General features: G+C 39.2%; 1 protein-coding gene and 1 pseudogene across 5 annotated transcripts; one reads left to right on the forward strand and one right to left on the reverse strand.

Annotated features, from left to right (window-relative positions):
- Positions 1 to 9,389: 9,389 nt before the first annotated feature.
- LOC149197553 (methylthioribose kinase-like) lies at positions 9,390 to 88,894 on the reverse strand. 5 transcript variants are annotated; one of them, XM_089405892.1, is made up of 9 exons: positions 88,639 to 88,894; positions 88,153 to 88,442; positions 87,658 to 88,012; positions 87,224 to 87,505; positions 80,451 to 80,760; positions 80,088 to 80,259; positions 79,870 to 79,927; positions 11,176 to 11,390; positions 9,390 to 9,887 (listed from the first exon to the last, which is right to left on the reverse strand). In XM_089405892.1, exons 4-9 carry the CDS (start codon positions 87,410 to 87,412, stop codon positions 9,719 to 9,721), a joined length of 1,113 nt encoding a protein of 370 aa, XP_089262018.1. In that variant the 5' UTR covers positions 87,413 to 87,505; positions 87,658 to 88,012; positions 88,153 to 88,442; positions 88,639 to 88,894; the 3' UTR covers positions 9,390 to 9,718. The 5 variants fall into 5 exon arrangements, with proteins under 5 accessions (XP_089262018.1, XP_089262017.1, XP_089262014.1 ...); XM_089405891.1 differs by lacking the exons at positions 88,153 to 88,442; positions 88,639 to 88,894 and having other exon boundaries at positions 79,726 to 79,927; positions 87,224 to 87,460; positions 87,658 to 87,990; XM_089405888.1 differs by lacking the exons at positions 88,153 to 88,442; positions 88,639 to 88,894 and having other exon boundaries at positions 79,726 to 79,927; positions 87,658 to 87,990.
- A 45,794-nt stretch (positions 88,895 to 134,688) lies between these two features.
- Positions 134,689 to 135,264, forward strand: LOC149197554 (uncharacterized; annotated as a pseudogene).
- The last annotated feature ends 8,915 nt before the right edge of the window (positions 135,265 to 144,179 follow it).

Consider the following 144,179-nt stretch of genomic DNA (forward strand, 5'->3'; position numbering starts at 1 on the left):
TTTGTTCTAATACAAGTATGCTCAGAAAATGGCCTCCCTTAGATCGGCTTCACTTCTAGTCACTTCAGCCTTTCAAGACTATGCAAATTGTCCATTCTCTTCAACTTTTCGGAACAATGCAAAACCATTCTAGGGATCTTCTAGTTGCCTAGACACTTGACCTTAGCTCTGATACCATGTTGGAAAATTGATTAGAGCAACATTTTTATTTTGACTTTTCCTTCCTTGACAATTATTTGTGACATTGTGTTCTATTGGAAAATGTAACTAGGTTCGATCTTCATTTAATGTATTTGAGACATCATGTAATGTACTTGTCAAAAGAATAAAGAAAAGATTTATTATTATTATTGCGACTTACTAAAGCATGGGTTTCATGATTGGGTCACCATGTTTTAGGTCAAAGTCCCCATTGAGGACTTCTAGGATTTATTCTGAGTTAATACAGCACTGTACTTTTAAAGAGACCCTTCTTAGGATTTTTGTTAATTTTAGGTATGTTCTATGCTTAGAGCAATTTATTTCAATTTTCACAATTAGCTCAATATCTTTTACAGGTTAGCAATCACATTAGCATAATAGTGAAATGTAGATAGAACATAAACATAAATCGTAGAAGACAAGAGGACACAAGATGTGGTGTTAGCCCGGGACAAACCCCAATGTGGGGAAACCCTTGATCAATTCTTCTTATATTTTCTTCAATAGTTCAGCAGAGAGAGAGAGAGAGAGAGAGGTAGTACATTAACAGCAAAAGTCAAGACTTTGACTTATCTAAATAAGAGCATAGATCATCTCTAAGAAGATGATACATGAGGTATTTGAACTCAGTTGAAGACACACTGCTTCAACTAATTCTCCAAGGTGACTCCATCACCATGCTGCACCTATCATTGTGTTGCTCCTCATCATCATGCACCTCACTGTGTTGCACCATGTTGCATCTCATCATGCTTCACTAATCATGACTGTACCCATCATTGTACTGCGGATCTCTTCATTGCACTATGATGTACTATACTTGCAACTCCCATTGTTGTACCAATGTAGCACCATGTACCATTGATGCACCATGTACTTGTTGCACCAAGTACCATTGTTGTTATGTACCATTGCTGCTATGTCAAGCCACCAATTTGGCTCCCCCAGACTGCCCAACAATTTGATCCAAACTGACCCAAAGAACGGATCCAACACACATCACAACCGCTGCTCCAAGTCTGTTGTATTGTTGTCCCTGGTTAGGGCATATGCATGCTGCAACAACTCTTAAATACTACACAAACAGTCCCCCTTTTTCTGCGACCAAGGCAAGGAAGCTTCCTCCATACGTGAGCTATTGTTTTGGGCTTTTGTAGCCCCTAACTCCTCCATGTTGGCCTGTTTTGGAGTGGCTAGGCCTGCGGCCTACCACAAACCTCCTACAGTGCACTCAATACACCTTATGTTGCCCTCCAAACTGCTCATAGGGCTTGCGGCTTACCCACAGCAGCCTACACTGCCTTTCACCAAAAGTTTGGCACTCACGAACACCTCCACGCTGGCTGAAATAGTCTGCCCTTATCTCGGCCCTCTAGGGAGTTACCTCGGCCTCCCTTCACAACAATTCGGCCCTCAAACATACCCTAGAAATAGCCCTAAAACACCACGTTTTTTTGTCCCTCTTTACTGCGGTTAGGGCATGATAGACCTGCAGCTAGGGCAGCAAGTATAAGCCTCTTTCACCGTGTTAATGCTAGGACTGTGACTAGCCATCCTTTAGGCAGCGTATAGGGCAAGTTGGGGCAACGTATAGAAGTAGGGATCTCTTCTCTTGGACTGCGGGTAGATCATTCTCTTTAAGACTGCGGCTAGGGTTTCATCCTCCTAGATTTCTCTTCCATTAAAACCCAAAACAAGTGGAGAGAAATCAAGAGTGATGTGTGTGTACAAATGACTCTCATGCCACTTCCTTTTATACTAAAACGTTGAGCATCCATGGGGGTTATTTGGTTGCTGGCCGACCTTGACGAATTGTCCCATAACACAAATAAATTCATACCTTTATGAATACTTATCGGAATTGGATGATCTTTAGATCAATCCTACACCTCTCGATGAGAGGAGTCCAAGAAAAATATCAACTGCCATAAATAAGATGACCCACATGGAGTTTGGCCCTAGTTTCCAATTTTAACACTCCCTCTCAACTAGGGAGAACTCCATTTGTTGATCCATCTGCCAGACTGTACTATCTCTGCCATTAGTGCCCTACACTGCTCTGCTCTGCTCTACTAAACCATGAAGAAGAAGAATTGATCGAGAATGTCTCATACCATTCTCTACTAACCCGAAGTCAGTCCCATATAAAGAGAGTGCTCAATAGCGCTCTTACTGACCCGAAGTCAGTTCCAGAGAGTGTGTCATACCACTCTTACGTGTGTCATACCACTCTTACTAATCCCAGATCAGTTCCAAGAGAGAGTGAACTATATCACTCTTACTGATCCCAAATCAGTTCCAAGAGAGAGTGAGATATATCACTCTTACTGATCCTAGATCAGTGCCAAAAGAGAGTGAGCTATATCACTCTCACTGATCCCAGATCAGTGCCAAAAGAGAGTGAGTTATATCACTCTTATTGACCCTAAGTCAGGATCAATGCCAAAAGAGAGTGAGCTATATCACTCTTACTAACCCTAAGTCAGTTCCAATTGATCCCAAATCAATGTCAGTCATCCTAGCATAGGGAGTACGGTAGATATACAATGCGTCCATCAGTACTACTATGGTCCCTAACCCCATTTCCCTACTCATTGGTCAAATGAGAGGTACTTCCCATGAGTCCGAGACTGCATGGGTAGCATGCCTCGACAGGGGAACCACTCATCCTGTCCATAAGTCGCCACGGGGTATCACAAGGGAACGCTGAACCATTCACCCTGTACATAGCGCACCACTAGGGGAAGGTGAGTCACCCTATGGTCGCTTGTTGCTCCAAGAAGTTCCCCAAGCCCCCGGAGCTCCCATAGCTCAATGCATGCATCATACAGGACCCTCATAAAAGGGTCTCTCAATGACTCCAAGTTGTTCTGGAAAGTAACAAATTTGACCTTTCCTCGGGGCTTCGACAGAATGTTTGTGACCTGCACATCAGTCCCAATGTGATGGAGCCTTCTTGCTCATCGATGTACCACATCTCAGATAAAGTGGTACCTAAAATCTATAAGCTTGGAGCGATCATAACAAACGGGATTCCTCAATAGTCAAATCCCCCTTTGGTTGTCACAAAAGATCCCGTTGGTATCCATCATGTGTCAAACAGCTCACTGAAGAGCTTCCTCAACCAGGCAGCTTCACACGAGATCATACTCGTAGCTATGTATACAGTCTCAGCGGTGCTTAAAGCAACCGACTTATGCTTCCTGCTGATCTAGGATATCGAGGCAGAACCCAAAGAGAACCAGCACTCATAAGTGCTCTTACGATCCTCCACAATGCTTGCCCAATCAACATTCAAATGATCATGTAGCGTCACATTTCTGGCAATGTATCTCAGTCCATTGTGCCTCGAAGATATCTCAGAAGATTCTTGGCACCAATCCAGTGAGGCTCAAACATATATGAGCTCAACATGCTAACTGCAAAACATATATCCAACAGAAGTTCACCAAGAACCTCAATGCGAATGAGTTTATGAAACTCAGAGGCATTCCCCAGATCTGGTCCAGCATCACTACCACATAACTTCTGAAAGCTAAGCTCCATCGAGGTAGTCACAGGCTTGCAGTTCACCATTCCAAAACCGGAATCTAACTCCCTCTTACTTTTGCAAATGAGAGGGTCTACACCTGTCAGAAAGAGGTCGTCCTCATAAGGTGCCAGTATGAGAGGTCTATCATCCACAACCTTCAAGCAATGGTTTGGATCGGCTTCACTCCTAGTGAATCTCAGCTTCATCAGACAGCTATCAATCCTCTCATATTAAGCCCGAGGTGTTTTGCTTCAAGCCATAGAGGGCTTTCTTCCACCAGCATACATGAGATTCCCAATCATGAATCTCAAACCCCTCAGGTTGTTCCAAACCTATGGACCTGCTACATGAGGGGAATGGTCCCCTCGTAAGATTTCCTTTGGTACATCTCGGAGATGTACCTTCATGCTCTTCTTGAATTCAAGCATCCCTGTCACCATCTGACTCACATCGGGTAGGGCCCCATAATAAGAAGACCTCTGGTGCTATAGATAAGATGTGTCAACTGAGATGGTCCCCAATGGACTTCCTGCAACTTTATACAAATTGCCAACCCTGAACGCATGAGTAAAAGCATCTTTGAAAATTCTAATTTCAAACATGTACCTTTCCATCGATGAATGCCACCTTGAAGCCTTTGACTTCCAGTGCCGAAATGGACACCAGGTTCTTCTTGCGATCAGATACATAAAGAGATTCTTCTAAATGAATCGAGTTACCCTCATTCAATTAAAGGGTAACATTCCCTACACCCTTTCCGGGATTGACTCCAAGTATAATCGCACGATTGTTTCCATCTCTACCAAATTAGAGAGTGCACCCTTCTATCTGATGAAGTGCCTTCAAGCACTACAATCAATAAGCCAGATTCCCAAAGAGTTTGGAGGAGAGGGCCAATATAAGATAATGCTTCTTTATCTTATCAGAAACAACATTTGATTCTTCATACCTGGGGTTCCTTGCTTTCTTGAAGAGTCGACTATTTCCTTGATGCCCTGCATTACTTGTCATTCTTCCGACCATTGAAGATGTCCCTGAAATGATTGTTATCATCATCAAGTGATGTGTCCCTACCATTCGGACACTCCTTCGCATAATGGCCGAACTTATTACAAACAAGGCATCTGCCTTTCCTTCCACCCTTAGATCTAGACTTCCCATTGAAGTGATCTTTAGGTAGGCCATTAGAAGATTCTGTTGCGCCATTCTGATAATATTCTCTGCTTTGACTTCACCCTTGGTGAATTTGAAAAGGGATGAGGAATCCATTGAACCTTTTTTCCTTTCCCAACTGTCTTCGGTCATTTCTCTTTCACTCTTGCTTGGGCTTTGTCTTCACCTCGCTCTGATACCATGTTAATTTTAGGTATTCTATGCTTAGAGCAATTTATTTCAATTTTCACAGTTAGCTCAATATCTTTTCTAGGTTAGCAATCACATCAGCATAATAGTAAATTGCAGATAGAACATAAACATAAATCGTAGAAGACAAGCCAAGACAAGAGGACACAAGATGTGGCATTAGCCAGGGACAAACCCCAATGTGGGGAAACCCTTGATCAATTCTTATTATATGTTCTTCAATAGTTCAGCAGAGAGAGAGAGAGATAGTACACTTACAACAGAAGTCAAGACTTTGACTTATCTAAATAAAAGCATAGATCCTCTCTAAGAAGATGATACATGAGGTAGTTGAACTCAGTTGAAGACATGCTACCTCAACTAATTCTCCAAGGTGACATCACCATGTTGCACCTATCATTGTGTTGCTCCTCATCATCATGTTGCACCTCACTGTGCTACACCATGATGCATCTCGTCATGCTTCACTAATCATGACTGTACCCATCATTGTATTGTTGAGCTCTTCATTGCACTATGATGTATTGTACTTGCAGCTCCCATTGTTGTACCAATGTTGCACCATGTACCATTGATGCACCATGTACTTGCTGCACCAAGTACCATTGTTGCTATGTACCATTGCTGCTATGTCAAGCCACCAATTTGGCTCCCACAGACTACCCAACAATCTGATCCAAACTGACCCAAAGAACGGATCCAACACACATCACAATTGTTGCTCCAAGTCTGTTGTACTATTGTCCCTGGTTAGGGCATATGCATGTTGCAACAACTCTCAAATACTACACAAATAGTCCCCCTTTTTCTGCGGCCAAGGCAAGGAAGGTTCCTCCTTACGTGACCTGTTGTTATGGGCTTTTGTAGCCCCTAACTCCTCCACGCTGGCCTGTTTGGAGTGGCTAGGCCTACGGCCTACCATAGACCTCTGCTACCTCCTACAGCCCACTCAATACACCTTATGTTGCCCTCCAAACTGCTCATAGGGCTTGTGGCTTACCCACAACAGCCTACACTGCCTTTCACCAAACGTTTGGCACTCAAGAACACTTCCACGCTGGGTGAAACAGTCTGCCCTTATCTCGGCCCTCTAGGGAGTTACCTCGGCCTCCCTTCATAGCAATTCGGCCCTCAAACATACCCTAGAAACAACGCTAAAACACCACGTTGTTATGTCCCTCTTTGTTGTGGCTAGGGCAGCGAGTATAGGCCTCCTTCACCGTGTTAATGTTAGGACTGCAGCTAGGCATCCTTTAGGCAGCGTATAGAAGCAGGGATCTCTTCTCTTGGACTGCGGATAGATCATTCTCTTTAGGACTGCGGCTAGGGCTTCATCCTCCTAGATTTCTCTTCCACTAAAACCCAAAACAAGTGGAGAGAAATCAAGAGTGAAGTGTGTGTATAAATGACTCTCATGCCACTACATTTTATACTAAAACATTGAACATTCGTGGGGGTTAGTTGGTTGTTGGCCGACCTTGACGAATTGTCCCATAACACAAATAAATTCATATCTTTATGAATACTTATCGGAATCGGATGACTTTTAGATCAATCCTACACCTCTCGATGAGAGGAGTCCAAGAAAAATATCCACTGCCATAAATAAGATGACCCACATGGAGTTTGGCCCTAGTTGCCAATTTTCACAATTTTGAATCATGTAAAAAGGTTCAGTATTGAGTCAAATATGATTTATGTATCCTCCACACCATGTTGGCCTAGAAGAAGATCAAGTCGGCCTAAGGATCCTATTCAACCTCACATGGAGCCTATAAATACAAGCACATCGAATTCGTTTGGAGCACCACTCACAAGAAGTTCGATATCTCTTGTAGCTGGGAAAAATGTGAAGTTTGTTGTCAGAAAGTCGAAGTGATATGAGTTTGGGGAAGTCTAAGGAGAAAGGAAAAATCGAAATTTTGGTGCCTCTCTCTCTCTCTGTTTCATGTCCTAGATTGGGAAATCGAAGACTTCCAAGTTTCTTTGTTGTCGGAAGTTGCCAGTTGTCAGAAGTTGCTGCCTAGTCAAAGTTGCTGGAAAGGGGTCGGAATTTTGGAAGGTTGACTTCGTGTGGAGGGAAGGTCGTGTCTTGGTCTAGGGTGAAGAGTCTCAAAGAATATTATTGAAAGGAAGAATTTCTTGACTGGGTTTTCCCAGGCATAGTGCCTACATCTAGTGTCTATTGTTTTATGTGTTGTTGCTTTGGTAATTGCTTGATGAACATCACAAGTAAAGAATCTTAATAATAAGAAACATCACAAGTAATTATCCAGAATAAGAAAATCTTTCTGCCTTTCTGAATTTCTAACATGTTCTTCTTTCTTGATTATGTTTATGCTCTCATCATCAAATAAATGTCAAAACAATGAAGATCACAATGATGCAAAGATGAACACAAGATATAGACTCCAAGCCAGAGTAAAACCCCTCCAAGGGGAAAACCCAGAAAGAACTTATCTTCTTATATAATCAATTCAAAGGAAACTTCCAAGACCAAAACCTAGACCATGCCTACCACCAAGAACCAAGCCAACCAGCGAATCTTCCATCTTCAATGCAAGACAAAGTCTCCAAGGGCAACGAAGCAAAATTTCTTCACAATAAGACTCTTCTAGTTTTCATATCTCACAAATCAAGTTTGCAACACTTTCTTGCAGTTTCAGACCTATTCCATGCCCAGGAAACCCTCACATGTGTGAGCTATCCAAGCAGAATTTCAAAACTCTGAGTTATCTAAGGATATTTCTCCTTCTTCTCTAGGCTCTTCTAGCCTCTTGATAGCTTTGCATTCCTTCTAACCACAAATCAAATCCAAGAGATGTATGCTTGATGTGTGTCTCAAATAGGATGAAGTTACTCATTTTTATAGCCTTCCAAGAGGATCCCTTAGCCTTCTCTAGGTCGACTTCTCCTTGGCTGGCGGACTTGGTCTTGGGATCCTTCTAGACACTTCTAAATTCAAAATAATTTTTCTTTTCTTGATACAAGTGCTTGAAAGGGTCTATTACAATATGACAATGACTCTCTAACTCATGTAAACCCTAAGAGCATTAAATGAATGCTTGACCTAGTGACAAATAACTTAAGCATGAAACCCACGCTTTACAAAAATGATTTCCTTTTGTTCTTTACATCATTTTCTTTCTTCTTTTGATAGATACATAAAAATTACATCATGACATGAACCATATGACAATTATGAAGACGAAAACTAGTTACATTTTGCAACACATTGAGTGATCTATAGACCTGACCTACATCAACATAACAAGCTCATGAACTTTTCTTATGGAAGAGAAATTTCAGCTAAGGGGAAATATGTTGCAGCTCAAGAGAATACCTCGCTCACTACGAGGGAATGTAGATTTTTGTGGAGCATCGGGGGGGAATATTCTAGCATACCAAAGAGGTCTACAAGTTCGCCCAAGAAAATTAATATAAAATTTTAATTTTTGGGGCAGCAAGTCAGCGTAGGTAGACAAGTCGGCCAAGTCGGCCCAGCACATGAAAGGGTGTGTCCCTTGGGTAATTTTACCACCATTCGACTAATATATAGAGATGATGTGACATTTCATTTTCTTCACCAAGGACGAGCACTAAGAACTATTCTTGTGTGGAGAGTTGGCAAGCAAGAAGGCGCAACAAAGGGTAAAGTCTGTTGAGAGCCAAGGAAGAGCAACAAGGAGCCGCAGCCAACAAGCAAAGAAGGCCAAGTTTCTGAGGTTGAAAGAAGGATCGAGGCAGCTGTTTGGAGGGCTGACCAAAGGTATTAGGCAGCCGTAGGACGAGGGCCGCAGGGCCGAAAAATTAACTGTTTGACCAGCGTTGATTTGTTGGAGTTTGACCAAGTTTGACCTGGTATTTTTGACTTGGATTTTGGCACAGATTTCTAGACAAATTGGATTTGTAAACCTTGCTAAAGAATAATTTCTCCTAAAGAAGAATTGTTGGGTTTTCTCCCAATGTAGGGTTTCCTAGGGTAAAAATTATGCCTCTATTGTGCATGGTTGTTTTTTAATGATATTTATTGTTTTTGTTGCATTCACTGTTGATATTTTCTGTGCATAATTGCTCAATGATATCAGTGGCATGAGATAAATTGACTAAAGATCATTAGTTAGTTATTATCAGATCAGAAAATTGTTTTCTATTGTGTACCTTGTAAAAAATTCAACAGAGATCATGCTCTAAGAAGTTAAAGTGGTGCTAACAATGGTTAATTTTGAAATTGCATCTCCTTTTTGCACCATGCCTATTTGAGGAACTATCATAATTCTTAGATTCCAATGGCTGAAGACTGAAGACTCTTTGAACTTAGGCATTAACTTGGATGAAAATTATCTGACATATAGCTTTTACAATCCATTAATCAAATGAACCCATGTTCTAAAGGGAAAATTCTAGACTATCTTTCTTCATATTTTCAGGTAAGTGTACCCTAGATTCACCAAGTACCTTCGAGTGCACTTCACCTCACTGAAGGATAAAAATTAACAGAAACAAACTTGCTACCGGTTCAAGCATCTCAAGGTACTCTATGTATTTTAAGAATACACAGCAATAACTTTTTCCACCAAACAAGTCTCTCCAAACAGTGAAGAATGCCAAAAGCAAGAGTCTTTAAGATTTTCCCTGAACAGCTTGTACAACTTGACTAATTGTATGGAAGTTGCACCTCTCCTTCATAAGCATCTTTGCAAAATTAAGAGCTCGGCGCTCACACTCTGATCGCTTGCTTGCATCTTTTATTGATTCAAAATCTTCTACATAAGCTTCCCCAACAATTCTCCTGCATTTCCAAAATACAGACTTATGAAATTCATAGGCTCCCCATGAATATGAATGTTAGAATTCACTAACAGTAGTAACATAAATAGGGGACCAAACAGCAAAAGAAAATTAGTGAACCAAATTAAAATTGGCAATTCCTTTCCCAGTTTTGCAATCTCTGCCAATTAAATCAAGCAATAAAAAAGCTTAAAAATAACCTAAATAACAGGAGAATAAGGAAAAAGATAATGCACAGCAACTATGACATTTAGTGAAGGGTAAGAGATAAAGGTGTTGGTAAGTAAATTGTGCACAGGCACAAGACTGCGGATATCAATGGAGAGATGAAAACAAGTTCAGGCATAACACAAAATAAATGGGAAAAAATCGAGGCCCCTCCTACAGTAATGATGCCTCTATACCTGTAAGTTGGCAGGGATTTCTTGTTTGATGATTATATGATTTATGATGATGGATTACATGATGTTTCACCATTTGGGGCTGTTAACTTTAGGCTTTGTGCTATTTATGTAATATATCAGTTTAGAGGCCCACAGCTAATTGTGATTGATTGCTTGATAGTTAGTGAGGATCTTCACTTACAGAATTTTAGAATCTCCACATATGTTGCATTACAGTGGCAGCCTATCTGATGGCTCTGTACATGTAAGTTGATGGGGATTTATTTCTTTGATGATTAAATATTTATAACTATAACTGATTTAATGAGCCGTCCGCAGTTTCAGAATCTCAATTAGTTCATACTTAGACATGCATGGCTTAATCTTTGAGACAAGCATATGACCACTGGCAGGATCAACCAGGTATGAGTTATCACGACTCACCGGAGAAGCAGGCAAGTCCACACTGGCCTTTTATCTAATGATGATGGGTTGCATGATGCTTCACCATTTGGGGCTGTTAACTTTAGGTTTTTTAATATTTATGTAATGTATCGGTTTAGAGGCCCATGGCTAACTGTGATTGCTTATTTGATAATTAGTGAGGATCTTCACTTGGGGGATTTTAGATTCTTCCCGTATCTTGCTTTATGGTGGCAGCCTATCTTCAGTCCTTTTTGAAATATGCTCTTTACATTATTGTATATTTAATTAAATTTAAGAGGAAAAAGTTTAACCTTCAGATTTCTTCCTAAAATAGGTAAGATTTTCCATTTGTTTTAACTTTTACCTATTGTCAAAAAAAGGAGAAATCTGTGGGACCTACAAACTGAAGAAGTGAAACCATAATTCCAATCAAAAGTGAAACATTTGCCAGAGAAAACTGTACATAGTTGAAATCATTACCTGATCATTTCTGCAGCACCAAATCCAAGGCTGTCATGAAATAGATCTTTTATATACTTTCGCTGAACGAGCAATCTAACCTCGGGATTATTATATATATCTTCTAGATAAGCATCTCCACAGTGTTCTGTGTTTGCATTCCATAAAGAAATAAACTTCGCTTCAAAAAGGTTCCATGTATCTTCTATGAGTTTAACAATCCATTGTTTATAGTCCTGCAAAATTATAAATAAAGAAAATAACATTAAGAAAACAATTAAGAAAAAACAAAAACAAAAACAAAACAAAACAAAAAAACGTGCAATTTCCAGATATACAGAATAACATCAGAAGATAAATTGCAATTCTTAGACTAAATCAAAATGCATATTTTAACATTTGCTTAAACAATTAATGAACATTATCCAACTTTTTACCATTTAAAAGCACAACCTTTATCCGTAAATAAAATACTACCAAACACTACAACATAAGAAATGACTAAACCATGAAACACAAGAAAGAACTGTCAAACAAGTGGCATTAATGCAAGGTTATGGATACAGGTGCAGTGTCATGTTAGGGTGCACATCTGGCTCAGCATCTTCAAATCGCTGGTAAAGGGGGTGTCAGAAAATGCAATTAAATTTCAGTGTACAAGTGACAATGAAAAGAAAATATATCAAATAAACTACAATATCATACATGATAGCAAGAATAAAATTAAAAGAGTAACCAGCAGATACAAAATTTGGGGGATACATAAAAACTTAATGAAAACCTAAAATTAGAAATATAGCATATAGGTATTTCTTGATGTACGGGATCTCCTGGAAAATGGTGACCATTCCTCTCTCTCGGATGAGCAATTAGCTGCTCAAAAAGGCCTAGAAGGGAAAAAAAGGGTCCTTCTTCTGGAAAAGGAGAAAGAATGACATTTAAAGAGCAGAGCTCTTAGGCTTCAGGCAAGGGATGAGAATACAAAATATTTCCACCAAATAGCAAACCATCGAAAGCCATAAATACTATATGGGGAATCAATAAGGCCAACAGATCAAAAGCCTCTTCCATCAAGGACATTGCAGAGAAAGGATATCATATTTCAAGGACATTTTCAAAAAGCCTAGAAGAGCAAACATAAACAAGATCCTCCAATTGGCAGTTTTTCCCCCACTTTATTAATGAGCATGATAATGAAGAGCTTATGAAAGAAATCACCAAACCAGAGCTGGAAGCTGTATTGCCTAGCTTCCAGAAGGATAAAAACCTCGGTCCAGATGGCCTTTCCATAGAATTCTATCAGACTTGTTTCGAATTTATTGTTAGTTTTTATTTGGGGTAGCAGCAGACAGGTATTCTAGTCTCTATGATGTCTAAGAGGCTAAGTAACACAAGATCTCCAAAACACAGAAAATTTTTTGCGAGAAAAGACTTGGAGACACCTTAATTAAATTAATTAGCCAATAATTAAAAAGTTCCCAAGTCTAACTTAGGAAAATTGGTTAATTAAAGTGAATTAATTGAGGGAGTTCAATTTTGCTCTAGAGAATTCTGGAAAAGCTAATTTGTGGAGTCAAAATGATCTTAGCCATTGGTTGAGATGTGATGGTGGTCGTTGAGACTCTAACGAGAGATTATAAGAACAAGTCAAAGGGATTGGAGAAGGCATCAAGCATTTTGTGAGCAATTCGATTACCCAATTGCAGGTATTCAGGAAGGACACAGTTGAAGCTAAGGAAGCATCAGTGATAGAGGGATCAGCAAATATTTGGGAGAAGGTGTCCGGAGGAATTTTCCTCAGTATTTTCCAATGTCCGAGAGACAGGAAGAGGAGTTCGAATTCATCTGCAAAGGAGGTCGCTACAGCTAGTGCGAGTAGCCAGAATTCCTAGTGTGAGTTGTTGTAGGAGACCACATTTCAGTTGCTAGAGGTCGGATCTATAGTCCAGAGGCAGAGCAAGTGGATTTCAGAGGTAGAGGGAGGCAGGATGACTTGCAAGAAGATGATTCCAAGGTTGTACGAATCTCCAGAAAGCAGCAGTGCGCATTTCTAGCCAAGAAGTGCGAGTTGTCGGGCAAGAGGCAGATCCAGTTGTAGAGGTAGATAATTAATCTCGAGATTATTTTTCCAATTGAGGTTAGTATTTTCCGGAGGATTGCTAGTGAAAGGCATCCAGTCTTAATTTCCTAACTTGTTGAAGATAATAATAAAACCCTCATCTGCTGCACTGGTTTTCCCTTTGGGGTTTTACCAAGGACATTTGTCCAAAAATAACTATGTCAAATTTTTATGTGTGTGCGCATATTTTCTCAGTTCCAATTTTATATTCGACAACGTTTTTAATTGTGAAGAATGCAATAGTGATTTAATCATTATTTGTCAAATAATAATTCAAAACACAAATAATCTGCAGTAGATAGAAGATTAAACTCCAGTTTATTACATTAGTGGAAACTTCACATTTATCAGTGTTGACTTATTGAGAGTGTTGGAATACTCCAGACAAAATGGGAGAATCTTAACCCCATTCAACACTACTTTCATCACCGTCATAACAAAATCGGATATGCATGTCTATTTTGATCAGTTTCGGCCCATTTCTCTCTGCAATTCTATTTATAAAATCATCTCCAAGGTCATAGCCATTCGATTAAAGCCAACCCTCTGTGAGCACATTTCAATAGAACAGTTCAGTTTTTTGAAGGATCGACAAATCCACGGTGCGATTGGCCTAGCTCAAGAGGGTCTTCACTCTATCCATACTCACAAGAAAAAAATAGTTATATACAAAGTGGATCTATCAAAGGCCTTCGATAGAGAGGATTGGCTCTACATCATATTGATTCTTCTTCATCTTGGCTTTAACCCTTCATTTGTTAACTAGATTTACAGTTGTATAAGGACTTCTTTGATGGCTCTTTTGATCAATGGATCGTCTTCAACCTTCTTTAATCCTCGGAGAGGTCTTAGGCAAGGTTGTCCCATGTCCCCTCTCCTCTTTCTGCTTGTGGCCAAAGCTCTCAGCAAGGCCATCCTCGATGTAAACAGACGACATCTTATTAGAGGTATTGAGATCTCCCCTGCATGTTCTCTCACGCATCTCTTACTTGTGGATGATATCCTCTTCCTTGCAATGGATGTTGGCATATTGCAAACCATTAATTGCATCTTGGAATCATTCTCTATGGCAATGGGTATGTCGATAAATCATGCAAAGTCTACTCTAATTGGCAATGCACTTGATCGGGATGAATCTATCCTTGTTTCCAGAATCCCTACATCTATCCCTTCACCTCTTGGCGACACCCTAAAATATTTGGGATTTCGCTTAAAGCCAAACAACTATAAAAAGGAGGATTGGAGTTGGCTCAATGCCAAAATTGAGCTCAAAATTCAAAACTGGTGCAACTGATGCCTTTCTAATGCAGACGGGCTAATACTTTGCAACACAGTGATTGAAGTTATTCCTGTATAATGGGCTTCTTTAGCATGGGTTCCCCTAGGCATCCTAAATAAAATAAAGCAGATCTCCTTATGATACCTTTGGGTTGGGAAGCACGATCGTAGACCCTTTAATCTCATAGTTTGGTCCTCCATAGCCCTTCCCAAGCCTTTAGGAGGATGGGGATTAAAAAACCTCATCTGGTTCTCAAAAGCATTAGCCACAAAAAGTGTATGGAGGCCAATTCAAGGCACTAGGCTCTAGGCTTAGACTATGGTAAAAAAATACATTCTCCCAACTACTACTCTGAAATGGCTCAAAGGCCCTAAAAGACCATCGCAAAACGGCCCCTTAGTCTGGAAAGCCATATTAAACTCTGTTAATATCATCACTCAAGGCCTCAGATGGAAAGTTGGTGACGGCTCAAAATTTTGTGTTGGGAAAGCTCCTTGGATCGGAATCAGGGAATCACATATCTTCTCGGAACAACTTATACATGTGTCATGTTCTACATACTCAAGGCATCTTCTACTTGCATCAGGCCTCCGCTAGGATGGGTTTCCTGGGTCAATAATCTTTGATGAGTCCTAGTATTACAACAAGGATGTTGTGACTCCCAGGGCTACCAACTTTAATTTATCAATCTAGAGTTCGTACAAACTTAAGAGGTGATAGTGTTATATGCACAGTAAGCAAGATTCTACCTAAGTTGCTCTGAAGCAAATGATTGAAATGAAATGTGCAGAGACCATTTTGCAAAATTTTAAAGAAGACAAACTACTGAACTTAACTTTGCAAAAAAAAAAGACAATTGAAGCATACTTATCCTACTGCATCAAGGAAACACTAATCTATTTGCATGGAAAGAAAGGCTGGAAAAGAAATCATAATCTGTTTTGCAGAAGATAAATAACAGAAAAGTAAACCCTAGCTAATTGCATGAAAGCAATGACTCTAATCTATCTTGCAAGAAATCAAATCTATACTATTGCAATCAAGGTCAACTCTACTCTATTTGCAAAAAACATCAAATGCTCAGAAGTAATCAATGTAAACTATTTTTATGCTACCTAACTCATAACCAAAACAGTAAACCCTAATTGTAGAATTAAAGCTACAGTGATGAAAGGAAGATATACAAAGGGTCTTTGGTCTTCTCAAGTTTGATTCGAAGGCTTAGGGGGCATTGTGGAGTGATGAGAAGCAAAAAATAAGCTTAAGAGGCAATTATGGCCGTGTTCTGATGAATTTTGTTAAGTGTTATAGGATTGCTACAGGATGCCATATATTGCAACAGACTTGCATCTGAGATCGATCTAAGGGTTCTAGAAGTGCTATGAAGGAGGAATAGGGTGGTAGGAAGTTGTGAAAGAGCGTAAGGAACCTTTCCAAGCTTAGATCTACTCAGTAGCCCATCTTGCACAAGGGGAAAAGCAAACTAACAATCTCTTGTAGCTCTGTAATGTAATTTTCTGTGCGCAGACAGTTTGGAGAAACAAATGAAAATGGGAGGAAGAGTGTTGAAGGAGATGGTGTTTATGCATGGAAAGTTAAGCTACTCTGCCCTATGGATCGATATAACTCACCTGCACACAAAATGACCATTCAACTACCAAAGACAGCATGATTAAAAGATAGCTAAAATACTAATTGCAAAAAGCCAAAATGCATGGAAAAGGATGAGTTGAATTTGAACTAGAACCTAACTACTGCATAAAAGAAAGACTATATTTTTTATACTTGTCCACACAGGGTACATAGCCAAGCTTCTCAAGAGAGCTTGCTCATAAACCTACAGAGACAAAGCTTTTACTCATAAACAGATTTGCAGAAGGAAACACAACTAGGCTAAGTGCAGAAAAAGAAATGCATAATAGAAATATACAAAAGAGGGGCTTGAGTGCTTGGGTTGGGCCCTAACCCAAGGAAACTCGGCCCCCTTAAAACGAACTCAGACTGGAGGCAAAATTATGCTTTCAATAATCTCAAAAACTGTTCAAATACATAACATGACAAGTAGCAAGCTCTTGCTCTAATAGTCACTATCTTCCTCTGAAAGTCGAATCCTACTAAGCAACTAAGCTCCTTTATTTATAGAAAAATGAGCAAGGGGCAGCCTCCTTGAAGGGAAGGCTACTTCCCTCCAAAATTCCTACAAAAATGGATCTAGTCTCCTAGGGTTCTTGCAGTCACTGAGGGGTAGTAACTACCCATAATCCAACCGAGTTGTTGATGGGATGATGCAAGGAACGAGCCTCTTAAATCTTCTCTTGTTGGTCTCCAATGTGTTCTCCACAACAAATGCTCTTTGTCCTACACATTCAATGCATTAGGCTTGTTGTTGCATAAACTGGCAGGCCCTGTAAAGAGGCAAAAGTTAGAGGGCACAACAGCACTTGGGACAGAAGCCCACTGTCACCACAGCCTAAGTCCCCTGCTCTTCTCGGATTTTCACTGACGGGAAGAGTCCCAGTATTACTCACTTGTGATAGATGTTTCTATGATAGGTTTAAAGTGAGGCAAGGCAGCTCATTCAATGAAAAGATTCAACAAAGGTGCAAGCTTTAGGAGAAACTAGTAAGACTTTCCACAAGAAACCCCTTTGAAGATAGACTACACAAAACCTAGGGTTGAGTCTTAACATGACATATACGTGCATCCAAGGTCAAGGTAGGTGAGAGAAAAGGCAACGTATGATTTACTTCACCAAGTACTAAAGAATTTTGCCTTCAAAAAGTCCCCAAGTTAGAGGTCACAACAACACTTAGGACAGAAGCCCACTATCACCATAGCCTAAGTCCCTTGCTCTTCTCAGATTTTCACTGACAAGAAGAGTCTCAGTATTACTCACTTGTGATAGATGTTTCTATGATAGGTTTAAAGTGAGGCAAGGCAACTCATTCAATGAAAAAATTCAACAAAGGTGCAAACTTTAGGAGAAACTAGTAAGACTTTCCACAAAAAAATCCTTTGAAGATAGACTACACAAAACCTAGGGTTGAATCTTAACACGAGATATACGTGCATCCAAGGTCAAAGTAGGTGGGAGAAAAGGCAACGTATGATTTACTTCACCAAGTACTAAAGGATTTTGCCTTCAAAGAATCCCCAAGTTAGAGGCCACAACAACACTTGGGACAGAAACCCACTGTCACCACAGCCTAAGTCCCCTGCTCTTCTCGGATTTTCACTGACAGGGAGAGTCCCAGTATTACTCACTTGTGATAGATGTTTGTACGAAAGGCTTAAAGTGAGGCAAGGCAGCTCATTCAATGAAAAGATTCAACAAAGGTGCAAGCTTTAGGAGAAACTAGTAAGACTTTCCACAAAAAACCCCTTTGAAGATGACTACACAAAACCTAGGGTTGAGTCTTAACACGAGATATACATGCATCCAAGGTCAACGTAGGTGAGAGAAAAGGCAACGTATGATTTACTTCACCAAGTACTAAAGAATTTTGCCTTCAAAATTCCCAAGTTAGAGGGCACAACAGCACTTGGGACAGAAGCCCACTATCACCACAGCCTAAGTCCCCTGCTCTTCTCGGATTTTCACTGACAGGAAGAGTCCCAGTATTACTCGCTTGTGATAGATATTTCTATGATAGGTTTAAAGTGAGGCAAGGCAGCTCATTCAATGAAAGATTCAACAAAGGTGCAAGCTTTAGGAGAAACTAGTAAGACTTTCCACAAAAAACCCCTTTGAAGATAGACTACATAAAACCTAGGGTTGAGAGTCTTAACACGAGATATACGTGCATCCAAGGTCAAGGTAGGTGAGAGAAAAGGCAATGTATGATTTACTTCACCAAGTACTAAAGAAGTTTACCTTCAAAGAATCCCCAAGTTAGAGGGCACAATAGCACTTGGGACAGAAGCCCACTGTCACCACAACCTAAGTCCCCTGCTCTTCTCGGATTTTCACTGACAAGAAGAGTCCCAGTATTACTCACTTGTGATAGATATTTCTATGATAGGTTTAAAGTGAGGCAAGGCAACTCATTCAATGAAAGATTCAACAAAGGTGCAAGCTTTAGGAGAAACTAGCAAGACTTTCCACAAAAAACCCCTTTGAAGATAGACTACACAAAACCTAGGGTTGAGAGTCTTAACACGAGATATACGTGCATCCAAGGTCAAGGTAGGTGAGAGAAAAGGCAACGTATGATTTACTTCACCAAGTAATAAAGAATTTTACCTTCAAAGAATCCCCAAGTTAGAGGGCACAATAGCACTTGGGCCAGAAGCCCACTGTCACCATAGCCTAAGTTCCCTGCTCTTCTCGGATTTTCACTGACGGGAAGAGTCCCAATATTACTCACTTGTGATAGATGTTTCTATGATAGGTTTAAAGTGAGGTAAGGCAGCTCATTCAATGAAAAGATTCAACAAAGGTGCAAGCTTTAGGAGAAACTAGTAAGACTTTCCACAAAAAACCCCTTTGAAGATAGACTACACAAAACCTAGGGTTGAGTCTTAACACGAGATATACGCGCATCCAAGGTCAAAGTAGGTGAGAGAAAAGGCAACATATGATTTACTTCACCAAGTACTAAAGAATTTTGCCTTCAAAGAATCCCCAAGTTGAAGGATTAATTTCTAGGGTTCCCTCTTGATGTGACAAGAGCAACATCAAAATTTATGGAGAATCCACCATGGGATTTCCACCAAAACTTGAGGTCCTCTAAAGGAAACACAAAGGAAGATTTCTATCCAAATGAAATTCAAAAATTCGTCTAATAGATTTCGTACCAAGCCCTAGATGAGCCTTCTTATCCTTAAGGGGACAAAAAATAAAGGTTAAAAGAGAGATAATTTTGAGGTTTTAGTGACCACCAAGGAAATTTGACCAATGCCTAGACCCTTGGGAGGTTTGGTGTCATGAATGATCTTGATATGGGTAACTCGCTCTTCAAGGAGACCTTAAGGAAAGGCTTTCGCTCCCCCCTCTAGATATTTATACTTCCAAGACACTTGTTAATGGAGTTTCAAGGATAAAATGCAATAAACCCTTAGGAACATTCATTCATTCACTATCAAAATGAGTAACACATGCAAAATTCGCAATAGTTACAATTAGTAAACAATATTAAACAATTAGGGCACATTAATAACCATGAGACATTATTCCATGCATTAGACATTAGTGAAATCTAGAAATTCATCATGAAAGAGCACTTATAAGATAGCAAAGAGTATATCCATCCACAACAATGCCAATTAGAAGCTCCAAAAATGAGAGAAAATTATCCACGCATCAAAAGTCATCCATAATCACCAAAAATCCTCCACAATTGCAGGTCTGAATTTGCCAATGAGGCCGAAAATCTAGAGTGATGGTGAGATCTCAAATGAGGTCTCACAAATATATAAATGACTAAGTAGTTCGAATAAGAAGTGAACAAGCCCCTCTAATTTATCTCTCTCCTAAGCCCACACAAGGTTGATGTCATGCATGCGTGGATGCCTAGAGAGGCAATGTTGAGGCCTCTTGTGTTAGAAATGTGGTAGAGGGCCTCAAAAATCATGATGAAGAGGGTGACACCCTCATTATGCTACAAAACATCTCTGGGACCCCTTTTTGGGGTTTGGGCTCCCAAATGGGTCTCATGGGTCTCCAAGTGGCTCAAAATCAAGTCGATGCTCCATCAATGAGGGCTTAATGGATGACACATGCCCTCCCATGTCTCCCTAGGAAAGATACAACCTCCTCTGGTCCTTGGATCAAATGCCAAGTGTCGAGTGCAACGTGAAGCCGACTGGGGCATCCTAGTCCAAGTGCATCATCATCTCAAATAACTAGGGCAACGAACAAGCAAATAATGGTGTTGAAGAAGCCCATGGTGTGGCAATTAATGATCTGCATAAATGGGGCCCATGGCTCTCAATGCTCACCCTACGAATGTTATCATGATCCTTTGGAGCGCTTGGATCCCATATAAGGAGGTCAAGTCCAAGATGAAAACCCACTTGCAATCCTGCATAAGATCGAATGCATCTCCTCACCTTCAAATACAATAATTCATTAGTACAATGGAGTGAATAAGCTTGTTAATCAAGGGCATAAGTGAGGCTTCATAGTGGGTTTCCCTTCCAAATTTGGGGCTTTGAACACGTCATATTGTTACCTTCCTAGTAGGAGTGGTTAATGAAGAACCCTATTAGGTGGTTTCAACCTCTAAGAGAATGACATGTCCAAAGTACATCCTTCAAATGGCAGGTGTCATGTGAAATAATGATGGAACAGAGTGGGGGCAAAGGGAAGCCTCCAAACCACATGCCATGGTAAATGATAGCTATGATAAGAAGAGCCCACACCTTGGGTATATGAATGTAATGAAGGAGCATACGTGGATGCATGAGTTACCCCGACCTTTGTTTTCCCACCCTTCTTCATTTGCCTTTTTCCTTCTATTGATTTTCTTTTATTTTACTGCTCGAGGCTCCAAGGAATGAGAGTATGATATAGCAATGATTACCCTCTTAAGGTGGGGTAGTTCATCGCCCACCAAGGGTTGGGACATGCATGAGTTCCTTAGCAATGCAAGGGGTACTCATAGGGGCCCTAGGAACCAAGGTGATGGCCATAATGATAAGGGGTAGAGCTCATGCTTAGCTTTTGCCCACACGCTAAACGTTATTGTCTCGGCCATCTTTTGCATCTTGTGGTATTATTTCCTTTTGTATGTGGCCATATTTATGCTTTTACCTTTTTTTTAGCTACATCAACCTCTGGGGCATTGTTCCAGGTCCAACCCAAGGTTGTGGACAAAGGGGAAGGGGATGCTAACACCTTGTGGACCCAATGGATAAATGTGGACACAAATCGGAAAATGTGAAGAAGGGCTTGTAATGAGCGAAGGGGAGTGAGATATATGGTATCAAGAGGCGGGACCACACAACGAAGATCAAGGTTTCCCATGTAGTGTCGTTCCTAAAGCTAATAGCCAATAGAGGGGATCCCACGGGTCTAGGATTCAAGATTAACCCCCCAGTTAAGGTAAGGGAACAAAAGCACAGTCAAAACCATTCCTCCTTCCAAGTCACCCAGTAATCCATACCCAAGTGTGCCCAAAAAAATAGAGCATAAACACCCAATTACATAATGAAAAATCATACCTTCACGATTGGATGGCCCACCATCAAACATACGATCATGACAAATGAGCAAGGCTACACAATGGTTGGCTGAGGGGGCGGAGACAAAATAGCACATCAAAGCTATCAGGTGGTTGTCAAGGGCTGTTGTTGCCCTCTGAAAGAAGATACATCGGGAAAAAAGCTCTCCAAAGGGGTACCCCACTTTTTGTGGGCTACAAGGCTACAGGATATAACAAATATTCCTTAACCTTCATAGTTAACACATTATAGATCAAAAAGATGTCATCAAATGCGAAAACAGAGGTCAAAATGTGTTGAAGGATAGTCAGATGGGCCTTGAATTGTACCTATTTGGGAGGCGCATCAGTCTTGGCAGAGGGTTGAGGATTTACATATTGATGGGGACCTGGCTCTTGAATAGAATCAGTATACCGATTCTCTCCATCACAATCTCGTCTCTCTCTCGCCTTTTAAATATATTATAGTTTGGTCATATGCACCCTTAGGCTTCTACAGTCCAAAATATGGGTAACTCCCCATTACACAACAGCAAAATGCTCACCCACCTCCTTGGTTGGTCAAAAAGCTATGGAAACAAATCTGCCCGCCAAAAAAAAAACTCTTAATGTGGTTGATGCTTAAAAATAAGATCCCCACCTAGGAGATACTTCAGAAAAGATCCTTTTGTGGGCTTAGTAGATGCTCACTCTGTTTAGAGGATGCAGAAAACATCCCCCATCTCTTCATATAATGTCCCTTCACAGTAAGCGTTTGGAGAGAGATTCATACATCCATTAGAGCAAACTACACTTGGCAAGGAAGCTTTGTGGAAGCTTTAGAGGAAGCTTTGCCTTGGAACTTGGCTGGACAAGAAGCCCCCTCACAATATAAAAGCTCTCCCTATGATTGTTTGTTGGGGCATCTGGCTAGAGAGAAATAGCACAATCTTTGCAAATCAAGGACAATTTTACATCACAGTTGCAATAAACAGTCTAGCCCTTCAGACTTCTCTTCCAATACATCAGCCCGCTATGAGAATCTGGAACCGTGTTGAAGTTGAAATTGCAAAAGAAAAACCATGGGCCTTCTTTGACGAAGCATCACAACAAAATTATTCTTTGGGTAGCTTAGGAGGCATTATCTATCTAACAAATACTCATTTTTTCTCTTTCTTTTACAACATTGGGAAGGCTTCAAACAATTATGCTGAATTATTTACACTAAAATTACTATTACAATTGGTTGATTTTCTTCATATCTCAAATCGCAATATCTTTGGAGATTCCTTGGTTGTTATAAAATGGATGCAGGGAATAACTAGACTGAGAAACTATAGTTTCCTTTGTTGAATGGTGTTGTCATTGATGTCAACATCGGTCTTTGAACGCTTTTAATATTCGTCTATAGATTGCATTGATTGGAAGCTCCAACGATCATGAAACCCTAGAAGGAAGAGAAGAAAGTAAGCCTCTGCAATGTGGTCATGATACCCTGTGTTTTATGAGGAATTTGGATGTAAGGATCAGTGTTTTTGGGTTCAAGACCATCTTCATTTGATTCTCCTCATCGTACCGATTCCAACGGTAGGAGGCACACCACATAACTCCTCACGGTTGAGAAGATATGCTTGATCAAAGTTTGTGCCCCGAAAGCATGGTCAAGGTTCACACAATAAGATGATGAAGGCAGCCAAATGGTTGGCTAAATACTAAATATATATATATATATATATATATATTGATTAAATCATGGAGGTCCTATCAACTCTTAAATTAAGAATTTTCCTATCCCAAATTAGCTGGTTAAGAAGGTTTATTATTGAAGAAATAAATTAGTTTTTTTGTAGGTTAATTCGGCTTGCAAAGGAGGTTAAGTTGGCCTTCAAGGGTGTTAAAATTGGCTCCAAAATATTTCAAATTTGAATATTTAAAGTTCAAATATTGTATGGTCAGCTCTTTGTTTTTATGGGCATGTCAGACCCCCTATTGAGCCCCTTCATCTTCTATAAATATGAGGCTCAACTCCTTTCATAAAGACAATAATACAAGCTTATCTTCCTGTGTTTATTCATTTTGAAATTTCGGAGGCCTGGGAAAAACGTGAGATCAGAAGAAGGCCAAAGTCTGAGGTTCTATTGGGTTTATTACTTTGATATTTTGTGGTGGTTATTCGTGACCAAATCTGAAGGTTTCGTTGGGCAGTAAATTTTCCTGAGGCCTGATTTCAGTCTATCCCTGAGGCTTATCTGTGGTAGTTCACTGGACTTTTTTGGCAGTGCTCTAAAGTATTTCGGGCCCCCTTCTCTTTGGCAGATGAGGCTTACTTCGGCCCCTTTCAGGTCTGTGTTGAAATCTTTCTTTTGTGACTATTCGTTGGCATTTAGAAGGCTTGTTCTGATTCGTTCTGAGGCAGAATTTTCACTTTTTCTGAGGCTATGTCCAAATTGTCTGAGGCACTTTTCGTTGGTCTTTTCTGAGGCTCAGATCTGGTTCCCTGAGACCCATTTCGACCTGCCTGAGTGCACCATCTGAGGCATGGTTTTGTGATTATTTTCGGTCTCCCTTGACAAGGATCTCTGCGGCTACCTGTAGCATCTATTCGGCCTGCTCAACAGACTTTTATCTGAGGCCATTTCTCTCTGTTAATGAGGTAAGTTTGGCCCTCTTCCTGAGGCGGCTCTAAGATCAAATTTCAGCCACTGAAGCAAAAAAATATCCACACAGACAAGGTAACACTTCTGTGAACTTGAAGTTAATTTTCATGTTATCTTGGGGAGGGTTCTTCACAGGTTTGTCAGAAGTTTTGAAGCAATTTTTCTGAGGAAATTTTTACTACATTTTTGAACCCTAATCCAAGGACTCTGAGGCATTTTCATTGTTTTCCAAAGGCTTATTTTGTTGGCATCCGACAAAGTCTGTTAAGGGCAAGAAGCACCCTGGTCAGGGCTTGATCTAAGGATTTTTGAGTCAGTGTTCAAAAGAGTTTTGCTGAACCACTTCAGTCATTGAATAGCAGTGTGTTAACTTAAGAAGCTTGTTTGAATCATCTCAAGGAGAGTACAATCTGAGCCTTGCCCTATACAACAAACACTGAAGACATCTGGGACATCCTCAAAGATTGCAATCAAAGATATATCAGTGACAGAAGGAAAGGGCAGAAAAGATACATCTCCAAATCAGTGACAAAATGATCCATGAAGAAGGAAATCTGAAGTCTATCTAGACCTTTCTGAGGTCTGATCAAGGGTCTATTCAAAGGGCTGACAGAAGTCTATAAAGAAGCAGACTTGAGTGGACTAAAGATCTAGACTAAGGCAAGTAATTGAAAGAGAATTGACTGTGAGTCAAGGTTCTTCATTTCCTGTGGTATGATCTTTTCAGACAAAGGACCGGGCAGACTTGAGATCTCTCAAAGGCATCGTCAGGCACAACACTTGGCAGTCAGTGGCAATCTTCATATCAAGAATCTTGAGGTGTGAGACATGTTATGTTCAAATAGTTGAGGCAAGAATTTGTTAGGAGAAGTATACAAGGAGCAGACTGTATATATAAGCAGGGACAGAACCAAAGTGTTTTTTATCGTTCTATAGCAGAGCTAATGACCACTTGTTGCTAAAGCGTTCCAGAGAGTTTACCTTATAAAATTGTCTTGCATTTACATGATGATTTATTGAACACAAGTGTAATGACGTTGTCCTTTTGACATGCCACTGATCAGAGATTGTGTTGGCTATATAGTGTAATTCTACTACTGCCATTATCATATGCCATTGTCATGATTTGATGAAGTATTGAGCAGTCCGAGTATTTTGTATCATTGTTGGTCAGACTGTTGTCAAGAAGTTGCTAGGGTTTTATTCATATGGTGTTGACCATTGCTAATGAGAATATTGTTGAGCAAGGTTACTACCGAGGGTTTGAAACTGGATTTGAGCAGAATTGCTGTTGAATGTGTGTGCTGAACAAACAAAGGTATTGAGCAGGATTGATCATCTTGCTGTTGGTCAGAGTGGGATTTGTTGCTAGGGTTTGATCTTTCTGGTGAGCAGAGAGAGTTGATTGATATTTTTATGTGGATATTGATCACAAGTGGATCCAATCTGAAAATATATGAGATGTGGTCCGTTGTGGTGAATTGAAGGTTGGAGCCTTCAAGGCAAGTGGTGGTTTATTGAGTAGGGTGGCAAGGTGGTGCAAGGCGAAGAGTGGAGTCTTCTTCAGGTTGGAGCTTCAGAACACTTCAGGGTGGCAAGGTGGTGTTAGGGAAAATTGAAGCATGTGCAGGGCGTTGGAGTGTCCTTCCAGTTGGAGTTGGTAAATCAGGGTGTTGGAGCATCTTTTCAATTGGAGTTGATAAATCCAGAGCATTGGAGCGTCCTTCCAGTTGGAGTTGGTAAATCAGGGTGTTGGAGCGTCCTTTCAGTTGGAGTTCGTAAATCAAGGGGTTGGAGCCTCCTTCTAGTGGTTGCTAGAGAATCCTGGAAATTGGAGCTTCTTGTTGATATAATCATTAAAAGACCTATATTAAAGCGTTTAGTGGTTTTTCTCCGGGAAAGATTTCCACCTAAAAATCTCGTGTACTATCATTGATGTTGTGCATTGTTGAATGGTGTTGCTGATTTATGTTTTGATCCGATGCTAATGTTATTTAATGCTTTAAAGATTAAAAATTAATTAATTGAAGTGAAACACTGATTCGCCCTCCTCTCAGTATTTCCAACATCCTTCCATTACATCAAAAATGTTATCCAAAGGATAAGAACCTTCTCTCTCATCACTTTCACACATATCTATAGGGAACAAAACAAAAAGGTTGATCAACTTTTGAAGGGAGGATTGGCACTGGATCAAGGACAGTGGCAAATCAAAGAAAGCTATGAAGGCACTGTCAGCCACCACCACTATGCCCCTGTGCATGATTAATCTCACGGGATTTCTTTTGAAAGTATATATACTCTGGTTTACATGTATCTTGCTCGGCAGCAGACTCAGTTTCTTTTTGAACATCATATAACAGTTCTTTTTTGGAAGCTCACAGGAACATGTTTTTTTTCTCATGGAAGGCATGGCACGGCATGTTTCAGCCTTCCCCTTGTTTTATCTTCAGTTGAGGTCAGATAACATGCTATACTCTGACAGCAGGATACTTGCAGGGCATTGCATGATAGTTTAAAGTTTTATTATGAACTTACATTTTTGAAGAAGAATGCAGATATATTAGGACACCTATGGAGCATCAGCAGATTTTATACAAACAATGCTTATGTAGTTGTGATAAATGGACTCTTATGGTCTATTTTTTGGGCCTTTGTGCCAGTGGAATGCTACGGCATCTATGCTCAATGTATTTTCTTTTTGCTATAAATAGAGTACGTGCTTTTCTTCTTTGGAAAAAGAAAAAAAAAGGCATTTATTGATGTGAAATTCATACTCATTATCTCCTTATTGCTCTTTTGTTTATCTCATTTCCTTCTTTTAGGGTTGGTGTTAGTCTATGGATTTACCATTACTGCTTGTTTGATAGTTTATCTTTTGTTAGATAATAAGGCTTACATATGTAATAATATCAAGTTGTTAGGCATTGAATTATTGTTGTATGATGGTTGCGATAATCACTCAACCACCGCATCTCAAATAAGTAGTTAGATCTTATAACTATTTGCAATCTTTATTAAAAGACATCCTATTGTAATGATGAACTGCAGCTAATAATGAATATCTTATTCAAGTTCCTCTCACTCTTCTTTATTGTTTATCATTGTTCCTCTCACACATTCTTTATTGATTATCACTTGCGCATCATATTTGATATTTCTTATATGGTCTCAGAGCAAGGTTGTGTGATCTTTACAGAGATTTGTTAGAAAGGCAGTGAGGAGCTGGCACTGTGAGAAGAGTACATACAGTTGTTGTAGAACAGAAGAGAACCACTCTTGCTCTTGTCAGAAGATAGAAGGTTCTGCGGCAAAAAAGAAAGCCCCGCATCAAAAAGAAAGGTAGACACCAGTTAACATTGGAATTGAGCTGCCAAAGACAAAATAGATGGCCTCTTCACCAGAAATATGAATGCAAAGGATGCCTGCTGTGTAGGTGTCTCGACCTGAATGTAGAAAATTCTCTGGAGGACATGCGATCTGACTCTACTGGACATAGTGCACTGTCCAGATAGCAATTTGGTGCCATCTAGAAAGGAATTTTATGTATAATTTCTCATCTCTTTCCCGTTCCACCAAAAGGCATTTAAATAATCAAGACGAGCTCCTATCAAGTACCAAGGTCTCGTTCGAAAATGTAACTAGTTTCGGTCTTCATAATTTGTACCATTATGTATTTTATGTAAAAAGAAAAAGAAGAGAAAAAATAGAAATTATTATTATTATTAGTTTGTAGATAAGCATGTTCTTCATGCTTCTAGGTGTTTGAGTCAGAGTCAAAGTCCTATTTGGACCTATTGTAAAAAGAAAAAGAATTTTGAAATATGTATTTTTGGGTCAAAAAACCCTCTAGATGCCAAGTCAGCCCTATCCCAAAGGTCATGTCTATTCGCACCCCTTTGGACAACATCAATACAGGTAAAATGGAGTTCATTTGGACACACACACTTGGATGATTGTGGTCTGAAATATTGCAAAAAAAAAAAGACAGAAGAAGTGGAGGACCGAAGTCTAAAAGAAAGAAGTTATTCTTGAGCTATAATTTGTGGAAGTTCTGGCTTGGTACATTTCTTGTTGCTGGTCTCTTGATGATGGATTTGTGTGCTAAAGGAGTGTTTGGCTTGGCATCTAGAGGTGAAGTTTTTTAATGGTCATGGGTCTTAGATATCTCATTTGATTTGATTCTATAAGAAGAAAATTTTCCAGGTTTTCCCCTTGGAGGGGTTTTGCCCTGGCTTGGAGCCTATATCTTGTGTTCTCTGTGTTTTTATGATCTTCATGTTTTTACATTTGCTAATTGTTTGATGAAAGAAGAAAAACATAATAAGATAATACCAACAAATTCACAAGTAATTATCAAGAAAAGGAGAAATTGAATTTAATTTACAAACCTCCCATTTCTCCAACATAGAATCAAAGCGAAGGTTTGGAAAAGGAGGCCTAAAGATCACTCAGTTGGCTTTTGGATCGAAGTTTGGTGCATCCTAGCTAGTATTGACAAATTTTTGTATTGACAAATTGTTGTGGATTGAACAAGACTCTGGGATGTAAATAATCTCCTTATCTCTGTAATCAACTCAATCTCAATCTCTGAAGCTCGTTTGACTTGTGAAAATTTGAGAATCCCACCCGAATCAAACACTGCAGCAACTGATTAAACTTCTCCTATTTGTTAATAACTGAAACAAATTATCTACTGCTTCCTGCAACGAATATCGAAGTTAATACAACTGCAGCCTTCACTTAATTAATTAATTTTCCCCAAAACAAGAACAGAACAATAGAGAAAAATTTACACAAGTGAGTATTTTTTGGACAAATGTCCTCGGAAAAAACCCACTGTGGGAAAACCAGTGCAATAGCTCTGAGGGTTTTATATTATTAAGCAATAGTTTCTGAATACAACTTTGGATGCCCTCCCGACAATCCAGTTACAAAGAAATACCACTGGTAGAGAAATTTAGTGAGATTACCTCACTCTACCCGGCAAATCCCGGTTGTTCCGACAGCTGAATCAACTGTCCCCGGCTACAACTACACTGCCCTTGCATAGTAACTGCGTGGGCCTGCATGGAGCTCTCTGAGGCTCTGCGTCAACTCAACTGGGAAATGTCTTGCCTTCTGGAGCAGTTTCCAGCCCTCTCGGCTCATAAATGTCAGCTCCTCTGTAAAACTCGGACTTCTGCATGGGTGACTGAGCTACCTCTGCGTGAGCCCTTCTGGATCAACATCAAGCTCTGTGTGGGCCCTTTTCTCTCAGCGTCAACCCCTCTGGTGTCTCTATGCCTCTCTTTGTTGTGTATCCTGGGCTCTAGAGAAGATACTCCAACCCAACTATCCATGCCCCTCAACTGCAAGAAATCTACTCAATTAGAATTTCCTCCTAAGAACTTCTCACTTCAGAAATTCGATCTCTTGATCTCTCGGTGTGTTTTCCAAATGACCCTCAAGCTCCCTTAAATAACCTTCTCGTTGACATTCAATGGCCCAAAGTAAAAGCTAATCAATGGCTAAGATCATTTTAGCTTGATCCTCGTCTTCTTCTAGAAGTTACACTCACAATTAGATTAATACCCATTAATATTTTTAATTTCCTAAGTTTAGATTTAGGGTCCCACCAGAAAATATTAATTATTTTAAAAATCGTTTCTGGGTGGAATTTCCCAAAACGCTTTCTGGATTCTTTGGAATACATGTGCTCAAGCCTCCCTGCAAAATTTGACGCCTAGAGCACATCCGATGCTACCCCAAATCAACACTCCCTCTTAGCGAGGAATGTGCTCTAGCAATATACGTTGCTGCATACTGCTCTGACTCTGAAGCATTATCCTCTGCGCTGCTGATGTCTGACATGCTGTCCACCAACTACAACGTTGTTGCTGCAACTGTACTGTTGTTGACACTACCATTGTCAACACTGCATCTGTACTATAACTCCCTCTCAAGTGTTGCATCTGTGTTGCTACTAGCACTGCCACTGCCAACTGCTACTGCACTACAAACTGTTGCTGCTACTCTATCAGCAACGAGAAAACATCCAAAATTACTGAACTAACTGTGTTTGATATGATAGCTAGTCTCTGCACTGACCCTCTGAATCTACTGCGTTGTTGTTGACCTCTCCTCTGTGCCATTTGCATTGCTTCCAACTCTGCTCTACATTGTTCAGTCTTTCGCGCCCCTAGCCACTGCAACTGTCTCTCCGACACTCCTCGGCACCATCCGACACTAGTCCATCCTGCTACTTCTGATCTGGGCTCCCATATCAAGGAAATGATCCTAGAGGTGGACTCCTCAAATATCCTACCCATCTGTAGCTCTTTCGAACTACAACTCCAAATCAGCCCACCTCCCTCCTAGAGGTATCTCGACTGTCCTGGCGAACTCCTCTTCTTCGATCTTCGCGAGCGCAACCTTCGAATCATGTTTCTCATCCTTGTCCTTCCTCCTGAGAGGACACTGTATAGCGTAGTGACCCGTCTCATCGCACCTGAAACACTTGATCTTCGAGATGTCCTTCTTACGTCTTCATTGCTCCTGCTGTCCCTTCGATGCAAGGGCTGCATTATCCTCCTACTTGGGCTTCAACCCACTGTTGTTGCTTCCATCAAGTTTAACCTTGACTAAGTCTCTCCTCAACTCCTCTTGTTTTAGAGTTGCCCACATCTCATCCCAATTCAGCGATGTTGCTCTGCCCAGGATACCCTCGACAAAGACTTGCCACTCATCTGAGACAAAATTGAGGGCCAGTCTAACCAACTCTGAATCCTGAGGTGTATGCCCCGCAGCAAACAACTCATCACGAGTTTCTTTCAGCTTCGTGAGGAATGGATCCACATGCTCTCCCTTCTACATCTGAGCAGATCTCAGCTTCTGCTCCAAGTACATCTTCCGCTACTCGGAAGATCCCTGATATAACGTGGCCAAGGCATCCCACATCTCCTTAGCAGTCCCTCTGCTAGCGACATGACAAACCACGTGATCCTTTACTCCATCCAAGATCATCCTCTTGGCCTTCGCCATTTCTGTTTGGTACTTCTTCAGCGGATCTGGATCTGCAGGCACAGCCACCACGCTGTCGACATATGTCTTGAGGGCATGCTCATCTAGAAGGAATGACATTCTAGCCTTCCAGATGACATAGTTGGATGCTCCGTCCAACCTGTCCTGATCCCTCAAGCCACTAGTTGCCATTTCTGCCACAAATGTCGAAAATCTCCTCTGGTTCTTACTACTGCTTCTCAGCCAATAAGAAAACAGACTTCTTGGCAGGAAGTCTTACTGAGGAAAAATTCCCTCATTGTGTTTCTCTTCTCTCTTCTGACGATCTTTTGCCCAACAAACTGCCTGCAGAAAAATCTGCGTCCCACCAGCTCTCCTTACGCTGAGGCTTCAACCCTGCTCCCTTTGCCTCGGCAAAAATTCGATCTGGAAGCCCTTCTCTCTATCCACTCACTCGGAGAGAGATTGCCTCGAAATTTCAGCCCTCTGGCTAGAACTGTGCAAACCCTCTGGGCTTTCGAACTGCTGCGTCCTGCAGCTTTTCAATCTCCCTCTTCTGCTCAACATTGTGATCTCTAGCACTCTCTTCTTACTTCACCCACAACTCCAATACCATGTGAAAATTCGAGAATCCCACCCGAATCTACTACAGCAACAACTGATTAAACTTCTCTTATATGTTAATTACTGAAACAAATTATTTATTGCTTCCTGCAACAAATATCGAAGCTAATACAACTGCAGCCTTCACTTAATTAATTAATTTGCCCAAAGCAAGAACAGAACAATAGAGAAAAATTCAAACAAGTGACACAATACTTTTTGGACAAATGTCCCCGGAAAAACCCACTATGGAAAAACCGGTGTAGCAGCTTTGAGGATTTTATATTATTAAGCAGTAGTTTCTAAATACAACTTTGGATGCCCTCCCGACAATCCAGTTACATATAAATACAACTGGTAGAGAAACTTAGTGAGATTACCTCACTCTACCCGGCAAATCTCGGATGTTCCGAGAGCTAAATCAACTGTCCCCAGCTATAACTACGTTGCCCATGCGCAGTAACTGTGTGGGTCTGCGTTGATCTAAAAATGGGGCACTAAAGGCTTCTTGTCAAGCTTACAAGAACCTCTCCCACTTCCAAAGCTTAAATATTCCCAAGATATTATAATTAACCAATTGCGGAATTAATAATGCTTGAAATAGGTGTATGCTTGTGTTTATTTTTAACTAACCAAATGCCTTTAGTTTATTTACTTAAACTAATATGCAGCATATATAGTGAGATAGTGCAGCAAACAACATCATACACATAGTAATAGATGCAGCAAGTAAACAAACCATAAGACAGCAAGCTTAATATGGAGTTCACCCAAAACTCTCGAGCTACGTCTACTTGAGCTCTAGTGAACTCGACTAGGCTCTCTGGGATTATGGCATAAGTCCTTTTACAAGCTTCACGCTCAACTCCACTGGTTTACACTGAACACAATGGGCTTAGAACACCATCTTATCCCTGGCTCTGAAGCTCTCCGACTTTCTGGCTCTATCTCTCGCTCTGGCTCTCGGCTCTAGCTCTGGCTCTGGCTCTGGCTCGTGGCTCTATCTCTTGGCTCTGGCTCTCAGCTCTGGCTCTGGTTCTGGCTCTCGGCTCTGGCTCTCGACTCTTGGCTCTCTGAGCTCTCTCTCAGCCTCTGTAATTCGCTTGACCTCCAAGCGATTATCTCAGCAACTTTCAGCTCTCTGGTTTTTCGCTCGACCTCCAAGCGACTCCCTCAGCCGCCTACGCTTCCCGCTCTGCCTTCCTCCTGCTCAATCGTGCTCTCTGGCTTCTTTGAGGCATTCTTCCGGCTCTGCGGCTTCCTGTCCGTTTCTCTGCGCATAATCATTCCTTTGTCTCTTCATCTAGCCCTCTGGCTTCTGGCTCTATGGCTCTACGCGTTACAAACGCATCATTGTTTACAAAACGCCTGCTTGCCGCGTGGCACAATGATCAGGGGCTGTTACAAAGGAATCGGGCCCTTTCTTCAGGCGAAAACCCGAAAATGGAACAAAATTCCAATACACAGAGATTTACCGAAAATACACTATCGGGCGCGAAATCCGGACTTCAAACATTATGAAATCGCCCCTATAAACCCTTTCAGGTCTGCCTTTTATGGCTGTCGCAAGCCCACCGTTGATCTGCATGATCTCCGATCCAACGGCTGACAGCGATTTTGGGTGGCTTATGTGCACGGAGATTACCCGCCCGAAAAGGCGGTTTTCTCTCCTGCGCCATGCCACATGTCGGCCAGTGTATGGGTTCGGGCAAAGCCCGTCCAATACCACTTACCGCCTGAGGCCCGCCCGAAATCCCGCTTACCACAGAACTCCTTTGTAGTTCAGTTTTATAACGAAAATGCGCTAATACACAGAAAATCCGAAAAACCCGGATTTCAAACTTTATGCAATCGGGTCTATAATTCCCATCGAGTTCGGCCCTTATCGATTTATCGCAAGTCGCGTGCCCAACGGCCCTTTGTATCGGGGATCACCGATCACCGATATCAGCGTATCACTATCAGCATATCGCAAGTGCAACGGCCCCCGGGGGTTCCTTCCTTTGGTCGTGACGATCGCTCCGATCGCCGATTATCGCAATCGCATATCGCCCAGTCGCATGTCGCTATGCCTAGGGTCCCGATATCGGGCGAAGGCCTACCTCCGATGCGATAAGTCGGAGGTCGCAATCGGGGGTTCCTTCCGCCCTTGCCTTAAGTCCTCCGCTTAACCCTTCCGATGCGATTTTCCTTTATAAGGCCTTTTATGCCATTTTTAAAAGAAATGCCTCCTTTTCAAGGGAACAAAGGCAAACTTCTTTTTGCGATAACTTCCTCATCCAAAGTCCATTTTAGCCCATTCAAATTGCAGTAGATTCAGAATGAAAAGATCTACGCAATGGGACTATTTCCAAGAACATCCTTGGACTTTCATTTTCCTCTGTGAGGAACACTTTAGACTTAGAAGTCTATCCAAGATCCATTTTGGATCACGCCTTCCCACTAAAAGAACTTTTGGTCTCCAAAAGACTGATATACTGATCTGAACAGTAAATGAGAGTAACAGCACCCTCTTCTTTCAGCCTCCATACACTTGCCTTGCATAGTGTCTCTGAACCAAAGCTTTTGACCACTTTCCTTCCTGGATTTGCTGGTCCTCCTAGGAAGAACTATTTTCCTCCTTGACTTCATGCAGAACTCCTGCTGAGATGGTCACAGAAGGTAGTTTGAACTTCTCTGCCTTGATCATTGATCCAAGGTGGCTCAAACAAATGTGAAGTTACATTTGCTTCACAAAATTTTCATTTGTACCTGTTTGACAAGCTGTCAACAACAACTGTTAACAACAACAGAAATACAGACAACAACAAGATGGCCTAAACTCTGCTTCAACAAAATAAACAGATTTCACATCTTGTGAACACCTCCATGTCTTACATCTGCATACAAATGATGGACTAGATAACAAGCCCACAAAACATGCCTTTAAAACAAATGACCCTTCAAGTCAAGCATGTAGAAAAAGACCTCTAGGACTCTTTTTCAAAAGATGAAACACTTCATCATTATCTCCATCTTGGAGACCAAATCAACTTTTCTCAAGTCAATATTGCATCACATGCATGCCAAAGCAATCAACCCTGCAAGTTAATTACACATACATGTTCAAATACAAGGAAATCATCAGCATCCCTGTGTTCATGCACATCAAGCTTATGCATGCATTTCATCCTTCAACTTTCGCTTAAGCACACTGTACTTTCGAAGCTGAAATGAAATATAATGTTGCAGCAATAAAGTGAGTCTCCTACTCAACTTTTTCCATTCACCTTCTTGGTAAAATCCTGCAACTTGCATTCCATTAACAAAGAAATGCAAATAGATGCCTTATATCAATAGACATGCAATCTTAATTGGATAAGAACTCTAACCATTTCTTACCAATCCATTTCAAAGGTACTATCTTTGTCTGCCCACCAGCATCAACATGTGAATCATCCTGAAACACATCATTCATGGAAACTTCATTTCCATTTCTGCCATCTTCTCTTTCCACCTTCTTCAGCTTTTGTGGAAGCATTGTTGGATTCAAATTCCAACATCTTTCAGCAAGATGCCCTTGCTTATGGCAGTAAGTGCAACACATGTGCATCCTCTTGACAACATGATTTGCCTTGTCCAATGAACCTTTGGCTTCTTGCTTCCTTTCCTTCAAAAGTTTCTTGTATGTGGCCATTCTCTTCCAACATCTAGAAACATGATGGTTATCCAAACCACAAAAGGAACAAGCAATTCTTTTCCAATGCTTATATGGAAATTTACCATGCTGGACAAAATCAAAAGGAATATGATTAGAACCAGATTTATACCTTTCTCTTTCACCTTTATTGCCTTCATGAGGAGGTGAATCAAATGAAGAAGTGGCTCCCTTTGGAACACCACCAATCTCTTCAAGGTTGTTAGAGTTTCCACAACTCTCTGGTTCAAGTGTGTGCTTTTGAACACCTGCATCCTGCAAATCATGTTTCAAGCTATTGCAATCCTCCTGAATACAATCTTCACACTCTTGACGTAGAAGACCTGCAATGCAACTCCTTCTTGGAGCTGTTTCAATGGCCTTCATGGCAGCTTTGGAACTTTCTCCATAAGATTGTTCATAGCCAAGACCCAAATACTTAGGCCTTTCCTCAACTATTATTGGCTCAACAATACCTTGTGCATGTTTAACCAAGCCTTTTCCTTCATAGCCCATCTTGGACATTAGCTTGGAACCTATGCCTCTGGTATGTTTTTCAAAAAAACCAATATAAGCATTCTTAGAAGAATTTGAAGACAAACAGGGATCATTTACCTCTTCTTCAAGTTGATACTTGACTAAGGCTTCTTTGGCAACAAAGAGCTGTGTCTCCAACTCATGCATCCTTTTCAGGTTCATATTTGCAATATGAAGTTGCCTCTCCATTTCCTGCAATTTTTCAGAAAGCATCTGCTTCTCTTCCTCCACGGAATTCAACTGCTCTCTAAGTATGTTGCTCTTCCTTCCATCCTCATACATTTCTCTCACCATATCCATCATGGTGGCCAAGTCTTGCTTCATGTCTTCATCAAAGACTCTTGTGAAGAAAGAAGAATTTGAGGACTCACTTGTAGAAGTTGTCATTATCAGAATGAACAAAAGAACTTCAAACAAGATTAATAAAGAGCTTATTTAACAACCTTTTGCAACAAACCTCTTGTGCTTCAAGGATTGCCTTGAGGTCCTTTGGGATAAGAAGAATGCCTTCAGCCCTTCTTCCTTTTTGTCCTCTCCTAGACTGAGCTATCAATAGCTTCCCTTCACCTCTGCAAACTCACACAATAGTCAGTCTGCAAACAAGCATACAATCAACCTCTGACTGTTTAAACACCTTTCAGACAAGCAATCTTTGCTCTATCAATCAAGCATTCTGGTCTGATACCACTTGCTCTGGTACAACCAGCATTGATATCACCTTCCTGAAGGTGAGGTTAATCAATCTCAGGCTCTGATACTACCTGATTTGAAAATGGGGCACTAAAGGCTTCTTGTCAAGCTTAGAAGAACCTCTCCCACTTCCAAAGCTTAAATATTCCCAAGATATTATGATTAACCAATTGCAGAATTAATAATGCTTGAAATAGGTGTATGCGTGTGTTTATTTTTAACTGACCAAATGCTTTTAGTTTATTTACTTAAACTGATATGCAGCATATATAGTGAGATAGTGCAGCAAACAACATCATACACATAGTAATAGATGCAGCAAGTAAACAAACCATAAGACAGCAAGCTTAATATGGAGTTCACCCAAAACTCTTGGGCTACGTCTCCTTGAGCTCTAGTCAACTTGACTAGGCTCTCTGGGATTATGGCATAAGTCATTTTACAAGCTCCACGCTCAACTCCATTGGTTTACACTAAACACAATGGGCTTAGAACACCATCTTATCCCTGGCTCTGAAGCTCTCCAACTTTCTGGCTCTGGCTCTCGACTCTGGCTCTGGCTCTTGGCTCTGGCTCGTGGCTCTGGCTCTGGCTCTAGCTCTTGGCTCTGGCTCTGGCTCTGGCTCTCGGCTCTGGCTCTGGCTCTCGGCTCTTGGCTCTCTGAGCTCTCTCTTAGCCTCTGTGTGCCTCTGTAATTCACTTGACCTCAAAGCGACTGTCTTAGCAACTTTCAGCTCTCTGGTTTTTCGCTCGACCTCCAAGCGACTCCCTCAGCCGCCTACGCTTCCCGCTCTGCCTTCCTCCTACTCAATCGTGCTCTCTGGCTTCTTTGAGGCATTCTTCTGGCTCTGCGGCTTCCTGTCTGTTTCTCTGCGCGTAATCATTCCTCTGTCTCTTCATCTGGCCCTCTGGCTTCTAGCTCTGTGGCTCTGCGCGTTACAAACGCATCATTGTTTACAAAACACCCGCTTGTCGCATGACACAATGATCAGGGGCTGTTACAAAGGAATCAGGCCCTTTCTTCGGGCGAAAACTCGAAAATGGAACAAAATTCCAATACAGAGATTTACCGAAAATACACTATCGAGAGCGAAATCCGGACTTCAAACATTATGAAATCGCCCCTATAAACCCTTTCAGGTCCGCCTTTTATGGTTGTCACAAGCCCACCATTGATCTGCGTGATCTCCGATCCAACGGCTGATAGCCATTTCGGGTGGCTTATGTGCACAGAGATTACTCGCCCGAAAAGGCGGTTTTCTCTCTCCTGCGCCATGCCACGTGTCGGCTAGTGTATGGGTTCGGGCGGAGCCCATCCAATACCACTTACCACCTAAGGCCTGCCCGAAATCCCGCTTACCACGAAACTCCTTTGTAGTTCGGTTTTATAACGGAAATGCGCTAATACACAAAAACTCCGAAAAACCCATATTTCAAATTTTATGCATTCGGGTCTATAATTCCCATCGGGACCAGCCCTTATCGGCTTATCGCAAGTCCCGTGCCCAACGGCCCTTTGTATCGGGGATCACCGATCACCCGATCATCAATCGCCGATATTGGCGTACTGCTATCGGCATATCGCAAGTGCAACGGCCCTGGGGGTTGCTTCCTTTGGTCGTGTCGATCGCCGATCGGCCGATCGCTCCGGCCGTTGATTATCGCAATCGCATAATTGCATATCGCCCAGTCGCATGTCGCTATGACTGGGGTCCCGATATCGGGCAAAGGCCTACCTCCGATGCGATAAGTCGGAGGTCACAGTCAGGGGTTCCTTCCGCCCTTGCCTTAAGTCCTCCACTTAACCCTTCCGATGCAATTTTCCTTTATAAGGCCTTTTATGCCATTTTTAGAAGAAATGCCTCATTTTCAAGGGAAAAAAGGCAAACTTCTTTTTGCGATAACTTCCTCATCCAAAGTCCATTTTAGCCCATTCAAATTGCAGTAGATTCAGAATGAAAAGATCTATGCAATGGGACTATTTCCAAGAACATCCTTGGACTTTCATTTTCCTCTGTGAGGAACACTTTAGACTTAGAAGTCTATCCAAGATCTATTTTGGATCATGCGTGGAGCTCTATGAGACTCTATGTCAACTCAACTGGGAAAAGTCTTGCCTTTTGGAGCAGTTTCCAGCCCTCCCACTCAGAAATGTCAGCTCATCTGCAAAACTCGGACTTCTGCGTGGGTGACTAAGTTGCCTCTGTGTGAGCCCTTCTGGCTCAGCGTCAAGCTCTGCGTGGGCCCTTCTAGCTCAGCATCAACCCCTCTGGTGTCTCTCTGCCTCTCTCTGTTGTGTATCCTAGGCTCTAGAGAAGATACTCCAACCCAACTATCCCTGCCCCTCAACTACAAGAAATCTACTCGATCAGAATTTCCTCCTGAGAACTTCTCACTTCAGAAATTCGATCTCTTGATCTCTCGATGTGTTTTCCAAATGACCCTCAAGCTCCCTTGAATAATCTTTTCGTTGACATTCCGAGATTAAAAGTTAATCAATGGCTAAGATCATTTTAGCTTGATCCTCGTCTTCTTCTAGAAGTTACACTCACAATTAGATTAATACCCGAACTTCTGCATGGGTGACTAAGTTGCCTCTGCGTGAGCCCTTCTGGCTCAGCGTCAAGCTCTGCGTGGGCCCTTCTGGCTCAGCGTCAACCCCTCTGGTGTCTCTCTGCCTCTCTCTGTTGTGTATCCTGGGCTCTAGAGAAGATACTCCAACCCAACTATCCCTACCCCTCAACTACAAGAAATCTACTCGATCAGAATTTCCTCCTGAGAACTTCTCACTTCAGAAATTCGATCTCTTGATCTCTCGGTGTGTTTTCCAAATGACCCTCAAGCTCCCTTGAATAATCTTTTCGTTGACATTCCAAGATTAAAAGTTAATCAATGGCTAAGATCATTTCAGCTTGATCCTCGTCTTCTTCTAGAAGTTACACTCACAATTAGATTAATACCCATTAATATTTTATGTATTCAAGCTTCTCTCATGTGATTTCTACCGAAAGACTTTGTTTAACCCATTAATATTTTTAATTTCCTAAGTGTAGACTTAGGGTCCCATTAAAAAATATTAATTATTTTAATAAAATCGTTTCTGGGTGGAATTTCCCAAAACGCTTTCTAGGTTCTTTGGAATACATGTGCTCAAGCCTCCCTGCAAAATTTGAGGCCTAGAGCACATCCGATGCTACCCGAAATCAACATGACTTTCGTAAAACTTAGAGGCTTGGATTGGCTCAGTAGCTCAAATTAATAATAAAGGCTCGCATTTGACATTGGAGCTTGATTATCTCTGTGGTTCAGTTTCTTCGAAGACTCGCATCTGTAGTAGGCTCGCATACTCTTTGAGATAGATCTTGCTATAATGAATTCATTTCACTCCTTGACCATATTACAGTGGGCTTGACTACATCACAGTGTCATTACAAATTCTCTAAGGTTTGACTATATCATATGTGGCACCTTACAACCCTGATTTGCATTAAAAAAATTGTGGTTCAATCATAATCTTGTGGATCGCACTTTTGGACTCGTATTTACTATTCTCTAGTTCCTTCTATGACATGATTTGATATGTTGTGGCACTTATTATTCGCAGACATAATTTAATATGTGACAATTGTAGCACATTCTCTCAAGTGACTCGCTTCATGTATCGATGTTGATGGAGACAACTCGCTACAAGATGGCTTCAAAAGACATCAAATTGTGTGACATCAAATTACTACGATGGTATCGCTACAAACCTTGTCATAGCCTTGTTTGATAGCATCGCATCAACAAATCTATGCAATGGCTTTACACATCATTTAGTGACTCGTATCATTATCTATGGGTCACATAGTTTTCTTAACAACTCACATATACTTTGTGGATTGGTTTACGTGGCTCACTTAATACTATGCATTGGCTCAATCTTGTGGTTAATGGAAACGATCTTTGGTAATAATACACGAAGGTAATAATATTGTTACATAAGCAGAATGATCGAGTGTGTATGGCAACAACAATGATGTGTGATGACAGGGATCTATGATACAGTGATCTCGCTCTTATATGATAGCAGTGATGTTTGATTATAAATACAGTGACGCAAAGAACTATGAAACGGTGATCTAATGACAAAGACCGTAAGAGATGGTGTTGATTTGGTAGTTAATTTTCGCATCGTTCATGGCTCGCATTCATTGACAGTGTCGTAAGAATTTGATGGCAGTATTGTGTGGCTCGACTACTATAAATAATGGTCGATGGACAGTAAGCAGTATGATATCTCAGCTTGAAGAACGATGAATTAAGGCACCTGTTGAAGGACGATTGGCCCTGGCAAATAAGATATAAGGTAAAAGTTGTTGAGGTATGTTTGTTGAATATATGTCACATTTTCTAGCTCATAATGGTCATTTGAAGAACAAAGGGTCTGCATAAATATTAGAAAGTGACATGAAAGATTTTGATGATATGCTAGGCCTTGTAATCTAATGATTTTGTTAGGGTTTTGCAGCATAATAGTAATGCATGGATGACAGATCTTGATAACTTTGAATCTTCTAGGGTTTAAATAGAATTTGTGTAACAAGATCTTGAAGACCTTAAAATTTAGGATTTTTGCAACTAAACCTCTTGTATGGTTGTAGAACTTTACAATTTATAAGTGACAGGTCTTGGCATTTAGGGTTTGTAAACCCCAACATGCATGGAATAAAAGAATAAACCCTATAGATGGAAACCCTAACAGATTATTTCGGCTGTGAAAGGAAAAAGGACCGAGTTCGTAAAGCATGGCAGGTACTACATCATGATGATGTGAAGACCAAGTATGATGAAAAATGGTCCAAGTATTTTAGTTAAATGTGATGATTAAATCTTAAGATCTAGAAATGAAATGCAATGAGGTATTGTAGCAGACTTGTAGAAGTTTCGCATGGTAGACCCTGATGATTAAAAAGAATCTAGGGTTTGTAAGAATTTATAGCTTTCGGTACCTAGGGCTTGTAGACCCTAGCTGAGACTTGAATTGTAAAACCCTAGTAAAGGAAACCCTATCTAATTGTTCCCTCTTTAGAATCTCTAGTTTTTGGGAAATGGTATCTAGGGTTTGTCAGTTGAGTATTATTTGATATCTCGAAACCCTAGCATAAAAGAGTTTTGAGAAAAAGACTCTAGGGTATGTATTAAACCCTAGCAAATGTTGGATTCAGATAAACCCTAGGGCTTGAAGACAAAACCCTAGGAATGGGTGTTTTCATTAAAAGTAAAAACCCTAATAGGGTTAGGTCAAGAAATTTCTAGGGTCTACATCTAAAACCCTAGAAATACACTCTTGAGAAATCATGGAAACCCTAGATTAACCGAATTTACATTATGCTCTTGTCTTTGTATATCTTGCTTGGTTGTACTTGCTGGTGAAAATTGCAGGCACAAAATGAAGGCTATTAAAATTTTGAAAGCAAGATGACAAAGATGGAAAAAGCAAGACTTGTGCTTGATGATGACTCCTTGATAATAATGAGCATGATGGAAAGAGGAAGTTGTAAGGACCCTGGTGATATTGAAGCCTTCAGCTAATGATTTATGTTGACCACTCATGTGTCAACTACCCTATAGCATAGTACATTTTTTCATGGTCAGAGCAATCAGAGATCCATAAAATCGTCATCATCTTTCAGCTAGTTGTCAAAGTTATGTAATCCAAATTCTGCGGCCCTACAGGGTCATGATGTAAAAATGATTCTAGTATGTTTATAAAGCAATGTAACAAATCTAGGTAAGCTTATGATTTTTGCTAGAGAGTTTCACTCTAGTGAGTTTTTCCTTAGCTAATTATTTGTGTTTTTCAACTGCAAATAATTGGTTAAGTTTTTCTCCCAAATATACCCCAAAGCTAGAGTAGGGCTTGATGAAGAAGTCTTAAGTAACTCCTAGTATATAGAGTCGATATATAATGTCATACTAGATCATGTCTAAAGTCTTGCAGAATTTGGTTTTCTGGAGGTCAATTTTCAATTGTCAAAATTCCCCTTCTAAATGGGATTTTTATGTAATATTTGATGTAAAGATGTAAAAAGTGATGTCTATAGAAGTTATTGTTCAGAAATCAATGCCAGTAGGATTAGGGTTAGATTTTTCTTTCTTGATAATTACTTGTGAATTATGTTGGATTCTTTTACTTATTTGTTATATTATCTTTCATCAAGCAATTACCAAATTATGTGTACATGAAAAACACAAAAACACAAGACACAAGATGTAGGCACTATGCCAGGGCAAAACCCATATCTAAGGGAAAACCCACTGAAAATATCTTCCTTCAATAGTTTTCCTTGAGACTCTTCAACCTAGACAAAGACCTCCTCCACACCAAGCTAGCCTCTCCTTCTTCGATCCAACCTTCGACTTAGCAGCAACAGCAGCTTCGACTTGGCAGCTTCTGGCATCCGCAGCAGCTTCGACTAGGCAGCTTCTGGCATCAGTAGTAACGTCAACTTTGGTAGCTTCCAGCATCAGCAGTAGCTTTGACTTGGTGGCTTCCAGCATCAGTAGCAACTTCGACTTTAGCAGCTTCCAGCATCATCAGCAACTTCGACTTGACAGCTTCCGACATTAGTAGCACCTTCGACTTTGGCAAGGAGACTTCAATCTCCTAAACTAGCTCACAAGAGAGAGAGAGAGAAAGATAGCAAAACTTTGATTTTGTCCTTCCCCTCTTGACCAAACTCTCACTCCTTTTAGCCTCCTTCACCTTCGCACTTTTCCCAGCTTCCAACTTCAAATAACAAACTATGTGAGAGAGAGTGAGATGCTCCAAATGAAGTCGAATTGCCTCGTATATATAGCCTTCCAATGAGGTCGAATTGCCTTCCTTGAGGCCGACTTGGTGTGGAGGTTACATAATTCATTTTGACTCAAAAATAATTCTTTTTACATCGTTTGAAAGCCCAAGAAGGGTCTCATAAAATATACAATGACTCTAATGACTCTTTATTAATCCTTGGAGTTCACAATGGGGACTTTGACTAATAAAATGATGACCCAAGCATGAAACCCATGCTTAATAATTCATTGTAATAATAATAACAATTCTTTTGACAAATACATTTTATGAAGACCAAACCTAGTTACATTTTTTCAGCAGTTATAGGGGGTATGAGTACTTAAATTTACACCTTAACCCCTAAAATTTCTATCTAGACACGCTTTGAGGGTGGAAAAATATGTGTATAACCGTCTAGGGTCATTCTTTTTATTTTCCAGCAACAAAATGGCAAAATAATTAGCCGGGAAATGGTGAAAAAAATAAAATGAGAGAAAAATAAATTTCTCTCCAAGTGAAAATATTAAAAAAGGGATGTGCACTTTCCAAGAAAAGAATCTCCACAAATTGAACAAGGAAAAATCCCGAAATTTTTTGGGCCAGAAAAAGGGAATTTATTCAAGGAAAGTCGAATTTTTGGGTCAAGGTAGTTAAATTGACGGAGAAAATTTTGAAGAAAAATATTTTTGGTATGGGATCAAGCTCCATCTTCAAGGAATTCAAATTTCTTCTTCCAGATCAATGGAGGAGATTATTTTGACATGGATCAAGCATTCAACTAGTCATTTTATTCTAGGATCAAGTCAAATTTGTGCAACTCATGGGACCTAGCCGTTTTCACTTGGAGAGGGATCTAGATCATTGTTTTAAGATCCAGCCGGCTCGGAACCGACTCGCCTGAGTTGGTTTGAGCTGGAAAAACAAATTTCAACCCGGCAGAAAATTCGGTTTGGTTAGCCGAGTCAGTCATAACTCGGCCGACTCGGCCGGATCCGTAACTACTCGGCCGGGTAGCTGACAGTGGCCAGTGAACCATAAAAACACGCCTTTTTTTATTTATTTTTAATTTTTCTAAGTGTGGGGGACTCCAAAGGGGTTTATGAATTAGTTTGCTGGTCTTTGGGGTCCATTCCCCTCTCCTAAACCCTAGTATTTGATCATATTGCCCTACTAAGGCTATGCTATTCATGGTAATGTTAAATTCTTAAAGTAAAAGTGACATTCTCCTTAATCTTCATTTTCATCCTTTTACTTAAATTTTTAACATTACCATGAAATGACTCGGGATGTTTGAGAGTGGTTCCGGCCTCATTGGATTTCATATGGAGAAAGTAGAATTTTAGATTTCATTCAAAATCCAGCAGACTTATCGGTTTTTCAGGATTTTAGGATTGGGGGATTGCAATGTTTCCATTGAATTTTGTCATGTATTAGGGTATGGAACTCGTATTTAATCAAGAGCACCAATCCCTCTATGTACCTTGATGTTAGTGACATTGGTTGTCGAACTCCTTCGGGATTCGCTCCCAAACCGGGAGCTTCCGAAAATGTCGCTCCCGCTCCCGTTTTCGCTCCTGCTCCCCGCTTTCGCTCCCACTCCCAAGTAACACTGAGCCAGATGATGTTGGCAACTCTAGCAGTAGCCAGTAGTACTAGTCACAGACTTTTGTTGTAGAGGCCATTTCTAGCCTCCTTGGTTATGTGTTTTTGTTTTGATCTCTATATCATCATCGTGTATGTATTGGACAGTGCACTGGGTGCCATTTTAATATAATGGATATATTCATGAGCCTACTTTGATCATATGTTGTCTTCTATCTATATTCTAATGCTGTGTGTTTGGAAACATGAATGAAAATCTTTAAAATTATGTGTTTTTATAAAAAATAAATATTTAATGTATTTTTTACAACGACGGAGTCATTGAAATCGAGCCGACCGAGTCGATACCGAGTCGGAGTCGGAGTCGGAGTTGACCCTCGACCGAGTCGGAGTCCGAGTCGGAGTTTTAAAACATTGATCTAGATCTCTCATTTTTTCTATAAATTGAGCCCATGCTCCTCATTGTAAACCATCTTTTAATCACTGTAAATGAGTTCTTGGCTCTGAAAGCTCCACATTTTTTTTGTAATATAACAAAGTATTTGGGGTTAATTTTGTGGTGTTCTTCTTCCACGGACATGGTGTGATTTTATGATTATATGCTTAATATTCTACTGGTTATAATTTTAATTGTTATTTCCATTTTCTTTCTAGATTTGGACGTATTTAGTGGATTTTCAGTTAAATCCCTAGGACTTCCTCTTCATTATATTATCTAACACCTACGGATCTAACAATTTATCTTGAAGTTTTGTAGAAATCTTTTGAATCGGATCTCAAGCGTGAGGGGACATTTTCGACTAAACTAACCAACTCTTAAGCATATTGTGGAATAAGTTGTTGCTACACAAACTAGCAGGCCCAGTTTGTAGGCTAAAGCTAGAAGGTACAACAACAATATGCGACAATGGCCCACTATCACCACAACATATGTCCCCTTCACTTCTCCGATTTTCACTGACAAGAGGAGTCCCAATATGGAGGAAATCACCTAGGATGAAGGATCAATGATGAGGTTTGCGGTGATTTCCAAGGCCCAATCAAAGGAGAGGCTCAATATAAGGCTTTCTTGCTTCAATGAAGCTTAATGGCTCTCCAAGAAAGACCTAAAGGTAGGAAACAATATCTAGGGATTTATAATGCTACAGTAAGGTTAGGTATACCTAGAGTCAAGATCTCCCAAATGATAGAGTACCTCTCAAAAAATCTCTTTGAAATAAGGAATTGCCTAAATTGAGAGACCTAGGTTGGCTCCACACAAGACCTAGGGTTTATGGATAATCACAGGAGGAGGCCCTCCAAGGAGCTCACTAGGTCAAGGTGGGTTAAGAAAGGGTTTAGAATGATTTATTCCATCAAACTACTATGTGCAAAAACCAATGTTGTGAAAAGCGCGAGCGGGATTAAATCGGCGCAGGCAACGAATCGGAAAAATCGGGAAAAAAGCGGAAAAAAGCAGGAAAAAAGCATTTGGTACAAAAATATTCATTTTTTTTCAATTTTTTTAATATCTAAACCATCTACAACATAAAATAAATACATTGACACATAAATATGATAAAAAAAACTAATATATAAGATGTTTAATATCATTTCTAGCGCTAAAATCACACATAACATTGAATCATGTCCTGAATAGTAAGTCCTGACTCCTGAGTCCCAACTCAGCCTCAAAATATCAACAAAAAATATGATAATGTATCTCATCATGTCATAATGTCATATACAATAAAATGAAAGTCTAATCCTATTGATTTCCTCTGCCCCTCTTGCGAGAAAATGTCACAGCTTTCCCTTTCCCTCTAGATGTAGATGCGGGTGCCTGTGCTGGTGGAAATGGCAGTGGAGTTTGATGTGCTCTAGAAGCTGAAGAACTAGAAGTAGGAGCTACAGGAGGTAGACCACGTCCTCCGCTGGTGGCAGTGGTAGCCCGGGTAGGCGGTGTCACCTCCTCCTCCTCCTCCTCCTCCTCCTCCACCTGCTCCTCCTCCTCCTCCTCCCCCTCCACTACATCCTGCACTAACCAATCATCAGTAGAATCCATGAGAGGCCTCTCGGCCTCAACCCTCCATGCAGCAGTGGTGTCACTCCCATCCAATGAGATGGCATCCACATCAGGTGTCCTCTCAAGTTGCCTCACCCACAATCGAAGATTGTAGTAGACGTAGACCATGTCATTAAGTCGCTGGGACTCCAACCTGTACAAAGATCATGAAATAATAATTAATAATTAATATTATAAAAAAAATATTGTTTAATGAATTCAAAAATTTATTTGGAAATTTGCAATATTTTAAATGTTTAAGTGTTAACCTGTTGCGCTTCTTGTTGTGTATTTTTTCAAATACACTCCAGTTGCGCTCACATCCTGAGGAGCTGCATGTTTGGCTGAGGATGCGTACGGCAAGCTTTTGCAAAAGGGGTACCCTGCCACCATACATTTTCCACCATGCATCTACAACAAAATTACAAATAAAATTTTAAATAAACATAAGAAAAAAATGGAATTTGAAGAGACAATGAGATTTGAAACAAAGTTACAAACTAAAAAATACCTGGCATTTTAATCGTCCTATCAGTGATAGCCATCTCAAAGCCAAATGTGCCACCTGCCATCTTATATGTCTCAATTTGTTTAGAGATCTCTATACGTTGTTCTGGAGATCGCACCATCTTCTGGACACAGGATAAGAATCCATCCATGATCTCAGCATCAAAATCAAACCCACATGCATAAGAAAATGCAGGGTTCAGGAAAAGCCCAGCAACATGAATGGGACGATGGAGTGTGTTGTTCCATCGCTCATCAATCACTCCCCATAGAAGGAGTTGTTTCTGAAACCCATCATCTCCCTTATCATTATAGTAGGCCCGAATGGCTTCTTTGGCCCTGTCCATGGCTTCATACAAATAGCCCATTGCGGGCTTCTCACCATCAACCAACCAAAGAACCTTTACCAAAGGTTCAGTAACGGCGCACACCTCCTGCACTCCCGCCCAGAAGTCTTCCTGGTATGAAACTAGTCTGCATACGGCCTCTCCTTCTGGTTTGCGGCTCATTGACAAAGCACGCCACTCCTCTGAAAGAAACATTCTCTTCACATCCCACATAGAATTCAAGAGGGATTGAAAAGATATGAAACTCGTGGCAAAACGTGTAATAGCGGGGCGCACCAACTCTTTGTTGTTGGTGAATCTTCTCATCAAGCTAAGCACAGATGTATGATTATATATAAATTTTGTGATGCTTTTTGATGAGTCAACAATATCTTTGACAAAGGGAATTTTCCCTATGTCCTCTAACATCAAATCAATACAATGGGCAGCACAAGGTGTCCAAAATAAAGTAGGATGCCTGTCCATAAGCATTCTACCAGCAGCAACATAATTTGCAGCATTGTCCGTTATGACTTGGACAACATGTTGTTCACCCACCTCCAAAATAAACACATCCAGCAAATCACATAAAGTTCTTGCATCTTTGATTTGATGAGATGCATCAACAGATTTGATAAACATAGTCCCCTTGGGACAACTAACCAAGAAGTTTATAAGGGTTCTCCCCTTTTGGTCAGTCCAACCATCTGACATAACAGTGCATCCTGTTTGTGCCCATGATGCCCTAAAATCCTCCAATCTTTGGGTTCAGTCACGCTTTTCATCTTGAAGAATCCGGCCTCTGAAATCATGATAAGAAGGGATTTTGTACCCCGGGCCAACACTGGCAATAGCATCAACAGTAGGTTGGAAAAATGGATTATTCCTTACAATGCTGAAAGGAATATCACTCCAGAGGAGAAATTTTGCCATCAACCTGTCAGCTTGTTCTTTTTCAGTTCTTTTTTGCATTGAACCGATAGATGGTTGTGAACCAGGTGTGGTTCGAGGAACAAAAAATGATGATGCAGCTACCGGATTGACTGATGCTGCAGTAGAACCAGTGCCACTTGGCCCACTTCCTTCAGCTGACCTTTTTAGTTGCCTTTTGAGTTCTTCTTTGGCCTCTCTAGTGTGCTCTAATTCTCCCAATGCTCTCATGGCTCTTTGGCTAAGTTCAGGATTTGTATTTATACAGGGCCCCACATCATGTCCAGGGATTTGTGCAAGGTGAAACTTCAACCTGTACACCCCCCCGCGTATCTCCTTTCCACACAACTTGCAATTCAAGTTTTGTCTATCATTCGGAGCTTTAGGTTCACCATATTCCCAGAAAGGATCCAATTTCCTTGGCATGTTTGTTTTTGAACTTTGAATTTGCAAACCTATGGGAAAATAAGGATTAGGAAATAGGAATTTAGGATTACAATTTACTAATTTAGCATTTACAAAATTACAAGTTACAAATTTCCAGAATCCAAAGTTCCAAACCCAAGTTACCCAACCAAATGGCAAATGCCAAAAACAATGAAAAAACATAAACAATGTTTAAAAAAAATGAAAAAAAAAAAAAAAAAATTGGTTCCCATAGTCATACCAAGTTACCCATCCCAAATCAATGAAAAAATACAAAAAATTCTTTAAAAACAATGAAAACAAAAGGAAAATGGTGCCCATATGAAGTTTCCCAACCAAAAACAATGAAAAACAATGTTTTTAAACAAGGAAAACAAAAAAAAATTAATCCACATACTGTTTCTATGGAGAAATTGGTGGTCTCCTCTTGAATTTGTCCTATAAGCACTTAGATTTGGTCACAAACCCTCTAGCTGCTCTCTCCAAGACTTCCTCCTCCTTCTGCGCGCGCCCACTGTCCAAATGACCAAAAAAAAACCCAAAATCTCATTATAAAACGCGCTGCCCCGATACCCTGAGCTTTTTTCCGAAAAAAGCGCGCTTTTTTCAGAAAAAATCGGCAAAAAAAAATATAGCCGCTTTTTTGGTATAAAAAGCGTGATTAAATCGGCGCGGGGAAAAAAGCGCGCTTTTCACAACACTGGCAAAAACCCTCAAGGAGACCATTGACCAAGACATTCAAGATGATTTTCAGAGATATGACTTGGGTTTCACTTTACTCCCAATCCAACCGTGGGAACAAGCTCAAATTTGGAGGATTACTGGGGGAAACAACAACACAATAGCCTATTCAAATGGTTTCCAAAAGTCACCCTTCCAAAACAACTCGCATCAAGCCCTAGCTTGCAGTCTAGTGTTAGGGCCGAAATTTAAAAAGAGGTGAAAAAGAAAAAGAAAAGGAGGGTGATCACCAAGATTTCTCGAATCAGTGCCTTGTCCATGGGCAATGGAGTCTATGTGATTTGAAATCTAGCCAAAATCGTCTTCAAGGAGGCTAGAAAATGATGCCCTAGCAAGCACTCTCTAACCATTTACCCACCCACGATTTATGGACTTTCATGGAAAGAAAACAAGTTCTACTCCACTAGGAACATTCATCTACTTGTTTGTTGATCTAGATTCTCAGTGATGTCAATATGGCAATATTCTATAATACTAAATGATGATGTGAAGCCAAGGACAAGTAGAGCAGATCAGTGAAGTAACAGGAGCAAGAAGCCAAGGAGGAAAGCCATCAGGGAAGCCATTGGAAATCAAGAACAAGAGCTATCGGAGCAAGAGAAGCCACAGGAAAACCAAGCCAAGAGTAAGAGTCGAAGAAAACAGCGGAGGAGCATTGCGGCGGAGGAGCACTGCGGATTCTGTTACAATTCGTTTTTTTATTGACCAATCGCATATGCCCAAGAGAAAAAGCCAAAAGGGAAGAACAGTCAACATATCAGAGGAGTTCAGATATCGGAGAAGCTAAGGAACATCCGAGTATTAAACCATGGAAACCCTTTAAAATGCATGTAATAAAACCTTTTTAACGAAAGACCACAGCGAATCGGAGTTAATACATCAACGGCTTTACTATGTGTCACGTTAAAATCTGCGATTGTGATTTGAGCTACGGACCCGACTACTCCAATAGAACACGCCCTAATGTAATATCATGCCCACCTCGTCGGAAGTCATATCACCAGTCTTAAAGGAATGTCACACTAAAACTGCGATTGCGATAATACATGCAAACCCGAACAGTTTATGGTAACAGCCCTAATATAACATCGCATCTTCCATATCGCAAGTCTCATAGAGTTGTCACGGTAAAACCTTCGACCGCGATATTATCACGGACCCGCTGCACCATTATAACATGATTTAATATCATATCGCATCCGCTCCGTCGGTAGTAGGGGCATCAGCTATATTTCAAGACAGAACATGTGCACCTTGTGAAACCTCTGATTCCCATGAAGTTGCGATTGCGATTAAGGTGATGACGTGGATGTGGGACCTCATGTGGGTACGGCCTTCTCCTATGAGATTTCCAAAAATAAACAAGTTTACGATATATTTTGTAATATGCAATAAGTCGGCTTCTCCTTCCAAATGAACGTGTCCTTTGGGTATTGATGAAACCCGTATAAATACAAGCTAAATGCCTCACCTCAAGGACTGATCTCGGGCATCTATCATAGAGAAGGTGAGACAATTCACAACTCGTGAACTTGAAGAAACAGAGGAAGCCGAAGGTCGAGCAAGAAGCCGAAGGTCCAGCAGGAAAGAAGGAAGTCGAAGGTCCAGCGGAAGACGAAGGTCCAGCGAAGAAGGAAGTCGAAGGTCCAGCGGAAGACAAAGGTCGAGCGAAGAAGGAAGTCGAAGACCAAGCGGGAAAACAAAATCTTTTGACTGGGTTAATCTTGGAAGGCTCGGACTTGAAATGAATCTGTAGTGCAAACCGTGACCTGTTACAAAGACTACAAAGGACAAGGCTTAGTGAAGAAGACCTTGGGAGCAGTGTAATACAATCAAACATTTCTTGACAAAGTAAAACTATAGGGTCGGAGCCCTTGGGGTTGGTGCCTCAGAACTGAAAGGATTGGTGTCCTTGGAGTTGGTGCTCCTAAATTCAAGGTTGGTGCCTTGATAAGATAGGGTCGAAGCCCTAGAGGTTGGAGCCTCATCAAAGTCCAAGTTGGTGCTTCACAAAATTATCAGATATTTTATTCAATCCTTTTCTATATTTAATAAAATCATTTCTTTGATTAAATTGTAAAGAATCTAAACTGGTAATAATAACAATTGAAAAGAAATACTGATTCACCCCCTCTCAGTATTTACAACAATTTTATCAATGAGTAACATGCACAAATTTGCAATCTAACAATTCTTTACAAAGATATTCAATAATTAGGGCACAAAAGAAAAGAGCTAGTTACATAATTTCCACACATTAGACATTTTTCATGCAAAAATCTTTCATAAGATTACTTACAAGACAACAAGAGATATATTCAAATCCAAGATCAAGAAGATGGCTCCAAGAGAACGAGAATTTCAACTCCAAAGATATCCAATGCATCAAGAGATCTCCAATAGACAACCAAGAAAAAGTGAAAAATTCTCTTGAAGAGAGTTAATCCAAGTCAAGTGATGATGATCTAAACAAATGAGACTCTCCTTTATTTGTATGAGCCTTTAGAAGTTCAAATTAGCCTAATTAGCCTAATTAAGCCCCTAAAAATATTTTAACGTGCAAATAACACCCCTTTGGTCACAAGCATCCAAATAGTTGAATAAGTGAACAATAATCCATCCAAAGCTACCCGAAATGATAGAATAATGGTCAAGAGGGTCGTTGGAAGGCATGAATGAGTACTCATAATGCCATGATGAAGAGGGGGGCTTAAAAAATAATGATCAAGGGAGTGGTCCCTTGGTCTCAGGGGGTTGTGGGGCACAATCAATGGTATCATGGGTCTCCAGTGGCTCAATGGTCTCATGGGTCTCCAGTTGATGCTCCATCAGTGAGGGTTAGAACATAATGCATGCCCTCTCGGGTCTCTTCGGATGAGACAAAAGCCCATCTAGGCCCTGGATCAGCTGCCAAGTGTTGGGTGCAAAAGTGTGGTCAGTTGGGCAACATGGTCGAAGTGCATTATCATCTCTATATGGCTGGAGTATGAACAAGCAATGCATGGCTCTAAAGAAGTCCGTGATCTAGCAATCAATGCTCTGTTGTGGTGGAGGCCTATGGCTCTCAATACTCACCCTACAAGTGCCATTATGACCCTCTAGAGGGCTTGGATCTGTATAGGGAGGCTCCATCCAAGATGAAGACTCACCTGCAATCCTGTATAAGATCCAATGCGTCTCCTCACCTTCTAGTACAACCAATCATTAGTGCAATTGAGTAAATAAGCTTGCTAATAAGAGGAAAAAGTGGACAATTCATAGTAGCATGCCCTTCCAAATGGGCTTCAGAATGTACAAGTATTACCTTGCTCGACAAGAGAGGTTAATAAAGGACCCTATTAGGTGGTTTCAACCTCTAAGGGAGTGACAGGTCCATGGTACACCCATCAAATGGAAAATGTCATGTGAAGTGATTATGGGACGGAGTGCAGCAATAGGGAAGGCTCCAAGCCACATTCTGTGGTACAGGGGTAGTTATGATGAGGGAAGCCCACACCTTGGGTATATGAATGTAAGAGGGAGCAATCGTGGCACATGAGTTAACCTAGCCTTTGTTTTTCCACCCTTCTTCATATGCATTTTTTCTTCTATTAATTTTTCTTCATTTCACTGCTCAGGGCTCTAAGGGATGAGAGCATGATGTGTATGATGAAGCAATGATTACCCCCCTAAGGTTGGGCAGTTCATCGCCTACCAAGGGTTGGGACAATCATGGGTTCCTTAATGATGCAGGGGGCATTCATAGGGGCCCTAGGAACCATGGTGATGGCCATAATAATAGGGGGCAGAGCACATGTTTGGCTTTTGCCCACGCACTAAATTCTTATGTCCCAACCATCTTTGCATTTTGTGGTGCATTTCCTATTGTAAGTGGCCAAATTATGCTTTTAACTTTATTTTTAGCTACATCAACCTTCGGGGCATCATTCCAGGCCCGACCCAAAGTGTAGACAAGGGGAGGGGGAGGCTAACACTTTGTGGACCCAATGGACAAACGTGGACCCAGATGAGGAAAATGTGAAAGGAGTTTGTAATGAGCGGAGGGGAGTGAAATATATGGTTTCAGAAAGCGGGACCACACAACCAAAACTAGGGTTTCCCATGTAATGCCACTTCTAAAGCTAGTAGCCAATAAAGGAGATCCCATGGGACTAGGATACAAGATTAACCACCAAGTTGGGACAAGGGAACAAGAGTACAATCCAAGCCCATTATTTCTGCCAAATTCCCCCACTAATCCATGTCCAAATGTGCCCAAGAAAAGCAAGCATAAACACCCAATTACATAATGAAAAGTCATACCTTCGGGGTTGGAAGGCCCACCTTCAAACATACGATCATAATAGATGGGCGAGGGCACACAATGGTTGGCTTAGGTGGCGGAGAATGGTGGCACATCAAGCTATCTGGTGGCTGCAAGGGGCTACTGGCTGTCGGTTGAAGACAAATCTAGGAGAAATTTTCTCCTATAGGTGTCACCCACTAGTGGTGGGTAACATCTGGCTCCAACTTGGACATGAGCTCTCAATAGAGTGCATGAGCCACGTACTCGAACGGGGAGGTCATGAGAACACTAGCAATCTCTGGGACTGCAAACATGTTACCTGCACATCAAAGATGAAGCAAACGGGGCAACATGTTTTCATGATGTCCTTTGATCGCTCATGCTTTTGTTAGTCCGTAAAATCAACAGGAAATAAAACCTATGCAAATATAATCTAAATGCACCTAATCTAGAATGATAAATATAATATGATGTTAATTTCTACTGCAAAGTCAATATGCAATGCATCCTACTCTAACATGCATATTACATCATGTAAGTACTAAGTGTAATCATATAGCGAATGCAACCAACATATCAGTATATTAGTATAAGAACACCAGCCTCTACAATTATTTATGCAATAAACCCAAAAGTAAAGATAGGAAGAATTATGTGCATGATCATAAGGGTGGGAGGTGGGAAAATAAGAGATCCATACAATTATATATGCAATAAATCCAAAAGTAAAGATAGGAAGAATTATATGTGAACATATCGCGATGGCACGAAGAGCAGCTGAGGAGGCTCGCGCGCAGCCCTAGCTGCTGTTGCAGCTCCCAGCGCGAAGCAGCGTTTGCTGCGCCTCAGCGGCCTTGCTGCTGAGGATAGATCAATAGGCATAGTAAGGCAAGATCGCAGCGTCAGCATTCGGCAGGCAGCTACTGCCCCAGATCGTATCGGCCCTCAGCAGCCTTCTGCTGCTGAGGCTTGAGCATTATGGATCCAACAGAAGATGAAGATCATCATCACACAGATCACCAGCAAGAAACAGAAGTAACAGAAAAAGCTTTTGCCTCCCTTATCTCTGCAATGGGTCCGGCAAAGAACCGACCGTCAGTTTCAAAGTTTGTTAAAAGAATGGAAGAAATACCAGAAATATCTCTTCCTCCAGCACTCCCAAGAAAAGCAGCACTCTCCCTGGCAGAACGAGGATTAGTAGGGCAGTTTACTGGGTTGTGGCCATCACCCAAGACTGTGCAAAAGTGGGTAGAAAGAAACTGGGCTGCATCAATAAATGGGAAGATCTCAATCAGATTCTGTGGTAGAGGTTACTACACCTTCCATTTCGAAACCAAAGAGGACCGCGATCTGATATTCAGGAATGGTCCGTATTTTATGGATACAAGGGGATTGTATCTGAATAGATGGAAACTAGACTTTGACCCAGAAATGGATGTCCCAAATGTTGTTCTAGTATGGGTAAGATTGTCGCATCTTCCCCTCCACTGCTGGGGAGATGATTCAGTTAAAGCTATAGGAAACGCAGTCGGGAAATACATAGACAGATGCGAGCCTAAAGAAAACATGCATGCATGTGCCCGAATATGCGTGGAAGTGGATCTAGGGAAAGGTCTCCCAGAAGCTATCCAAATAAAAGTGGATCTAGGGAAAGGTCTCCCAGAAGCTATCCAAATAAAAGTGGATCAGTGGACGCACATACAACAACTGGACTATGAGCAAATTTCTTTCAAATGCAAGGTATGTCATGAATACAGTCATTTTGCAAATAGATGTACAAAAAATAAGGAAAATGAAAGTGAAAAGATTGAGGATCTGAAAAATAAATGGGAACAAGTCAAACGAAAAAAGATAGCCAACAAACAACCAGTCCAGCCCTCCTCTCAGCCCACACCATCTGCTGAAGCTCACCCTCTCTCGCCAAAAGTAAACTTAGCTAGCCACAACCCCTTTGATCCATTGCTCCCTTAAGCCCCCCCATCCCCCGAACCCAATTCTAGATCTAGATCTAGATCCCCGCGCTCCCCTAACCCCCCGCAGTTCCCCCTCTCCCCGAGAGGTTCAACTCACCTCTCTCCTCCTCCCTCAGTAGACAGGATATTAACCAGAAAACAAGCAAAAGAAACATTCCCAAATGCAGAAACCCAAAAAAAAAGTTGGAAGAAAGATAAATAAAGAAATAAGGGATGAAGCAGCAGCAAAAGAAATGGCCCTAGGAACACAACAACCTATGGATACTTACCTAGGGAAAAGTACAGGAAATATGGAGAAAAGCCAGCATAAGGGGAAAGGAACCATGCACCACCCAACAAGTAAATAATGATAATAGTCTCCTGGAATTGCAGAGGAATGGGGACACCTTTTAAGGAAAATGCAACAAGAGACATTTTGACAAAAGAAAACCCAGATATCCTTATGATCCAGGAGACAAAAGTAAACAACCAAGAATCGGAAAATCTTAAAAAAAAGTTCAGGCAATATGAAGGGGAAGCAATCCAGGCAACAGGAGCATCAGGAGGTATATGCACAATCTGGAAAAAAGGAATATGGGAATTAATGGGGAAAAAAACAGGGCAGCACTGGATTTTAATGGATCTAAGGAGGATCAACACAGAAGAGAAATACAGGGTGATAAATATATATGCCCCCAATCACTATAAGGAGAAAGAACAGTGTTGGGCAACAATTAAGGAAGTATTACAAGAAACACAAGCTGGAAAAACAATTTTAGGAGGAGATTTAAATCTGGTTAGAAGCATAGAGGAAAAGTTTGGAGGAAACTATCAAGCGGATCCATCCAGGAATTCTTTAGAAGAAATAATGGAACAGCACAGCCTTTTGGATATTCCTCCAAATAATGGAAAATATACCTGGAATAACAAGAGAGTGGGTAAAAGTAACATAAAAGAAAGACTGGATAGAATTCTGATCCAAGAAAACATAGCAACAATGTACAGCTCCATCAAATCAAAAATCATTCACACCACAGCTTTGGATCATAAACCGGTTGTAATAGCATTGGGAAAAATGGAAAACCAAGGCCCACTCCTGTTCAGGTATAGCTCAATCTGGGACAGCAGCACAGAAATCAGTGAATTAGTTAAAGCAACATGGGCACCAAGAATATCGAGCTCACCAAAGTACATATGGGAGACAAAATTAAAAAATGTAAGAACCAAGCTAAAGGAATGCGCAAGATTAAATGAAATAAAAATAAACAAAAAAAAAGGAGCTACAACAGAAAATGGACAGCATGCAGGCTGAAAAAGAATGTAAAGAAGAAAGCAACCAAGACTACCTAAAAGAGAAAGAAATATTCTGGGAGATATACAGGGAAAACATGAAAGAAGAGGAAGAGGCCAGATTGAAATCTAGAAGCCTCTGGCTCAAGGCAGGGGACAAGAATACGTCTTTTTTTCACAACAGTATGAAAATCAGAAGAGCTAGAAACCAGATAGGAAAAATACAAGTGGAAAATCAAGAAATCAAAGGAGCGGAAGAAATAAAAAAAGCAACTTACAAGCACTTCAAAAACTTACTGTCAGCAACAAAGGAAACGGCTGAATATAAAGTGATTTCGCAGCATACAAAAAAGAAAATCAAAAAGAACAAAACAAAGATATGTGCAAGGATCTCACAGAAGAAGAAATTGTGGAGGCCATTTGGAGTCTGCATCCGGATAAAGCGCCCAAGCCAGACGGATTCACAATAGCTTTCTACAAAAATCATTGGCATACAATCAGAAAGGATTTCTTAAGAATGGAAAAGAATGTATTTAAAAGAAAAATGGGAAGCCACATAAGATCTTCCTATCTTGCTTTGGTCCCAAAGGAAGCAAACCCCTCCACCTTCAATAGGTTTCGGCCCATTTTTTGTGCAATTCCTCCTACAAGATAATAACAAAAATAGTGGCAAATAGAATAAAGAAAGTGTTGCACCTAATTGTCTCAGAAAATCAAGGAGGGTTTGTCCCAAATAGACAAATCATTAACAATGTCATAATAGTTCAGGAAGTTGTCCACTCCAGTGTCTTAAAGCAAGAAAAAGGTATGATAATCAAATTAGATATGGCAAATGCTTTCGATAGAGTCAGCCACCCATATCTAATGGTTGTACTCCAGAAACTGGGCTTCTCAAAAGAAATAATAGAAGTGATACAAGAATGCATCTCCACTCCCTGGATCGCCCCCCTCATCAATGGAAGACCTAGTGAATTTTTTCAAAGCACAAGAGGCCTCAGGCAAGGCTGCCCTCTATCCCCATTTCTCTATATAATAATGGCAGAAACTCTTAATAGAGCATTGGAAACTCAGAGAAAAGAAAGAACTATCACAGGACTGAGAATAGCAAAAGGAATAAAAACCATAAATCATTCCTTGTTTGCAGATGATACATTGTTGTTGGGAGGAGCATCAACAATAATAGCAAGAAGATTCAAAAAAACAATAGATGCATTTCTACAGGTGTCAGGTGGGCTATTGAATAATACAAAATGCAGGATCTATGGGTGGAACATTCCGCCTAGAACCATGCAAAGAATTTCACAAATCATGGAAATCCCAGCACAGGAAAACTGGAATCACTTCCTCTATCTGGGATTACCAATATCAAAAGAGAGCATGAAGGCAGAAATATGGACAAAACAAATTGGGAAAATGCAAGACAGGATAAAGAATTGGGGAATGATGTGGTTAAATATGGCTGGAAGGGTGATATTAATTAAGGCTCTCCTTGCTGCATTACCAATCTATCAATATGCTCTAATCATGGCACCAGCAAGTGCCCACAAACAGATGGAATTAATTCTAAGAAGTTTTCTATGGCAGGGTGGGAAGCAGGAAAACAAAAAGTTCAGTTTGGTGAGGTGGGAACAAGTAGTGCTACCATATGAACAAGGAAGCCTGTCCATTCAGTTACCTGGGCTCATGAATGCAGCCCTGGGAATGAAAATAGTTTGGAGACTCATAACAGGTAAAGAGAGCTGGTGGAAAAAAGCCCTCATAAATAAATATCTGAATGGTTCCAAGGAGAAACTGCTGAATGGAAACATTCCAATAAGACAAAGCACCCAAGTATGGAAGCTAGTCAAAAGAGTCATTCCAATAATGAGCAGTCACATTTCCAAAACTCCAGGGAATGGACAAAAAATATCGATTTGGGAGGACATAATCATGGGAAAAGACCCATTACAGGATCACCCGGAAATGGATGGCATTCAAGAGTGGATGAGAGGGAAAGGCTTTAATACTTTACATTCAATCTCCCTGTGGAATCAGAAGGAATGGTAGGAATGGAAAAGGCCAGCAATACCAGCAAACTTGGAAGGACAATGGAACAAAATCAAGCAGCATTTAAAGGGGGCAGCACCAATTCATCAAGATGAGGAAGATAATTACCTTTGGGACCCAAGTAATGGGCAATATACAGTCAAAACTGGATATAAAATTCTCCAAGATCAAACCAATCAACAAGATTGGGAATCATGGAAAATAGCATGGAAATCTGAAAGTTTGCCTAAGATAAAAAATTTCATTTGGACTCTATTAAAAGGAAAGATTCTGACTAGCGAAAATCTTTAAAAAAGAGGATTTCAAGGGCCATCAAGATGCCCATTATGCCAGCAGGCAGAAGAAAACATTCAACAGTTATTTCAGGATTGTAAATTCTCAAGAGAATGTTGGGAGTAGCTCTTGAACCCGCTGGAAGTGAATATAGACCAAGATAAACCATTGCCGAAATTCCTCAAAACTCTAAAGAAAGCCTACCCATATGCAACAAAGGAGAAAGTCACAATTATAAGAATATGGAAATGCATCCCAACAGTCCTATGCTGGCAAATTTGGCTGACTCGGAATAAGTGCATCTTTAAAAACCAAACTCCTAGTGTTGGAAAAACATTATCAAAAACATGGGGACTAACTTCAGAAATCTTCAATGAAAAAGGAACTCCTCCAACGGATTATAGTATCCTTCAACAAGAAGAAAGAGACTGGCTCAGCAAAGCCATAATAAACAACAATGGTAAAAAAAGACAGAGAAAAGAAAGCTCAGGAAAAAATTGGAAACTGAGAATGACCGAAGAGGAAATTGAAAGTTGGAAAAGACTTCAAAAAAGATATTGTTTGCAATTTGACGGAGCCTCCAAGAATAATCCTGGAAAGGCAGGAGCAGGGGGGATAATTTTTTATCCAAGTGGGAAAAAAATTGTCACATATGAATGGGGATTGGGACAAATCTCAAATAATAAGGCCGAAGCTTATAGCCTGCTCATGGGGACAAAAATAATTAAAAAAAGAGGAATCCAAAATCCAATAATCTTGGGAGATTCAGCCATCATAATTGAGGCAATGGTCCGAACCAAAAGTCCAAGCAACGAGTTTATGAGTAGAATCATCAAAAGAATCAGAAGGAATTTAGAAGACTCTGGTAATGTAACCTTCAAACATATACTGAGACTTCACAATCAGCAGGCGGATCACTATGCAAATCAAGCAGTGGAGAAGAATGAAGGAAGAGTCCGGGAGAACAAAGAAGAATACCACCACTCTGTGCCATAAGATCAAAATGAATATGATAAGATTAAAGTTCTGGAAAATAAAGGGACAAAGCAAGTTAAATCAGGGAGAAAATAAAAAAACAAAAAACACAGCAAATCAAAAAACACACAGCCCAAAGAAATCTCAGAAAATCATGGGTAGGCAGAGGAAAAAGCAAGGAAAAAAGGATATGCAAATGATCACTGTCAGAGAAAGCAATCCAAGTCACAAGGTTCATGAGCAAGCAAATCACTGCTCAGAAGAATATCGAGCCAGAGAGGACAAGCGCACTCAAGTGACAGCTCTCAAGTTCAATGCATGGGTTGATCATCTCAACTATAAGTATGGAGGTAAGCCAGCAATGTATAAGCATCATAGTTTTATAAGAGAGCGGATAGGTGAGCGATTTGTGATCTGCATCGAAGCTTTCATTTGCCTGAGCCCCGTGACTGGCCCTCGGCTCTCCATAACTCTCCCAGCCCAGCACTCTCGCAGCTCAGTCACTCTTTGGACAGCAAGAGCAGCTGCTCTCTGTGCATTACCTATTTCCTTCCTCTCGCAGGCATCCACGCGGACTATAAGGCGCGCTCAGCTCTCAATTCTCCCATTAACCTGCCTAACAGGCTCTCCTCCCTCTATGCCTCGTCCACCTGCATATGCACATCAGCTTGCAGCCTATTTATCTCTCAGCTCTCTATTTCTGTTAGACCAGTCTCTGTCTATAAGTTTTTGGTTTATTCGCTCCTTGTTTCTCTTTGATCAGCCCTTGCCTATCACCATTCAACTCCTAACGCAGAGTGGTTCAACTTCTGCTGCCTATTACCTTCCCCTCCAAATTCGTAGGCCCTCTATCACCTCAATACCCTCAGTGGTAATTTCCACAGCTACACAAAAAGTTCAGAACAGAGGCCATCAAATTAGAGCAATGCAGGATCAAGGGAACGCAAGCATCTACAGCAAAGCAAGAGAAAACAGCAGTCAGATGGAGTTTAACCCCATTGAGAAGGCAGCCAGGAACGACTCATGCCCAGCATGCAAAGGAAACAAGGTCATGATACATTGGCTGCAACAGTCTCTCAAAGATCTAAGAAGTGAAATGAGAATGGAGTATAGCTTTCAGAAGCAAAATATGGCAATGCAAAAAGAAGAGATAATGGAACTGAAAACCAAGTGTAAGCATCTGGAAGAAGCAGTGGAATACTACAAGAGCAAAACTATGAGTAGGTCAATACATCTGGCAGTATACTAGAATAGTTAAAGGAATCAATGAAGTTTGGAAATTAAGCACAGGTGAAGGGACTGCGCTCTCTTCTCGTTGCTTAGTCTACTATCTCAATATAGCTGAATGTAATAGGAACTTGCTCCACGTCCTTTTTTGGTAATATATCATCTAACGGATCTTGTTAAAAAAAAAAAAAAAAAAGATAGGAAGAATTATATGCATGATCATAAGGGCAGGAGGTGGGAAAATAAGAGATCCATACATTATAGAAAAGAACTTTGGAGGAAGGGAAAGACACCAACTTACAGGATCGAATTCGTTCTTCTAACCAAAAGATCATGCCCAAAAACTCCTTGAAATTTGTGCCAAAATTCCCCTTGAGATTTGCATTGTCCTCCACTTGAAATCTGTGTTGTACAAACCTCAAAATCTATACCAAAGTCAGCTCAGTAAATCATGCCAAATTGTTGTACGAATGCCTTCATTTTCGTGTTGTTGTACCTCCTTGAAATTTGTTCTATTATACGAATTTCTCAACAGCAAAACCCTTCAAAAATCATGCCTCCTTGAATTTCAAGCCAATCTCTACCTCAAAATTCGTGTTGGACAATGTTTAGACTACAAGAGAAACTCCTTGATTTTTGTGATGTTGTACCCTGCCTCAAAATTCATGCCCTCTCCATGCGGTTGTACACTACACTTGGCTACTAAAAACTCCTTGATTTTCAAGCCCTCCTTTGCCTTGAAAATCGTGCTCCTCTCTGCTACAAATTCCCTCCTTGTTGCCCTCTTCACCTCATCCAAAACTCATGAATGACAAGGGTGTGCCTCTTCACTCTCCCTCTCTCCTTTTATTTCTCATCAATGACTAAAACCCCTAACCCTAGATCTCGATGGTTGAGATTTAATCTAACCATGTCAAGATCAATGGTCATGACTTAATCTCACATTGGGCCCACTTAAATCACTTAAGTTGTTACAAAATGTAGCAAGAAAGGCTCAATTTAACTTTCACCTAGGTCAAATTGAGTAAATCGAATTTCCACATCAGCAAAACAACTTGGAGGCAGTTAACTAGTGTGACATGACTCTTGTCACTCAGTGAGATCAACAAATTCGAGTTAGTGGGCTTGGAGTTCAGTCATGCATGTGTTGATTGCTAAACTTTAGCAATCTAGTTCAGTTATTTTCAATGGTACTCAGTTAACTGACCTCTAACAGTTAATAAAGTCAGTTGAAGGTCAGTTGTGTAGTGGGGCAGCAGTCTAACTCAGAGATCTGTCAATTAACTGATCCATCAGCAAAAAAATAGCTCATGCATGCATGGAATTCGAATTGCTCAATTGGAGTGGAGGAGACAAAGGCTAGTGTAACATGAGTTGTATACTAGTTGAGTGTACAATTGTTGCATGCAGTCAGGAGATCAATTCCTTGGGAATTGCGCAAGGAAATAGGGACTTCCCTATTGTTTAGGAGCTTGAATTAGCTCAAATTTGTGCAAGGAAATAGGAGGATGGAGGAGGCAAAAATTGGCTAAGTGTTGGCCATAGGTTCTCATTCAGCAAAGAGAACAATTTTTCTTTTGCAGGTTGTGCTCAGAGTTGGAGCAAGAAATTGTAATAGTTTCTCTATTCAACTGATTAATGCAAAGAGGCTTGAGGGGTTTTTCCCAGTTGGGTTCCCCTAGAAATCACTGTGTACTTGTGGTTTTGCTTGTTGCATGTCTATGCATGTTGTTCTAAATTGTGATTTCCATTCCACAAATTAGTAGAGTAGAATTTGTGTCTCTTGTTTTCAGTTTGAAATCTTGAGCAGTTGCAATTTCTATCAAATTTCTACATGGTATTAGAACCCTAAATCACATTAGAACCAGTATTTAAAATTTGTCCTTCAAGAAATTTGAATTTGCAGCTTTAGTGTAGCAGTTTTTTCTTTAGATGCGGGAGAATGTCTTTTAAGTTTTAACAGACTGCGATTGGGGTATGCCCTAGAGGGTAGCTCGAATTTCATAGCCTGGAAGGATCGAATGGAAGCAGTGCTTGATGATAATGGTGTGTTAGAATATGTTAAAACTGACATTGTGAAACCCCAGCAGTCTAATGCACAATAATTAGCCCAATGGAAGAAGGATGTTGCAAAGGCCAGGAGAATTCTTCTAGAAGGTGTGAGAGACCATGTGGTCTCAAATCTCCATGGCAAAGAAACACCATTTGCTATGTGGAAGACATTGACTAAGCTATTCAAAAATAGCAATGACCATAAAAAATTGGCCCTGAAAGACAAACTTCGAAACATTAGGATGCAGAAAAATGATACCATTCCACAATATCTCTCCAAATTCACTCAAGTTTGAGATGAGCTTGGAGGGGTTGGGGTGAATGTTGCAAAAGATGATCTGGTGAGCCTAGCTCTTCTAGGCCTTCCAAAATCTTGGCACAGTTACCAAGACTCTATGAATGGAAGGGAAAAATTACTAAATTGGGAAAGGTTATGGTCTGATTTGGTTCAAGAAGAGTTAAAGAGAAACACCAGAGATGGAGTATCATCCAGAGCAGAGTATGAAGAGAATTTTGCTTCGGTTGCGAAGGGGAAGAAGGGCAAAGGAAAGAAGACCCAACTCAAACCTAAATCTAGCCAAAATAATAGCAAGAAGAAAGACTTGAGCAAGATAAAATGTTTCCACTGCCACGAATACAGGCACTATTAAACAAAATGTCCGCACAAGAAGTCTAACAAGAAGCCTTCAGGGAGAGCAGGAGGTGAAGCACTGGCGTCACAATTCGAATTAGACTTCACCCTAATCTCATGCATGGCCAACACTATTATGGGAAGTGTGTGGTACCTTGAATTCGGTGCCTCATTCCATATGACAACGTGCAAGAATTTTTTCAGTATCCTGGAGGAGAAGGATCTCCAGATGCATATTGAATTGGGGGATGACGAGAGGTACAATGCTACAGGAATTGATATTGTCACCTTTGAGAGGGAGAAAGCCTCCCCTCTTCGCCTCAAAGATGTTATGTTTGTACCTGGGCTGAAGAAGAACTTGATCTTTGTAGCAATATTGGAGGATAAAGGTTATGATGTTATTTTCAGTAAAGGGAAAGCCTTTCTGAGACACATAGCTACCAGGCAAGTGAAGCAGATTGGAGTTCGAGTGAAGAACCTATACAAACTTGAGGTGGGAGATTGCGCTGCATTGAGCAGCAAGGTTAAAAAAGTGCAGAGTCGAGATGTTGGAGAACTCTGGCATAGGAGATTGGGTCATCTACACCATGGTGCCTTAAAAACCATGCAGCAAATTACCACCGGTCTCCCTAAAGGCTCCCTTGACCAGCAGGATGTCTACAAGGGTTGCACATTGGGGAAATATGTCAAATCTACCTTCCATGGCTGAGATAGCAGAGCAAATGCAATCTTGGAGCGAGTCCACTTTGATGTTTGTGGACCCTTTTTCTACAGCCTCCACAGCAAAACATAAGTACTATGTAATTTTTATTGATGATTTCTCTAGAAAATGTTGGATTTTCTTCATGAGGAAAAAGGATGAAGTGTTTTCCAAATTTGTAGAATTTAAGGCATTAGTTGAGAAGGAGACTGGGAAGAAGGTGAAGGCTCTCAGGAGCGATAATGGAGGTGAATGCTCTCAGGAGCGATAATGGAGGTGAATTTGTTTCGAATGTCTTCAAGGATTTATGTGCCAAAGAAGGTATTCAAAGACAACTAATTACACCTCATAACCCACAGCAGAATGGGTAGTTGAGAGGAAGAATATGAGCATAGTTGGAGCTGCAAGAGCTATGATACATAATCAGGGTTTTCCATTGCATCTATTGGCAGAAGCATGTAACGCAACAGTTTACTTGTAGAACCAGAGTCCTCATAGAATACTTGGTATGATCACACAGGAGGAAGCTTTCTTAGGGAGAAAGCTTGATGTGTCTCATTTCAGAATTCTTGGAGCTTCAGTTTATTGTCATGTCTCCAAAGATTTGAGGAAGAAACTTGAGCCTAGTGCAGAGTTGGGAGTTTTTGTAGGATATACCGAAACTCCACACAATTACCAGGTGTTTTTACCTTCACTAAGGATGACAGTTGTGAGGAGAGATGTCAAGTTTGATGAGGAGAAGGCTATGAGATGCTCTCTGGAACAAGAGTTGAGTATCCCACCGAAGCAAGAGCTTCTATCTCCAAAGGAGGAGCCTCGGGATGAGCTTCAGGAAGTTGTGGAGCAGCCACAAATGAAGGAGCAGAGAGGAGGTTGAGTGGAGACACCCACTCAACCAGAAACATCCAGAGAAGGGAGAAAGAGAACTAGAGAAGTTGATAGATTGTTGCAAGATGCTAGGGAGAATGTGGGAGCCCCTACATTAGTACGCAGGCAGAGGAGGTCACCTAAGAGGTACACTGGTTACATGGCTCTCATGACAGAGCTCATTGAGTCAGAGCCTTCTTCATTTGAGGAAGCAGTTTCTCAACTTGTTTGGGTTGATGCCATGGTGGAAGAATATGAATCCATCATGAAGAATAGTGTATGGGAAGTGGTGTCGAGACCAGAAGGGAAATTAGTGGTTGGTTCCAAATGGATCTACAAAGTGAAGCATGCAGCTGATGGGAGCATCGAGAAGTACAAGGCCAGATTTGTGGCCAAAGGATTTTCTCAGGTAGAGGGAGTTGACTATGAGGAAACATTTGCCCCTGTGGCAAGGTATTCCTCCATCAGATCAATTCTTGCATTGGTTGTGCAGATGGGGTGGAAGATCCACCAGATGGATGTGAAGACTGTCTTTCTCAATGGCGTTTTTGAGGAGGAAATTTACATAGAGCATCCAGAAGGATTTGAGACATATGATTGGGAGTCACATGTGTGCAAACTCAGGAGAGCATTATATGGTCTCAAACAAGTGCCCCAAGCATGGTACACTCGGATCGACAGTTATCTCAGTGGATTGGGCTTCACCAAAAGTGAAGCAGATGCGAACCTCTATCACATTGTGGTAGATGGTAAGTTGCTTATTCTTGTTTTGTATGTTGATGATTTAATATTGACATGTGATGAGTAGTTGATCCACTCTTGAAAAGAGGATCTTGCAAAGGGAATTTGAGATGAAAGACATTCGATTAATGCACTACTTCCTCAGGCTGGAATTATGGCAAGGTCATGGTGAACATGGAAAATTTTAGGGGCTAATATTCACCCAGTGGGCTAATGTTCCATGATTTTCCACAAAAAAGATTCGCCAATTTCCAATTTTTATAAAAGATGATTCGCCCAAATTTTAGAATATAAAATTATTTTACCTTAAAAATCGGTAACATTATATAGAGACTATATATAAAATCATTATAAATTTGAATAATTTTACAAATATATCAATAAACATTTTATAGTTTGCATATTAGGGATTAGTGAGATTCGCCAATGTTTTTAAACTTCAAGAAAATTTTCCATCCTTCAAATTTTCCTTGAATTGGTGAATTGTTTGTGTCTCAGGGGAAGTATGCCTCTGAAATACTTCAGATATTTCACATGGAGAATTGTAAGCCTATGGACACACCTCTAGCTACAAACTGGAGGAAGGAGAATGCCACTTCAAGTGAAGAGGTTGATGCTACCATTTACAGGCAGCTTGTGGGGTCTTTGATGTATCTTGTGAACACAAGACCCAACATGTGCTATGCAGTAAACCAACTTAGTCAAGCTATGGTGAGGCCTACCAAGTTGTATTGGAAGGCAGCAAAGCATGTGTTACAGTACCTCAGAGGCACTACCGAGTATGGATTATGGTACAGGAGGATAGAGGGAGTGAAGCTTCAAGGCTTCATCGATGCAAATTGGGCAGGGAGTCCATCAGACAAGAAAAGTACTTCAGGTGTTATCTTCAGTGTTGGGTCCGCAGCTATTTCCTAGTACAATAGGAAGCAGAGGTTTGTGGCACTCAGCTCAGCAGAGGCTGAATACATGGCTGCAAGTCAAGCAACATGTGAGGCCATATGGATGAGGAAAATACTTGTGGGTCTTTTCAGTCAAGAGATGGATCCGACAGTGATATATTGTGATAATCAGAGTTGCATTAAGCTCTTTGAGAATCTTTCATGACAGGTCCAAGCTCACTGATATCTGGTATCATCATTTGCGGGACCGTGTGCAGAGGAGAATTATGCTATCATCATTTGTGGGACTGTTTGCAGAGGAGAGTTATGTTGCTACAGTACATTCCAACTAAGGAGCAAGATGTTGACATCTTGACAAAGGAATTGTCAAGAGGTAAATTCGAATTCAACAGGTTTAGGATAGCGGTGGTGAAAAATCCCTTTATTACTAAGAGGGAGTGTTAGAAAATGTAGCAAGAAAGGCTCAAATTGACTTTAGCCTTAGTCAAATTGAGTAAATCCAATTTCCACATCAACCGGACAACTTGGAGGCAGTTAACTAGTGTGACATGTCTCTTATCACTCGGTTAGATCAGCAAATTCAAGTTAGTGGGCTTGGAGTTCAGTCATGCATGTGTTGATTGCTAAATTTTAGCAATCTAGTTCAGTTATTTTCAGATGTACTCATTAAACTGACCTCTAACAATTAATAGAGTCAATTGAAGGTCAGTTGTGCAGTGGGACAGCAGTCTAACTCAAAGATCTATCAGTTAACTGATCAATCAGTGCAAAATAGTTCATGCATGCATGGAATTCAAATTGATCAGCTAGAGTGGAGGAGACAAAGGCTAGCGTAACATGAGTTGTATACTAGTTGAGTGTACAGTTGTTGCATGAAGTCGGGAGATAAATTCTTTGGGAATTGCACAAGGAAATAGGGACTTCCCTATTGTTTAGGAGCTTGAATTAGCTCAGATTTGTGCAAGGAAATAGGAGGCTGGAGGAGGCAAAAATGGCTAAGTGTTGCCCAGAGGTTCTCATTCAACAGAGAGAGAACATTTTTGCTTTTGTAGATTGTGCTCAGAGCTGAAGTAAGAAATTGTGATAGTTTCTTTGTTCAACTGATTAATGCAAAGAGGCTTGAGGGGTTTTTCCCAATTGGGTTCCCCTAGAAATCATTGTGTACTTGTGGTTTTGCTTGTTGCATATCTATGCATGTTGTTTTAAATTGTGATTTCCATTCCGCAGATTAGTAGAGTAGAAATTGTGTCTCTTGTCTTCAGTTTGAAATCTTGAGCAATTACAATTTCTATCAAACTTCTACATAAGTGACCAAACTTTATAAAGTCACACTCACTTTTACAAACTCACTTTTTAGTCATTAATTAAAAAGGTACACTTCTAAACTTTATAAAATCACTTTATAAAGCATTTTGGGAATGAAATGTGCTCAGTCACTGCTACATGCTAGTCACCGCCAATGCAGAAGTACTTGCTAGCTACCAAAAACTAACACTCCCTCTTAGCGAGGGAGGTGCTTCTAGCACCTCCACCACCTAGATTTGTCTCCAAGCTCATCTCATCATATGTCGCTACTCCCTCTGAACCTGAAGCCTATTCTGAAACCTAAGTTGAGAGCCTACCAGAACTAACCATGCTCCATGGAGTTCCATCACACTCCTCACCATCTATCAATGCCATGTCATACAAACTGAGTCTCCTGACAATACTGGAAGAATCACTCTTCCTAGCCACCTATCCCCTCTCTGTCACTAACATTGATCTTGAATCCAAGATCCCCTCGGATCCATCCATAAGTTGTCCAAGCAACCTATATGATTGCCCCTGTTTAATGTCAAGCACTATTGTTGCATCCAAGGTTGCTCCCTCTAAACATAGAAGCACTTATCCATCCTGGAACAAAACTCTATATCCATCATCCTCCAAGGTTGATACTGAGAGCAAGTGTACCATTAGCCTAGGAATAAATAATCCCTACCACCTCCAAAGACCCTCATGACTCTAGTTGGAATCTAACACATCCAACCCCCCTACACTACATGTGTGGTGCTAGCTCCACAACTCACATGGCAGTCTAAGCCCGTCTCTGAAATACTGCAAAACACTGACCTCATCCTCGTCATGTGACTAGATGCTCTACTGTCCACTAGCCATAACCCATTGTCCTGATACACAACTGTACTATTGTATGAAATACAGGTGATAACAAAAAACTCTTTCTCAAATTTCTCAACAAAGTCATTAGTCTCGGATGAAGTTATTGCTGCTAATTGTTCCTCTTTCTTCTTCTTCTTCCTGTATAGACATTGGCTCGCATAGTAGCCAATCTTGTGACATGCAAAGCATTTCACCTTGCTCGTGTCCTTCACAAAAGAAAATCTCCCTCTTCCCTTTACCTTACCTTTGCCCTTTGTCGCAAGAGCAACATTCTCTTCATCATCCCCACCATGTTGGGCTCCACTCTTGGCATTTCATTTATCTCCTCCTGATTGAAATTGTCCCATAATCTCCTCTAGTCTGGAAGATTTTCACGGGCTACAATCTCACCAATAAAGGCATCCCACTGCTTGGGAAAGCCACTCAAGGCTATCCTAACCAACTACTCGTCCAAAATGGCCTCTCCCATTGCTGCCAACTCATCTCTCACTTGAGTGATTTTAGTGAGATATGATGAAATTGTGTCAATCTTGGTCATCTTGGTACTCAATTTTTCCCACAATACCATTTTCTTGTTCTCATTGGTACTTTGGTAAAGCTTTGTTAAGGACTCCCACATCTCATAAGCATACTTCTTCCTTGAAACATGGGGAATGAGGTGATCTTTGATGGCATCTAGGAGAAGTCTCTTTGCCTTGACATTCTTCTTGTTGAACTCAACCAACAGATCTTGAGGAGTGGGTGGTGTCACTGCCTTCTCAACAATGTCCCACAATTCAAATTCTTCAAGCACCAAGACCATCCTCTCCTTCCATGGACTAAAATTATCAACCCCATTCAACTTGTCCTCAACCCTCAAACCTGTTGCCATTTGACCTACTCAACTGACCAACAGTAACTTTCCCTTCTCTTTTTCCTTACACAAGCCTCTTGCAATCCCTGCAATACCACTATGTCAAAATTTGCCCACTGAACCTCAAAGTCCCAGCTCTGATACCATGTTGAAATTTCACCTACAAGTTAGTTTTCTCTTGTAGGATTTTTGTCAAACTCTCATTTCAGTCTCCAATAAGGCTTCACAATTAATGCATTAAACTTAAACACATCCAATCTTATTTTTATGAGTTGAAATACACATGACCAAATCTGACTTTTCATAGCTGAAAATGAACTATAGACAACACACATTTGACAGAAAGCATTTAGGGCAAAGCCCTAGGAAAAACCCTGAAGGGAAAACCAATGAGAAGAGGAATTTTATTTCTTCAAATAATAATTTTTACAACAGTAAATTTCCAGCAAACACAGAGACTTATCTCTTGAAGATAGTGCCCAAAAACTCCTTGGAATTTGTGCCAAAATTCCCCTTCAGATTTGTGTTGTCCTCTGCTTGAAATTTGTGCTATACAGACCTCAAAATTTGTACCAAACTCAACTCAAAAAATCGTGCCAAATTGTTGTACGAATGCCTTGATTTTCATGCTACTGTACCTCCTTGAAATCTATGCTGTACGAATTTCTCAGGAAACCCCTTGAATATCATGCAACCTCCTCGAATTTCAAGCCAATCTCTACCTCAAAATTCGTGTTGGATAGTGCTCATACTACTAGAGAAACTACTTGATTTTTGTGTTGAACCCTGCCTCAAAAATTGTGCCCTCTCCTTGGTATTGTACGCTGCACTTGGCTGCTGGAAACTCCTTGATTTTCGAGCACTCCTTTGCTTTGAAAATCATGCTCCTCTCTGTTGTACGAATTCTCTCCTTGTTGCCCTCTTCTCCTCATCCAAAACTCATGAATGACAATGGTGTGCCTCTTCATTCTCCCTCTCTCCTTTCATTTCTCATCAATGACTAAAACCCCTAAACCTAGATCTCAATGGTTGAGATTTAATCTAACCATCTCAAGATCAATGGTCATGACCAACATTGCGAACATCGCAATCAGGATAAAATCGGGAAGGGTCCATAAAAAGAAAAAATCGTAAAAATTGGAAAAAAAACAGTAAAAATTGGCAAAATTAAAAATACAAAAATATTCATTTTTTCCATTTTTTTAGTATCTAAGCATGCACAACATAAAATAAATGCATTGACACATAAATATGAAAAGAAAACTATTTTATAAGATGTGTAATATGTCTAGTGCTACATCGCACATAACAATGAATCATGTCCTGAATCTTGAGTCTTGACTCGGCCTCAAAATATCAACAAAAGATATAATAGTGTATCTCATATCATGAGTCCTATACAGTGAAATGAACCACTAAGTAACTAATGATTTCCTCTACCCCTTTTGCGAGAAAATGTAATAGCTTTCCCTACAGATGAAGAAGGCCCTGGGGTTGGCATTAGACTCTGAAGCCCTCTATAAGAACTAGGAGCTAGAGGATGTAGACCACCATGGTAAGAGGTGTTACCTCCTTCTCCTATTGCTCCTCCTCCACTCTCTCCTCTACAGCTGCTACCTCCTCTAACCAATCAGGGGTTGATTCCATGACAGGGCTCTCGGCCTCAACCCTCCATGCAGCAGTGGTGTCAATCCCATCCAATGAGATGGCCTCCACGTCAAGTGTCTTCTAAAGTTGCCTCATCTACAATCGGAGATTGTAGTAGACGTAGACCATGTCATTGAGGCGCTAGGACTCCAACTTGTATGAGGGTCATAAATTATAAATTAATAATTATAAAAATAAAAAAAATATAATTTTTATTATTTAATGAATTCCGAAAAATAGTTTATTATTGCGATTCTTTCATGGTTTTTTTGGCAATTTTTACGATTTTTGACGATTTTTATGATTTTATCACGATTTTTTCATTTGAAAAAAATCGCTGATTTTATCGGTCAATAAAATCGTCATCCCGAAAAATCGCGATTAGGTGATAAAATTGTGATGTTTACAACACTGGTCATGACTTGATCTCACATTGGGCCCACTTAAATCACTTAAGTGACCCAACTTTATAAAGTCACACTCACTTTATAAAAAGTCACTTTTTAGTCATTAATTAAAATGATAGACTTCTCAACTTTATAAAATGTCTAGGGAGTGAAATGTGCACGGTCACTTCTACATGCTAGGCACCACCAATGCAAAAGTACCTTTGAGCTACCAAAAACTGACAGTTTGCAGCATTTATGAAATAGTTGTATCTAGTGTAATAGTGGTAATCGGTCTTTCAAAATTACTGATTCTCCAGAAATTCATTTGAAAAAAATCGTCAATTTTATCGGCCGATAAAATCGTCCTCCCGAAAAAATCGCGATTAGGTGATAAAATCGCGATGTTTGCAACACTGGTCATGACTTAATCTCGCATTGGACCCACTTAAATCACTTAAGTGACCCAACTTTATAAAGTCACACTCACTTTATAAAAAGTCACCTTTTAGTCACTAATTAAAATGATACACTTCTCACTTAAATGTGCACAGTCACTTCTACATGGTAGGCACCACCAATGCAGAAGTACCTTCGAGCTACCAAAAACTGACAGTTTGTAGCATTTTGAAATAGTTGTATCTAGTGTAATAGTGGCAATCAGTCTTTCAAAGTTATTGATTCTCTATAAATCTCATTCTGAGATATATATATATATATATATATATATATATATATATATATATTCTCATTCTGATTAGTTTTATCTTATAACCATTTGCAATCTCCATAAAAGAGACATGTTCTATTGTATATTGAATATGGAAGATCTTTTTAAAGTTCCTCTCATTCATTCTAGATCGTTTATCATTTGTGCATCATAGTTGATATTTCTTATACCTTTTAGCTTTCACTTTCTGGTTATTACTAATAAGTCTCTTTGGCTTTAACTTTCTCCTATGTTTCACCTGCAGAAACACCCATATTTTTCAGATACTCCATGAGGTTCAGAATTTGTGTCAAGAAACCTTTTGTGATCCAACTTTAACAAGAAAGAAACTGCACCCTAATCATGAACAAGGTTTGATTACCAAAACCTGATTTGATTACCATGTCAATGGAGTGCGAGATATAGTGTGACATAACAACTTAAATTATGGGAAAAGGTACAGCAAGTAAAATTCTACAATAAACAATAAAGAAAGGGAACCCTGATGGAAATGCCAATCCTTGGGTGTTTCCCTACCCATGGCAGCATTTTGAAAAAAAAACACCCATAAATATTTTTAAAACAAAAAAGCAAAAATACACCCCCAAACATTAGGGTCATATTATAATTTTATTTATAATATTGTTAAGTTGCATATGATGGATTACTTTTGGGCCTTGAATAAATTCACTGTTGGAGACCTAATCTGCTAAGGGTTATGGTGTGGAAGTCGAATAGTCAAAGGAAGTCCAAGAGACCTTGGAAGATGAATCCAAGAGTCACTCCAATATATTATAAATGTATATCATGTGAATAATATATTCAATGTTTTATACTTCATATCTTCTGTCTTCTCCATGTGTGTCTAAGATGGTATCAGAGCAGGTGTACTCTTGCCCTGCCCAAATTTGAGCCATTGGTTTTTGTGGTCTTTTTGTGCATGTCAGTCCTGCAACTCTGCCCATTCTCCCTAAATAACAAAAAAATGGGTGTTCTCCCTCGTATTCAGATCTGTCACCTGTCTCTACACCTCATTATAACCTGTTAGTGAGCAAAGCGACAGTTATTTCTAACATATTGAGTTGCATCACCAGAACTCTCTGTTGCAATTGCGCACTTGTTGATTGCTCAGCCAAATTCAAAGTTTTACCTAAATTCCTATGAAACCCACAACACAACATTGATTAAAATTGGAGGCATTCTTTACACGTTGAACGTCGTGTTGGTTTGGTATGTGAGATTTTGCGGCATTTCTCTGCCCTGTAGCTCCTCTGCCGCATTAAGTCTGCCACTTGCTACAAAGCCCAATTGATTTCAAATATTTAAGCTCTCCCTGATGTCTATGCCTGACATGTCGCCCCCTGCGTTGCCTCATCCAGTGGTTTGGTTACAGTCTGCGTAACAGCATATTCTTTGGGCTTTGTTGTTATCGTCAAATCTCTTAAAGCAAAGGACATCGATGTTGATATAACGAAAGAGAAGTTGCTTTGTAGTTTTTTGAGAATTTGAATACGCAACTTCGTCTATAAAAAACCATTTTCTTCTTTCTTCATATTAATGGCATGCAGAAAGTTCACCTCCTCATCATTATGGACCAGTTGGATCTGACTAGAGAAAGGGAAGTTGACTACCTCGTCAAACTACTATGAACCGAAGCTGACCCAAATTCTGGTGTTGTTCATGTGTGGTCGAATTGTAAGTTCATGGTGCTTTACATTCAACGGTTTATGTGTATTTTAACTAGGAGTCGTGAATTCGAATGCTTGAATCCACCATTCGCTTTGCCCACGAGTCACAGCCCGAGAGAGATTGTTCTCATTCATGTTTTACCATATTCATATTTTCCCTTATCAACATCACAAATTGCAATGGCACTAGTAAATTTTGACTCTATAGTTTACGAGTAGTGTTGGTTAGCAAAGGAGAGTTTCTGCAAGGTCGACCAGTTGCAAGAAGCCCTCTTGTATTTAGACAAGTTGACAGAAATTGAATTGAGCAAGGAGAAGCGTGTAGCTATAAAGATTCAAGCAATTGTTAGAAGCCACCTGGCAAGGAAATAATTATGTGCTCTAAAAGGTGTAGTGAAGTTGCAAGCAATGGTTTGTGGCTACTGCGTAAGGCACCGAGCAAGGATATTGTTACAATGCATGTAGACTCTCGTCAGGCTACAAGCCCGAGTTCGCGCAAGACAAATCCTCATACACAATCCATTCATGAGAATTGAAATTGAAAAGCCCCTGGCTCATCCTCCCATGTAACATTACACATCGGATATGTGTTTGCATGACAACAATGATCTCTACGATCCCAAGTTCAAAAAGGAAACCACCTTTTGGCCTAGTGGCCATTCTCCACCCTGCGTGATTTCTTTTGAATAGAAATGTGGTCGTTTCATGGATTCAAATTGTTTAATTATTTTTTGACAATATGTGGCAATCGTATTTCATTGTCGGCCTATTGTCAACCCAAATTCATGTTTATCTTTTACTTTGGTCTGCTCTTTGGTCTCTGCCTATTATAAGTTACCGACAACGACAGTGTTAGTCGATGTAAGTGTTGGGAAGTTGTTTCAAGATTTGCTACTCTAGGCAGCAACCTGCTGCAGATTGGTTCTGGGAGCATTAACCATTGCTTCATTATACTCAAGCTACAATCAACAAAGAGAAGCAGAGAGAAGCAGATTTCTTAAACTTCTCTTGTGTTCACTGCAAGGATACAAGTCCTCAGTTCTCTAATTAGGATGAAGGCATTGATTCACAGTTGAGAAGATTTCTTTATTTTTGGGTGCAAGAGTAGTTTTGATGATTTTATTTGAACTAGAGAAAATGGCTCTAATTTGTGATGTATTGGATTTATTAAATACCTTGATACAATCCACTGTCGATGGGATGGTAAAAATTGGCAAGGACACTCTTTCTGACATTAGAATATGTCTACAAAATGCACAGGAAAAGATTGATTTCTTGCAGCTTGAATCACAGCTTCAGCAACATGAATTACAACAACATAAGCATCATTCTAAACTTGTTTTTTTCATAACAATCCTTTATTTCAGGTTGAGACAGACTCCCATTAGCAACAAGAAATTGCAGATGCAGTACCCATTTCAGGAGAAGTTTTGTATAAAGATGCAGGAATTCAGGTTTCACTTCCGAAGCCCATCATCAGACCTTGGCAAGAGCTTGTTAGCAACCAAAACAGAACTAATCTTGGATATGACAAGGATGTGTCCTTTCATATTCCAGATTACTCAAAACCCATCCAGTTCCATAGTGTTGGGTTTCTTCATGACAATTCACCTTTTGTTGTTCCAGATTTTGCTCCTCTTCCAACATTGTGATAGAGTTGGCCATATGAAAGATCACTGTTTTGATCTTCATCCATGTGAGCACTGTCATAAAACCACTCATTCTTCAAACAGATGCTTCAAAAACAAGCCTCCTGCAAGAACAAAAATTCACCTTGGATGGATCGCTTCTTGGCAATGGGCTTCAACATCCAAGAAGATATTTCAATCATATATCAGAATTTATTCCAAAGTATTGAAAAGTCTTGCAGTTAGGTTTTCTCCATCATCTCACCTTGTATTTGACAGGGGGGGAAGTGATGGTCATCTACAAGCTTCAAAGCCACATCAAGCGAGCCTGAGCCACAACCTGCCATACCAGATTCAGAGTTGTAGCCAGAGACAGAGATGCCCCTAAGCATGCCTTTGGTTGGTGGTCAACCTTAAACCATCTATGCAGGGTTGAGACCTCCCTTTTTAGGTTGAGCTTCTCCCTCTTCAAAGAATTGGGGACACTTCCTCTAGCAAAAGACTTCAGCTTCTTGCCAGTTCTGGAAGAGTTCCAAGAATTGCATTAAGCATTCCAGAGTTGGTGGTCATCCTTAAACCATTGCAGGTTGTAGACCTCTCGTTTCCAGGTTGAAGGTCTCCCTCTCAAAAGCATTAGGGACACTTCCTCTAGCAAAAGATTTCAGTTTTTTGCCAGATTTGGAAGAGTTTCAGGACTAAGCATTCCAGTGTTGGTGATCATCCTTAAACCACCCCCTTATACCAACATGTCAAAGAGCACATTCAGCCTAGTGCTGCCATGCATTTTTGTATTACAGCTCTCTTCTTGGACTCACACATACCCCTTCGGATTAAGGGGGGAATGTTGGACACCTAATCCGCTAAGGGTTATGGTGTGGAAGTTGAACAGTCAAAGGAAGTCCAAGAGACCTTGGAAGATGAATCCAAGAGTCACTCCAATGTATTATAAATGTATATCATGTGAATAATATAATGTAGTCAATGTTTTATCCTTTGTATCATATGTCTTCTCCATGTGTGTCTAACATTCACTAAATTTTAAATCATTTCTTAAAGCAAAGCATGCATACTCCAGGGAGAGACCATTCCTTATACCATGAAACCTTCTGGCCCTCTGGCCCCTGATTCTCGTTTAGTTGTCGTTTCCCACTTCTCACTTCTAGTAACATGATCAACAACCAATCAAACCAAAATTAGAAAAAAAATCAACATGAAAATATTTAATGAGCCTTGTGAGCATATCCTTAGGGTGGAGATGAGTTGAACTGGAAAAAAGAAAATATTAGAAAATTTTCAACAGGAAAAATATTTAATGAGCCATATAAGCATATCCTTAGGGTGGGGATGAGTTGAACTAGAAAAAAATGTTCTTGCAACCACATGTGAAAACCATAGAGCTTTCCTATGAGATGAAATCAACAGACATAAACCTTTTGCCAAAAATAAATGGTCATCTAAGAACTCTGAAATATCAAAAACTCTCAAACTATGACTAGTCTAAAAGCATCCCAGTGCTTGCTCCCAAATCTACTGAAAAACTTCATAAGTTAAGATGGTTGAACCTTCTTATTCAGAACCACACAAAACTAACCTTAGTTGTAGTACTTCTGAGTTCCACCCTCTAGCTATCAGTTATTATGCTTCAGGTGACTTTCAAAATCAAAAGATCTTAATACTCACAAAAGGAGAGCAACAATGAGATAAAGCTCCTCAAGAAAGCAGGAAAGAAAGAAAAAGAAATGGCTCTATGTTGTTGATTGCGTCTATTGGCATTTCAATTTGGGTAAATCAGACACGGGTTCCTTAATGTAAGCAAATGCTTTCATCAAACAAAATCACTCAAGTTTAGTACTACCATAGCATTTTCAACCTAATGGATTGAATTATCTTTACACTCATCTGTATGCTATCAACGTGATACGAGTCATTCCTTGAAAGAACCCAGTTGTATATCTGCTATGGAGTTATGTTTTCTCTTTATTATCTATTTGGGTACCAAATCAAGAAAGGTTTCCTTGGCGTTCTGTTTCCTCTTTATTCTATCTCTGATTACTGAAATGATTCATCTAAATATATTTTGCAAGATACTGCAAATCTAGTGTGAGAGCATGTTACTATCAACCTCTTGTGTTCAGAGTATTAGTAGCACTTAGTTATTTACTGTTAGATGAATACGAAGTAGGATCTGAGCTATATTAAGCATAAAACTGTGATTAATTAGAAAGATAGAAAAAATTAGATCAACGAATTACTTGACAGTTTCAACCAACTCATGTTTGAAACTAATGGCATTTAGAATAGTATAGTGAGTTCCCTGTCTCTCCCCTATCTTCAACTGTTAATTATTTGATTAGAAAACAAAATAAAAGCTTTATTGATTTCATTAACAGACGCACAGATGAAAATGCCCACAACAAACAAGCTAATGCAAATATATATTAAGACGATAATGCCCTGCACTTGCCTGGCGTTGGTTCTCATAGTTTCCATGGCCATCTTGTGAGAAGAACGCAAGAATTAAATTGCCAATAAAAGCACCTATATCAAAACCCATTGGGCCATAAAAGGCAAATTCTGGATCTATAACTTGAGTTGAGCTCCTTGTTACCATAACCGATCCAGTATGTAAGTCTCCATGAATAAGTGCTTGTGTCTTCTCACAAAACCTATGGGACAAAAAGTGAAAGAAACTCTTAATGATGCATCTAAAGTTTCAAAATCTCCCAAGTAAATTTAAAGCATTCTAGACAGAAAAGTTGGCTTTTCAGAGGCATAAAATCACAGGCAAATTCATATTTGAATTCAGACTAAAATAGCAAACATTACTTCGATTTCAATTCAGCAACTTCCATCTTCAACTGATTATCCTCCCGTACCACCTTAGCATCTTCATCAAGATAAGGAGAATTCCAATGGTTGTTTGGTGCTGACATATATGGGTCTGAAAATATGACCTGTTCAGTGAACCTACACATCACATTGCTACAGAATCGAGCAACTGAAAACAACAGGCAACATATAAGCTGTTATTTACACATTAGTCACTGAAACTTGTGAATGTCCATTCCAACACCAACATAGATTCTAAATAATCCATTCCATTACTTATTTAGAAGATGTAGCTTTGCTTTCTATGATGTAAAAGTGAAATATTTAATCACAACATTTGAAAGGGGGAATATAGCATACTTTCAGCCTTGTGCTCTGTTGTAGAAAGATATAAACGGGATGTGTGAAAAAGAGTTTTGGCCATATAATCTGAAATATGCTCTGCCAAAAGTGGGTACTCAACACCAGCTATTAGACATTTGCGCAGAATGATGTGTGTGGGTTCCAAGTTACGCATAGCAAATAAATCCATGGCACAATCAAAGTAATAAACTTCTGGAACATGTTCTGGGCATAATTTTCCATGCTCTTTCAAAGCTCTAACCTCAAAATATGCACGTTCCTTTGTTATCGACCATGACTCCCCTATACAGCGCATATATGGGACAGCCTTCACACCCAATAAAGAAAATCAACTCATAAATCATATTTTCACTCTTCATATACTTGTAGACATACATTTTTTGAAGCTATTACCAAGTGGCAAAATACATCAGGGAATTGATACTGACAGCAGGCCTGTTTACTGTTATGGTAAAATTACTGCTATATATTACATCTGCATCCTGAGCAGTATAAATCAACAAAAAAAGCTACTAGAGCCAAAAACAACAAATACAGAATAAAATTCAGTAACTATTATAAATTTGCATCAGATTGCGATGAGTTCTCAAAGATGAAGCGTGACCAGTATACCAATAGCCTCCTACAATTAGTCTTCCCTTATATACAAAAGAACAAAAATGTCCAAAACATTCTCCTGTCAAATATGAGTGATAAATAACAAGTGAAATTGCTTAAAATGACCAATGGGACTGAAATATATAGATGTGCTTCAACAATATTAAAGCATTCTTTCTTTTTATGCACGTTTTTATTACACTCAAATTTCAACTTTTGGACATCCTGTCTTTTCTTGACAAAATTCGTGTTGTTTTATTTTGTTCATTTCTGAGACAGACCATTGAATAGATTATAGGCCCTAATTTCCTGAACAAAAACATAACCTTTGCAAAGTGAAATGAGCAATTTCATATGTCAATTGGATCTAGCTTGGGTAGTTAAGAGGAGAACTTGTTATCCTCACCACCCAGGTTCAAATGTGACTTGTGGCATGCATTCTCTCCATGTGATTCGTGATTACACTAAAAAGCTTAATAAGCCATCAGTCTTCAGCAGCTGGAATCCTAAAAGGCATTTAAATTTACTGAAAGATATGAACGCTTGAAAAAACTATCTGTAACAGCACCTCACATCAAGATCCATCCCTTTATTTTTGAAGCATTCATCTCCAAAACGTTTATGTTATACTCTTATACATTATGCAGCTGTTCGTTTTGCCTTGTGAAGTAGTGGGGTGCGGTCTCTGTGGGTACTGCATAGACAATGACTCACATCTTGCTCTCTCGAATTTGCGAAATTGATCTATCATTAGTCTTAGATTCTAGGATATGTTTTATTGAAATTACTTGAGTGAGACAGTAATTTAGATATGCACTTACTGTGGACACTGAGTTTTGTCCGTTCACTAGAAACTGCAGATAGTCATTACTACGTATAGGAATATGTAAAAAAGAATATTTATACAGAATCCAGAACTTTGAGAATGTTGTTGCTTTGGATATAGGCTTGTATATTTTATGGAATCATACGAGAGCACAAGTCAACTTTGATATTGCAGCAACTATCTCGCAAGCAAAACAATTAAAAGAGCAAATTTCTAAGAATTTTTTCCTTGAATAACTTTACACATTCCATGAATCAGGTTTCTTTTCAATTTATTAGATTTCCCTACTCCTGAAATAACATGGACATATTTAGATACTAAAGAAAATTATGGCTCTCATCTTTCAAATCATCAAAACTCAAAAAATACAAGAGATTTAAAGGGAATAAACTGCTATTTGTATATATTCTTGATGCTAGTTTCACTGGAACCTGAATCCACAAGTTCTTGAGGAGTTTATAGAGGAACAGAACAAACATTTGATTGAAAGAGTGTAGATTTCCACAGTTGTTCATATTGAGATAAGTTTCCGGATAGCACTGTGTGTCGGATTTTAGATCCTATCCGAGGTTTCGGGTGGACACTCCACCCATCATTAAGGACAAGAGAATTGAATAATTACAAACGAGCACTTTGATGCCTTAAATAGAGGGAAGATTACCAATTAGCCATTACAGAAATAATATTAAATTAATAACATAGCCATTAAGAGAATATGGTCAAAGGAAAGGAATTAGTCAAAGTGATTAAGTAACATTGCCGTTTAGAGAATATGGTCAAAGGAAAGGAATTAATAAAAGTGATTAAATAATAAAAGAAAAGAGAACAAAAAAGGAATTAAATGAATTAAATATTAAAATTGAATTAAATTAATTAAACATAAAAATATTAAACGTAAAATATATAATGAGAAGAGAATTAGGGGAAAAAGATGAAAAATTAGAGGGATTAAGGGAGTTCGACTTTAATTAATTAATATATATCAGGATATATTAATGAGAAAATAAATAAGAATAAGAATATATTTCGAGAAGGAGAGAGAAAATAGGCATAGAAATTTTTATACAAAGAATGGAGTAAAGAATACAAATAAATTTAATTTAAATATTATTAATTTAATTTAAATATTATAGATTTAATTTAAGAATTAAAGAATTTAAGGGTAGAAAAAGGAAGGTAATAGGAAAGGGAGATAGAGCATAAGCAAGGAGCATAGGAAAAAAAGAGGGGGGGGCCAGGAAAGAGGAAAAGGAGAGCACGGGGGGGAAGGGACAGACTACTAAGTGAGGTAGTGGATAAAGGCTTTCCAAGAATGACTTAATTTAAAATCATTTTCTCTGTTAAAGTTGTTGGGGTGTTTTTCTATTTCGAGAGCTTCTCTAATGATTTTGGAGTTGTAAAACGGGACAGAGGCAAGGATTCCGAATTCATTAAAGCAGATCAAATGTTTATAATTAAAAGAGTGCTCAACAATGGCAAACTTCGAGGCGGAGATGACTGGTATCAGCAATATGCTCTTTAAGGCAAGCTGTGAAGGGACGACCAGTTTGGCCAATGTGTGACTTTCCACACAAACAACGAATCTGGTAAACACCTGAACTTAAGCTCTTAGCATGGGGTCAGACTTATCTTTGGCTGACCTGAACATCTGTTTCAAAGTTTTATGGAGTTTAAAAATGGTCTTAATGTTCTTTTCTAATAAGATTTTAGTAATGAGGTTGGTGATCCCTTTTATGTAAGGGAGAGAGACTTGGCCTTGAGGAGGAGAGGAGACAGGGAGACAAGAAATGGGATTAGAAACGGACTTAAACGCTTTATTAATCTGAGAAAAGGTATAGCCATTAGATATGAAAGCTTTGAACAGGTGGGCTTTTTCAGAGGGAAGAAATTGGGGAGCAGATATTTTAAGGGACCGGGTGATGAGGGTTACTGAAAGCCATTGAAATGCTTCATGGGTTGAAGCCCATAAAACCCAAGACTGTCCCCAAAATCTCAAAAGGACATTGGTAGCTCAAGAGGAGCCTGTGACACGAGAAGGTGAAACAGAGACTGGAGATAATTTGCTACTGCAAAGGAGCCTAATATCGAGAAACAAAGCAAGCCCAGAAACTGACTGGAAGAAAAAGAGTGTCTTCTGAACGAGATGCAAGTGCAAAGAAAAAGTATTCAAGGTGATTGTTGCTGGAGGATCTAACAACAATCTGGTAAGTACAGAAAAGGTTCCAAAATTATGGCTTGCTTGCATGCCAAAATCAAATCCCTATAAAATTTCCTGGTTGACAAAGGATCATACCATGCTAGTGAATCAATCATGTTTGTTTGCTTTTAAAATCATTCCTTATGAAGACAACGTGTTATGTAACATCATTACAATTGATGCATGTCATTTGCTGTTAGGAAAGCCCTGGTGATATGACCGGAAAGTGGTTCATCATGGTCAAGAGAACACCTATGAAATACAGTAAGTGGGGAAGAAAAATCTTTTAAAACCTTAAAAAGAGGAATTAACTGCTGTTTCCGAAGAGGCAAACAACGTATATGCAATTAAAACTAAAAAAAATATTGTTGGAGCTCATGTTGTATAGAAAAGAATTGTAGTCGGAAAGAAAATGAATAGTAGTGAGATTCAGTTTGTTGCAAGGGCCAGTGCCACAAAACCATAGGCAGGTGGGTGAGCACATTGAGCAAGGCAGAAATATGGGAATTGAGAAAGATAAGGTTAAGGAATGTACTCTTGAAAAAACTCCACATCATATGCAGCAACTTCACCAAGAAGTAGAAAATCAGATCAGTGAAGGCAATGAAGATGCAGAAGCATTGGACAGTGCAGAATGGGTGTTACCCTACCATTCAGGTTATGGAGCTGTGTCAGTGTCAAGAAGTAGAGATGATAAGAGAAGAAAAGGACCGTATAGAAATTGGGAAGATGTTTGAACTTTGAAGAAGCAAATAATAATGCAGGTGAAAACAGAGAAGATGACAAAGCTGGTAACCAAAATGAAGCATTAGCAGATAAGGAGAAGATTGAAACAATGTCAAGAATGGCTTTGATTACATTTCACAGCAAGATGTTCGGAGTGAAGTGGACTATTGTTGAGAAATGGTTTGACAAATGAAGAAGCAAGTGATATGCCTAATGACTCTGAACCTGAAGGTTCAGAAATTTTTTCAAGGGGAGTGTGATGCAGGGGCTGTAGAGCATGACACCCATCCACATCTATTGAGAAATTTAGGGATCGTTGGGTCTATTCATAGTAAGGAACAAGGGGAGAACTTTGATGCCAAGTAGCATGAAGAGAAATGAGAACAAGACCATGAAGCAGGAATCCAAAATGCTGTGTAGTGGGTCATAAATATCCAAAGTGTAGTAGATTGGGTGTTAGCATTGTCACTCCAACTTGCAGTAGATTTTGGTCTTTAGATACATTTCTGTTAAGATATTTGGAATTTAACTGAACACAACCTCTCAGGGTTAGAGTGTCTCTATGTAATAGGGAGAGAAAGAGGGTGGGACCAGAGGAGTGAGACATGCCTGTGGGCATTAATCATTGTCTGGAAGCCATGGATCTGGGCCTGTGTGCCAATTTAGATTAGTGAGAGAGAGCACTGGTAGAGACTTCTATTTATTAGTGTTTTTATAAGAGTTAAAAAGAGAAAAAAAGCATTCTTTGAGAGGCTGTCGTTAATGATAATTTCTCTGATTCTTAGAGATGACTAACTCATGAACAGGGTACCCTATATCCGTTTCCCAGCTGTAATTTTATTGGATGAGTTTGTTTGCAGGATTGTAAGGTGTGGAACCAACGTCTTTTTTTATTTCATACATGTGTTTGAAGAATTAGATCTCGGATATGTGCAGATCTGTGCCTGTAGCCGCCAGAGAATTAGCACCCTTATGAAGTCAATTCCAGATTTCTGTAGTGAACAGTCAGAGTGACTGCATCGTGGGTACAATTCAAATTTTACTAATATGTTTTTCGTCAACAGCATTGAGCAAAGGAAATATTATTGTTTCCGAAATTTAGGGTCCGAATATCAAAACATGATCATCTCAGATACATGATTCAATTAAAAAAGACTGCATGGAGATGGAACTACCTCTCGAAATACAGATCAAAATCTTTGCAACTAAGCCACCCTTTTGGTTACATTGGACTCAAAATTTGTCAGCTAAAATATGTGGATACTTCGTTTAGGTCCTCAAAACTGGCAACTACCGTCCAAAATAGACCAGCAGCTTGCAGCTTCACTCCACTTTTGGTTTATCAGTTGTAAAAACCTATATCGCAATCAAGTTGCAGGTGTTCTCAACCATTGCAGCCACCACATGCAGGTTCATAATTGTAGTTAAATTAGAGTATAAACAATCCATCAATTTATAAAACCGCATATGCATACGAAATCTTGGAAAGAGCAGCTGCATTTCAAGGTTGAACCCTTTAGGGTGCCCATCATGGTGTGTTGAGCAATGATAGAACAGCCCTTCGGCCGGAGGAAGGTACTGGATTTGATTGTTAGCCTGAAACCCTTTCAAATAGCCAAAGATTGGGTAGGAGGCCTTAGCCAAAGTGTGGCTTGAGCGGGGGCGGGGGACGTTAGAGATGGCTTTTCACGTTTCTATCTCACACTGCTGAGGGTGCCCATTATGAAGTTGAATGTAGCTCAGTGGTAAAACAGCACCGTGGTAATGGTTAAGGCATGGGATTCATTCCTGGTTGCCCAAATTCCCAATAATTGATTCAATTTTCAAAAAAAATGTTAGTTGGCTGATAAGGAATCAATCAAGATCGAAACTACAAGCTCTATTGGCTTACAATCAAATTGCACAACAACCCAGCGTACTCCTGACATCTATAACTCTTTGACACCTGATCACTGAACGCTAGACCCTAATATTTATATGCACTATGCACTTCTACATACAGTTTCTGGATAGCCCTTCCAATGCATGGTTGTGATAACCTGACATGATTGAGCTTAGCTAGAGGGGAATAAAGTGCTGGGCCATGGGCATCAAACATAATAACCGAACAGGGTTTCCATGGCATGGTCTCCAAACCTCTTCAGACCTCAACCCTAAAACATAAAATGCCTGTTGTTTTTTTACATTCTATTGGATTTCAATATACCCAACTAATTTCGACTTTCAAGTGACACAGACATATATATCATAAGAACTATACACATACACGTGTAGATATCATAAAAACTAAACTACTTTAGTCTGACTAATTTACTGAAAACGTATTTGAAATGGATTCAGACAAAGCAGAACATAAATACTTTCTTTGTGATTAATCCTAAATTAAAATCACTCACGGCAGAAAAGGATGGAGACTATGCATACCCGCTTGATAACGAAGGATCCTTGAGGACAAGTCACAATGTAAACGAAGTTGAAGGTACCATCTCCAACTTGCCTCACTGTGATATCTTTTGCTGTATAATTTCCCACCTTCTCTGCCAGAGCTGGAACGCTCTTAATATAGCCCACAAGGGTTGTTTCGTTCAGAGAGCTGAACTTATCTGAAGCCATAACCCGATTGGCGATAAACCCAATTGATTTTTCAATCCACAGTTCAGTCTGTCAAGATGGCCCAAAGCAGCAGATTCCTTTGTAGCTTAGAAGCTGGGTACACAATATCCCATCTTAATGTGAAGAATGCAAAGCAAAGGATGGGCACATTCAATGAATTGAAAAGTGATAAGGGATCCAATGGTAAAATATTGAACACATTCAATGGATTTAATAATTGAAAAATAATACTATTCAGGTCTTACTCATTTCCCATTTCGTGGGGTCGTGCTACGGACGTGATTCCATGCAAAGCTGACCGCTTGATAACGAAGGATCCTCGAGGCCAAGTCACAATGTAAACGAAGTTGAAGGTACCATCTCCAACTTGCCTCACTGTGATATCTTTTGCTGTATAATTTCCCACCTTCTCTGCCAGAGCTGGAACGCTCTTAATATAGCCCACAAGGGTTGTTTCGTTCAGAGAGCTGAACTTATCTGAAGCCATAACCCGATTGGCGATAAACCCAATTGATTTTTCAATCCACAGTTCAGTCTGTCAAGATGGCCCAAAGCAGCAGATTCCTTTATAGCTTAGAAGCTGGGTACACAATATCCCATCTTAATGTGAAGAATGCAAAGCAAAGGATGGGCACATTCAATGAATTGAAAAGTGATAAGGGATCCAATGGCTGAAAAGTAAAATATTGAACACATTCAATGGATTTAATAATTGAAAAATAATACTATTCAGGTCTTACTCATTTCCCATCTCGTGGGGTCGTGCTACGGACGTGATTCCATGCCAAGCTGACCGCTTGATAACGAAGGATCCTTGAGGCCAAGTCACAATGTAAACGAAGTTGAAGGTACCATCTCCAACTTGCCTCACTGTGATATCTTTTGCTGTATAATTTCCCACCTTCTCTGCCAGAGCTGGAACGCTCTTAATATAGCCCACAAGGGTTGTTTCGTTCAGAGAGCTGAACTTATCTGAAGCCATAACCCGATTGGCGATAAACCCAATTGATTTTTCAATCCACAGTTCAGTCTGTCAAGATGGCCCAAAGCAGCAGATTCCTTGTAGCTTAGAAGCTGGGTACACAATATCCCATCTTAATGTGAAGAATGCAAAGCAAAGGATGGGCACATTCAATGAATTGAAAAGTGATAAGGGATCCAATGGTAAAATATTGAACACATTCAATGGATTTAATAATTGAAAAATAATACTATTCAGGTCTTACTCATTTCCCATTTCGTGGGGTCGTGTTACGGACGTGATTCCATGCCAAGCTGACTGTCCTTTTGTAATTTTTCCCGTGAAAATACAAAAGAAATCAAGCCATGATTCATGATTGGCCTCGTTTACTGTCCAGAATAAGCCTTTTAAACCCCGATAATAGCATTCATTGTTGGTTTTGCGAACCTTTAGTACCTGGTGGTGTTATTAAATTCTAATGGAGATGGATGCACTTAGTTCCTTCCGTCGGTGTTAGAGATTACTGATCACAACTTCGCAAGGGCGAAGGTGCCATCGGCTTAATCCGGCTCGCTATGTATCCCTGTCACGGGTTGTCACTTTCGTCGGGTGCTACAGTCAATATTTCGCAAAAATTACAGAAACACAAAAAATCAGTCAATGTTATGCAAAAATGTTGAAAATAAAAATTCCAAATAGATAAGTTTAAATCCGGTATGTTTTATTTGGGTATGTATATAAAAGATTTAGCTGAATTTTAAGCAGAATATTTAAAGTGGGTTCAAAAATCTTTGCACCTCACATTATAAAAAATTTTAACAACATCATACAATAGAGGCTTAAATTTTCAACAACATCATACAACCGGGGCTTCCCACAGATTGGACAACTAGTTTGGCAATACCTCTTTTCAAGGGCGGTGACGTCAATAATCCCTCCAATTATAGGACCATCATGGTAAACCCTTTGTTTGCAAAGTTATTTGGAAGCATGCTAGAAAATAAAATTAGCAAGTGCGCAAAGAAAAAGATAAGCGTGCTAAAGGGCAAGCAGGTTTTAGACCTAAACATTCCACAGTTGATCATGGTATAACTTTAAGGCACATCATTGAAAAATTTTGGGAGAAAAAGGAAGAAGTATTTTGTTGCTTTGTTGATTTTAGAAAAGCGAGTTTTGGCACAGAATGGAGGAACTTGGTGTTCCTAAACATTTGAGAGCAGTGGTGCATACACTGTATGAAGAAGTGAAAGTCAAAATTAGAACTTCAGCAGGCATTTCTGAAAGTTTTAGAAGTGATATCGGGGTCAAGCAAGGTTGCCCACTGTCTCCTACCATTTTTTGTTTATATATCGACAAGCTTGAGAAGTGGTTAAATTCAGAAAGGGGTGATGGTATTTATTTGGGCAAGTTTGTTATAAGGCTTCTTTTGTATGCGGATGACCTTATTCGGATTGCTAAATCGACTCTTGGTTTGCAAGAGCACTTACTATCCCTTGAGCATTTTTGTAGAAGTGTGGGGATGCAAGTCAATATCAGCGAAACGAAAGTAGTGATTTTCTCTAAAAAAAAAAGAAAACACAACTAGCATAAGTTCTACTTTGAAGGCAACATTCTGGAAGAAGTTGCGGATTACAAATACCTTGGAATTGACTTCAACAAAAATCTAAGTTTGGATGGTTGTAGAAAGAAAAGAACTTTGGAGGGTTGGAAAGCATTTTATGCTTTTCAAAATAAGTATAGAGAGGCAAAGTTATGGGACTCGAAAACCACTCAAACTCTTTCTGGGCTTCTAGTAATTCTGGTGATTCTCTATGGTTGTGAACTATGGGCTAGCAATACATCCGACATGGAGTGGAGACAAATTGAGAAAATTTAGAAGCGTTTGATTATAAACAAATTCAAGATTAAAAGTGTAGTTCCTTATGCTATCTTGTTAAGTGAAACAGGCATTACTCCTATTGAAGCAATTGATATGGTGCGAGTCATAAGGTATTTTAAAAAAAATGAACAAATGAAAGAGGGTAGATGGCCTAAGGTTGTCTTTAATGACAAATTGTGCAACAACAAAAAAAAAAAACAAAAAACCTTGGATGCAGCGAAATAACAAATGGTTTAATAAATGGGGTATTTGCTTGAACACGTGTCACATAAACAGCAAAGAGATAAAAGCTATTGTTATGGATAAGTTCCACAAGCGTACTTGAGATAAGGAGCTAGGAAGAAAGAAAAAGTACCATATTGAAGTGTTTAATCCCACTCATAGTCATCAACCAAAAGCATACATAGAGGCCAATATCTCTTGGAGAGCCAAAATTCTTATTGCTAGTTAAGGATTAATTCTCATCAACTCCATTATGAAACAGAGCGCTAGAAAAGGCAAAAAGAAGTGTGGGAGGAAAGAGTATGCATTTTTTGTTCTTCTGGAAAAGTGGAAACAGAAAAGCATTTCATTTTAGAATGTGAGGCCTTCAAAGACAACAGGGAAAGTTATGCAGATATGTTGGCGGCTAGCTCTTAGGATAATCTATTTAGTGAGGGGTTTGTCGAGAAGTTGGGGCATTTATTGTGAAGCTTCACAGAAAAAGGGTTGAATACATCAAGTAGATGAAGAAGCAATCTGTCCCATAGGCTATATTTAGCTTCGTGGATGTTAAAATATTTTCTTTCTTTCTTTCTTTCTATATGAAATTTTATCAATGACTTAAAACAATTTCAATCAGTTAGGTTTTTATAGTTATTTATATTGTTGGAAGTTTTTGGAAGACAATTATGTAATGATTTAGTATTGTTGGAGGTTTTCGGAAGACAATTATGTAATGATTTAATCTGTCCAATGTTTCTAATAGTTACTTCATTTATCATCCCCGAAACAATTTCAATAATTGATATTTATAATTTTAATTAATATTTATAACTGTTAATAATTATTTTAATTTTTGAATTAAATTTTAAGAAAATTAATTAAAAAATATTTAGTTTAATTGTTTTATTTTATGGTTTTCCAATAAAATTTATTTTCATAAAATTATAATTTTTGGTTATTTAAATTGTATTTTTAAATTTATAAATAAGTCTAGCAACCTAAAAAAAACTAGAAAACATTAAAATTGTATAAACTATGCAACTCAAACATACAATTCAACAATTTTTTACTAAATTCTAAGCAAATTTAATTAAAAATACAAAAAAAACAAAAATATAAAATTAAAATAATTAAACATTACTATCAAAATATATAACAAAAAAATAAACCCCTGATCGGGGTGCAAGTCGGCAGATCACCTCATTAAGGCAATGTTAATGAAAGGTACTGCAAGGTACAGAACCACTGCCCCCCACATGCTCGAGGCGATGGGTGCGGTGGCCCTTTGCATGATGATGGATAGAGTATTAAGGAAAGGTGGCAACGAGAGGAGGGGAAGAGTTTTAGTCTGTAATCACCCTGGAGAGAAGTGTAGTGAGCACTAGAATGACCGAGTGCAAGGAGACTGGAGTGGCAGGCTGGTGCAACGGCTCCACAAACAGCAAAGAACCCACCATCTACAAGCGAAGGAAATCAGGTTCACCGCGTGGAAAACCCACCCCAGCACAAGGAAATTCCAAGACTGACCAGGTTACACTTCGTAAACCAGATTATTCACCTCACATTACAAAGGGTTGGGTCGGTGAGATCGTGGCTCGACCAGCAAAGATTTGAGGCCGACGTAAGAGGCCACGGGAGGCCAAGCACAACACAAAACCTCGCTCCTTGGGTGGCCGACCCAGTCGAAAGTCTGTTGAGCGTTTAATCAATGAAGCGACAACTGCCTACCGAGAGGGAACCATGAGGAAATTAGAAAATTGTTAGAAGAATGGGAGGCAGAAGTGAAGTAGGAGAGTGAAACGGATACGAAGCTAGAGGACTGGAGAGTCCTTGTCTCGGATCTTGGGAACACAAGAGGGAGAATCACCTTGTTCAAACATGCCCTCTACTTATATTGGTTGATGAAAAGATTGTTGGGAAAGGCGATGGAGCAGATCTTAGTAGGCATGGCAGTCACGGTCCAGGGAATGCCAAACTACAAGCAGGAATTTCAGAAGGTGCAGTTCCAACTACACAAACAGGACATATGCCTTGGTCGAATTGAGCAGCACCTGCCATGCATTCTAGTTCAGATAGAGCTGCCCGGATTGAATGCCAAATATCCAGCACCAGTTGAATCAGCATCAGTTGAACAACATGATTAGCATGCCTACTTATTGATAATTTTGTTTATATATGCGACTAGCTTTTAAATTTGTCTATGCATTTACATATGTATGTAGAACTCTAGAGTATGGAAGTGGATAGGAAACTGAAACTTATATTGCTTGGATAGAGAGACTTAAGATTTTTTGCTACTGGATGGCATATAATGCGGATAGGTGGCCAACAGACTTGGTTTCCCACTGGGCAAGTTGAGGCCACCTAGCCAGTTCTATGTGGTGTTAATTTGCTTTATATTAATGAAAAAGAAAGATCTACCAAGCTTAACAAAAAATATATTTATATATAACAAAAAATAAAATATTTTATTACAATTTTAAAATAACAATAATGATAATTATTATTACATTTATTCTCTTTTTTTTATTGATATTTAAACATTTCATTCAACTCAAACATACAATTCAACCAATTTTTACTAAATTTTAAGCAAATTTGATCAAAATATATATATATATATATATATATAGCATTACTATCAAAATATATAACCAAAAAAATATTATAATTTTAAAATAATAATAATTACATTTATTCTCTTATTTATTATTAATATTAGAGAATTTTTTATTAATATTTAAATATTTCATTATTCTTGAAAAATGTTAAAATTTAAAAATATAAAAATTAATTTAACCATAATAACATATATTCATTAATTTAATTTTTAAAAAAACAGAATAAACAAAAACCTATAAAGATAAATCTATTCACTTTAGAAATAATCTAGCACAACGACATTTATATTAATATAAATGTGGTTGATAAACACCCATAGACATATAATATAATAATTTATATTACTTTCTGTATTCAAGCTTCTATGATCCATAATGAATTAAACAAAAAATTTCGGTAGAAATCACATGAGAGAATTTTTTTGGCCGACGCGTTTCGAAATGCATAGGCCAAAAAATTCTCTCATGTGATTTCTACTGAAAGATTTTGTTTCATTTATATTACTATTAATATTAACATTATTAATAATATTAGTATTATATTAATAATAATAAAAAAGTTAAAATAACTTTAGAAATTAATAATAGTACATATAAGCAAATATTATAAAAAATAATTGAACACAATTTAATAAAACAAAGGATGAAATGAAATAAAACAATGTTGGTAATTAAAAATATAAAATAATGTTACTAATTAAGTATAGGAAAAACTAAATACATTGAAGAGAACATAAATTTCAACATCAACAAAAATTGTTGTCAATCCCTAACAAGCATTCACGATAGTTAAGAAAGGACGATTATGACGATGTTGCTCACAATGCAACAAAGAAATGAGAAGAGATTTTAAACATTACAGGACCAATGACAACAATCCAAAGTTTAGTAACATTGAAAGAAATGATAATAACAATAATGCCACATTCGACAACAAAATTGAACTCTCAACACTCGAGCATAACACAATTATTTCATAGTAGCCTCTTCCAAAACACACCCAGAGCGGTGGCAAAAGCAACACCAATTCAAATCAACATGATAATGATCACGATACTTCACGCTTTCAAGCCAGTCCCTTCTCGTCTTCCTCCCTGATTCTCTTTGGTGCAAATGATATAAAGTTTGAACATCTGATTTCATTCCACTCAAAACACGGATATGCTCATCGACAAAATTAGGATGGAAGCCATGTCTTCTATCAAACCTTGCACAAATAAAAGTAACAAAACTAATAGTTTTTGTAATTGAATTAATCGCTCTGATGTAATAATTACCATCAATGTTCTCCATATCTATGAATTATTGACAAAAGCATACAATTAAAATCAGTATATTCGAAGAAAACAAATTAACAAAAACAAAACTATACATTTATGATTTTGCTTGTTTCATATTGAAACATAAATATAAAAGGATTCAAAAGAAGGAGAAAAAAAAATGCAAACAACTACAATTCAAGAAATCAAACAACAATTGCTCTAAAATAGTCTATTTACTTAAAAAATAATTCATAAACACTAAATTGTATTGAAGATAAATACCCCAAAAATGATATTGACTTTAATCGCTCCTCCTCTTTCTTTCTAAGTGTAACATATGCACTATCTTTCATTTTTGTATAACGTTGAAAAGAAAAAGGTAGTGAAATCCGCAAACCATCTATTGATTTCACTCTCGATATAGCTGTAAATGTTAGACCATCCCTTTCTCTGTCTCCAATATCTATAGTGGCTCGTTGCAAATTCATCCCCTGCAATTTGTGTATTGTCAACGCCCATGAAATTTTCAAAGGAATTTGCCTCATGTTCCCCCTAAGAACAGGCGAAATAGGTACAAGAATTGGAAAATCATTATCAAATGGAGCACCACAATACTTTTAAAACATAACTGTAACAAATTGAGGGAATTTGCTGCAGCTTTGAACCACGCGCAGAGAAAATATTTTCAATATATCCAAGTGCACCATTAACCAGACCAACTTCAACCCACAAATTACACGTTAACATCACGCGTTGTCCATGACAAAGCAGTGCTTCGCGCTCCAATATATCATCATCATTATCACTTATTTATGTTCTTCTACTACTTTCTGCAACACATCTCGCAATAGGAAAATTTAACGCTTTAAGCATTTTTCGATTGTGCAAATTGACAAGATTATTCGTCGCAAATAAGTGAATAGAAGAATCAAACAAAATCCTTTGTTGTCGATCCAAGAAAGTATCAAGACAGGTCATAAGAAAATCCCAATTAGTAAGAGAAGGCTCTGCATTTCTAATATTGGTTAAAAGATTGTGAAAAGATGCTTGTCTGGGATCATCTCCTTGTTGCCTATAAATTTTGTCCAGAGTGACTACAATGTTGAAGCTTTCCCACAAAACTTTCCCAATTGTTCTACCTGCATACAATGGTTTATCCTTAACAGGAGGCAACTGGACAAGGTCACCCACAAGAATGATGGACCTACCACCAAAAGGACAGTCCTTATTTTCAGGAAAGGCTTCTCACAAATGATAATCTATTTGTATGAATAGCCTTAGACCTATAAAGCTCATCTCATCAATCAATATATATCAAACATGTCTCATTTCCTCTTGGAACACTGCCAAAGCCTGCCCACACAGTGGCTTCATATCTTTTATAGGAATTTTTAAAGCAGAATGTATTGTTTTCCCACGTATGTTAAAAGCAACAATACCAGTTGGAGCAAGAAATAACAATGGACTTTTTTCCATTCGTTGTTGCACTAGAAAGAGCATGAGAAATACACCCAATGAGAGAAGACTTCCTTGTTCCAGCAGTACCTGGAATAATCATTTTTAAAGCACCATCATTTTCACCATTAGCAAAGTGTCGAAAAATAATTTCAAAAGCAACTAGTTATTTTTCTGATAGAGACGAAGGTGGCAAATATGTGTCTATAACACCCCATAATTCAAAACACCTACAGATTGCGTGTGTTTTAAAAAAATGACCCCTTCTTCTAACAAATCATTTGACACCATCATTTCCTGACAATTATAATCAACATCAAAGTCCCTTCTACCAAGATTATCAAGGTCTGAAATGTTTACACAGCTTGGAGGAACTAACTGCGAAAAAACCTGCCACTCTTCAAAATCTCGATCAACATTTTCTTCATGTATAAGTGGCTCCACATCCTCTTCATCACCTTCATTTGGCAAAGGGCCTTGATCAACATGCCACACATGATATCTCCAATTTCTCCAACTCTCAACAATACTTTCAGTAGACAACCCAATATCTAAATCAACATCACGAAATGGCTTGTATAAAAGCAACTCACTCCAGAAAAACGTTTCAAACTCTTCTAACCCCTCATCAGGAACAACATAAAATTGTGGCCAAACACGAATGATAGCCTGCTTATCACGTGGCCTCCATTTGTCCTGCCTACGCTTCTCCTCAAAACTCCATGATCTTGTTGTTTCTATCAAGCATAAATGTTCCAAAAAAACAGGTCAACTTTGATAAACCTAAATGAAATTGTTTCCGCACAAAAATTCATCAGAATGCAATGAAACCCTTTGGTACACTTTCTTCCCAACATTCAAGGAGAAGAATTTCCGACTACAGACAACAAGAGGCAGCTTTAGCAACAAATGGCATGTCTCTTGAGCTCCAACGTCACGCTCAACAAGTGTCTCAACAAGGAACCTTCTATACACAGATAATACAGGAGCCTCAGACGCACTCCCACCAGCAACTTTGGTCAACATTTCGTGATAACTTTTAGATCTTCTCTCTGCCTTTGAAGCATATTTTGCAATATACTTTAAAACCTGATGTCGAGAAAGAACTGGCTAACAATCAACATTTGCTCGCCACATTGTTAAAACATCAACATTGTGAACATTTAAACGATCATCATTTTGTGTTGGTTCATACTTCTTTCTCCCTTTTTCATCTATCAACAATGTTGACTCCGGACGAACCTCCCATGGAGCATGATAGCGACATGAAATAACAAACCATTTTTTACGTAAACAAGAATCAACACTGCATTTTGTATGCCTTTGCACACGATTAACTAAATGCTCATAATCTTCTTTGGCATTACAAGAAAAAAATTGTTCAGTGTTCAAAACACATGGATCATCATTTAAAGTTCGAGGGATCATGACATTTCGACGATGTATGTCACGCAGATTCCATGTTGTAACATATTTGTCAAAGTACCGCTTTGCTACACCAACAACAGTCACATTGGACCAATCCAATGTTTCCATATCTGGTGCTTCAGGCAACCACAAAAAAAATCGTGGATATGGGCGGAACCTCTATGTTGCCACTCGTACCTGAAAGGATTGAAAACATGCAGTTAAAATATAATAAGCAAACACAACAACATACATTTTCCTTCAAATCGTTATAAAATTTTCGAAAAGGAAGAACAACAAACCTATACTAAAACTCTGTAGCACCAAGATATCTCTGCAAGACTATGTCACGGAAGATATTGAATCTTCGGTGCATGTACATAGCAACTATATGCGGGTACCAAATAACATTTTGAATCTTTCTGACATGCTCACTTTGTCGATTAGAATCTTTGCTTGAAGGCATAACACTATGCAAATCAAGCCACTTTGTGTCAGCGACACTCAATGTAAAAAACAAAGTAGGGAAACCTAACTGGTTGATCATATCAGTTAATTCAGAATGACACTTTGTCCAATAAGCTCTTGTACCCCTAAGACAAGATCCAAAATGCATTAATTTCTCAGCCAACTTATTATTTGGCAAATCAGAAAGTTGTTGATGCAACTCCTGAACAGTTGCAGGCACATTTTCATGAATATTTTTCTTAAAAAAATGAAGTTGTTCCCTAACTACGATGTTGCATAATCATATTCAACAAGAAATATTGAAAGCGAGGATGGCTTCCAAATCTCTGATCATAAAATCTCAATAGATGCAAACCATATTCATGCATTTCAACATTGCAAATTCGAGGATGCAACCAATCAACATCACCTGTAGGGAATAAAGTGGGAATGCCATATCTAGCAGTCCTTTAGTATTATATTCATTAATGGGAGATGTACCAATATTTGGTCAATCTATTGGTTCAATGGATGTGTTATTCCCATTTTCAATAAATATGTTGATTCGATCAACTTCCCGGGATTCATTAGGCAAGCAAGAAATAAAGGATGACGGGTGACACTCCAAACATTTAGCCCCATTTGTTTCAATCTTTGTAGCCATCCTAGGTATATCATCAACATGACTATCAACATATTGTAGCCTGCTAGAAACATCTGTAGGTCTTTCCGGGAGAGAAGCAACTGAATCCATGTCAATTTCGACATCCCTGTAGTACTTGGCCATTTCAATTTTATAACGCAACACATCCATCACACATTATCTCTTCACATAGCATTCATAGTATTCAGATTGTACACCTCGGCTTCTTACAATAAAAAAATCTAGTTCTTCAACACGTCGTGGAAGCTTCTTTGCAATCGAAGAAATATCTTGTGGAAAACATATCGTGTGGCCACTATATTTATATTGACCACCACGAGCATGCGTTACTTTCAATATTGGATTTACCCGCGCTATTAGCATCTTTTCAACTTGTGTCAAAATTGTTAGAACCTCAGGCTGCTCACCTGAATCCATGTTGTTAAAGTGATAAAAGCGACGAGCACCTTTCTCAAACTTACATCTTTTACAAATCGGCCCCGTCATACAATCTAACAACTTACGTACCAGGATAACATTCATTACATACATGGCACATATGCACAGAAGCCAAACTATCAATCCTTGATCGAAATTTTTTATGCACATCAACCATTTGTTCACTAAAATGATACCAAACACTTTCATTTTCTCTACGAAACACCATCCTAGCTTGGCGATCATGTGAAACAACTTGTGGAATTGGAGTATTGGTTATATCATTTCTTTCTATAACAGAATGATAAATCATTCTTCGGCGATCATGTGAAACAACTCGCGGAACTAGAGTATAAGTTATATCATTTCTCTTTATAACAGAATGGGAAATCATTCTTTTATATTCATTACAATTGACCAAATTCTAGTTCGAACAAAGAAAATAGCGTTTGTAAGAATGAAATATCTACAAAACAAATCAAATTTATACTAATATAACAACAACAACAAAAAATTACATTTTCTTCATTGTTGCATCGTCCATGTGTAAGTGGTCGAACTGATATTGCTTGTGTTGCTTGCAAATTTCTTTGTGAGCCACTATTCAACTAAACTAAATTCTGTGAAAAAACATGAACAAAGACATTTGTAAAACAATATAAATTTAACATTGACAACCACTAAACCTTTGAAAATAAATATGCATTAAGCACATGTGCTCTGTGAAGAGGAAAATTATTCTCACATTCTTCAGCTTCAATAATATTCTCTATAGAGCTACATCGACAAATATTGGTTCCAACATTTCCCAAATCATCAACCATTCTAGCAAGCATATTACTATCACCAAAAATATCATACACAACAACTTCTTCTTTGGAATTAGATTCCTTATCTTCCATTATAACATATGTTGCACCGTTTCCACCACCCCCAAGGTTCTCATCTCTATGAAGGGTCCCTGTGTAAACACAATATTCAAAAACATAGAACATTTAAGAAGATATATGGAAGAAGACCAAAATTTCGAGAGAATCAACAACAAAGCAAACAAAAATGCAAACAAAATGTTTTGTTATGTACAGATGAAAGTTTCTTAACTTACAATTATTGTTATTGTACATTTCACCATTTCTTGAAGTTTGACAAGTTGGTCATCGACCCTCGCATTCAGGAAGAAATAAAGGTTTCACTACTTCCGAATCTATTTGTCGGTTACTAATGATTTTGACATTGTTCTGAAAAAAAAATATGAGCAAAAAAAGAACAGTAAAAAGTTCAAATCCAAAAGAAAAGAAAATGCAAAAAAAAAAATTGAACTCCCTACATTGTTCCAACAAACACATTACATACAGATTCAGGAGGGGTAGCTATATTAACAATATAGTCGCTACCAAGAAATGCCTGACCCTCTTCACCAACACAGTCTCCCAAATTTTCAACCATTTCAGGAAATTCCTCATTCCTACAGTTGTCATCAACTCCAAAAACTGCATTTCTTTCATTGTTTTCACAGGAAATACCATTGTTGTTCATATGAAGACTCTCTTTCGAAACACAATATTCTGAAAAAAGAGAAAATTTAGTAAACCTTCAAAAAATATAAGTTCTTTCAGATGATAAACATGCAATGAAATGACAATCAAAACAAAATTTTCACCACTCTTTTCATACTTATGGTTTACAGGTCCTCCTTCTTCATCATTCACTAAAGCTCTTTTCTTCTGTTCATACGCAACTCTTCTATGTGCTTTAACGACTTCCTTATTCTGTTGATACCACTGTCATTGGTATTCACTTAATCGTTGTCATGTAGCAGCATAGGGAGGCTTTTTCGCACCACTCTTGCTTCTTATTTCACTTGAGATATCTATGATAAAGTTAAATTCAGTTGATAAGTCGTTTTGCAATTCCGTTTCACGCTAATACATACTCTACAATCTTGAAAAAACTAAAAACTAAGAAAAGTGCAGAGAATACATATTTGAGAAATTATGTTTCCCACGACAAAGTTGGAACACATACAAAAATGTTCCCCTCACACATAATCGATAGAACAACAAGTTGAAGAAATAAAAAACTAAAATACGAATCGCATTCGAAATTTGCCATTTGTATGTTGTCAATATAACTTTAAAATCTGAATTACAATGATTTAAAAATAAAATCAAAACATACAAAAGGTCTTCTGCATTATCAAAAAACAAACATGTTGAAGCCTCAAACACTAAATCAATACATCCACACATACTGCATATATGTCAAGAATACAATCTCCATTATGAATAACTGAAAATACATTTCCATTTTCAATGACATCATCAAAACCGTCTACCATTTGTAGAGAGAACCATGAGGCTATCTCCTTAATATAACTTCAAAATGTGAATTACAATGATGTTCAAAAAGATATTTAAAAACATTAAACATAGATATGTTGTTCAGTAATACACAAAAAAAAGAACATGTTCATGCCTCAAACGCTAATTGAATACATCCACAGGTAGTGGAGGTATGTCAACAATAGAATTTGCATTAGGAATCAATGAAAAAATATTTCCATTTTCAATGACATCATCAAATTATTCAACTATTTCTAGATAGAAGCACGATGCTTCCACCACAGACAATCCATCAAGAATTGTTGTCTTGCATATTCCACTCAATAAATCATACAACTTTAACTGCACTCCAGACCAACCACGCATAATGATTTTTTATCCAACTATGTGCAAAGGTATGTAACCTACACATTTAGTATTTATATCTAAAGAGACAAATTGAAGCAATGACCATCTGTGTGCCCAATCATCTGCAAAATATTCCAAACTTTGCTCTTTCGATAATCGACAAAATTCAAAATTCTCTACCTTTTCAAGTGACCTAACAGACGTGCCACCATTATTAACAACACAAACAAGTTGATTCTTATATAACCCTAATGACATACATTGTATGTCAACAATAGGAACAAACGAATAACCCCAATTATTTCTGTTCAATTCCAACTAGTAGATAGTGTAACCATAAGTAGGGTAATCTTCATAATCTTTGTCTAGATATACCCAATAAAACTTTTCTTTAAAGAAGATAGCCTCCTTTGGTGGAGTTACACCACCATATGGAAGCTTCGTCCTCTTCCAAACATTGTCAACACTACTGCAAATGAGAAAATGTGAGTCCATGTTTTCACAAACATGTTTCAAAAACACCCATTCATAATTTCTTGGACTGCATTTTTGAAATAAAGAGAAGAATCCTCGCTCCCCAACACTAAGAACTCCAACATTTCTAAACGTCTTCGTAAAAGGGTTGACAATGAAATAGTTTTTTGTATGCAAATAACTTGCAGGCGTGCTGAAGAGAATCATTGATCCCACTGTACATTCAATTCTGTATGCAGAATGAAGAAAAAGAAACGCCATAGTCGACAAGTGACCATTGTTGTTAAGGTACGATGCTAGGAAGCAATCATTGCGAAAACGAGTGGACAAAGAAATAAATCCTAACTCTTTCTCACGACATCAATCACAAGCCGCAAGAAAAAGCGGGTTTTCCAAAACAAGACACCATTGTCTACAAACCAACTTAAATTTCATCAAGACTGACAAAGGAAGCCAATGAAAGAGAAGCTCAATAATGTCAAAGGGGAGAAATTTCTAAATAGCAGTATCCATACCAAAAGCAACAACATTTGCTAGCAACAAAGGAAAAGTTGCCTTCTGTACTGCAAAGAAAAGAAGAAAAACGTTAAATGACAATAGGAACAACATTCATTGATTATTTTAATCTGAAAATGGATTAGGAAAACAATCCATTTTCATCTTTACTTGCTTTCTATATACTTGAATATTAGACTAAACAAAATAGTGCAACTTAAAAATCCAAATTTATTGAACTTTATAACCACTACGCAAGAACGATTTTTTGAAACATTTTTCTCAAAAATGGGCAAGTTAAATATATGATAATTATCCTCATTGTTAATTCAATTATTATGATATATATATAATACAAAAGTTCAATATTTCAATATTAAGAAGGACAAATCCCCCATAGTCAAAAAATGATTTAGATGAGCACATGATGCAAAACCTTTTCAATATAATATTAAAACGGACATTAATGATAAATTCATATTTGTGAAAGCCTAAGTTTGCAATTTATCAAGTTATCATAAGTTTCACACAAACATAAAAACTTTGTAACTATATTGAAGTTATAATAAGCTCCACACTATACCTTTTAAGCTGGCATATTTTTTAAATGATAAGTACTCATTAATAATCTAATAATACAAAAAGTATGGTCAGTGATTATTTTGGTTTAAAATGTTTGAAAAATTAAAAGAATTCAACATATTGAGTACAAATTTCAAAATGTCTAAGATTTAGTACACCCCTACACATTTCTCTATGCTTCCAAGTAGAACATTTATAAGAGATAATTTTATTGCATATTTATTTATATTATTATATTGAAAAGATAAAAATAATAAAATTTATATATATTTTTTAAATAAATTGAACACAAAATAAAATAAAACAAAATGTCTAAATGAAATATACAACTAAATTAATTTATTTCTAAAAATAACTATAAATTAAAAGTAAAAACACTTGACATTGCATTTGCATCTAGTTTTTCTTAAATTATTACATAAATTTAAAGTCTCAATCATCCACAACATGAGAAAATTGATTTACCTACTAGTATTATTATTACTACTATTATTTTAATCATCGATTAATCATTGTTTATAATATTTTAATTTTTATTTTAAGGGCTAATTGTAATCCGAAAGTATAATTTGAAAGATCAATAATAAAATTATTCAAATTTCTTTTGAAAAATTGAACTAATGACTTGACCTATTTTAAACTTATCATATGACAAGTTAGTGTCCTTATCACCTTGCAACATCAACTTTCATCTTTCCAATTCACTTCACACAATAATTTGACATCATGTCCAAGCTTCTTCCAATTATTTTGTAATTCTTCTAATTCTTTTAATTATTGATAAATATGCAACATTGATTTTTCATTAATTTTAATCATTTATGAATTTGTAATGTTAACTTTCTTATGGATTATATGTGTGTGTGTGTGTGTGGTTGGGGCGACGAAGACTCGGAAATGCGCAGGACTAGGGTTTGAAGCAGGGTATCAGTGTTGGGCACCATGGAGGGGTGAGAGGGGGGAGTTCCACTCCCTCCTACAGTCATGCAGTCTCAAACCACTTCAAGAAGCCAATGGAAGCAGAAACCGGGAGTATAGACAGAGAAAAACAGGGAAACAGTAGATCACATGGGCAGGGAGAAAAGCAGGGGGAAGACATAGGAATCACATGGCAGCTTATACCGTAATATGTAAATTTATGGGGTTATGGCCAACGGAGAAGGCCTTGCATGCATGGATAAATAACCATTGGAAACCTAAGGGATAAATAACTCTACACCTTGGATCCAAGGGTTTCTTCACTGTAAAGGTCAAAGATACAATGACCTTTGATATTGGGCAAAGACGAATAGGAGTAGTTCAAAACCGTTATTCTGCCGAGGCAGATTATCGTCGGAACTTAATCCAAGGATCCATACGTGCTAAAAGACGGAAAATTATGATATGGAAGAGGATACAACCGATTGTACATTCCCTTTTCTTTTTGAAAAGAAAAGAAATACCCGCTTATCCTAAAGATTATTATGACACGTCCGATTCTGGTAGAGTGGATAAGGAACAAATCGGGGAAGAAGTTAGGGAAAAAATCCAGAGAGTCGAAGATCCATTATCCCAGCAGACAATTGCTGAGTCCTTATGTTTAACGTGGCCAGAATTGCACTATTTCAGAGGTTTATTATTAATGGCTCAATCAAATATTAGTTCACAAACTTAGAAGATAAAGACAAAGTGTTCGAAGGAGGACCTTACTTCTATGCTGTTGCAGGCCTCTATATGCGGCCATGGGTGATGAATTTTGTCCCGGAGCGAGAGACATTCACATCAGTGCCGGTATGGATAAGACTCTACTCCCTACCTTTAGATTATTAGCTGCCAAAATCCTTAAAATCCATAGGCAATAAACTAGGGAATTTCTTAAAAATATCAGATGCCACACTGCGCAGAAAATACACCTCCTTTGCCCGAATATGTGTAGAAATGGACCTTTCTGGAGCTCTGCCGGATGAAATCATTCTAGAAGTTTATGATGAAGAATGGGTGCAGGCAGTGGATTACGAGCATGTCCCTTTCAGATGTCGCAAATGCCATGAACACGGGCACCTCTTCAGAGACTGCCCTTTAAACAAAATGGAGAGCAGTATTAAAGCCACCTCAGGGAAAGATACTGAAGGTTTTACCAAAGTGGGAGGCAGAGGGAAAGGAGGGAGAAAGAACCAGAAGAAAAGCAATGAGGAAAAGCAGCCTAGTCAGAATAGATTCAAGATATTAGAAGAGGAAGAGGGGAACAAGGGAGCGAACCAGATATTGGAGGACAGTCCTACAGAGAAGGAAAAGGATGATAGCATGGAGGATAGACCGGAAAACAACCAACAAAAGGAGGATCTGCCAAGCACTATGGAACTTGATAGGGACCATGAGATGACCCCAAGCGAAGTGGGAACGGAGGATCATGAGCTGTAGGAAATTCTTGAAAGGGAGCATCTCGATCTAGAAAAGTTCCTAGAGCAAGGAACTGCCAAAGGGGTGGATTCACTACCTCAAGAGGAGTTTAACATAGTACAATAGCTCTTCCTCTGGAGATCTTAGGCTAAGGGTTCTGGGGTCAAAAGAAACCATGATAGTCAGGACAACGGAGGGGTAAAAACGATGGAGGCAACAGGGGGACAAGCTCCCAAGAACCCAGGTAGAAAAAGAGGAAGAAAAAGACAGAATGAGTTGCTGATAGAGTGTGGAAAACTCATGATCAACTCAGGTAAGATGAAAGACCTTACCAGTTACTCATTTACAAATCTTTCTTAATGAAGCTTACAACATGGAATATTAGGGGTCTAGGAAGTAAAAGGAAACAAAGAAATCTTAGCAATAGAATGAAAGAAGAAAAACCAGATATGGTGTTTATCTAGGAAACAAAATGTTCAATAGATAAAATAAGAGAGATACATAGAAAATGGCTTATTAAGTATGAATATCTAGAAGTGAAAGTAGATAACACAGCAGGAGGAATTCTCACACTTTGGAACCCCCAGAAACTTGGAATCCTAGATGTTGAAGCATCCAGGAACTACCTATCAGTGGTTATCCAACCTTTGGGTGATAAGGAAGTTTATTTGATCACAAATGTCTATGGTCCACAAAAACTTGAAGACAAACTCAGGCTTCTGACCTCACTGGAGGAGCTAAGAGAAAGATATTCGGTTATCCCCTGGATTCTGGGAGGGGACTTTAATATGATCAGATCTCTATCAGAAAAAAAGGTGGGACCAGATCACTAGGCAGAGATTCCATAGCATTTCAGGACTTCATAAACAACATGAGGCTAGTGGATACAGAGACTAGAAATGGAACCTTCACCTGGAATAATAAGAGGGGAGGGGCTGCTCAAGTTGCCTCTAAACTAGATAGATTCATTATCTCTGAGGACCTCATCCTCACAGGCCTTGACATGTCAGCTATAATCCTCCCTTTTGGAGGCTCGGATCACTGGCCTATTCAACTAGAAGCTTCCTTTATAGGCACTCCGAGAAACAGACCGTTCAGGTTTGAAAACATTTGGCTTACTCATCCTGACTTCATCAACAATATTGAAAAATGGTGGATAGAAGATATGCACGTTCAGGGAACTAAAATGTTCCTTCTACATTAGAGATTGAAACACATCAAACTCAGGCTGAAAGATTGGAATAAGAATGAGTTTGGCAATATATTCGAAGCCAAAAAAGTAGTTGAACGGAAACTACAGGGAATTAACCAGGTCCACATCTCAGATGGCTTCACCGAGGAAAGTAAAATACAAGCTGACTCTCTTCAACAGGAATGGGAAGGCTTATGCAAGCAAGAGGAGATCTTCTGGAGACAGAAATCGAGGGTACAATGGATAAAAGAAGGAGAAAGAAATACAAGGTTTTTTCATAAGTCTACCATGGATCATAGGTCTCATAACAGGATTTCAAAACTCAAAGGAAATCAGCTCAACACCCACAAAGAAATAGAATCTGATTTGGTTCAACATTTCCAAAGAATAGCAAAGGAGCCTCTCATAGACAGATCACAATTCATCAATGACTTCACAAAGCACATTCCTAAGCTTGTGACAAGAGAAGACAATTATAATCTTAACAGACCAGTGACAGAAGAGGAGGTCAGCGAAGTCATCAAAGAGATGCAAAATGGGAAAGCTCTAGGTCCGGATGGTTTCAATGTCGACTTCTTCAAAGCATGTTGGGAAATAGTCAAGCAAGATATCCTCGATGTGGTGGAGGACTCGAGGAAAAACAAAACTGTTTTGAAGGCGCTCAATACCTCTTTCATATCTTTGATTCCAAAGTAGGAAAATGCTATGACACCAGATAGATTTAGACCCATAGCATTATGCAATGTGGTGTACAAAATTATTTCCAAAATAATTGCAAACAGGCTCAAGCCCCTTCTTCCAACTCTTGTGTTTGAGGAGCAAACTGGATATGTGGAAGGAAGACAAATTCTAAATAACATCATTCAAGCTCACGAGGTGGTTCACTCACTCAAGAGCAATAAGCAGGCATGTATGATCATACAACTTGACCTAGAGAAGGCTTATGATAAGCTAAGCTGGCCATACATCATGGAAGTACTAATAGCATATGGCTTTGACCATAACTGGATAAGATGGGTAATGGCCCTTGGTACCACCTCAAGTTTCTCAATCCTCCTAAATGGCTCTCCATCCAAAACCTTTAAGCCTTCGAGAGGACTCGGACAAGGAGATCCGCTCTCACCCTTCGTCTTTATTCTCATGATGGAAGGTTTAGGCAAGGTGATCAATTCTACCAAAGCAGAAGGCAAAATCTAGGGTCTGAAACTCACCCTGAATGGGGATGCCTTAATTCATCAACAATTTGTGGACGACACCATGCTGTAGGGTACGCCCACGGTCAAGGAAGCTCTTACCTTCAAGCAAATCCTGAACGACTTTTCTATGGCTGCGGGTACAGAGGTAAGCCTTTCCAAATCAAAGATTTTCTTTTTTAATACTAACATTGCTATTCAGAGAAACCTCACCAGAATTCTAGGTTTTCAAAGAGATCAGCTACCCTCCAAATATTTGGGAATACCTCTAACAGATAAACCTCTAAGCAAGGCAGTTTGGGAGCCTGTTATTAATAAACTCTAGGACAAAATCCGGAAATGGACAAACAGGTCTTTGAATTTAGCAGGACGGCTAGTGCTTACAAAAGTTGTCCTACAAACTGTCCCCATCTTCATGTTTTCATCCCTTCCAGCTCCTAAAGGAGTTGTGCAACACATCAGGAATATCCAAAGAGATTTTCTTTGGGGCAAAGGGGAAGAGAAAAAGAAATGGGCTTTGGTTGCTTGGGAAAAGATTTGTAAACCTAAGACACATGGAGGTTTGGGACTTGATGACCCTGAAACCCTAAGCAAGGTTTTAGGGGCAAAACTATGGTGGAGATGGCTAAAGGAATCAGTTACCCCTTGGGCCAAGGTATGGAAACAGAAATATGCAAATAATTGGCAAGAAAGGGAGCACATTCAAATGTCTGGGCTCATCAAAGGCTCCCACATTTGGAACAAAGCTTGGGAGAATAGAGCCATTGTTCAGAAACACAGTTTCTGGGAAATTAGAGATGGAAACCTAGCTCAGTTTTGGGAGGACAATTGGCAACAAGAACCTAACCTGTTAAGAGAAGAATTTGCCAATCTCAAGAATGATACTGACAACAAAGGTTTACTCAGGGTAAAGGACTTCTGGGATCAGGATAGAAGCGATGGAAAATGGAGAATATGGAAGAACCTGGTGTACAGTGATGACTCCCCTTTGAAGCCCCAGGCAGCAGCTCTAGCAGTTATCTTGGAACAGAGAAAGATTCTGACATCAACATCTTCAGACCAATTGAGATGGGGAAAAAACAATGAAGGCAACTTTAACCTCAGAGAAGCCAAAAGAATAGCCCTAGCGCTTGACTTTCCAAACCCTGATAAGGTATGGAAGAACCTATGGCGGAACCAAAACTGGATGAAAATCAAACTGTTCATATGGTTGGTACAAGATAAAAAAATTCTGACTTGGGAAAACCTTCAGAAAAGAGGTGTAGCTAGTCCATCTAGATGCCAACTATGTGAATTACAAGAAGAAACAATGGAACACCTACTCAACCTCTGCCCATTCACCTCCACCTTGTGGAATTGGGTGGCTTCAATCTTCAGACAAATGGACAGGGACATTTGCAGCATCACTAGCACTTTGAGGAATTGGAGGAGAAATTTCTCTAAAAATGAAATAATCAACAAAGCTTGGGCTATGGTTCCAGGCTTTCTAATTTGGAATGTCTAGAAAGAACGCAACAACAAGATCTTCAAGAACAGAATGGGTTCATCCCAGAGCATCATGGCTCAGATCATAAGACAACTCAAAGAGACTGTAGGAACCTGTCTAAAGAAACCCCCTGAGAACCAACCTCAACATCAGGAAGAGCAGATTCTTCCTCATTTGGGCCTAGAGGGGCTTTTCCCCCAGGGCACAAACAAGAGTGTAAGTTATATAACAGCTGAAAAGGACTTCTGGCAACCTCCCCCTCTTGGTTTTATGAAATGCAATATAGATGGCGCCTCTAAAGGCAACCCTGGTATGGCTAGATATGGCGGAGTAATAAGAGATGAAAAGGGTTTCATAAAAGCCATCTTTCATAGTCATTTGGGGAAGGCCACTAATAATATGGCAGAGCTCATGGCCCTTGAGCAATGCCTAGAAATCTTGATGGAATCAAATTTACATAATACCATCATAGAAGCTGATTCTGAATTGATAATTAATTCGGTCAAGAAAATATGCAATGGCTCTGCACCAGAGAAAGTGTCGAAACACTGGAGGTTACTGCAGGTCTATCAACATATTCAATCCCACCTGCGAACCATGAGAACCCTCAGTTTTGTTCATGTGCGCCGAACAACCAACAGGTTAGCAGATATTTTAGCAAACGAAGGAGTACTCTGCTCCAAAAGCAATAAAAGATATGACTGGATGGGGACTCCCCAAGGACGATTGCGGGAAGATTGTCACAGACATGCGACATTAGACATGGAGAACTTTCAGAGCATGAGAAATAAGTAGAGTAAACACTGATAAGAACATAAGAGTTTCAGTCTACACGGGAAAGTAGCATTTGGTTAAGTGCAAACAGGATGTCAGGCGGCCGACTAAAATTTGCCTTTGGTTTTCAGGCGGAAACTACATACAGGTTAAGTCTAGATTTGGACCCGAATTACATTGAATGTGGCCTTTTAATTCTTTGAGCGTTGGCTTAGTTAATGTGTGGGCATGTTGTTGGGATCGCAGTCATCCCATGGATTTCGGGTGTTAACTTGCAAGACAGTTAATTTTCCAAACGGACCCAAAATTCATTTAGGTGGTGACTTATTTTTGCTTCGGGTCCATCTGGGCAGTTAAGGTTCGGGCTATTTGCAAAGTCCTTTTGGGATCTCTTGCATCCGGTGGATTTCGGGCGGATAAACTGCTCGTGGTTTATCTCTCCATCCGGACCCGAAATGGATTAGAGAGTTGGCACATTTTTCTTTTCAGGTCCGTTTGATTGGATAAAGGTTTAGCTTGTTGGCAACCCGATATCGCCTCTTGGTCGTTGGATCTTTGAAGGTTGATCACACGGTCTTCGGGATTTCATTTTCTTCGGAGGTTTAGAGTGGTTACTTGGCATTGTTTTGTGGGCCTTCGGCACGGTGGGCCTCGTCATCAAAGGTTTTGTGTGGCTCGGTAGTGTGGATAGACGGTTTCTATTTCACCGTTTGTCCCGCTTGGCGCCTTAAGGGTGGCTTGTCCCTTTGTTTCTCCGCTCGCTTGGATAAGCGGTAGTGTGGGCCACAGCTCCTTTGTAGCTTGTGCTGCCTTTTGTATATTATGTACTTTTTTATAGATTAATAGAAGGACCTACTTTCACTTGATCAAGTTAACTTTTCTTATGATTATTTTTTTAAAATATTTATATACTTTGTTTTTTATTTGACACTCTTTATATCATAATTTGAGCTTTTTATCCCTAAGATGTTTGAAGTGTTCACCAACAATATTAGGTTTATTTGAAATTGTCCAATGGTTAAGAGCATGTGTTTCCTCCTAAGAGGTCATAGGTTCAAAACCAAGAGGAGGGTAGAGTATGTATTCCTTCGTAGACCTAGCAGTGAAATTGCTGCGCGGAAGTGGGTCCCTTGTCCCACAAACAAAGGGGTCTCATACACCAATTTAGTGTCTGGCTTGACCGTGACCTTAAAATTAGATAATAATAATAATAAATTCCTCTTCAACTAAATATATATATATATTATATTTTCACTTGTACACTATTTTATTTTGCTTTTACTAGTAAAAAAACAAATTATTAAATTCAACATATTAAAAACAAAACGAATTATAAAACCAAACGCATTAAAACGAATTATTAAACCAAACGCATTAAATCGATTGTAAATTTTAAAATATATTTCACTATTTTATTTTACTTTTACTAGTAAAAAAACAAATTAAAAAATTCAACATATTAAAATTAAAACAAACCATAAAACCGAACATATTAAATCAATTGTAATTTTTTAATTTAAAATAATAATAACAGCTTTCTATCCAAATGAACTGTAATCCAATTTCATATTTTCGCTCCAGACCACGGGAATCAATTAATAGTATAAGAGAGGTCTTTAATTCATGGTCTTTCCCGTAATTTCACCACTGGTTACCCGCTCCATGGTTTTTCCCCAACACCAACAATTACGTGAATTTATTTTATGTATCGTAGTTTGTCGTTGACTTTACCCTTGCGACATTATCTCAGGGTATTATATTCATATGTGGTATTATCTTCATCACATCAGATATTTTTAAATCTTTATTTAAAAAAATTAGTTGTGAAATGTAAATAAATAATTATAAATATATTTATGTTATAATAAAAAGATTGAGAGGATTTAAACATTCATGGAATATTGAAATATTGTGTGTGTTTTTCTTTCTCACTTTTTTTTTATCACGAGTGGGACACTTCAACTATATCACACATTATTCGTGAAATTTTCATTGTAAAGTATATTTATCCATATATATTTTTAACATATATTAAAATTTTATATTATAACAATTTGGTATAACATTTGATGTGCCTCAAGGGCGTTGCCAACACATATATAGGTACTATCTTAAATGTTAATTAACTATTATCGCATTTCGAGGTAGGGTTGGAGTGGGTCCCAAGCTATGGGACTTGTCTTAGATCCAAGCTAGGACACTTGTAAACATCTCCATTGTTGATTTAATTTAGGGTTGGATTCGATGGTCTTCACTTGTCTCAAACGATTTATGTTGAAAATGCAACAAGATAATGGTGCTTAGTAAAAAGAAGTCGTCTTCACTAAGTGGGCCCGCAGGCTATTTTTGGCACAAAGTCTATTTTTAGACATATGGATCATGGTCTATGAGTTGCAGGATGCTATTTGTGGATGACTGGTCATGTTGGTAAAAATAGATGGACTTCTATTTAGACTGCCAGGCTAAAAATAGAACAGTCGAATATTATTAGCTCTTAATAATATTTGGACTATAAACATTATCTTATCCTCTTGGAGCACTTCAGTTCGAGCTACGGATGTGGCACATGCAACTGCCAGAAGGAAATACGCTTTTCTTATGGGTTAGTTGAGCTATTGCATGATGGACTTCAATTAGAACTCAAGTGATTGAGTTTAGTGGAGTTGATTGAGGAGTTGATGGAGTTGTGTTCAGTTTGACTTAGTTGAACTAGTTGTATTTAGTCTAACTACAGAATACACTAGTGATGAGTGATGTGAATTAATTATTAATTAATTCACTAATTATTAACTCATAAATCAACTAAAGAATACATCAGTTAACTCAGTGCATGGACAGTTCAGTGGAGACAGGTGTTAGAGGTTGAGATTGCTATCAGTTGTGACTATAGTTGTGCATGAGATTTTGCACATGCATGGATTGAGTATTGCTAATGAGGATTGCATGGTTCAGCCAAGAAAAAGACGAGTTTGGATCAGCCATTCATCATTATTCTCATGCAGGATTGCGCAATGGAGGCAGGCAAGCAGCAGAGGAGATTTGAACCTGTGATTGATTCAGATCTGAGCTAGTTTGTGTGTAATAGGTGGAGATAGTACTGAGTACTTGTGAGGAGTATTGTACTATGTATTGTTACATGTTCTCAATCAATATAATATACAGATAGTTGGGGTTTTTCAGCTGTATGCTTTCCCCGTGATATACTGTGTTGATATGTGTGATTGATGCTTCAATGTGCGCATGCGATTGTTTTTGAATACTGCAAATTGATGATCAATAGTAGAGGAGGTTATGTATTATGCATGCATTCCTCAAATAGTGTATAATCATGATAATCTCTGTGAATAAGTGTTATATTATTCAAAATTTCTACAATTTAGGTAACCACTGACCCTTTTACCTCGAAAATCTGTCATTTGCACTCCTCCCCGCCGGTGAGATGGCTCTGCAAACCACGGCGTCTTTGGACCAGGCATAGCAGGTAACTCTTGATTTTTCACTGGTAGTGTTACTGCTCCTTGCTGTAAGAGGGTTCAGAGTGATTAAGGTATTTTTCGAAGATCGTTGAGGCTAACCTCTTGGCTTTGTAGGTAATCTAAATCTAGAAGCGTTCATGGAGAATCTGGTTCTAGAATTCAGTTCTGCACTGACACAATGCCTAAAACAGGTTAACCAAGCTTCTTCGCAGGTAATCTAAATCTGGAAGCTTTCATGGAGAACCCCGTTCTAGAATTCATTTATGCACCGACACAACACCTGGAACAGGTTAACCCACTTTTAGGTTGCTTTGTTGTTGTCGATTTCATGGGTTCTGGGTCAATTGTTCTGAGCCTTTCTCGGTTTTGTTGGCAGGTCTCCAATTGCAACCTTCGACATGAATAGGTAACCCCGGGTCTTTATATTTATATAATTTCGATACTTATTGGAAACTGATTGTCCTCAGTCTAATCCTGCTTGGCTTTTGGTGTAGGTTAAGTTACCCAGCGTCCTCGTCATTCTATTTTGGTTGCAGTCGTCGCTAATGTGGAGGGTTAATAGAACTAAATGGATGACCCCAAGCTCCTCTTTGCTTCCAGGTTTCTCCTATTCGTTGTGTTTCTGGGTTTTACTTATTCGCCCTCAAAGTTTTTGTATATAGTCAAGGAACAACTGAGAGTTGTCGATTTGTCTAGTCATATATAGATTTACACATACAAGGCCTGTCAGTAGGAATTAGATAATTTGAACCATGACATGTATTTTAATCCTATTACTGCTCTCTGCTATAAGAGGGTTCTGAGTGCTTAAGGTATTTTTTGAAGACGGTTGAGGCTAACCTCTCGACTTCTTCGCAAGTAATCTAAATCTGGAAGCTTTCATGGAGAATCCTATTCTAGAATTCAGTTCTGCACCGACACAACACATGGAACAGGTTAACCCACTTCTAGGTTGCTTTGTTGCTGTCGATTTCATGGATTCCGGGTCAATTGTTCTGAGCCTTTCTCGGTTTTGTTGGAAGATCTCTTGAAACCTTCGACATGAATAGGTAACCTCGGGTCTCTATATTTCTCTAATTTCGATACTTATTGGAAACTAATTGTCCTCGGTTTAATCTTGCTTAGGTTTTGGTGCAGGTTAAGTTGCCCAGCTTCCTTGTCATTCTATTTTGGTTGCAGTCGTGGCTAATGTTGAGGGTTAACAAAGCTAAATGATTGACCCCAAGCTCCTCTTCGCTTCCAGGTTTCTCCTATTAGCTGTCTTTTTGGGTTTTACTTATTTGCCCTCAGAGTTTTTGTAGATAGTTAAGGAATAGTTGAGAGCTGTCGATTTGTCTGGCCATATATAGATTTACACCTACAAGGCATGTCTGTAGGAATTAGATAATTTGAACCATGATCTGTATTTTAATCCTGATTTGAAATCGTCCATTGAGGGGATTTCCCGATGTATTTTGTATATTCTCTTTCGTTTTAAGGATCCTTGCATACTGAGAAGGCCTTTGGACAATTTTACATAGTCGGTTTAATAACTCTGTAGTTCTAATTTATATTTGCATTTAGGTTTTTCGTTCTCTGTTCAATTAGAGAAGATATTACTTCTCAGGTTGATTACGAGATAGTATATAAATGTATTTCTGTTTTCAATGGGATTTAATGAATTCGAAACATGAGCTTTACTCTTTCGGTAATGCGAGATATGATATTCATGACATTTTTTCAATTTATTGCATGCTCTGCATAGTTTGTTTATTCTCTGAAATATTACAAATTTATTTATAGTTTAATGGATTTCTGTCTCTGTTTTACATTAATGTCAATGAAAGGATTGTACCTTAATTAATAGTGGATAATGAATCCTTCAAGTTTACAGTTTTTATAGTTGATTTAATTCTGAGCAATAAACCCTTGAATTTTCTTAGTTTTACTTCTGCCTTCCTCTACCAATTTAGTCTAAACATTTCTCCTCAAGTTGAAGGTTGGGTTCCCCTCAAGAACTTCTTCTTAACCCACGAGGAATATCCACATACTGGGTACTAGACTGTCCAATTTTGGGTTCTTACCCTGACAGGACTAACCTTACCCCCTGTTAACTAATTGATGTCTTCCAATCAAAAACTTAATTTTCCAGCAGTAATCCTACTTTATCTTAACTAACAGTCAAATTAGTTATATAGAAAAACAAAAGTTTTCATGCAAGAGTATATTAAATGAAATTTGTATAATCACATTTATTCTAAGAAAGACAGTGGCATGATTAGTTACTTATCTGTTTCTGATATTTTAACAGCTAGGACTGCTCTGTCTAGGCGTGCTCTCCTCCCAACCTACGGGACTGATAATTACGTCCAAGTCTCCCCCCAAGGCCTCAGACTTCCACAGTTATTTCTAGTATTTATGACTCAAGTATTCAGATATCAAAACCACTCGAGTCCAATCTGAATAGCCAGGCCTTGTCTGTCAATGGAGTAAATCCACTGGCTCCAACCAGTTCAAGAGTTATCCAAATCAGGTAGCTTCCTTGCTAACCGACTTTCTAAGGTACAGACCTATCATATTTTCCTATTAACGTGCATAGTAGGGACACTCAATAGGCACACTAGTTTTTTTCAAATTAACATCTCCTACACTAAATAGCTAGATTAACATGCCAGTTCATACTTTGAATAGAAAATGTCGTTCAGTCTTCTTACTCGTTTGAAGACAGAGGACGGACAACCATTGTACTATTCCTTTGCAAATGTAGTATTTGTCTCCAACGCCAAGCTTAGGAAGCACACCCCACCCACGCTGTAGTATTCCTCTGCAACTGTAGTATTTGTCTCCACGCCAAGCTTAGGATGCACGCCCCACCCACGCAATTCACAATTCTATGCCAGCAGCTAACTCAAACAAAGAAGAACAAAACAACCCAAGCTCCAATAAAATATCAAACTCCGCAAGCATGCAAGTGGTCTCAACATCAATGATGGCAACCGTTTTCCAATCCACCCCCACCCCACGCGCTTTAGCATCCACTTCTAGAAACAATAACTAGTAAAGACTGGTAGAAGTAGTCACTAACCTTAACAAATTTCTTTGAAACTTTTACCATACTAAATTACCTTTAATAATTTAGTTGTAACATACATTAACAACATACATGGCAGTTTTCGTGTATTCATGAACTAAGTTTGTTTATTCGACCTTCGTCATCCACTTCATGGAAGCCAAATATAGTAACACACTAAGATTTAACTTTAACTTTAACGTGTTCTTTTAATAACAATTATATTAATATTATCGTTTTCCTATATTAATGAACTAACTTTCAGAACATGTTAACGCAACCGCCAACACTTCCACACTAAATCTTGTCACGCATTTGGACGTTTTGCCACGCGCTTGGACATTTGCTTTTCTATTTTCGCAACTGTGAATTAAACACTCAGACGAAAAATATGTTGAGAATATTTGCTTTTCATCAAATCTGACTATCGATTATCAATACAAAACAAAATTCAACCTACCCTCTTCCACCGAAAGTTCGCATATATACACCTATTGGCGAATTAGTCATATATTTTTTGAATTCTATAAATTAAATATAGAATTCAATTTCAATTTTAAAGGTTGGGAAATAATATTGTTGAGCTTGTCGATTTAAATAAATTAAAAGTTGCAAATTTAAAAGAACGATACTAACGGAATATTGCTTACAATTAGTTATATATTTTATTAATTATATTACATAATATAAATATCATTAATTAAAAGCAAAATGCGAAAGGACAATTAGTCATATATTTTATAAATTCTATTATAAAAGATAAATATCATTAATTAAAAGTTGAAAATGCGAAAGAGCGATACTCATGGAATAATGTTGACAAAGTCATTACCTCATCGATATGCTTCGTTGGCATTACTTGTGAATTATAATTGTTAAATAGTGTTATTCACTAATCTTAAAGAGGATGTACATTATTATATTTTTTATTATTTTTAAATTTTATTTTAAAAAATTATAGAATTTATTTTTTCAGAGAAAGAAAAACAATGGATTTTATATTGATAAAATATGTTTATATGGTGGGGTCGCACGAGGGGAGGGATTCTCATTAATTCCAAAGGAAACATCGAAGACAAATATGTTTGGGGCCTCGGTAGGAAGACAAACAATCAAGTTGAGGTTTATGGCATGTTTCTAGGACTTTCCTTGGCTAAAAAAAAAGGCATCAGAAAGATCCAAGTCTTAAGAGACTCAATGTTGATTATAAAACATATGAAATACAATTCATCAGCAAAAAACATGAATCTAAATCAAATCATTCAGAGATCCCAATGTATGATTTCGTTTCGTTCTTTCACATCCTAAGAAGGAATAACCAGAAAGCAGATAAGCAAGCAAACTTGGCTTGTCAGTTGAATGCAGAAAGAAGTATAGTGAATGAGATAGAGGAAACACTATGCATTCCCCAATCATAGTCATGGGTTCCAAACATTGGATTGAGTTTGGCATTCTTGGCTCTGCCAAGAGTTTAGGAATTCAAAGCAATATCGAAATATTAGGGTATTTTAATCATTTTCGCTAAACCCCCCCCTCTCTCCATTCATTCTCTTTATAATCCCCCCCGACCCTTCCTCCCTGTTTTGGGAAAATTTAGTGTTTCTTCAAACGCCTAACCCTCTAGACCTAGTAGCTAGTCTAGAAACAACAAACAAAGTAATTCGTCACTTTCCCTATAGTTAACAAATAAGAGGAAGAAGAACAAAGGTACCAACCTATAACTTTCGCTTGATCCCTCTCTCCTTTGACCGATTTCCCCACTCCTTTTCGTACTTAACTCACTTGGAAAGTACCTGCACACAAGCCGAGATAGAAACCTATCAAAGCATACAATAACGACGATCTGTTAACTAAACATATCATAGAATCAAGAATACAATATACATCATATAAACACATGAATGGAAAAAACTTAGAATTCTTTATTGATAGAAGGAAAGATTACAACCCATGTAGATGCATGCTCGATTCAGTGTCATCCTTCCAGCTTCAAACCCTTCTCTCCTCATGAAGCAACAATTCAACATCATTACAATACTCTTACTAATCTCATTCAAACAACATTTCCTTAGCTCAAGAAGTTCCAACCTCCCCAAGCCTTTGAATGCTTGGTCCATTTATAGCTGAATGGAGGAGGTTAAGCCATTAATGGCCCTCATGAATGCTTTGCCAAAATTGGGAAGTGGTTCCATGGAGGAAGGGATAATGGATTAAGGTTCATTCATCTCCTTCCTCATCCAAAAGCGAGCCCAATCCATCTGGAAACTTCCAGAAGCATCCATTGGATGAGGAATCCAATGGATTCATTTAAAAAATTTGATGAATCTCGCTCAGCGCAGGTGAAACAAAGGCTAGGTGCGATGCATAGCACCCAGACAGTGTAGCTCCTGTAATGCATTGCAGCCTAATAGAAGGCTCCCTGCGTTGATCTCCTTAGGGACACTTTTTGGATGAATGGTGACATGAAACTCTTGGGAAGCAAGCATGATGTAGGTTAACTTCATTAGGGAATGAAAACAACTGAATTAGGGATTGATGGACCCTAATAATACGGATCTGGAAGCTGGGGTTGATGTGCCCAAATTGACCTGTAATAGTTGCCCCCTAAAGCATGAAGTCGAAAATAAACATGTCGAGTGAGATGCTTTACCACTTGGAGAGAAGGTTTCGAAGTGGAAGGTGACCTGCATCAATTACAATACAAATATCATGATACTTTGATTTTTTCTCACAATTTTTAGCTGAGGGAAGGCATACCCATGCTCAGCTTTATAAACTTTCATTACATGTACAAATATAGTCGTCTACAGATATAGACCCATGAATGGATGACCATGAATGTAAGGCCATTGTACATAGTACTCTTGAAAAATATATCGCAGCCCGGATGGATGAAACTAGATCCGGGGTCTTCAATCTCGTCCAATCTTTCACTTAAGTACAAGTCTAACCATGTGAATAGATGATCTGAAGTCGAACATGGAGAGACATTGTCTAATTACTGACCAATGATGTAAGCTATTAACAGACGCGAGAGGAATCATCGATAATGATAATGACCCTTAAGGTACTGCAGTACATTTCGCAAGGTGTGAATAAATGATTTGATGTCAAACACCATACGAAGTCTTTTGGTCGAAGGCCAGTGATGTCAACCTATCGTCAGAAGCGAGAAACCTGCCTTTGATGTATGCAAGCCTCAAGGTATTGAAGGGGTGTTTCTAAGTCAACTTCTTGGATGATGTGCTGATGTTGACAAGAAGCGACTCATCGCAGGAGGGCCTTGATGTATCCCACATCAACGACACGAAACGAGGTAATGATTTTGGAGATGAAACATCGACTGACGACACAAGGTTCAGGAATGGCGGGCATGAAAATAAAGGTTTACAGTATTGTAAAGGATGAAGTTTTGAATTGAATGACTTCTCTTGAACATATCGGTGACACTGAAGTGAATTGGTAGCATTGACCCAAAACAAAGTGATGGATGGTATGATAGACCAACGGTGTGATAACCATCAAGCTGAATGACCCAACCCACATAGTCACGATGATGAGGTGAAAGTGTCATGTTCAAGAGCGACCTGCTACCATAAAGTGTTCCCGACCTTTTCCATTTTCCCCAGTCATTTCTGACCAGTACCTCTTTATTTTTAATCAAGCTTTAGGAGGATAACATATGCTTGTTGTATAATTCCACCCTTCGGGTGAATCCATCGCTATTTGATGTTTTAACGAGTCTAGCGAAGGTGAAACTCGGTCTTGTCTAAATGGACAAGTTTGTCGCTATTTAATGTTTTTAACGAGTTTAACGACAAAGAAAACTTGGTCCTTTTCGTACATTTTTCGTACATTTGTCTCTTAAGCCCGAAAAAGCATAAAATAATACAAGAGAGAACCTATTGATCATGTTTGATCAACGAGTACATTTTTCGTAGTTAATCTATCTCAGCCTGAAGAAGGGGTAAAACTATACTGAGTAGATATCGATTCTAATCCGTTAACGAGCTAGAAACGACAAGTGCTCGACAATCTTTTCATGTTTAGAGAGTCTGAAAAGAGCTTAAAGAGGACTCCATTTTGAGGAATGAGTGGTGTCTAAGGTAGCAACTGGTTCCGGTGATGTTGGAACTTCTCAAAACATGTTGATTTATGTGAAGAGGCTGGCTAATAAAACCAATTATGGCAACTGTTCCTCAAAAAAGGATAAAACAACCAAATGAAAGCGTATGCTTGGCCAAAGGGATGGTGGCGATGGGATGAAAACAACCAAGGCTCATCTGACGAAAAGGCTGATAGAATGACAATCACAAGGGTTAAAAATGGAAATGGGTTCATTTTTAGACAAGCTTGAACCATAGGGAACTATGCTTGGATTCAGTTTCATTTTTACACAAGCTTGAAACGAAGAACTATGCTTGGATTCAGTTTCATTTTTACACAAGATTGAAACGAAGAACTATGCTTGAAATTGGTTTACATGCCCCCAACATGATGAAAGGGAGAGTCTTCTGTAACCAGATGGAAGTCGCTGCGATGAAGCAGGACGGTTATCCAACACCTTTTTGGCTTCGTCCAGATAGGGACAAAGGTGAATGGGGTGATTCCCTTCACATAACCTACAGGGAAACTTAACTTTACCATTAGGTGCATGCCCCCCAAGCTTCATTACATTCACCTAAGTAGACTACTCAAGGCTATCAAGTGGATGGAATGAAGGTTCTTTTATGAGATCAAGTGAAAGACTCGACTGGGATTTTACGAGATCTAATCAAAGACTCGACTTGGAACTTGCTCTAGGGGACCTTGGTTTCATTTTTTAACGAGGTTGACACAAGACAAGGAACTATCCTCATGCCCCTTGTTTCATTTTTTAACGAGGTTGACACAAGACAACGAACTATCCTCGTATCCTTGTTTCATTTTTTAATGAGGTTGACACAAGACAACAAACTATCCTCGGGAGGCCTGTTTCATTTTTTAACGAGGTTAACACAGTAGAAGAACTATGCTCATGGTTAATCACAACTCATAAGCAGTCATGAAGGAGAGATTTGGTTCCAATGCCCACAGTACATGATGTACAATATCACTGAATTGATCGTCAGTGGATGTAGGTATGGAATAGGTTGCCACATAATTAACCCGTGGCGGGGATGATATCATTGGTACAAAAGGACCAATTAGGGAAGATGGTTGACTAGGAGCCATATTTGGACTGGGAAATGAAAGCTGGTCAACGATGACAATCCTGCCTTCATGCGGGAAACAAATCACTCGAAAGAGTGTTGAAACAATAGATCCCATGTGATAAACATAGTTGCGCCCAAGGAGTAAATTATAATCTAATGGGCCTGGGACTACCATCACGTTCAGATAAATGATTTTTCCTCCCAAAGTAATAGGTAACTGAGGGAGGATCCCTAATGGTCGACTGGTTCCTCTATTAAAAGCCAACAGATTCTAGGTAACTGGCACAAGCGGCGGCGAACCGAGCGCTTGCCAAGCAGTTGAGGAAAGGATACTCACAGACGCACCTTCATCTATAATAGTGCCAGATACAATCATATTACAAACTTGTACTATGATCTGGAAGGGCACATAAGAAGGAAGGCAGAATCCTGCCAGTCGATTCCAATCAAAGGAAGTGACTAGACTACTTGGAGGGGGTCCCGTAGAAACAGGAGAATTAACCCCTTGAGTTACGAGAGCGGGAGGATTTTCCTCCTGTCTTGATGGAACAAGAGGATTGCCCCCAAGCTCATTAGAATCTGAAGAAACAAAAAGAACTTGAGTGGTATCATTTTCACTCTCTTTGGGAAAGGTACAATTTTCTGAAGGTGAAATCGAGTCAACTATTACCTTGACTTGTTGATTTGGGTCGGGTATAGACTCATAGGATTCATTTTCAAATAGAGTGGTTTCAACCAATGGTTGATTTTCGTTAGCCTATTCATCAACTAGTGAAGGATTTAGGGAGAGTTTCCTGTAACCAGATGGAAGTCGTTGCAGTGAAGCAGGACAGTTATCCAACACTTTTTTGGCTTCATCCAGATAGGGACAAAGGTGAATGGGGTGATTCCCTTCACATAACCTACATGGAAACTTAACTTTTCCCTCCTTTCCATGATCTTTACTGCCACTAGTTGATGGCGTGTCACCAACATGATTTCCAGAAGTTGATGACACAGGATGATGTGAACGGGAAGACCATTCTTCTACTATATGAGGAATATCAGGACAATTTTGAAGAAGATGGTCTCCCATACAAAGTTTGCATGGATATCAAACTTTGTGAGGCTTTATGGACAATTTCTCATCATATGTTGCATTCAAAGCAATGGTTGCTTGGTTGCCCCTCTGCTGAATTTGCTTCTTCTTCTTCTTCTTCCTTTCTTCTTCTTCTTAGCCACTTGGTTACTAGTACCAATACTTTCACGAGGCGAAGAGGAAGAAGGGGAGGAAGAAACAACTGAGGAAGAAGGCAAAGGGTCAACTTTAGGATCAACTAGAGATTGATTTTGTCCAGTTGGAGGTGTACTCGATTGCGGAGAAAACACGACATTTTGAACCAAGGAGGTTGAAAACAACCATACTGGCAAGCCAATGGTAAATCCCGGAAGGCACAATGTAGCCATATAAGGAGCACCAATATTTCCGAAAGGAGGAAAAGGACTAGGATTCCCATCAAAAGGAATTCCTTGATTGATGGACTCCGGATTCGTCGCCATATGTTTCAACCTAAGATCAACTAAGGAGCGAGCGTGGAGGATGTTATCCGCGGTCAATTAATTTTTACAACACTGGAACACAACTTGGCTTTTTCATCTTTAAAGAGTCAAGAAAAAGCAAAATATGACTCTAGTCGCTTTCGATGTTTAATGAGCCTGAAAGGACAAGTGCTCAAATGATCCCTTTACTTTTAAAGAGTAAAAAAGGAACGAAAATGACAGCTCTGGAGATTCTAGACAAGAGGGTTTACCAGACAAATCACAAAACTGTAATATACACCTTGGTGATGAATGAAAGAGAAATTACCAAGGATTTTATGTACATCAGTCAATATTCCCGAATGTTGTGTTTGGTGCGTTGCGATCGGTAAGGCGGCAGACTCGGCTTCCTAGGGATAAAGGATTTCAACCTATTGGGGTCTCCCACTATATACTCGACGGTACAGGGAGCACAAGTACGTACTAGTACTTATCGAATCAGAGAGGAGGAATCACCCAACCTCAGTGAAAACGACAACCACTAGGTTTAAAGACGCCGGAACACGTCTCTAGCCTAGACCTCTAGATGTTTTTCGTTAAGTTCCAATGCGTTATTAGATTAATTGATGTAAATTTTAGGTTGATCTTGCTTAAAATTTGCCTTTGAAGGTTCACCACGTGATGTTTTTTGAAATTCCTAAAAATGCAACTAGAATGAGAAGCACTCTTTCCATTTAATTTCAGCAATGAAAATCCTAGCTATGAGGGATAGAGCATACAAGTACTTTTTGAACAATCAACAAAGAGCACAAACTAGATGCAATTCCCTAAACCATTCCTTTCAAGCATTCACAAACTTTAAGATGCACAATGCATGTTTTCCTTTTCAGTTTCTCTTAATGTGAATGATGCAATAAGAAAAACTAATGCACAAACGATTCATAACTCTTTTCATAAAAAATGACGATTTGTGACAATTTCTTTTAAAAGGGAAAGGAAGATTGTACGACACTTTTGATTTTAAAGAAATGAAGATTTTCGACACTTTAAATGAAAATAAAAATCAAATGCACATATAAATCAATCGATCTTTTATGAATGAAGACTTTACGACAATTCAGCTTTTGAAGGAAAAGACGACTTCACGACACTTTCTTTCGATAAAGATCAATCGACCAAAAACTAACTTTGACTATAGACTGATAATGACAAAGAAAACATTAAATAAACATTAATCAATCCAATCAAAGTAGCGCTGGCTGGCTAAGGAGATGAAAAGACTGTTTTCAGAGATAATACATCATTGATTTTCAGCAAGCAAGCAATCAGAAGAATTTTGGCAAAAACTCAATCCAAAGGTGGGAATTTAACCTAAGGTTGATCAGCGTAGGTCAAAGAGGAGCTAACTGTGCTGCATAACACTGTCTCTCACTAAAAAGTGCGTTGATTTCAATGATTTCAAAACTGATCAACGCAGGCCAAAGAGGGCCAAACTGTGTTGATCAAAATATTCCAAGCTTAATCAGCGTAGGTCAAAGAAGGCCTAACTACACTGCAGCGCACTGTCTCTAAGGCTAGCCTGCACTGGTTCCTGTGTGGCCACTCAAGAGTCATCTAACCTCAAATTTTGACCAAAATTCAATGCAAAAGGCTGAATTACAACAAGTAAAGTATGTCAAGGTCTCTTAAGAAGCTGACAAGCTACTAAAAGGGTTAAAACGATCCCCAGTGGAGTCGCCAATTTGTTTTGGGCAAATTTAGTGTTTCTTCAAACGCCTAACCCTCTAGACCTAGTAGCTAGTCTAGAAACAACAAACAAAGTAATTCATCGCTTTTCCTATAGTTAACAGATAAGAGAAAGAAGAACAAAGGTACCAACCTGTAACTTTCGCTTGATCCCTCTCTCCTTTGACCGATTTCACCACTCCTTTCTATACTTAACTCGCTTGGAAAGTACCTGCACACAAGCCGAGATAGAAACCCATCAAAGCATACAATAACGACGATCTGTTAACTAAACATATCATATAATCAAGAATACAATATACATCATATAAACACATGAATGGAAAAAACTTAGAATTCTTTATTGATAGAAGGAAAGAGTACAACCCATGTAGATGCATGCTCGATTCAGTGTCATCCTTCCAGCTTCAAACCCTTCTCTCCTCATGAAGCAAAAATTTGACATCATTACAATACTCTTACTAATCTCATTCAAACAGCATTTCCTTAGCTCAAGAAGTTCCAACCTCCCCAAGCCTTTGAATGCTTGGTCCATTTATAGCTGAATGGAGGAGGTTAAGCCATTAATGGCCCTCATGAATGCTTTGCCAAAATTGGGAAGTGGTTCCATGGAGGAAGGGATAATGGATTAAGGTTCATTCATCTCCTTCCTCATCCAAAAGCGAGCCCAATCCATCTGGAAACTTCCAGAAGCATCCATTGGATGAGGAATCCAATGGATTCATTTCAAAAATTTGATGAATCTCGCTCAGCGCAGGTGAAACAAAGGCTAGGTGCGATGCATAGCACCCAGACAGTGTAGTTCCTGCAATGCATTGCAGCCTGATAGAAGGCTCCCTGCGCTGATCTCCTTAGGGACACTTTTTGGATGAATGGTGACATGAAACTCTTGGGAGGCAAGCATGATGTAGGTTAACTTCATTAGGGAATGAAAACAACTGAATTAGGGATTGATGGACCCTAATAATACGGATCTGGAAGCTGGGGTTGATGTGCCCAAATTGACCTATAACACTCCCCCTCCCCTCATCTCCCATTTCACTTCTCCTCCCTAGCCCTCGTCACCCTTCCCCTTCCCATTCTCAAAAGCTTACATTCCATTATGTTCCTCCTCCACTCCATTCAGTTATGGCCCCCTTCTCCACTCCATTCCATCTCCCGCTCCCCGACCCCTATCTCATTAGCCTTTACTCAGTCTGGTCCGTGCTCGTTGCTTTAATGTGGTTGCTCCCATCACGAAGGTACTACACTTGGTTCCGAGAGATCTCACAACGTGAGAACCCAACCCCCACTGCATAGAAACTGTTGCAATGGTCGCTGATCCAACCTAGGTTAAGGTAAGATAATGGGAGACTGTTAGAAACATTTAATCCCTCTGCTCTGAATTGCTCAGACTGCGCGTGGGAGGAAGGCGTGGGTTAGGATGAAGGGTGATGAGAATAGATGGGAAATTATGGTGGAGCATTGGGATCTCAGCTTCATGAGTATCAATCTCCAGTCCTGCATTAAAATCCAGACTTGCGCCTTTTATAAATGTGGTAACAATTTGATTTGTTGTCATAGTTTCTGGTTAATTTTTGCGAAAGGTGGCTTTTGCGAAGGCCTAGCGGCTGAAGCTGGGGTCATAGAGTAACTGTTGTGAGTTTCGGGTCAAAGTGCTAGCCATTAGGGTGGTCTCTGATGGTGTATGCAGTTAGGAGGGGAAGTTGGGTGATGATATGTTGAGTGTTGGTAGGCTGAGTTTTGTAAAGATTTGTGCTGGTAAGATGAGTCGGGCGGGGGAGTTTGAGCAGCAAAACACAGACTTTGGGTTGATTGTCTGGAACATTCCTATGTTTGGGGTCTGCGATATCTTGGAGATTAGGTATTTTGGTTGTTCCTCGGTGGATAAAATGAGCGTGCAAAGTAACTCAGCAGAGGATAGTTCTATGAGCGTGCAAAGTAACTCAGCGGAGGATAGTTCTATCTCTGGTTCTTGGGGCCGTTGTCGGCCTAGGACGGGGGGGTCAAGGGAGGGTAGAGCTCGGGAAGATGGTAGCAACATGCACACCTATAAGGACTGCGTGCAAGAGCATTTGGAATGCAGGGAAGGTCTGGCTATTCTGCAGAGGTGTATCCACCAACAACAAAAGGAGGCACTAGCTATGCAGGAGCAACAACTCGAAAAGAAGGAGCGCATCCGACAACTAGAGGACGAGGTGGACGCGCTGAGACAACAAATTGAGCATCTAAAGCTCAAAATGGAAGAGAACAGCCTGAGGACTGAAGAATAATTCATTGGACTTGATCTTAACAGTCCAACGTCGATGGAGGAGTAATCTATTTTCTCTCTCAGTTTAAAAATGTTTTTATTATGGCAAACTATACGTGTAAATATTTACTATATCAGTACTGTAGAATGTATAGCCACAGGCTACCAGTAATGGGATATTTTTGTAAGAAGTATGGGGAAAATTCTTAGGGAAGGGATGGGGAACAAATGAAGTTTCAAAAGCCCTTAGTAGGCTCGAAATTTTGATGTAAAATCCCAATTTTGAATGTGAACGAGTGCGATTGATATATAAATATATTACTCATTCTGGTTTAAAAAAAATATGTTTATATGGATAAAATGTTTTGCATTGTTAAGATTCATAGAAAGATTTCCAAAATATAGAAATTGAATACATCAAAGTATGATCTAATAAAAGTAGTTTAAAACATATACCTAATTGCATGTTTATGACAACATATAGTAATATGACTTATAGCAACAAAAACAAGAAAGCATGGTAAAACTATTTGCCATAGCCCATGGAAAACACATAAGGTGAGACATCTGAAGAAAGTTGTTTAAAAAACATGTGTAAGGTCACTCAAATTAGAATGTATCAATCCAAGTTTTCTACATTCTTTGGACGTGGAGTCATGTAAAGGTTATTTGATATGCTTTCTAATGATACAAGCATCACATTGCTTTAGTTTCCTAGGAATAATAGGAAAACTAGGAACAACATTGTTTTTTAGTAAACGAAGGTTATGTCCAAATCTAGCATGCCATTGAAGACTAGATGGCAATTAACCTTCACCGTGATGACAAACTTATGCAGATTTATGTGCATGCAAAATGTCCTTTTTAGCTTTAGTAGCCTTCCATCCTCCACTCCAGTTGTAACATCCCCTTGTGCTACCCCTGTTATTGTGTCGACCATGCCATCATGGAAAGAGAACCATGAATGACCAAAATTATAATTTTTCAATATTTGAAATTATTAATTAAAATTAAATAAATGAAACAAATAAAGGTTGGACTACCTTATGGATCCCTAGTCTTAGGGAAGATTGTTGTGTTTTGCTTATTGACCTAAAAAGTTGTATGCTTATCTGTTGAATTAATTGAATCCATAATTAATGCGGTTGGGTTGACTTGTTTGAGTCACAAAGGAGTCGGCCGCTGAGAATGTGAAGGGACAAATCAGTTGGGTAGTGCCCATTCCATTTCCCTCCTCAAGTTTTGAAAGGACAAAGTGTGCATGTGAAGGCACCCTCAGACGTACAATGAGATGCAAAGGGTGGTGGCACTGAGAGATATATATGCAACAAAGGGGAGATGACAAGGATCACATCCTTCCTTGCTCACTCTAGTATAAACAACATCATTCTTACTGAGGTTGCTTGATTTACCTCAAGGGATTTCTCAAAACTCTAACCCCTTTGCATTTTCCTCTTACTCTTTTGGTTCCATCACATCGAGCCCTCTCAGAATTCCTCAATGATAATTTCTAGACACAAACTCATTATATCAACTCACTAACCAGAGTGTTATTGCTCCATCTTTGTTGGAAATGTAGAGTCTTAATGCAAAACATTTGCCTGAGTGTTGGTTACAAAAGTGTTTGCTATTTACCGTTAAAACTACTTGCAAAATCATCAAACCTTGGATCTGGTTTGAAGGTGGTCAGTTGCAAAATAGATATAATGCAACTAGCCTACGGTTGGGAAGAGAATAAAAATCCCTCTTTCAATTACCCATTAAAAACCATTCACATAAGTAACATGATCTAAGTAACATTATCTATGCTCGTTGTTTATGAATTACTAAGTTAAATTTCTTTTACATGTAACTTTGTGTGAAATTTCTCTCTAACACTTCATGGAAAACTAATTTAAGTGTTTATAGTACTCACTATACATATTTATAGGTCCATGAACTATATACGTTGATGGATTTTTAATAGTGTATAATTCATGCGTCTTATATCCATGAATGTAGTTAGATTTTTATGTTAACCAGATGTTAAAATTTGTAATATATAAATTTTAAGTGTCTGGCCAGAGAAGCTATATTTCATGGACTTGTTGGACATCACACGAGTTGTAGTTTGGATATACAATAAGTTAAAATTAATGACAACATGGAAGAAACGACATGCGTATGTCCATAACTCTCTCTCTCATTGTCGATAAATATAAACCATAAAAACTAATATGTTAAAAAGTTTAGACTTTTGTGATCCATACTTTGATTGTGAGAATAATTTCGGCAAAATCACATAGAGAATCATTTGTCGACGCGTTTCAAACCAACTAGTGTGGTTCATCGTCAGGACAAGTTGAGGAACAAATATGAGTGATCAGTTAAATAGTGCATGCAGGTCCTCCAACGGCTATATTTGATCGGGCAACGGTTAAAAAGACTCTTAACGACTAGATTAGACTGGGGCCTAGGGGAAAGGGTCAAGGTTAGTTAAAATATTCAAATAATATTATAATTTCTCATCTTATGGTAAATCATAATTAAAGAGATCATAGTTTAATTTTTTATTATTATTACCACAATTATTAACTTCTCAAATAAATATTATTAATCCAATAATAGACTAAATTTATCTTATTTTATTTATTTATTTATTTATATTATCAATAGCAATATTATTATATTAATATCAAATTTATATTAAATTATTATTATTAATAGTAATATTATTGTATTAACTTTAAGTTAATAGTAATATTGTGGAGGTGGTGGATCGAAGATGAGTAGCAGGAGTGGCGGTGGTAGTGGCAGAGAGAATATGGCAACGAAGAGCCATTATATGAAGATTGCGGTAGGTAGAGGTAAACTCATTCTGAACGGGGCGAGGGAGGAGCTGCAAGAGCCACAACCAGAAGTCAACAACAGGGAGGTTGGCTTCGGGTATGTGTTTTTTGTGAACTCTGTCTCCTTTCCATATAGTTCAATTGACAGAATGGATATGTTTAGTCGATGTGAAGCCCGGGAGGAGGAGAATTATGAGCGCCCCTCTGCAATTCACGAAGAAGGTTATATGGAATTACACCGGGTGGGGAATCCTGAGAAAAAGGAAAATTGTAGCAGTGAATACAGTTGGAGAAAATATGAGGGAAACCGAGATAAGTATCCCTAGGCAGAAGAGGAGGTGGAGCCTGGTAAGGGAGACCCGAAAATTATGCCAATTTCCCATCATCTGGTCCGCATGGCAGAGGGCATAATAGACCTTTTGTACCCGGAGAAGGGAGAGCAAAGCCAAACCTGAAGAAACAAAGAGGATTGCAACAGAAATCGGGGAATAACCAAAGGCTGGCAAGTGAGGTTGATGATGAGAATCTCCAAAAACTAACACCTGTGATTGATGAATGTCTACAGGTGAGGGCAGGACAAGGGATGGCGCGTCTGGGCGGGGGAAGAGGACGAGGAGGCTGGGGTCACCCAAGGCAGGGGAACCAGGGTGGCAGGTCAGCAGAAGCAATAGATAGTCAGCGTAGAGGAAGGAGATCGACCCTGATAGTAGTTCAAGAAGCGGCCAGTGCTTACCAGGAAGGCACGGAGGAAGACATTTGACGCATTATCCAAAATATGGAAGCCAACATCCTGGAGGAGCAGTCAGGTTCAGAGACAGAAGATTGGGCAGAAATGATGACCGATCCAGGCAACACACGGGGAAGGCTGACCCTGTATAGGCAATCTCTGCGTATTTACTGGGTCCTAAAACGCCTGCTGGCAAAAGCTCTTGAACAAGTTGCAAAGGAAATGGCGGAACTAGCCAATGGGGTGCCAAATCTGCAGAAGGAAATGAAGAATTTCCAAGTCATCATGATAAACCAGAATAACAAGTTAGAGGAGATGTCTCAAATACTGTCCAGGATGGCTGGAAGCGGCCCTAGCCAGGTAGATCAGGCGCATATTCCCATGGACATGGACCAGCACACAGGAACTAGGAAAGAATGAGCTTCTAGAGGCTCTGCTAAAGCTGTTTTGAATTTCTCTTTTTACAGTTGCATGCGAACTAGTAGTTTAATAAGTAGTTTCAGTTGTATAGTGTATGTAGCCAATATGGAAAGACTGGTCAAGTTTTGTTTTTGGAACGCTTATAACAATTTAAGGTGGCCAACAGACCTGGTTTCCCTTCGGGGCAGGGTGAGGCCACCAGAACGATGTATATGGTTTCCCTGTTTGATATAAAAAGAAAAGAATGGCACTACCTTTACATACAAAAAAAAGTTAATAGTAATATTATTATATTAACTTCAAGTTAATAGTAATATTATTATATTAATATCAAATTAATATAATATTATTATATGACCCCTCTCTGTTTGTTTAGCTGTCCGTTGTTTTCATAGTTTAGTAATAATAGTCTCATTCTTTTAATAACATTAGTCACTTTATTAATTAATAATCTTTAATTATTCACCCTAGACCAGTATTATTAGTTTTAAGTATAATATTATTGTTATTTAGTAATTAAGTCTCTCTAAATATAACTAGTATCATGAAACGGCAAGTAAAATAGTAGCAATTGTAATATTATTCAAGTTACTCATATATTAGAAAATTTACCCTAGGCTAATGTTATTAATAATATTAATTTGAAATTAATATAATAATATTACTATTAAGTTAATACAATAATATTACTATTAATGATAATAATTTAATATAAATTTGATATTAATATAATAATATTGCTATTGATAATATAAAAAAAAAAAAAAGAAAAAAGAAAAAAGAAAAAAAAGGTAAAATTTAGTCTATTATTGGATTAATAATATTTATTTGAGAAGTTAATAATTGTGATAATAATAATAAAAAATTAAACTATGATCTCTTTAATTATGATTTACCATAAGATGAGAAATTATAATATTATTTGAATATTTTAACTAACCTTGACCCTTTCCCCTAGGCCCTGGTCTAATCTAGCCGTTAAGAGTCTTTTTAACCGTTGCCCGGTCAAATATAGCCGTTGGAGGACCTGCATGCACTATTTAACTGATCGCTCAGATTTGTTCCTCAACTTGTCCTGACGATGAACCACACTAGTTGGTTCGAAACGTGTTGACAAATGATTCTCTATGTGATTTTGCCGAAATTATTCTCACAACTAATATGTTGTAACTCTCCATTTGTCGCATCATGGCATAGATTGATTAATTGATAATATACAATTCGTTCTTTGGATAGTCTATGCAAATAACTACCACTGCTTGGCGGTATTTTATGAAACAACTTGCACATATACATACCTTACGAAAATTTGTTATGATGAATTACTTATCCATATGTACATAAACATGTTATGAAAGTTGGTTGGCCCTTATTTTTGTCTAAACAATTATTAACATTTATGTTTTTTTGTTTTTATTCGGAAAAATGAAAACATAAAAATATTTTATTTTAGAATGTGAAGCTTTTAAAGACAATCAGGAAAGTTATGCAGATATGCTCGCAGCTAGCTCTTGAGATAATCTATTTAGCCAAGAGTATTATCGAGAAGCTAGAAGCATTTATTTTGAAACTTCACAAAAAAAAGTCGAATACATCAAGCAGATGAAGAAGCAATCTGTCTCATAAACCATCTTTACCTTTGTGAACGTTAAAATATATATATATATATATATATATATATATATATATATATATATATATATATATATATATATATATATATATATATCTTTTTTTTTTTTAGACTACTAAAAACATAAACAATTGTAATAAGTATATATATAATTAATAAAAATTAGATTGGGATTGTGCCCCTTTTTCTAGCTTCTATAAAGCTAGAAAAGCGATTATCATGATCTGTTCATTTATGCTCCACCGAATATGATAAAAGTGGAGTTGATGGCTTCGAACCATTGTAAATATGGTATCACTGGTGTATAGAAAGGATGCTCTTATGTCAATTTCAAACCATTTTACTTTGAGTAGATAATTAACGTTATTCTAATGGATTCCAATCGCATAAACTGTGAGGTGGTCATATGTAAATAAATAACATTCAATAAATAAAAAAATAAACAAACGAGCAAGAGATGGAGAAATAGGCATTTCTATATAAACACTAACCAAAATGATCAATAGACGATTGTTGATGGTGACTTTACTATGCCTAGTGTTTGTATGCAACCAACCATTTATGTTAATAGCTACCAATGCTTCCATGCTATCAACTATTTGGTCTCACAAAACGAAATAGTCAAAGGAAAATGAGAATCCATATTAGCAAGTTTTAAGATTTAGGGAAGCTATAGAAATTGAAAAAAAGCCGAGCAATCTCAATAAAGATGATGGCTGGAAAATTAGTAGTTGTTGGATCCCTGCCTTTTCTTCCTAGCAAACCTTCCCCCCGCCCCTTGTGTTATCTTTTTTCCCCCTCGTCATCTCGATTGTTTTTCGAGTCTTCCCTTTCTTCCCTTTGGGTTTTTTCATTCAATAATTTATGTATTAATTTTTACGCCTTAATTATTATATAAATGAATAAAACTCAGTTATTCATAAAACATTGATAATATGATTATAAATGTTTATACCATTAATCCAGTTACTCCTTGAGTAAAAAAATAAAAAATAAAATATAAAAATAAATAAATAAATTATAAATTGAATTAACTAACTAATTGAAAATAGATATATTTTTTCCATTGACTTTTATTTATATTCTAAATAAAAATTGTTTCGTTTCTAATATAATTAAATTAAATTATGAATTAAGTCAAAGAACTAACTAACTAATTAGACTATTTAGTTATTACTCATTTATTCTTATTATTTAATATAATAATATTATTATGTCTTTTTCTAGTCTTTGATGATTAAAAAAAAAATAAATAATAATAATAAAAATAAGCCTATTAGTTAATTTGGTTAAATGCAAACAATTTACACTTAATCGTAAATAGAAATAAAACTAACTTTCTAATGATTTAATTAACTAATTATATGTCCCTCTCCATTTCTCTTGGTCCTATCCGGTTACCCAGTCTAATGTAGCCATTTCTTGGTCAAATGTAGCCATTCCAGGTCAAATGTAGCCGTTAGATAACCTGCTCTCTCTATTTATACTGCAGCCATGATCTGGTTTTTCAACTTGTCTTGACGATGAACCACACTTGTTGGTTCGAAACGCGTCGACAAATGTATTATAATGTGATTTCCGCCGAAAACTCTTCTCAAAAAACTTGATATGGATCACAGAAGCCTAAATTCAACAATTTCTAAAGATGTCAACATGCATCATCATTGTACAACTTCTTCTCTCCCGAGGGCAGTTCCAAAATTTGATTTGTTTGAGAGACATGGGGTACAACAACAAAGAGGAGGGCTTCAAATTGTTCTCAGAGATGATAAAATTGGGTTGTTAGGGAAAATCTATCGTTATTATTGAACCCCAAAGGAACCCTGGGCAGGAGTCTTTTAAAAAACAACCATGGTAGTGATTGGAGTAGTGTTTGATCTATTGAAGAAAAGTCTCGACTTATCAACAAAGTCTCTTCATTCGTCTTTTCTTGCATTATTTTCTACATCAATAGCTACTATAGTTATTACCTCCGCCTTGACTTTCTTTCCCAATTACCCATCTTTTCCTTCACAATTTCTCTTGAGTGGTGCAGGTTCAATTGCTTATTGTGATGTTGCTATAGAGTGAGATGATATTCGATATATCTCTGATAATGCTTATAGGGATCCCACTTATGATTATGCTTCTAGTGTCAAAATTTATAATATTGAATTAAAACCACTTTTCTCTTCCTCTAGCTTGAAGACACTTTGAATGACAACATTAAGAGCTCTTGTTATGTTTTACCAACCTCTTCTGGAACCCTAACTAAAGGAAGAACATGATGTTGGCGATAATTTGGAAGATGAACAACAAGAAAGGCAACTTGTGGATCTTGTTATTCCTTTGAAGAAAAATGTGAAGTAAATTTTCCAGGAGCGATCAACGTCTTCCCATCCTTTTCCAAGTTATATTAGCGACAAGGGAGAAGGATTTTTGGTTTAACCCGAGGTAAGGAAACACTGAAAGCCAATGCAATAGAAATTCAACTTTTAGGCTTTTGGAAACTGATGAGCCCCAAATTTTGGTAACAATTTGGGCTCATTTGGCCTACTTACCTTGCTCAACCCTTCATTTTTTTATCACTTATGCATCATTTCTTAGTATATTCGTGTTATTTGTAGGAAGAAGGGCAGTCATTATGCCTATGTGGCTAATACATGATGATTTTAGGTTTTTTGACATTAAATGGAGCAAAGACCACGCAAATGAAGACAAGGAGACAGCCAAGGTGGCATTGCGGGTTTATAGGGAGGTTGTCCACAGCCTTGAATGACCTCCCTCGTGATCTCCACCCCAACTCTGAGCGCCAACAGCTATCACCACCGAGCTAGAAGGCAGCCAACGGATTCTACAGGAACAACAATTTACTTTTAGTTGGACAGCCAAGCTCCACTAATTGAGGAGGCCACCTTGGCCCTCATCATGTATAAATATTGAGACTGTAGCCGTTGATGAGACTCTGGAACTTTTGTTGTAGATTTTGGATTACGAGCTGTAGCTCTGTTTTTGCTCTTTGTAAGCCAATTTTGGCATGTTGTTAGACTCATGATTATGATCTTTTAATAAAAGGCAGGCAGATTTGGATTCGATTTTGAGTTCTTAGGGGAGCTATAGCTCTCAGGTTAGGGCCCAACCTGAGAGCAATAGACCTCCTTCTTTTTGTATTGTTACTTGTCTTTCTTTTATCATTGCATTTCTTTCCTTTACATGCACTTGAAAAATACAGTTTGCTGAGTTGACTGTTTCGGTTTGGTTATGTAGGTTAGTTTCATGAATGCAGTTGTTTCAGTAGTTCAGAATTAGCGTAGGGAGATTGAAGTTACGTTGAGTTCAAAAAGGTTGAATGCATGCTCACTTTCACCTCTGTTTGGGGACCGGAAGTGTAGACCGTGCCAACTGCCAAAAACACTGTTTTAACATATGCATGCAAGTATTGATGTAATGTTTTCGATTGGAGAATTGTTCATGCGATTATATCTTGAGTAATGACTCTTTGGTTCAGCATCATGCACGAATTCCCTTCAACTTACATTGCTGTTCATTGATTCCTAATAAAACAGTTAGAATAGGTTGGTGAACTTTCGTTTACATGCAAGATAAGGGTGATTTGTTTCATTTACACTGCGCAGCACCACTTCATCGTGTTCTTATCCTTCTGAACCGTGCCTAAGCCACCTACTCATCCTCTGTTCAACTCATTTGCCTTCCAACCCTTCTACTGTCCACGTTGCTCAATCTTTTTGACCTTCCACTACTCTACCCTTCTATCGACCAACCAGATTTACACACACCTTCCCCACCTCATCTCTCTGTCCATAGGCCATCTCAAGCTCCTCTTTCATCTTACCCACCCATCCATACAGCTCCTTCACTCCTCCATCACCCAAAACTCCGACTGCAGAACATCCTGTAGAAGTTAGCAGACTTCCTGTAGAAATCCCGAGTTTCCTGTAGGATCCCCTGCAGACATCCTGTAGAAGCCTGCAAACACGGTTGCCAAGCACCTGAACATTGTGGACTTCTGTGGAATGATGTGAGGGATCCCCTGGAACCTCTCAGAGTCCTCCTGACCTTTCCCAAGCCTTCCTCCCCTTTGAACTACCCCTGCACAGTCAAGACCCAGTAAGAAGCACAATCATAATAACTCCACCCACTTGAGCAAAAATACAAAAACGTGTTCTCTTCAATGGAAGTAGTTTAAATTCATGCATCTCATCTCACTAGAAGTAATGGCATCATTTCTAGAAGTTGCATTCCCACCATTGCATCATAAGGATTAAGCTAGTCAGATTAGGGTTTACTAGGGTTTCCATGTTTGGTTGGCTTTCAGTTCATTCTTGCAAAGTAGGTTGATTGCCTTTGAGATAGCCTTTGTTCATCATTTAGAAAGCTTCTTCTGAGAACATATAGACGTTGGCTTGAGCCCTAGCGGACTTGTGCCAGCTGACCAAGTGACAGCTGCGACAAGAGCTAGTACTTGTGCATACAGCATCGTCGCTTCCAAGTTTGTTACGAACTACCGGGTTGATAAAATTAGAGAAGGAAGCTCCAGGAGTTGTAGCATTATTGCTACAATACTGGAGCTCACCATCTTTTTGGCGCCGTTGCCGGGGAAGCGTCAGAGTATTAGTAATTGTTGCTTTTCTTCTATTTTCCTACTCTCGCCTTCTGCCAAGTAGTTTATTTCATTTCCATTCTGCAAAAGTAGCATAGACATTTCCTGCTTTCATAGATTAGCATTTCAATTCCGCAATTTCAATTTTGCAAGCATAGATTAGCCTTTCAATTCTGCAAGCGTAGACTAGCATTTCCATTCCTGCAATTCCATTTGAGCAAAGTAGATTAGTCCTTTCCTGCTTTCATTTCAATTCTGAATTTTTATTTCAGCAAGATAGTTAGTTGTAGATCAATCTGTTTCAGTTTTGCAGGTACCAAAGAGAAAAACAACAAAAGCAATCAAAAAGTATTTCCATTTCATGCCTCGTAGGAACCGAGATAAAACAGGCAAATTCCTACCCAACACCCCCACCACATCACTGAGTCACCCTTCTCTCTTCTTCGGTGACAGTGATCCAGAAGAACCTATAGGTGAACCTCCTGAGATATACGAAGATCCTATAGTAGAAGAAGAATTAGAAACCATCCCATCTGAAGCTATGGCTGACAATAGAGGAGAAGATGAGAGAATAGAAGGTGCCTTCCCCATCCGAGAAACCAATGGAGACATGAAAATGAAAAACATTAGTCCCTCCGCTCTACCTCACTTCCATGGACTGACTACTGAAGATCCTGATACCTTTCTGTTTGAGTTTGCTGTCCTTTGTAGAACCTATGACTATACTGAAGATGAGCAGAAGCTGAAACTCTTCCCTTCCACTCTTAAGGATGCAACATTACGCTGGTTCATGGGCTTACCTAGGAATAGTATCACCACTTGGGCTCAGATGCAGCAAGCTTTCAATACCAAGTACCGGGACTACTGTAGGTCCAAGGAAACCAAGGGAGAAATCTTTCGGATGACCATGGGAAATGATGAATCCTTAGAGGATTATGAGGAGAGGTTCCAACTTAGCTATAAGCGGGCCAGGTGCACACTTGACCCTGAATCCCTCAAGTTGGTCCTGCTCCGAGGAGTCCCTGAAGACCTTCTAGATACCCTTCACATGTTATCTGGGGGAGATATTTACCAGCTGCCTTATGAGGACATCAAGACTGTGTTCAGAAACCACTCTAGGGCAGCCCGGAAACGAGGTAGAGGAAACCCTCTCTCAGCTGGTATCCCTTTCTCCAAGCATGAGTTTGCAAATCAATTAGAAGATCTTAAGAGTGAGGTGAGACAGACCATCGCCATGCAACTGGACACATTCAGGATCCAGTAGAAGAAGGAAGAAGCTGAGAGGGCCTTGGCTATCTTTTGCCCTAGATGTACAAGGAGACACCCTAAGAACGAATGCCCATTGCATTCGGTTGAAGTGTGCTTCGTTTGTGAGGAGGACCATCCCACAAATCAATGTCTAACCTTACCTGGGTTTAAAGCTATGTACCAAGGGACAGAAGCTCCCACTGAACCTCTCTATTTCCTAAACCAAAGGAGGCCACAAAGACCTAGACCTTACCAGCAGGGGATGCAAGGGGCACCTCAAGTTTATTACAGCCCCGACCAATCGACTCCTATGCCTTCCTGGGGTCCCCCTGCTCATCCTTCCTAGTCTATGCCTCCTCCATGGTCTTATCCACCTCAGTACCCTACTCAACCCACTACTCATTCATATCATTCACATGCCCAGCCACAGCCTCAGTGGAATGCACCTCAGTCGGGGTGGAGGCCCCAGTACAACACTCCTCCCGCCATTTTGCCTCCACCACCAGTTCAACCTCAACCATTACCTCCTGCTCCTCCAAGGCAACCTCAAATGCCTGCTGAACCGAACCCGAACCCCAACAATAGACAGGCCCAGCAGGTATACACTGGGGAAACATCTTGTCCTACCTATGCTGTGGAGATCCAGGAGATCAATCTTCGATCTGGAAAGACTCTTCCGGATCGCCAACCTCCTCCCCCAGAGGATGAGGAGGACAAACAGGAAAGTGAACCAAAGGCTATTACACCCTTTCCTGAGAGACTAACAGCCACCACACAACCCAACCCAGAGGAGGATGAGCTTCTGGGAGAGCTCAAGCAGTTGTGTGTGAAAATACCACTTCTCCAAGCCATCAAGGATGTGCCAATATACAACAAACTGGTTAAGGAAAAGTGTTTTAAACACCCAGGCAGGCGAAAGAGAGATGCTTCAACCATCAATGTCTTAGGACAACTGTCTGACCTTATGTTAGGACAAGTCATCTGCCCAAAGTACCTAGATCCTGGGAGTCCTGTAGTAGATGTCCACATCAATGGCACCATCATACCTCACACCTTGATTGATCTGGGGGCTGCCATTAATGTGATGACCAGGGATACCATGCTCAAACTCAATCTTCAGGGTTCCTTGAGGAAGAGACAGTACTGCAACTAGCAGATCGCTCCACTGTGACTCCCGAAGGGATTGTGGAGGATGTCTTGGTCTCTGTCGACTCTTGGGAATACCCTGCAGATTTCTTGGTTCTGCAACCCAAGGCAAAGCTTACTGGATATACTCTTATTTTGGGAAGGCCTTGGTTAGCCACTGCAGATGCTTACATCAGTTGCCGTGCAAGAAACATGACCATCAAAAACGGTCCTATGTCCAGGCAGCTAGTCCTATATCCTCCTGCCCAACCCTCCTTAGAGAATGACTTACCACTGTGGTTGGAGGAAGGAGAAGAGGATGAGGTGTACTCAGCACCTTTTTTCACCCTAGATACCACTAGAAGAGACCCCCCAACCGAGGATGACTTGATTGAGACTTTGATCCAGAATCCACCTTCCAGTGCACTATCCTTAAAGGAATTGGTGGAGGACGCCCAAGCCAGCACCTTAGTGGACCTTTGTTCCACCAACCCTGTCACTCCCAGAGTCAAGAATGTGGAGTTCGGCCCTGAGAGAACGTTAAAGATCAGCTCCTCCTTATCTCCTTCCCAGGAAAAGGAGCTGTGTAGCCTGTTGGCCAGCCATCTAGATGCTTTTGCTTGGAGCTATAAGGAGATGAAAGGAGTCCATCCCTCGGTCTGTACCCATCACATATACATCAAAGAGGTTTGTAAACCGGTTAGGCAACCTCAGAGGAGAATGAATCCAGCCCTTAAGGACATTGTCAAGGAAGAATTGCAAAAACTGTTGGATGCCGGATTCATTTACCCCATCTCAGATAGTGAATGGGTGTCCCCTCTGGTGTTGGTTCCCAAGAAAAATGGGAAGTGGAGAATCTATGTGGACTACGGAGAACTGAACAAAGCTACCAAGAAAGACCATTTCCCTCTACCTTTCATAGATCAAGTGTTGGATGGAATGGCAGGAAAGAAGTTCTTCTCTTTCCTGGATGGGTTTAGCGGGTACAACCAAATCCAAATCAGCCCGGAAGACCAAGATAAGACCACTTCACTTGTCCTTGGGGTACCTTTGCCTACCGAGTTCTTCCCTTTGGGCTATGCAATGCTCCTGCTACCTTCCAGAGAGCTGTCTTGAGCATCTTCTCGGAGTTGGTCCATGATGCGGTGGAAATCTATATGGATGAATTCACTCCTTATAAGTCCAACTTCCAGGAAGCATTGTCCAATCTAGGAAAGGTCCTAACCAAATGCATTGAGATGAACCTGTCCCTTAGTCCTGAAAAATGTGAATTCCTGATGACTGAAGGGATTGTGCTAGGCCATACCATTTCTTGCCAAGGGTTACAAGTGGATCCTAACAAAATTGCTCTCATCAAGAAGGTTCCACCTCCCCAAAAGGTAAGGGATGTCCGGAGTTTCTTAGGATTAGCAGGGTATTACCGTAGATTCATTAAAGACTTCAGCAAGCTAGCCTCGCCATTGTTTGGTCTGTTGGCAAAAGATGTGGAGTTTAAATGGACTGACGATTGTCAGAGGGCTTTGAATGAATTAAAGGACAAGTTGGTGTCAGCCCCAATCCTGAGAGGTCCAAACTGGGCCCTACCTTTCCACATCCACACTGATGCCTCAAACAAAGCCATAGGGGCAGCTTTAGGACAAGTTGAACAAAAACTTCCATATGCCATTTACTTTGTTAGCAAAAACTTGTCCAAAGCCGAGCTGAATTACACTGTAACCGAGAAAGAATTCTTGGCTGTGGTCCATGCACTGAACAAGTTCCGACATTATATTACTGGCTATCAAACCTTTGTACATACGGATCATGCTGCAATTAGATATTTAATGAATAAACCAGATGTGAATGCTCGTATTATTAGATGGTTACTTTTGTTGCAGCAGTTTGATTTGACCATTGTTGACAAACCAGGTAAAGAAAATGTTGTTGCTGACTTTTTATCTAGATTGGATTTGTCTGCAGATGAGGATGGAACAGTGGATGACCAGATGCCCGATGAACATCTGTTTGCTATCTCAGTACTCTCTCCATGGTTTGCTGATATAGAAAACTACCTTGTTTCAGCACAGTTCCCTCCGCACCTATCTTCAAGAGAGAAGAGCAGAATCATCAGAAAAAGTGCCTCGTTTACTTGGATCGGGGGCAATCTGTTCAAGCTTGGCCCTGATCAGATCTTAAGGCGTTGTGTAAGGGAGGAGGAAGTCTTTGATATCCTCCTCACCTGTCATGATGGGCCTTGTGGAGGACATTTTGCAGCAAAGAGGACTTCCTTCAAAATCCTGCAGGCAGGCTACTATTGGCCCACACTTCATCAAGATGTCAGAAGATATATCAGCCAGTGTGACCGATGCCAAAGAATGGGGAAACCGACTCCAAGGGATGAGATGCCTCTCCAACCTCAAGTGACTCTTGAGCCATTTGAGAAGTGGGGTATGGATTTTGTGGGTCCAATCAACCCTCCTTCGAGGCAAAGGTCTTACATCATTGTGTGCGCTGACTACCTGACAAAGTGGGCAGAGACTAAAGCAATCAAGGCAGCAACAGAAGAGAAGGTGGCCGAGTTCTTAAGAGAAAACATCTTCTACAAGTTTGGCTACCCAAGAGAGCTGGTCACCGATCAAGGGAGCCAGTTCACATCCAACTTGATTGAAGACCTGCTAGCTCACCACAAAATCAAGCATAGGACTTCCACCCCCTATCATCCACAGGCAAATGGGCAAGTGGAAGTCACCAACAGAGCATTGGAAGGGATTTTGACTAAGGTGGTGAGCAGCAGTAGGAAAGATTGGGCAGATCGCCTGGTTGAGGCCACATGAGCTTACAACACCACCTGGAAGACCACCACCGGCTTCACACCTTATGAGCTGGTCTATGGGAACAAAGCTCTGCTGTCCATTGAGTTTGAGTACAACACTTTGAGGATGGTAGCTCAACTAGATCTAGATCTCAGCCATGCACAACAAGAAAGGTTATTGCAGCTGAATGGACTGGACGAGCACCGGATGCAGGCCCTCCTTCACTCAGAAGTAGTTCAACTTCAGAGAAAGGTGTGGCATGACCAACACCTCCATGACAAGCAATTCCAGCCGGGAGATTGGGCCTTGTTGTATGACTCCAGATACAAAGATTTCAAGGGGAAACTGAGAACCAGATGGCTAGGACGATATGCAGTGGAAAAATGCCATGACAATGGATCTATTCTTATTCGAACCATTGATGAGGAATCCATCCCCATGCTTGTCAATGGGCATCGCTTGAAGATCTACAAGAAACCTCTCTCAAGACAAGAGTTCATCAAAACTATGGAGAAATCAATGTTAGTCATAGAGAAGGGTTCTGCCCCTGCTTTGGGCATACCCTGAAAGATCTAAAAAAAAAAAAAAAAAAAAAAAAAAAAAAAAAATAATAAAATAATAAAGATCCTTGGGTGAAAACCTTTCTGAGGCTCCCAAGGCAGGTGGTAGGGGTGAAAACCTCATTGAGGCGCCCCTATTGTCTTTCAAAAAAAAAAAAGGAGAGATTTAAAAAAAGATCCTTGAGTGAAAACCTCTCTGAGGCGCTTAAGGCAAATGGCAAGGGTGAAAACCTCATTGAGGCGCCCCTGTTATCTTTCAAAAAAAAAAAAAAAAAGAAGAGAAAAACAAAAGAAAAAACAATAAGCAAAAAGATAGGGACAACAAGTTTATAATGTGAAAATGCATGCAGGTTGCAGGTGTTCTATGAAGGAGAGGAGGTCTTTTAATGCAAAGCCAAAGATCCTTATCATGCTGCCAGGAGACCTCACCAGCACCTCCTCCAAGAATACTCATTTCCTCCAAGGTATGTGCACAATTTCATCATGGCCTGAGTCTTCTACAGGAAGATGCAGACTTTCTACAGGAAGGTGCAGACTCTCTACAGGAAACGCAACCTTTCTACAGGAAGTTCTGTATTTCTACAGGAAACTTCCTGTAGAAGTTCGGGACGGCCCAGAATTCATTTTATGAGGAGATCTAACGACCAAGGATTGGTTTGGACGCATGCAAGCTACTGTTGGCACCCTTAGACATTGCTGTCACCTCTTTCTACCATCCCTGTCGACATGCAATGAAGTTACCTGCACCATCAAAGTAGATCATTGAGTTATCAAGAGAAAAGCAATTTTTGAAATGAAAAAAAACGCTGAGATGTCATACAATATCCATCCCAGCCATCCATGAGCTCTGTGAGCGTGATCGTGGGGCCAGTGCCTTCGTCGTGCAGCATGCACCCGAGGAGGAAAAACTGTTACAAGACATCCTGCAGGAGTCTTGTAACAGTTGAGCCCGCTAGAGTGTACACTATTCACATTGCTTGCCACATGCAATGAACACGCAGGCACATGCAGCCGCAT

The sequence above is a fragment of the Pinus tabuliformis genome, chromosome 2_2 (genome assembly GCF_031772625.1).
Source record: "Pinus tabuliformis cultivar Carrire ecotype Pingquan chromosome 2_2, CPIR1, whole genome shotgun sequence".
Classification (NCBI taxonomy): Eukaryota; Viridiplantae; Streptophyta; class Pinopsida; order Pinales; family Pinaceae; genus Pinus; species Pinus tabuliformis.

Excerpts from the sequence above, each read along its gene's own strand:
- LOC149197553 (XM_089405891.1), bottom strand. The coding sequence starts at position 87,412 with ATGGCTTCAGATAAGTTCAGCTCTCTGAACGAAACAACCCTTGTGGGC. Across the intron at positions 80,260-80,450 it reads AACAGAGCACAAGGCTGAAA|TTGCTCGATTCTGTAGCAAT; the intron begins GTATGCTATATT and ends TGTTGTTTTCAG. Across the intron at positions 79,928-80,087 it reads GTTGCTGAATTGAAATCGAA|GTTTTGTGAGAAGACACAAG; the intron begins GTAATGTTTGCT and ends TTTGTCCCATAG.